This window comes from Harmonia axyridis, chromosome 1 (assembly GCF_914767665.1).
Source record: "Harmonia axyridis chromosome 1, icHarAxyr1.1, whole genome shotgun sequence".
In the NCBI taxonomy this organism is placed as follows: domain Eukaryota; kingdom Metazoa; phylum Arthropoda; class Insecta; order Coleoptera; family Coccinellidae; genus Harmonia; species Harmonia axyridis.
The window spans coordinates 34,575,483-34,704,481 of NC_059501.1; the positions used below are offsets into that span (position 1 = coordinate 34,575,483).

General features: G+C 33.1%; 6 protein-coding genes across 11 annotated transcripts in view; 4 read left to right on the plus strand and 2 right to left on the minus strand.

Moving 5' to 3' along the window:
• The first annotated feature begins 4,161 nt into the window (after positions 1-4,161).
• Positions 4,162-7,441, plus strand: LOC123671508 (N-alpha-acetyltransferase 40). Its single transcript, XM_045605385.1, has 5 exons — positions 4,162-4,768; positions 4,827-5,074; positions 5,621-5,782; positions 6,241-6,396; positions 7,208-7,441. Exons 1-5 carry the CDS (start codon positions 4,763-4,765, stop codon positions 7,374-7,376), a joined length of 741 nt encoding a protein of 246 aa, XP_045461341.1. The 5' UTR covers positions 4,162-4,762; the 3' UTR covers positions 7,377-7,441.
• Positions 7,442-9,748: 2,307 nt separating this feature from the next.
• On the plus strand, positions 9,749-27,217 carry LOC123671509 (adenylosuccinate synthetase). The gene is made up of 7 exons (XM_045605386.1): positions 9,749-10,030; positions 19,696-19,798; positions 23,419-23,704; positions 24,062-24,267; positions 24,678-25,084; positions 25,205-25,325; positions 26,703-27,217. Exons 1-7 carry the CDS (start codon positions 9,851-9,853, stop codon positions 26,762-26,764), a joined length of 1,365 nt encoding a protein of 454 aa, XP_045461342.1. The 5' UTR covers positions 9,749-9,850; the 3' UTR covers positions 26,765-27,217.
• A 12,776-nt stretch (positions 27,218-39,993) lies between these two features.
• Positions 39,994-41,008, plus strand: LOC123671510. The gene is made up of 3 exons (XM_045605387.1): positions 39,994-40,404; positions 40,497-40,636; positions 40,705-41,008. The coding sequence occupies exons 1-3, from the start codon at positions 40,185-40,187 to the stop codon at positions 40,918-40,920; spliced, it is 576 nt and encodes a 191-aa protein (XP_045461343.1). The 5' UTR covers positions 39,994-40,184; the 3' UTR covers positions 40,921-41,008.
• Positions 41,009-63,090: 22,082 nt separating this feature from the next.
• On the plus strand, positions 63,091-66,766 carry LOC123671511 (homeobox protein engrailed-2b). Its single transcript, XM_045605388.1, has 3 exons — positions 63,091-63,432; positions 65,370-65,539; positions 66,482-66,766. The coding sequence occupies exons 1-3, from the start codon at positions 63,210-63,212 to the stop codon at positions 66,653-66,655; spliced, it is 567 nt and encodes a 188-aa protein (XP_045461344.1). The 5' UTR covers positions 63,091-63,209; the 3' UTR covers positions 66,656-66,766.
• Positions 66,767-68,380: 1,614 nt separating this feature from the next.
• LOC123671512 (nose resistant to fluoxetine protein 6-like) lies at positions 68,381-112,661 on the minus strand. Of its 5 annotated transcripts, none has more exons than XM_045605390.1 (13): positions 112,508-112,661; positions 93,449-93,781; positions 91,122-91,267; positions 88,658-88,875; positions 87,521-87,594; positions 87,057-87,259; positions 86,270-86,442; positions 84,941-85,109; positions 84,694-84,887; positions 83,092-83,239; positions 82,857-83,031; positions 77,861-78,003; positions 68,381-68,694 (listed from the first exon to the last, which is right to left on the minus strand). In XM_045605390.1, the coding sequence occupies exons 2-13, from the start codon at positions 93,507-93,509 to the stop codon at positions 68,515-68,517; spliced, it is 1,884 nt and encodes a 627-aa protein (XP_045461346.1). In that variant the 5' UTR covers positions 93,510-93,781; positions 112,508-112,661; the 3' UTR covers positions 68,381-68,514. The 5 variants fall into 5 exon arrangements, with proteins under 5 accessions (XP_045461346.1, XP_045461347.1, XP_045461345.1 ...); XM_045605391.1 differs by having other exon boundaries at positions 93,449-93,834; XM_045605389.1 differs by having other exon boundaries at positions 93,449-93,842.
• An 11,972-nt stretch (positions 112,662-124,633) lies between these two features.
• LOC123671513 overlaps positions 124,634-128,999 on the minus strand; it is a 7,267-nt gene continuing 2,901 nt past the window's right edge. The window contains exons 1-2 of one of the 2 annotated variants that reach the window (XM_045605396.1): positions 125,646-125,778; positions 124,634-125,566 (exon numbers count right to left, since the gene is read on the minus strand). In XM_045605396.1, the coding sequence (XP_045461352.1) occupies positions 124,965-125,566; positions 125,646-125,697 (654 nt within the window). In that variant the 5' untranslated portion in view covers positions 125,698-125,778 and the 3' untranslated portion in view covers positions 124,634-124,964. Of the gene's footprint in view, positions 125,567-125,645; positions 125,779-128,999 lie in introns of those variants that run through there. The other variant, XM_045605395.1, reaches the window with a different exon arrangement.

A 128,999-nucleotide genomic window follows, 5' to 3' on the forward strand; every position in this document is an offset into this window, starting at 1 on the left:
CATTGTCTGAAGGACATGCCACCGACTGGACTAGATGTTGAGTCGAGTGAGGGGTGTAAAGTGCAAAACACCCACTTGGTATTTGGCATTTCCTAGTTCTAACTTCTAGATATTGCTTACAAATTAAGTCATAATTCAATAAATTTATCGGCATTCCATTTGAAATCACCATGTATTCTCAAACCATTGATAATGTGGGACGAAATTTTTTTTCCTTTACATGTGCTTGGCTACTTCGGCCATCTACACAGAGAATATTTAATTTTTATTCTATCGAATTCATCAACCACCACCAGACATGTACAACCTCAAGCCTAGCCAGGATTCGAACCCAGCATCACAGTCAACTCTTCAGTCCACTGTACTACCGAGGTAGTCGAGACGAAATTTTTGGACCTAGTCAGTGGCGTAATTAGAGTTGACTCATGGGGTTTTACCCTCACTTTGATAAAGCAAAATCTTTCAATTTTATATAACAATTTTTGACGACATTGTTTACTAATATCAATAATGTGAGAAAAAGAGGTTTGATAATAAAGTTTGAACCGAATTACTCAAAATAATTTTTTTTTATTACCAATTCGATTGTTATCTCATACTGGGTGTTCCTGATTGGAGTTACAAAGGAAAATGAGAGATTCCTTTGATTATTTAAAAAATAAAATAGCCCATAAACATGACCCCGTAAACGGTTTGTTTTCGAGATACAGGGTGATTCTTGTAGTCCCACATTTTTGTGATGCTTAACCAAATGATTGAATCTTTATTGATCTTCACTACAGAGTTGGTAAAAAGTACCAAAACTTATAATTAATCACAGCTACCTGCATCTTTATATTAATTTGGATTTTCCTGAGAATCACTATAGAGAGCTGTTTGAATTTCTTTCTCGAAATCGATTGCAGATACGACAAAACTACAACAAACCAAAAAGTTTAGTACTGAACTAGAGTTTCTTTTTAAATTTTTCTAAACTACCAGTGGTTCACAAAAAAATTATTCTGGAGGAAAGAAGCGGGCACCCTTCCAGAAAACATTCACCCTGTAGATTTGCTTTCAAAATTAGGATATCACATGATGAAAACTTTAAATTGGAATATCTATACCAATTCAAGTTAGATATCATGTGAAGGGAAGGTGCTATAAGAGAAAAACTTGAACTTTAACACCTGTATCTCAAAAATAAAGCTTTTGCGGACTCATGTGTTGTAGGACTTTTTTTCTTGAAATGATTCGAGAAAAGTGTCATTTTCATTTGTATCTCCAATTTAAGAACACCTGTTGATATAGTCAATTCAAAACTGATGTCTTCACAAATAAATTGCAATTTTAATGAAACACAATAAATTGTACAACACATCCCAGACAATTTTTCGATGCGAATTACTCAGTTCAGTTCTTTGATAACTACATATTGAAATTTTGTGACGAGATTGATACAAAAAACCGAAATTAACGGGTAAGTGTATAGCGATGACGAATGCAAAAATCACAGATGGCAAATAAGGGGCGATGCCGAGAAAGCGGTTAGATAAAGGAAAATAATAAACCTCGGGCAAAGACGAGCTCGTAGTGCAATAAAAGTACTCATCTTGAAAGCCGTAAAGGGGCCTGATTTTTTACTGTCGTGTCGATTTGAAAGAAAGTTTTGGAGTATAATGATATTTTCAAGGCTTCAAAGCACTTTTGCTTGGATGACACAGAAACGACAAAAAATGATAGAAAAAAAAATGAGGCGAAAAATTTTTACAAAAAGCTTATCAACACTATCCGACAGGAAATGCATTACGTTACCACAGATCATACAAATTCATCAATATTAAGATATCTTAAAAAACATGTTTTAGACCAGGCCACCGGCAGATATTTTGGCGCCCCAGAAAAATAAAATTTCGCTGCTCTTCTTTGCTGTTCATCTGGCCCAATACAGAGTTTATTCTTTATAGGCAATATAACCTACCTAATCATCGGATTTTGTAGGACTATTTTTATTTATTTATTTAATCCATAATTCTACAAATCATCATACATTGATGTTTCCATAGAATGAATATTCTCGCAAAAAAATTATTATAAAGTAAAAACACTTATGTTGAATGTGTCATTGTACAATTTTTAAGTGATCTATTCAATAATTTTGAAGATTCTTTTTCCTTTACTTCTTCTGGTAAGTTGTAAAAACTATTAAAGTGATATTTTTTATTATTTACCAGAAAAAAAAATTGTTGTCGACAGCTGAGGGCTCAGAGAACAAACATTTATTACTGAATATTTGCCAAAGTTTTTCGATTTAACGAGTTATATGTAATGAATTTGAGCACCACTATTCGGCTTTTCTTCAAACTTTTGATCAACGGATTCTTGAATTTTCTTTAAAGGAACCTCTGTTGTTTCTCTCAGGCTTTTTTTAATTTCATATACAGGGTCATTCACCGCGATGGCCTATTAGACGTTTATGGAAAACTAATCATAATTTTGTGCTGAAAATTTGCGTGTTGGGGTTTGAGACAATGATCTTTCTCCCTAAAATATGTTCAGATCTCTACAACTTCCGGTTATACCGGAAACATACTACTATGTACTTCTTTATTTCAAATGGCACTCCCAGTATATCATTGGACAGCTTAATTTATTTATTTATTTTATTTATTCAAATGGAGTACATGACACAGGACAAACCGAAAAATATGTACTCACTAATAGTTACAGTGGTGTTTAAAGATTAAAAAAATACAAAGAGGGCGAAAAATTGTAACAATGCATTCGCAATATAAATCGATACATAATAAAAATAAAACAATTTTGCATATTACAAAGAGAAATGTTATCAATAAAGAACCGCTTCAAAATTCCAGAAAAAACCCCGAACGATTGTGAAAAAAGATCCACATTTACAAGATTGAATATCGAATTGAATGACCTGAGGCATCTAATCAGAGGTGAATTCAGGTGATAATTTGTGGAACTTTGACTTATATGAAATAAAAATCTATTTCGCGTATTATATGATGGGACGTTGAAGGTGAGCATATCTACAAGCTCGCTACAGTCAGTGACATTTAAAATTTTGTATATGAACTTCCATCTCTTATCATTCGTTGATCTGTAAGGCTTAACAATTTCAAATTCTTCATAATTTTTACTTGATAATTAAAGCTATTTTGATGAAATTTCCTATTTATATGCCTAATGAGCTTATTCTGAACATTTTCCAACCGATTGATATAAACAGATATGGCACAAAAAATCTTCAGGTCTTCAGCATACATTAGAAACCTAGCAAATCTGAAGCACTGCACAATATTGTTGACATAAATATTAAAGAGCAAAGGTCCCAAATGAGACCCTTGTGGTACTCCAGAAGTAAGATTCCTGTAAGAGGAGCAACAATCATCGATTACCACTGATTGACGTCTGTTGTTAACATAAGAAGTTATCCATCTTAGCAATTGATGGCAATTTCAGCAATATGATATATCATACCTTGGGGAAAAAATTATCGGTTCATGAGTTTATGGGATTCTAATGAAAAAAAAAAATGTGGCGACTCTCATTTTTTTGAATATTTCGGCAGAAAATTTTTTTCTCGAAAAAACCTTTTTCATTTTCTATTCTGCAAATACGTAGTATTATGAGAATGTTTGCAGTTTGGATCAAAAATGTACAGGTTGTTTATAAGAAGATCATGAACTTGGAAAACTCAAATTCATCAAAACTCAAGATTTTCAAGTTAGAACCCATGTTTTTTATTATTTCAGTCGATTAAAGATGTATTTTAATCCCTATTTGTAGCTAGCTGGCATCAGCGCCTACAGTTACTTAATAATCCAATGTTTTATTAAGTCACTGTAACAGCGCCTATTCGATTTCAATAACTTTAGCTTTTGGCAATGTTTTTATTTGACCACAAGGAGTGGTATTTTCACTTAGAAAACTGTTCGTGCCAAAAAGTATGTCTTGTTTTATTATGAGTTTGAGTCCCTACAATTTAGCGCCTCGGCAAAATGTCCGGTATACTGGTCTTGGCAGCGGTTCTGTTTTGGACCCCTTGATTAAGATTTATCTGAAATAAACGTTCTGTGCTACTGATATTCATTTGATATATGTTTATCTGTATACCGTCGCTTATTTGCTCTGTCGAAAATCGTCCCGTGATCAGATTTTCTTTGTTGAATGGTCCAGATGTGTACATACTCCACTGAATCTGGATGAAGTGAACTATGGAGGGTAGAGATATCGGAGATAAGGAGAATAATTTCTTATGGTAGAAGTGTTGAGAAAGTGTCCTGTGGAAAAGGATGAATAGGAGACGCTAGTATTAACTAGAGGGTATATTTGTATATTGCGGTTTCTGCAATCTGTATTAAAACAGGAAGATTATTTTCCTTATCTCTACCCTCCATAAATGAAGGATTAGGAGTAGTTAGACCAATACGAGCAGCCAGTGAGCAGCCGAACGCGCTAACAGATTTCTGTGATTGGACATCCCTGAAATTGAACTACAGAAATATAGGATATTTGCCGCAAATTTTTGATATGTTTATCGTTTATGGTTATGATTCTTATATGTCTCCTATATTGTTACAGTAAATAGCAAAATATAGCAAAAACATTATTAAAATTTCACAGAATTGAAATACTGATTTTAATCCTTGTACTGGACATGTCTTTATTGGAGTAATTTTATTATCAACGATTGCTACTTTACATATTCCTATACTTTATTGGCGTCAAAAGCAGATTTTTATTTATTATAATTATAATGGGGGTAATGAATTCACCACCGAATGCAATGACTCTTAATGTTTTAAATTTATTAATTTCAGAGAAAATCAAATCCGAAAAGTAAAGAAAAAAGATTACAGAGAAAGGAGGAACAAATAAGAATAAGCCAAGCTATGCAAGCTGTAGCTTTGGCTAACAATTTAGAAGATCCAATGGAACCTTTTCCTGTTTTCAGAAATTTCAATAAAAATGGAATAAATGCTGAATTGAATGTAAAAAAAGGCAATTGTCTTGAAGAAAACGTTAAGCAATGGGCCTTCAACTTAACTAAGAAAAATATGCAACAAAAGTTAGTTATGCATTTTTCTCATTTATTGTCAAAAATATTGGTGATCATGTAGAATAGGTATATGACCTCGAGATCCCGAAAGACGTCCAATTTTTTATGTCAAGTTAGCAGTTACGTTGCCAGATTTAAAAAAAAACACTTATTTTTTCGTTTTTATTAGGGAAGGCTTATGTCTAGCAGTGCTTCATTTCTGCTAACAAGTGCTCCATCTGATTTACAAATATGAATTTTGTTATAGCATTAACAGACATATTCAGAATCAAAATAAATATTTAAAGGTATAGAGATAGGTAACCTATTATTATAACTGTCGGAACGGATGGCAAATATCTGATTAATTTGTCCATATGGAAAACATCGATGCCATTTTGATGTAGCACATTCAAGGGTTATATACTTAGTCTACATTAATTTCTACTGCCACCTGTACAGCCGGCGGCCAAGTGACTTGATACTTGAATCGCCAAATGAAACTGTGGCCTATCCAGAAAATTGCTATGTGCTTTTCGAAATTGGTTCGAATTATATATGATTATATGTTTACAGGTATGAATCTTGTTCATGGGGATGGTCAGATTCAAAGAAGTTAGAAGAATTGAATGATGAAGCTGCTTGGTATCTCATTGCCAAATCAGCAGATAATGGTAATTTGCTAGGATTTTCTCATTTTAGGTTTGATATGGATGAAGGAATTGAGGTGTTATATTGGTTAGTATTGGAGTATTTACATTAGAAGATATATTTTAATTTTTTTAAAGTTTCATTACAATTTCAATTACAAAGGATTTCTAAAAAATGTACAACTAAATATATCATGCTTGATACGAATTGATAATTTTTCTGATGAATAATTGATTTTATATTATATGACAAATAATAATAATATTGTTTATTTCATAAGTAAACATTTCCAATCCATTTTAAAATATTTCCAGATTTTTCATTTTGACCTTAAACTTTCAAATTAGCTTCTTTTGTATGTTCTTATTACAAATTGTTTAACTAGTCTGCTGAAGAAGTAGAGCAAAATCCTTATTAATTAATTTATATGAATCGTATAATAATAAGAATGTACTATTTGCATCAACCTTCTTAGAACAATCTACTTTTTTATTTGGTAGTTTTCCAGGTCTAATCTGTTTTTTCTTGATAATTCTTCTTTCCAGTTATGAATTGCAGTTAGAAACATCAGTTCAACGTAAGTCATTAGGAAAATTTATGATGCAAATTTTGGAATTGATTGCATTCAAAAATGGTATGAGAAAAGTGGTTTTGACAGTATTAAAGAATAATCCTCATTCAAAATTCTTTAAAGCTATTAAGTAAGTACTCAGTTTGATATTTTTGGTTTGATTAAGCATTCAAACTATGGCAAAAGAAAATTCACATTTGTAGGAGATTTTCATAAAAATAGTGCATAATTTTTTTGTCAATATATTGAGTTCAAACTCTGAATATTAGTTTCAACTCGACAAAAAAAAAATAAATATTATAATACCCTTTCCATAAATGGTCAAATTTTGATTTCAATATAGATCTTTTCAAGAGAGATTCAATGGTTATATGCCATTAGCTTCACCAACCTTTTTTGTAGATTACAGGATAGAAATAATCAGGGCCAGCGTTAGGGGTGAAATAGTGTAGCAACCGTTTCAGGCGCCTCTATTTGAGGGTCGGCAATTCGGTTTGCTGGCCGCCTTTTCCTATTTCATCCATGATTCTTAAAGACAAGGCACCTCTATGTGTAAATAACACATGGCAGCCCAATATAAACATAATTGCCAATTACCCTCATCGAAAGAGGAATAAAATCATTATGTATTTCACAAAGGCAAAAACAACACTACCTATGAGGAAGGTCATGTTGTTATTGATGCTTTTTCAGCAGGGACGCCGAAAAATTCTTTGCTTTAGGCGCCAAAATTACTCGTGCCGGCTCTGGAAATAATAATAATAGAAATTTATTCTCAAAAACACAAAACATTGAATATTGATTCATATTTGGTCCAAATAATAAAATTTTGAATATTAGGTTGGAATGATTGACAAGAGACTATAATATGTATATTTATTCAGCCTTTTAAAGTACAGATTGAGCCATTGAAATGCATTTAAATATTTTTAAATTTTCAGCTATGAAGTGGACGAGTCATCTCCTATGGATGATGAAGACGATTATTCCTACGAAATTTTGAGCAAAATAAATAAAAAATTATTACCTCCCAAAACATCAACTCCTCCTAACCAAAATAAAATTCCGCATGTACATTCACGTTGTTGTTCTGGGCATCATCATCATTGATGGAATTTCATTAATCTTTTTTATGTGAGGAGTATGAGACCAAGAATTAAATTTTATTAAGAACACAGTTTCATTTTTTCCTTTACCTTTTCTTTATTTTTCTATTCTTAATTCAAGAATGTGATTGTGAAAACAGTAAAAACAAAGAATACAAGCATATCTTTGTTATATAGGTATCTACTAATAATAGAATATGTATACATGTTGAGTAATTTTTGAATTAGTATTTATCCTTTTGAAAAAATCGCGATAATTGATGCTTTAAGTTAGATATAAATATGAATGATATCCTTCATTCTGGAGATGTGTTCAGTGGGAAGTGAAAATAAATTGTCAAGAAATATTCTGTGCTAATCTAAGGTCATAGATCACAAAATCGATTTTTTTTGCAAATACACGTTTCCAATGGGTTTTTCGCTGTTTTTAATTATCATCAATATTATAGACAATTAAATTCCGTACAACTTTTTTTTTCAAAGGTTTTTTATACATTGAATCGTTTTCGAGATACAAGGCGGAGAGCGCGCAGTTGGAGTATTATTCCAAAATGCGAATATGAATTTCAAAAATTCATAATTCCAACAAAACTACGAATGGTTAGGATTTTGTGGCTAAAAATATTATATTCCGTACAATGTGGCAATATATTTTTGCAATTTAATTTTTATAAGCTGAGATGTATCTGAGAAATTATTTACATTTTTCCTTAAAAATTTATGGATCGTGTTCTTATACTAGGAATCTTTTTTTTTCTGAATTTCATGAAAATAACTCTTATAATATTCGGGAAAAGCTCTAGACAATGGACGGGTGCAGTGAGATTTTTCAGGGAGGGGTTAAATATTTTTTGTTCTCGAGGTTTATCATATTGGAAGTGGCGATACCAGTTTTCAAAAACGGGGTTGGCCGTTTTTTTTTTGGGGAGACCAAAGTGAAGCGAAGTTATAGTTCTGCTAATCTTGTAATTATTTTAGCCTTGGTATGTCAAGTTTTAGGGGTGACCGGGCCCCCTGCCCCCCCAACGTCGCCACTTCATATTGGAAATAATAAATCAAAATTGTTATAGGGGATGTTAAGAAAATAGAAAGAGATCCAATTATTTCTTATTTTGCGTAATTATGGTTCAAGAGAACAAAGTTATAAGGTTAGGTGGATTATTAAGTATAATTACATAATAATTCACCCAACCTTTTCTCTTCAATCATTTACGCAATAAAAATAAGAAATAATTGGATTTCTCCCTTTTTTCTCATCATATCCTATAACAATTTTGATTTATTATATGATCTAAAATTCTTTGATAATTAGAGAATTATAGATTTTAAAATTTTGGTCTGAATAAGATAGTCACTTATTACGAATGTCGAATTCACTTATGTCTAAGTATTCTCTTAAGTTAATAATAACTTTTGAAGGAAAACAGTCTATAAAAATGACGATTTTGTTCTGTCATGAGGATTATTATTGAGCTCATATTCTCTATCATTTCCTCACAATAATAATAAAGTACCTAATATTTATTATCAGCATCAATAGTGCACAACTGCAAAGTAATATTTGAATCTCTCTGAATTCTTCTAGGGCATTCTAGGCTATATATTGCATTTTTGAGCAGAATTTAGTTAACTCAGTTTTTAAATTTTTTCACCGTATTGGGGACCTTGTTTGTGAATTTTTGGGTCTCTATTAGCGATAGCTATCATGATAGTAACTATCAAGTTTATATGGTGATAGTTCCTGCGATAGTTACTATCACGTGAAAATGAGCTTTTAAAGTTTTTGATATACCTATAAGATGGATAGAAATACCATGCGTCTTAGATATGTACCTACCTATACCTACCACATGAAATGAGAAAGTGGTTTATATAGTCTAGAAGAGAACCATAGTTTTGGACGGAATCATTGGCTCTATGGTAAACCTCGGTTTAAGTCAAAAATAAGGCATTATTATTAGGTGGGGTAGATTTTCAGTGATTGTGAATCATGTGATGAGTAGAGGAAATATCAAGAAAATTTTTTGGACTGAATGCACTAGGTAAATTTTCGAATTTTATTGTTTTCATCTAATTCATATGAACAATTCAGCAGAAAGAATAGTGCTATAATACAGTTAAGCCAATCGGACATTGCGCAAAATTTGAAATAATGAGAGCCATTTCAATTAAACATACTAGGTACTTCCAAACGCAACTGGCTTATTTTTGTTTCCTTTGATTGAAAGAAAAAACTGAACAATTTGTCGTAGCAGAATATCATCTGTTCCCAAAATAATTTGAAATCATATTTCTCTTCCCCTATTTTGTTGCTATTCCCTACGCTACTGCTCAATTTGTCGACATGCGCGACCATCAACCTTTCGTAGTTATCATTTTGCGCACTGTCGCACTTTTTAGTCGATCTGTACGGTATGGTTGTTGCTGTTCTGTCTTGACTCGCCTTTCCGTTTTTTTCCGCCAAATTTTAAGTCAGCAATGGCTAATTCAAACGAAATGAATGGGTGCCTTAAAACCAGCTCGCCCAGGAAAAAGTCCAGATCCGACGATTTAATGTCCAAAGTGACAGTCATTTTGGGGGCACAATGGGGCGACGAAGGCAAAGGGAAGGTTGTGGACATGCTGGCTACATCTATGGATATTGTTTGTCGTTGTCAGGTGAGTTTTCCTATTTTATGGCTTACAGTTTCATTAAATGTCGAACTCGATAAATCCATCATATCAATTTTTAGTGTCTATGTCGATTTTATCATCGGAAACATTGAGTGAACAAGGAAAAATATAGGTTAGATTTGGTTCTAACTAGAAATTTAATATTCTTAATTTACCCACGTTCATTTAACACGAGACTATGAAAAGCTGCTTGAAATAAGAATTTGTCATCATAACTTTAATTTATTTATATGGTCATGTGAGCCTGTTTTCAATTTATGATCTAATGATTTCAATGGTGGTTTGTTTTTACTGTCACCGCATATTCGGTCGTTGAATAGACGATATATCAGCAACTTTTTACATAAATGCTTATCCCTGAATTTATCACTTGACTAGGAACGACGCAAAATATACACATTTTTGGAGACTTGTTCAATCAGTGGCGTATCATTTATCACTTTTGAAATCTTTCAATATGATTTCGTTTAGATATCTATCCACTTCTTTAGAACCTAATAAAATATTTAAGTTTCGTTAATAAATTAGGCAACTTAAGGACATCCTATATCTATTTCCTAATATATATGGACCTAATTTTCCTGGTTCGCGTGTTTCCAAAACATACGAAAAACCAGGAAATTCCTACCGGGAAATATTCAATTCTCATTCGGTGTTGAATCGAAATGGAAATTATTTAAAAAAATCCACTGTCGAATATTGTCATTTTGAAGAATATAATATACGTATAGTTAAACTAAAATAAAATAGGCCTTTTTTCCAATTTTGATTTTTTCCGATAAGTCTTTGGAACATTTTGTTGAAAGAAAAATTTACCTCTGAAATTTTCAGGTTATGCTTTGGAATTTGTAGAATCAAAAATGGAATAAAAAATCCGTTCGCTGTATGCCGTCCAGACCTTTCCTCGGGAACTATGAGAGCTTTTTCACTTTTTCATAAAATTTGTTACAAAAATCAATTGCTAAACCGCATTAATCTGTCTAGCTCAAGAATCGGATCCATCCATTTTTAAAGCAAAAAAAAATCAAAGAAACTAAATTTTGGAACATTTTTTCACGTACTTATAGACGAATTGCACGGTGATACTGAATAAAATATTTGTCTAATTCTGTGTCTAATCCGTTCATTTCGCCACATCTTTTAGAACAAAATCGTATGGGAATATCTCAGATCCGCACTGCTTTCATGGTTATATTTCATTATTATTTGTTGGTACTCGGAACTCTTCTGTCACGGATTTTTCTATTATCTGTCAAATTCGTGATACAGAAAACTGTTCTGCCAACCCACATTTTTCAATGCAAAAATCACTAAACGATATTTATGGAAATATTCCATTAATTTCAATAAATTTAAATGAGTTTTGAGCGCTTCTTTTTCGAACAGATCACTCTAGCATTCCGTTACAATTTCTTAATTTTGAGGCAGGAACGGTCTCAAACGATAAGAATCCACTCATTACCGTGTACATGATACATTTCTGATGAAAAAGGGACCAGAAAATTGAAATTTTCGGGGTAGTGTCTGATCTTGTGTTCTGCTGTTAAGTTCGTTAACGAGCAAAATTCGACTAGAGGTTACGTTGATATGACTGTTCGAAATTTGGTTCCCTGATAATTTCGAAACTGCATTCGATTAGATGGAAATTTGTATTTGGTTGTAGAATGACATCAAACCTCGTGCAAACTTTCATGTTGACCGCTTAATCACAACCATAGAAAATTCGAGTAGAATATGGAAAAAAGTACCAAATATGTCCACGTTGAAATTTTGTTTATATACCGGGTGAGTTCTTCGAACTGAATCAGTAAAAAATCAAAAGAAAACCTTATAGAAACATGTTTCGATTAAAAAGTTGATGGTTATGCTACAAACATAGAAATTCAACTTCTTCCAATTTCTTCACCATTGTGTTGGGAGGGGGGGTCAACTTTAGAATTTCAAATGTGAACTCCTCTTTTTTATATTGCAGATTCGTATTCTACGGCAATTAATACAAGGTTCGTACGAAAAATGCTGCACAATTCGTCAAAGATGGCCCTGTAATCGAATTTCAATTTTTGTCCGAACAACGTTAATGTATCCATTCCATTTACTTTTTCACATGAAATTCTGACGTTGTTAAACTTAATCTTTTTTTGTCTGCTTAGAACAAGTGAATAGATTCACAATACATGCATCGAACTATAGCCAACCATAGGGTTGGCTATAGTTCGATGCATGTATTGTCAATGTCATTGAACATTTTGCATATCAATATTTGTTCTGGCTTTGTGAATACCATATAGTAATAAACATATTACTCTGAGGTGAATCTACTATTCATTGAAGTAGATGTATCAAATAAATTAACCAAAAACAACAAGAACAAATAATTTCGCCATTTCCAATTGATCAATGACAGTACATGTACTAAAAACAGACACATCATAGTAGAAAACGTCAAAATTTCATGTGAAAGATTTATGGAACAGACCTCTACAACTTCCGGTTATACCGGAAATAGACTACTAATTCCTCATTTCAAATTATTATTCCAGACAATTCTACGTATAAAAAGAGGGGTGGTTACTTAAGCAAACCCTATGCCCATAATGAATACGTTAAGAGTTATCTAGGAAGAACTTTAAATGAGGAAAAACCGCAATTTCAACCTGAATGGAGTAGTCTATGACTTCCGGAAACAAAGAAAGAAACTGATATTCGTTGTTTGGATAACTAAATTTGACATTTCATTGAATTGTAATCCATTATTTGTATTTGAAAATTTTAATGGTTTATGGATTTCTCCACAATCCCAACTAACAGTTCATTACAATTCATGAAATGTCAAATTTAGTTATCCAAACTTTCAATTTGAGTTTTTTTTTCTGTGTACTCAGGAAGTCACAGACTACTCCACACAGAAATTTCGGTTTTTCCTCATCAAAAGTTCTTCCCCGATAACTCTTAAAGTATTCCTTTCAGTTAAAGGGTTGCTTAAGTAAGTAATAATAAAAAAAATTAGGTTCCGATTTGAAAATCTCGAGTTTTGATGAATTTTAGTTCTCCAAGTTCATGATCTTCTGATGAACAACTTGCAAATTTTTGGTCCAAACGGATAACAGTCTTCAAATACTACATATTCCCAGAATCGAGAATGGAAAAGGTTTTTTCAAAAAAACTTTTTCTGCAGAAATTTAAAAAAACGCGAGTTCTCATCGCCACCAATTTTTTCTTAGAATCCCATTAACTCATGAATCGTTGAGTTTTTATCCAAGGTATGGAAAACTGCTGAAATTGTCATCTAATAAGCTATCTGATAATGCAATAATATACTGGGTGTGCCATTTGAAATTAGAAAGTAGTAGTCTGCTTTCGTTATAAACGGAAGTTGTAGAGTTCTGAAAATATTTTAGGGAGGAAGATCATTATCTCAAACCCTAATGTGCAAATTTTCATTACAAAATTATGATTAGTTTTCCATAAACGTCTAAAAGGCCAACGTGGGGAATCACCCTGTATTTACAGTCCTGGGGTCCCTAATGGCGTAACCGTGAACAGGTACCCGTGGTCTCCAGTTGCGCTATAAATGACGAAACGAACAAAAACTCCTCATTTTCCTAGTTTTTCAACAGCTTTTTGATAATTCAAACTTCTCGAAAGATGAGTTGAGAAATTTTTCCTTTGAATAATCATTAATGGATCTCAGCAGTTCAATTGATTTGACATGCATAAACTCTTAAATGTATACAATTAACAACTATGACTGTCCTTTAGTTCAATCGTTTACTCATTCATATAATATGGTGCAACATATTTTGCAAAACAATTTTTTCAATAGAACGATCTCTAGAGAAGATTTTATATGAGCTTCTATTCAAACAATCAAGTAGATTGAATAAACAAAAATTTCTATCAACTATACAGATACTAGAGATAATTCGTATCCACAAAGAAATGTGGAAAACTGCACAGAAGATTTCATTGGAGATTTTGATTCAATAAGCTCCAACAGTTAGAGAATATCTTATCGCTGGAAAGATCAATATTTATACTTTCCATATTTGTAACCTTGGTAGTGTGATATTATTTTGTGCGAATTAGATAAACTCTCGAAAGAAATCGTACTTACTATTTCATTCATTCTTACGTCATTTATTTTTATTCTATAAGCACGATCGAATTTGTAATCACGGAAATATTGAATATTAAATTTCGACTATTCTTCTTGAGTTTTCTTCATTAGAATGATGATATCACAGCTTGAAATTTTGAAGCTCCAAATTGTTATTTCATAGATGACTGACTTGGGAATTCTTGAAATTTTCATGGTAGACTCGGATCTCGAATGTTGCGGTTGAGTTTGTTAATGGGGAAAATCCGACTAGGGGTTCCGTAAATATGGCGGTACGAAATTTGTGTTTCTATTGATAACAAAACATTTGCATTTTCAGGTGAAATGACAATTTGAAGCCTCTTGCGAAATTTCATCTTGATCGCGTTATCAGAATGATAAAAAAATAATGAAAAATAACGAAAGAAAATTACACAATATTTCCCTGACCTCAAAACTGACGGTGTTAAGATTTCGCCTTGAAAGCATTACCGGAACCATAAAAAATGCAAGAATATAAATATGCCGGATATAATAAATAAATATAAAATAATAAAAAAAGGTTCCAGATTTTTCACAGGATGACAGGAAACGAGGATGATCAAAAAACTAAATCCTTCTAATGCCAACGTTTCGCTTATGTATTTCCACTTCTTCAGGGCTACAAAAGATACATTTTTTCAAAGATCTCATCTAACATAAATCCATTTATATAAAAACTATCACATAGAATGCAATAATGGCTGAAATAACATTCAAAACTTTCCAGAGTACGAAACAAAATTTAAAAAAAATTCAAAAATTTCAATAATTTGAAAAGGAGTAAAACACGAAAAATACACCAACATAAACAAAACAAATATATCAACTTCTTCGAAAAATAAATTAGATTGGACGAAAAAAACCCTATGTGAAAACACTCACCAAAGTTGAAACTATGGTATCCACCTGATGGATCTTAAAAACATAATAAAAGAATTGCCCAATATCTTCGTAACCACAGAACCGAGATAGAGTTGAACTTTAAGGCGTTGATAGTAATCGAAAATTTCAAGCTATTTAGGAAATTCAGAACCATGAAAAAAATATTCAAGAAATACCCAATATTTTCGTTATAATTGATCCAACCGGGTTGAGCTTTGATAGTGTGAAGTTATAAACATTTTCCTGACCACCGGATAATTCCCAACCAAGCGTTTTACTCTTCTTTGGATATTCCATTTATTAATGTAAAGTTCCTGGTATTTTTGTTTTCGTTGCGCTTAATCATATCAATCCGTGTACAAATATTAAAATAACACATTACTATTGTTCAGCATTTTGTAGTTTATTTCGGTAATTATTGCGTGAATGTTGATGATTTTTTCATTAAAATGTTCGTATTGATGTTATCTATGACTACAAATCATCAGGTCAATTGGTAGTACCGTAGGAGTAAATTAAAAAAAAGAAAAAAAGATTTGCGTTTTTTCATTTTTTTTAGGATATCCATGTAATTATTGTGTGAATGTTGTATGAATATACCAAATTGTTCGTATTGATGTAATCTATAACCACAAATCATTGAATGAATTTGTAGCGCCGTAGAAGAAAATTGAATAAAAAACAGATTTTGCGATTTTATACATTGTGTGCTATAACTATGTAGCGGGTTTTTCACCATAATTTGACCCCCCCTTTAACTTTGTTACTAAAAGAAGAACGAAAAAATGTTTCCTACAAATGTTTCACTACATCAACTAGTGTTTTATAAAATGATTTCACAAAACGAAATATATACAGAGTGGGCAACATATCGATTGCAACTTCATTTTTTCAAATGGAACACCCTGTATATTTTTCCATATTTGACTAGCCCTTTTTCCCCTTATTTCGAATATATAACATATGTTTGGCCTATCTCTCTTATTCTGAGAACCATAGAGTTTCAAATTTTAAGAACCACCTGGCATGCTCAGTAATCAGTTTCCATAACTCAAAATGCCCTTTTTTGAGTTGGCAACGATATGACATACGTTTTTCAGTATAAATTGGAATTGGATGATTTGGATACAACTCCATATATTCTCGCCTTGAAGCTTTCTTATTTTTTAAGTTATTCACATAAAGTGAAAATATTTCAAATTTTTTCGCTTGTGTGTAGTGCATATTCGATAAATAGTTTCATTCAATGACAAACGTATGTTATATATCGTTACCAACGAGAAAAAAGGGCATTTTGAATTATCGCAGCCTTTCTCTCGAAAACTGATTACTTAGCTAGCCAGGTGGTTCTTAAAATTTGAAATTATATGGCACTCAGAATAAGAGAGATAGGCCAAACATATGTTATATGTATATTCGAAATGAAGAGAAAAAGAGCTAGTCAAATATAGGCAAATATACAGGGTGTTGCCCACTCTGTATATATTTCGTTTTGTGAAACCACTTTTAAAAACACTAGTCGATTTCATGAAACTTTCGTAGAAAACATTTTTTTTGTACCTCTTTTAGTAACAATGTTAAAGGGGGGGCAAATTTTGGTGAAAAACCCGGTACATGACCATGGTGTAAATATTTCATTAAAATGTTCATATTGATGTTTTCTATGAACACAAATCATCAAATTGAAATAGAAATGGAGAATATATTTTTTTTGCGTTTCACATCATAATGAATATTTCACTATAATGTTCCTATTGGTGTTATCTATGAGCTTTAATCATGATGATTCCTTCACAAAAATTACCATAAATGATCAAATCGATTTGTAGGTCCGAAGGAGAAAATTTGCAGAAAAATTTTTTGCTTTTTTACATTTGTTGGCAATCTCCGTACTTATTGCGTTATTGTTCTTTTACTTGAATGTTTATATTGCTGTTATCTATGAGTACAAATCATCGAAACAATTACTAGTGCAGTAGAAAAAAATTTAGGAAAAATTAGAGTTTTGGGTTTTCACATTTTTCTCTAATTTTTGAGTGATCGTTGATGATTCTTCCATTAAAATGTTTGTGTTGATGTTTTCTATGGTGACAAATCATCAAAACAATTTGTATAGTGCCTTAAAGATTACGTCGACAGATTTTAAATATATGTATATTAAAATTGTTTAATTCATATTTATGGTAAATATTTGAAGATGATTTTTTTTTCGAATGAATTATATGATTTATCATTGAATTATTATTGAAACTCATATTACCAGATTTGCTTTAGAATAGTTTTTCTGTGAATGCTACCTATTACTGCCAGCTCTTTCAATTATTCTATTACTTTTATTCGTGGAAGGATAATAAACAACCTTAAATTATTTTCATTAACTCTAGAACCGCAAATGATTAGGTCTCAAAAATATTTAATTTTAGTACAGAATAATATATCATAATCCCAATTTTTAAATTTCAAATAAATGATCCAGTTTTTCAGGAACGAACTTGGGACATCCTGTACACACAAAATTTCAACTCGATTGTTTCTGAAATATCACGAAATATTTCACAAAAAATGAAATTACTATTCCATATTTACACGCTTAATCTCTAGCCGATCGAATATGTAATCATGGATATATTGGGTGTTTCTTTTCAATGCCACTGAATTTTCTATGGTTCTGAAGGGAACAGCTTGAAATGTTGCACTTAGTTTGAAATTTTTATTTCATATGAATCCGTCGGTTTTGTGGTCACAAAAATATTTCATAATTTTTCTTGAAATTTTGCGCAAGGATTCAAATCGTCCTTTTACATACAAGTTCAAATTATCATCTCGATCGTATGTGTAGTTTTAGAATTAACTTTAACACAAATATTCGAAAGATCATATTTAAGGAACCTCTAGTAGGATTTTGCCATTTAAAGAATATAACAGCGGTATTCGAGATCCGACAATTTTTGTAATACATATATGTAAATCATGCAAATCATAAACTCGAGCTAGGAAAATCAAGCGGTGTAACAACTGAATTTTGTACCAGATTTGATGTGAATAAGTCTCATAGTTTTCAAGAAAAAAAAAATTTCGGAGTGGGTTAATTTATTTTTTCTCCAACGATTCCAAAACCAAAAAACAGATTTATTTTCAATAACTTCGATAATACTTATGTTGGAATTAGGTCTCCGTATAATAATCAGCTGAAAATATAATCATGTCCTTTAACATGTTTTAATGAAAAAGGATATAAACGAAAAGTGGAATAAATGCAAAAAAAATCGCTTTCAAGTACTTTGCATAACATAATACAATGGAATTGATCCGAGAATATTTTTCAATGCATACAGAGAATACAAATAATCAGTTATAATATCACAAGAGCATAGACAATATTCGATTATAAACCGATTCACGAGACGTAGTTCGCGAAACATCACGAGAGCGCAGCTCGAGTGGTGTTTCGCGAACTACGTCGAGTGAAGAGGTTAGTATAATCGAAATATACTAGTGGAATAAATTAATGGATCAAAATAAAATTCGAAATTTTTAGCGGTTTTTCAAATGGCTGTATTTTCGATAACAATGGTCGTATCTCAATTTGAAAAAAAAACTTTTTGAAGCATGAAGTTCATAGTTTAAAGATCTCATGATGAAAACATTTTTCAAGCAACGTATACCGCTCAATCCAAATGAATACATTATCTAAAATTTCTTAGAAATTTTTTCAGTTTTTATTTTTGGCGTACAGACTTGAACATTTTTTTTCCAACTTAACCACTATATGGATGAGATAACTTGTTCATTCAGCTTCAATATTCTTTTTTCAAAATTTCGATACGAGCACTTTTAACTTTGAATTGAAAAGGACCTTTTTGACTTTAACCATCAATATCTCACCAATCAATGATTGCACAGAAAATTTAGGGAATGTTTTGAAATCTTGAATAAATTCTCTACAAGAAGTAGCTATGATATTTTCGGAAAAGAATTTTTTCGTTCTCTACATCAATTTGAAAAGTTGATAAAAAAAGGGCTTTTGGAGGCTTTTTGGATAATCAACCGCTGAATTGAAAATATCGAAAAAAACATCAATGTTGAGTGTGTGTTATACAGTTCAATATCCCGACAAAAATCCCAGAGAATTTCAATTTCAATATCAAAACACCGCATTTTGATAATTCAATGACATTTCACTGAGCTTGAATTTAATTTTTTTGGTGAACGTCCAAGAATGTTACTATGGAAATGATCGCAATATGGCAGGAGGCGAATCACCAAAACGATTATACCATGTCGTCAAGGGTATATTCACTTATCAATACGCCGTGGCTATGGAAAATTTACGGATTCTATTGGTTCATCAAAACATCAGTTATATAATCCTTGAACAGATTATTTAGATTATATAAGATGCTGCGTTTGTAGCAAATTAAAACGACATAAACAAAAAACTTCGGTGTTTTTCTCAATTGTTTTGACATAGTACAAAACCAAAATTGTTGGCACGAAGTAGTAGAGAAAAAAAAACTTTTCAATCTTCAAATTAATTTAAATGAGTTATGAATACGTTAAGTATAAAACGTTAAACATAATTCATTACTGAAATTTAATTTTCCTATGTTCATGTAATTTTTAATTTCAGGGTGGTAACAATGCCGGCCACACCGTTGTTGCCGATGGAGTTGAATATGATTTTCATCTTCTTCCTAGCGGAATCATCAACCCAAAATGCACATCGATAATTGGTAAGTTAATTTCATGAAATACCCGAAATAATATCGTTTATGATCTGATAATATTTGAATATTTTAATCACTAATAAATCTGCTTCGATAATTCGTTATTCCGTGTCTAGCTGCGATAAGCTTCCGAAAACCGAGTAATAACTTTTTATTGTGAATTTTAATCGAAAGCTATAATGTTATAGGTATGTCGTGAGTTGACTCAATCTATTACGTCGTGGTACAAAATGACATCGTTGTTAGGTTATTATTTGGTATCATATAATGCTAGATTGATGATAGACTTCCTCCTTGTACTATTTAAGGAAATCAATTTTTACTCAGCATGGAAAATTTTAATGCGTTGATCTTCATCGTTCATTTTCTGTGAACAATTTAAACAAGGTTTATTATTGAAAATATTCAATAATAAACCTTGAATTGTTCACAGAAAAAATCAACACTTGCTCCGGATTTTATAGAGTTAATTTTTTGAAATGATCAGAATAAAAAAATCCAATCACAAAATCTGTCCACTATACGGGAAGGGCAAATTTCGAAGTTTTAGCACTACAACTTTTAAACCAGAGGAGATCGACAAAATCGGATACCCCCTTCCCGCTCTCTTTTTTTGAGAAACTAACAAGAATAGTATTCATTTTTGGCCAACTCCTCTTGTTTTCGAGTTATAAGCGTAAATTGGAAAATATTCATATCTCTGTTAACACTGATGATAGAGATAGATCTGAAATTAAAACATCATACAGACACTTTTTTACTTGGAATCCAGTGGCGTGCTCGTATTTTTAACAGGGCTTTTAGTTACGAAGCCATGACCCAAAGTTATGTTTTTTCAAATGATAACACTAGATTTCTGTGGCATTTTATCAAAGCTTAATTTTTCCTGATTTCAAAAATATATAACATCGTATGGTTTGTATCAATATAAATAATAGAAAATAGTCAAAATCTTTTTTATCTAAGAGACCCAATATTTATATGGTTACAACTGTTGATGAGCACAGAACAATAGAGCTTCCTAGAACAGGAGCAGTGTCCTTCCGTCAATCTGATTATTTGTATGATTCTTATTAATTTCTACAAAATTCGAATCTAGATATATTTTATAAATTATTTAATTCAAAACGGGCTCGGAAATATCGAAAAGATCCACATGACTGTTTCAATAGAGAGAGTTGTAATGAGATCAGGAGATTATTTTCTCCAGAATGAATACGCACAAGTACTAATCAATTTCAAAAAGCATATGAACTAAACGTATCATTGAACTCAACAATTCAATTAGAAAAGGAACAACCAAGAAATAATATTTAACCTAATAGTGATAACAATTGGTCAGTAACAACTTTGAATGAGGATCAAGTATTTAAAGAAGATGCTCAAATCTTTTTTCATCAGCAGCAATGCACAGTTTTCACCTCTTCTCGATACTTCGTAGCTAAGTAGCTAAACTTCAACTCAATTTCAAAACTATGTATTGCTCATACTGTGGGAAATATTATTTCTCACGGCACTTTGCCCACACCTAGCTTGGTAGACCAATGAAATTGGGCTTTTGGGTTGTTTCTATGGAAACGCAATAAATTAGCACATACTGTCAAAGAAGGCCATTTTGATTTGAATCAAGTCCATTACTTGAATTATTGAAATTTGTGCAGTTGTAGGAAAAGTGTGAAACATGTGGAGAAAGTCCTTTTCTCGTTGGAATTTCCCCACTTGTTGCATAACAATATACTATTTTCTTTGCTCATCAACAGTTGAAACCATAGAACTATTGGAGTCTTAGATAAAAAAGTTTTTAAACAATATTGATACAAACAATACTATCTTATAAATTTTTGAACTCGGGAAAAATTAACTTTCATAATATGGAACAAAAATCTACTGTTCCCATTTGAAAAAACATAACTTTGGATCATAGCTTCATAATTGAAAACCCTGTTGAAAAGACGAGCACACCAATGGATTCTACGTGAAAAAGTGATCTCTATCATCAATATTAGCGGAGATATACATTTTCGCTTATAACTCGAAAACAAAAGAAGGTGGCCAGAAATGAATACTACTCTTGTTAGTTTCTCAGAAAAAGAGAAGAAGAATGGGGTATCAGATTTTGTCTACCTCCTCTGGTTTGAAAGTTGTAGTGCTGAAACATCTAAATTTGCCCACCTTGTACAGAGCAAAATCTTTGAGCGAAATTTGATTAAAAAATTGGTTCCTGCAAATTTCAAATGCTAAAAATCATTTCTCGAGAAATTGGAGAAATAAAATAAAAAATTTAAAACATGCCGATACTTGATACTTTATTCTTCATCGCCAAGCCCCAACTTCAATTTTTAAGGAGTAATTGAAGTTTATGACATTTTACCTTGCAGCTTCATTTTTGATTGAAGATTCTCTCATACTAGTTGAGATATTCTGTTGTGAAACAAAAGGAAATAATTATAAGTCATAGTTGAAAATTTGCAGTATCATTTATGATCGAAATTATAATTTTTTTCTAACACGATGTTTTCTATATAGACAATTGTCGAGGGCCTCGTGCAAAATTGACTATTACGCGATACGCGTGAATACATGACCGATCTATTTTCGGACAAAATTTATGTGTGTCAGTGTCACGAGTCCGACAATACGTTTAAGTTCAACAGGCTGATTCAAAAATACACTATTTGCCAGTTAGAAGTATTCCTAAAAATTATCGCAATTTTTTGGAACACAATCATAATATTTTGCTGAGAAAAATAATCAAGAATTCAGATCATTTTAAAATTTTATATAGGCATGGATCCATGCTATTTTTTAAGATACTTGTTTAGTAATTCTGTATGTATCAGTATTTATCAGATAAATGTAAATTTCTGAAGTTATTCGAAGGATAATTCTGCTGAACCTCAATGGTAATCAAAGGTGACCTCAACCAGTCGCCAAACCATGACGGGATCTGGGTGTATTCGAATAAGATTGATGGAAATAAAAAAAAGGGAAAAAATTTCTTTTATAAACGGTGCAATATAAGATCTTAGAATTTTGAAAGAAAAGTAAAGAAAACATTGTACATTATATCGCATTGACTGGCCCAAATTGAACAACCGATCTATTCATATTAAAAGCTAAAAATCAAAGGATCAAGTGAAGAAAAATTATTCTATCAAATTATCCAACAAAAAATCAGGCACAATTGCAAACATATATTGATGTTTAATTGAATATTTATCTTGCGGAGTGGAAATATAAGTTCTATTATAGTTATGGAATAAAACCCTAGTTGTTGTTTCTATGGAGAAGAATAATTATTTAACGAAACTTTCTGAGTAATCTCAGGTTTGTTTATCAGATTTTGCTCGAGATGAAATAAAACCCGATACATTTGTAATCTAAAAAATGCAAAATGAGATTTTGAAGCTCTAGGTCTAGGAGATTCGATTGAAACATTATAACACCAACCATATTGTTTTTGACGACTTCATTTTCAATAATTTTATACTTATTTAATTGATACAAAATCTCCAGACTTAATTTTTGTGATTATGAATACATCCAAGATAATGTAGTTTTTTCAAAAATAAAGATAAAATATTAATTAATCTAATTTTCTTCCTTAAAAAGTATTCTTGATGTAGGGAATGGTGTCGTGATACATTTGCCTGGCTTGTTTGAAGAACTGGATAAAAACATCGCCAAAGGATTGAAAGATTGGGAAAGCAGATTGATAATTTCTGATAGAGCTCATTTAGTTTTTGACTTCCATCAACAAGTTGACGGACTGATGGAACAAGAAAATACTAAGACAGGACAAGGACTCGGCACAACCAAAAAAGGAATTGGTCCAACTTATTCCTCAAAAGCAACAAGGAATGGCATCAGAATTGGTGATTTATTAGGAAATTTCGATGACTTCAGTAAGAAGTAAGTGTCTGATTTAATTGTTAATGCAGCTAAATATTCCAGATTTGTTCAGACTTTGCGTTTATTTTAAGGTTTCAAGTTTCGTCCACATACCATTCTAATTTTCTGCTGAATTTAATAATAAAAAGAAAATTCAAAAGAACAGGTTTAGTGTTAGGAATTAATGGATCAATATTTATTTATGGCTTATGATTTCTGTTGACTCATATGAAATTTACAGTTGTATTATGAAGTAGATAGCAGATATTATATTTAATTAATCAGCTATTTCTTGCAAAAATTTAATATTGAATCATTTTTCATTCAAAAAAGATTTGTGAGAAATGGATATGGATTATTATTTCGCATTTTTTTTAGATTCCGCACTCTGGTGAATGTCTACCAAAGAATGTTCCCAAGTTTGAATGTAAATGTTGAAGAAGAATTGGCTAGATACAAAGTATTAGCAGAAAAAGTAAGACCTCTTGTTGCAGATACTGTGTCTTTCCTTTATAAAGCTGTTAAAGCTAACAAGAAAATCTTAGTTGAAGGTGCAAATGCTGCAATGCTTGATATTGATTTTGGTAAGTGCCAGCAGCGTTATTTTGATTGTTTTGGTGTTCTATTCTTTAGAAATGGTATCATATTTCATTAACATTGTATATACTCAATTTTTTTTTAATCAATAAGTTGTGCAGTAAATATTTTCAAAATTAATTGGCAAACATTATTTGTTTTTTCAATTCTTTATGCTCTATTATTGTTTTTCTTTATCAATGTTATTGGATGGATTGCACACAATGTATGTAAGTATTTAATTCTTTGTCTTTCATGTATCATCAAGGGTTAAGTGGTAGAACACCTATGGGTGAACTTCCCCTTGAGATTTCTATAAAGAAATAAAGGCCTTATTAAATTAAATTGTTGAAATGATTTCAGAATTTGAAAACTAATAGTATTATTACATATTTAATTATATATTTCATCCTTTAAGGTACATATCCTTATGTAACTTCATCCAACTGCAGTGTAGGAGGTGTATGCACTGGTTTGGGTATCCCCCCATGTAGAGTCGGTGATGTTATTGGGATAGTTAAAGCTTACACTACCAGAGTTGGTGATGGTCCTTTTCCTACAGAAATGAAGGATGAAATTGGTGAATTGTTGCAAACACGTGGTGCTGAAATTGGAGTTACAACTAAGAGAAAGAGAAGGTGTGGATGGTTGGATTTAGCTTTGTTGAAGTACACTAATATGATAAATGGCTATACATGCATTTGTGTGACCAAACTCGATATTTTGGACCAATTCCCTGAAGTTAAACTTGCAATCGGCTACACTCTCAATGGAAAACCTATTGATTACTTTCCATCAAATGCGTCTGATTTAGAAAAAGTGGAAGTAAGTAAATACTAATAAATACAAAAGATATATGTACCATGAGCCCATTTATAACATCTATCTCCCAAGTTTTTGGAGAGTTTCAATTCACATTCACCCCATGATTATATTGATTTTTAGGTTGAATATCTGAAGATGCCTGGTTGGCAGCAGTGTACAGAAAACATCAGGAATTTCAAAGATCTACCCCAAAATGCCAAAAATTATATAATAAAGATTGAAGAAATCTTGGACGTTCCAGGTTAGTTGAATTAAATTTTATAACTTTTGATTTGCTCATTAGGGGGTTATTCTAAATAGTGTAAAATGTTTATCAATTCACATAATAATATATTGAATAGAAAAAACAATGAAAATCTACATTAACTACATAAACTATACTATACATATACAGGGTGTTTCAAATTAAGTCGGCACCATTGCTAACTCCGTTATTATTGATGCTACAATGTCGTTCAAATGGGCAAACTAGTATCATTTTTACTTTTTAGTGCTCTTCTCGATGCCAAAAACAAACAAAAAATTGACAATCGCGTTGTCATAATATTTCATAAAATGATATTTTTTTCAATGGAACACCCTATATTTTTTCATGCATTTCGATTCGTAATAACATTCTCAACAACAAAGCTCACTTGACTTTTTTTCATCAAGGTGAAAATAAGACAGTTGTATCAATAGGAAACATTTATAACAAACTGATTTGGTAAAGCACTATAAAATATCGAGTAAATGGTCAAAAACACTGCCTTCTTGTTGAACACATATTTGGGCCCTTCTATTGATTCACAAAATGAATGCGGCTAGCGGAATGGCTTTAAGATGGAAATTATCGTTTTGTCTATTAATATCAAATAGCTTAGTGGTGTCGATTGAGTGGTGCTACATGATGATCACGGGTTTCACGAGTTCACAACCCAGCGCACTTTTTTCTTTTTACTATCTTATTTTGCTATTATCAACAAACTATTGCCATTCGTATAAGTACAAAAATGGTTGTTTGGAGAATCATGAGGTTTATTCGCCAAAACAAATACATTTTTTGTACTAGTGAAAGAAATAAATATTTCCAAATAAGTCGCTCATTTCACTTCAGGAAGAAAAGTGATATGAGCTTTGTTGCTGAGAATGTTATTACAAATCGAAATGCATGAAAAAATATAGGGTGAATCATCATTTTATGAAATATTATGACAACGCGACTGTCAATTTTTGTTTTGTTTTTGGCATCGAGAAGACCACTTAAAAGGCTACTAGTTTGCCCATTTAACCGACATCGTAGCGTCAATAATAACAGAGTTATCAATGGTGCCGACTTGATTTGAAACACCCTGTATAATTGTATATAGATATTACTAAAATGTAAGGTACATCAGAAAATTATTGTTGTTGTTTGATGAAATTATTTCCAAAATTGCATTGTTTTTTGTGTTCCCTTCTTAATAACATGAACCGAGAGGTATTTTTATCCCAAATATATTACTATCCTGACATAGTCATATTCATCAGTCACAGAAAAAATATTGTTAGTGAAATGAATTCCTAAAATGTTGCACACTTTAATTGCAATTATTTATATTACCATTATTTTGTAATAATTTTCCATTTCAATTTCTAGTGAGGTGGATTGGCGTTGGCAAAGGAAGGGAATCTATTATTATCAAGGAGTTGAAACTTTGAATCTACAGGTCTACAGTCATTATCCATTGAATTAACATCAGTTTCAAGTACACTAAGTGATTCTATGCCAAAAATAATTATGTGTGCAATAGCAATTTTGAACCCAATTATAAAAAAAATGAAAAATTCTGGCTCTCCAAGTTTCAGCACAAATATATTAGTATGAGGAAACTGATGTTGTTTTGGAAACACCAAATTCAAAATGTTGACTCGAAAGAATTATGTTATCCAGTGAAAGTAAATAGTATTTTGAACACTAGTTGGAAAAATATATTTTGTTTATGGGACTTCTTTAGTTTATCTTTTTGGAAGTCTATTGAAATACTTTTTGTCAGAAATATAATAGTGCCTAAAATATGCACAAAAATATCGCTTTTTGTACTTAACCTCAATGTATTCTGTTTAATTTCAAACATTGAAAAATATATTTCAAATTATATTTATTAATATGTCTTTTCTGTGCCTCATTTTTTTACCCAAACCTAAATCTGCTAGATCCATTTCATTTTTTGAAGAAACCATTGATGATTGACAAATGAGCCTTACATAAATATATACAGTTCTCCTTGAAATTAAGGCATCACAAACTAGTGTCGTTGTTATAAAGTTTGTTTCAAGACTCTTTTTATTCCTAAAACAATTCTTGAAACAAACTTTATAACAACGGCACTAATTTGTGAAGTACTATTGCAAGTATGTTCATGAAATAGCTATATATAAAAAAATTTTTTGTTTTTTTTTTCATCTCTTTATGTTGAAATTCATGGAAAGAATAAGTTTTGTTCGACTTTGGTGCTTTCCCTCCACCACAGTATGTTGCAGGCTCAGCTTGCAAATATGGAAGGAATTCTGTTTAGTAGTGAAACAATTCGGTAAAACCAGCTGACAACTGCAAAGATATATTCACACTGAAGAGCTTTCACAGCATAGTCAGATAAGTAGAACCTTCAATTAAATCTGAAAGCTTCACACAGTGTATGAGGTTTCCGCAATATGGTCACTCGAAGCTTATTGCAAGAGAAGGGGCGTATGCGTTATGTGTGGGTAGTGTTTCTTTCAGAAAATTTTCCCCAAGGGGCAATTCAAAGTTCCGGGGGAAGGTACAGTATCCGAACGTTTTGGAAAAATATTAACTTTGAGAAATTGCTTTCTCATTCGGTACTTTTAATTTTGAACACGCGAATTTTTTGTTCTTGAAGTAGAACATCGTAACCTAAATCTAGGCGCCCTCAACTTTCCTTCGCGGGGGCACTGCCACCCTGGAAACGTACCTGAAAGAAACACTGTGTGGGGGACCACACAATACAGCAATTTGCAAAAAAAAAAATTCGTCATAACCTCCAAACTACAAGAGGTAGATCATATTATTTCCCAGGCAAGGTAGGCGGTCGCCTACGGCAGCAAAATTCAAGGGCGGCATTTCAAGCTTGATCAATAAAAATCACATGTGTAGAAATTCAAAAGTACTGAAAGAGATTCAATTTGGTCACCAACAACAGGAAAGAACACCAACAAATTTAATTGACATCAAAAACCATCAAATAATGTGTCGCATTATACTAAAAAATATCCAGATGTCCTGTTAACCCCTTCATAGAGCTGTTCACAAGTTATTGATGCTAAAAAACACATGCACTCATTAGGCTTGTCAGCGTTCGATTTGCTGAACGTTGTCGAATTTATTATTGCCACTTGAAGCGGCTTTTGGATTATTTCTCTTTTCAATTCTCCGATAATAATGTTGATCCCTCAGATGTAATGAAAAATATACGAGAAACAATTCCATTTCACTATTTCCAACATATCCTTCTTAAGAAATATAAGAAGTTTTATTATTTCATACCACATTCCATTATATCAAATTAACTAGTATTGGGTGTAATCGCATTTGAATTTAAAATAATGGAGCATTCCATAATCCGATTGTTTTAGTCTATCATTAAAAAAAAATGTTCCAGCTCTCAATGAAACTGATCAGAAGAACCTGAAACCGCAGGATCCGCTCTAGAAGGTCGTCAAATAATGGAAGGCGGCATTATCTACTTTTTCCGAGAAATCTGGGTTCCTGGAAAGATTTATTAAATATTTTTTTTTCATTTCAACGAATTTCACAAATGATTTTTTTATCGGCATGTTTTTAGGGCGGCAAATTAGGTCTCTGCCCAGGGCGGCAGTTTGGCTAGCGACGGCCCTGTTATTTCCACAGTATAGAAACCATGTGTTTCTATACTGTGTTATTTCTTTGTTCCTACTTCATATATGATACTCGTGTCAAAACATACTTTGAAAGGCGTAATAAGCGTATTCATCATGCATTGTGAATAATCTACAAAGGAAAGAAAGAAGTTTGGAAAAAAAAATTGTTGAAAAAATATTAAAGAATCTTTTTCGAAAACCTTTGGTTCATCGGTTCTTCATGCTATCTAAAGAGGTTTTGGCGCCCTTTCAGAGTGGCGCCCGCGTTGCACGCGCGGTTGCGGGGGCCCTGTTTCAAAAAAAAAATAATCCTGTGTACACATGTATTTGTTCTTTTTAGCTACACCGAACTCTGACTAACACATAAAACAGTTAATCACAACACTCGCTCATTATACAACTCCCGCTAACCCTCTCAGTTTTCTATCTACAGGGGTTGTCTCAACCGTCCCCTGTTACAACCGACCCCGGTCCACCCTACTCTATGTGGTAGCGCTCATCCAGAAAGCATCAAGGTATGGTAATTGTACCACAAATCACTGCAAACCAACAACGTTAACAGTAGACAAAACATTATATGAATCAAGAATACACTCGTCAATAACCAGACTACAACCACGTTACGCACACCCATCTCTAGAGAACCAAGAATATCTATGGTTACAATATAGCCAGGACCAAAGAAAATCTCGACAACACTACCAGCAACCAAGAAAGAAGCTACGCTATCAACAAGCTGCTACTTGTCCTCGGATTATTACTGCCTATTAGTAACAATCAGTGGATTTGTAATCTACGAAAAAGAAATATCAAGACGATAGAAAAGCGAGTACAGGATATGGTTTATGTGATTCTTAAAAGTCCAAATGGAATCGAGGAAGTGCTGTTCTCATTCAATAATTTGACTATGAAGGCTGTGCATCAAGTAACACCATCAACAAAGGAAATAAAACAAACCTACAACATTCTGGCTAGAATCGAGCAGCTCATAGCACATAGGGAAAGAGCAAGGCCACCAGATGAAAATATTCTGAACAGAATAACGAATCGACTGAGAGCGAAAAGCCAAAAGAGACCTCGATCAACAACTGTTCTAAATCTCAACAGATATGACAATTCTATATGGAAATCAACAAAGAACTCTATAAAGCCAACAATCCATATAGGTACCTGCTATACGGAACATTAACACAGAATGGGTTAAAAGCGATGAAGAAATATTTCAACTGTTTGCCAAATATCTCGCTTTATTATTCAACCCAAAAAACAAGGCCACAGACCTGCAGAAAGAAAGAGAACTTCTGGATGTACCTCTTAACGCAACACCCATCGAAATACCTGGAGTCCAAGCTGTTCAAGTTGAAATAAATCACCTCAATACAAGAAAATATGCAGGAATTGATTGAAGAGTTGCCAGAAACGAGGGTGACTTTATTAAAATACATTTACAATATCATAATGAAACATAACCACTGGCCAGAGCACATTAAAATAGCAGAGGTTCTGCTCATCAGGCCCGCTCTAGCGTTTCTGCCGCCCCGGAAAAAATACAGGTAGGCGCCCTTGCAAGTTCGGGTTGAAGATGAATGTGTTCAGAGATTTTTTACGAAAAGTTAAAAAGTTTTTTAGGGAAGAAAAATGTATTAAGTGTAAATATTTTCAGATTCAAATCTAATAAGAATTGATTTTATTGATAAATAAACGACTAAAGATTTAATTAATTGATGAAAATTTTTGGACAGAAAAGATTGAAATTTCATTTCTTGAATATATTTGTTTTTTTTTGAATGAAATCTATTGCACATGTTTGAAAAATACCCATTTCAGTTCCGTTAATATCGTTCTTATGCCAACTACCGAAAACAAAATTACTTTCCGAATTTCAAAATTTTACTTAGCATTTTTACGCCTGACAAAGTGTCTGAAAAAGTATCTTGAGAAATATCTTCAGATAATTATCCGAGTCCTTTTTTTTTAGAGTATCTTCAGTTATCTTTGCAAAAAAGTTTCATCTTGTATCTAGATAAGTAACTAGCAAAGTAACTTCGAAAGCTTTGTTAACTCAATGTAAAAATATAAATGATTTATAAAATTTGAAATAATATTCCAATTTCCTATCAGCCTTCAAAAATCAAAGTTATTAATGCAAAATTTGCCGCCTTTGTAGAACAGGCCCTGTGGTTTCAGGTTCTTCTGCTGAGTTTTCGACTTTTCAAAACGCTTGAACATTTTATTTTTTTCTTTAATAAGATGATAGTGTGAAACAATCCGATGAAACGGATGAACAATTATTTTGAATTAGAATGAGCCCACGCGCAACACTAGTCAATTTGATATAAAAAATCTATACAATCTTTTAAGAATTCGAATTTCTGGAATAAAGTAGAAAATGCTGCCCTCCAATATTTGCCGCCCCGGCAAAATATCAATTTGCCGGCCTTTACAGCGGGCTCTGCTCGTCATTCAAAAATCATCCAAAGATCCAAACAGTGCAACCTCCTGTTCGCCAATTAGCTCCATTGAACATTTCCGAAAAAGACCCCAGTAACCATGTGATGGTGATAGCATAGACTTAGTTTTTGGTGATAGCTATGGAGTTGCGGTTTTCGCCAATGAGCTTCTAACGAAAATTCACCCAATGGAGTTTTCATCTATATCTAGTATAGAAATGAGAGAGAGTAACTCAAAGGCCCATGGAAAGTATAATGCTGGGACAGAATTCCGAAATACGAAAAAAGACCAGGGTAACTGACATACATCATGAGTAGAATAGCCAGGGCCCCCGCGAGGGCCATCAACGCCCGCGTGCCGAAAATATTTTGGCGCCCCAAAAAGGGGGGAAGTGGAGAAAAACGTCGCAGGATAATCGGCAAAAAATGTTTCAGTTTTTGTTAGGAATTTATTTGTAGAAGGGTTAAAAAAACTATCAGCAACCTTTATTGAATGCCTTAAAAACTTTATGCTGTCAGTTGTTGCATAATACATTTTTTAAATGTTTCATTATTTTATTCAAGCATTCGATCAAAACCGCATTTTATTTTAATTTTGTAATGAAACTGCAGAGTTTTCAAAACCTGAGCTTTATTCTTCTTTAAATTATTCATAATATTATATTAAAATATTAATATTATTATTAATAATTATTAAATATTATTCCATACTCCCAGCCATCTTCTCCCTTTGTTGAAGTCTAGCTTTTTTTTGCTCTCGAAATTTTGCACCAGAAGGTCGTTTTCTCTTGTATGGCTCTTAGAATTTAAGAAAAACTTGATCCAAAATTGGTAAGGACATTCACCCATGATTTACTTTGCGCCATCCCTTTAAGAATAACCCGTATGTTTTCATTTTTATGAATTTAAACCTTAAATTCGAGCCTTTTAAACCTAAACGGAGTTAATATTAATAATAATAATAAGTTAAGACCGATCTGAAGCACATACCCTGTTATAATAATTAATTTTTGGCAAAGGATCCAGGGTGCATATTAAAAAAAAATTAAGTATAATATGATGGTGGCCCCAGGTAACAAATTCAAAATATCAAAGTCTATTCAATTTTTTCACGATTACAAACAATTCCCTATCTGAAGCAAATAAAAATAATATTATAGTATATAGGTATGGGCTAATTTAGGATGTGCACCATTTTAAACAGAAAAAAAAATATCGAATTTTATAGACTAATAGAAATGCTAATACTGTATGTGGATAGGTACTTACCATTTCATAAAATTTAATTTAATCACAACAAGAAACAGTAAAACAAACCACAATTACACAAAATACAAATCTTTCCAATTATCTGAGTATTTTAATTTTTTTGCGTCTTGACCTCAACCCCTAAACGTTTCGAAACAAAATAACTATTCTTTGGAAAGGTTTCTGCTGTTATAGCATAGCAAGCAGATTTTGGTAGTTTCAGAAATTCTCTGTAACATGTAGTATTTTTCCTACAGATGGTGGCGAAAGTTTCAGTAATTCCCCTGGCTAAAAGCTATCGCTTCGGTATTTATGATTGTTTATGTGTACCATATGCGTTTTAGTGATGATCGAAGAAATGGTGCCCGCCGTCCGGTGCAATGTGGTCCATAAAGAAATCCCGTACCGACAAAGGGATGATTATTTATAATTTACTCGAAAAGAATCGTATAATTGCAATCTGTGGCCGAGGTTATTTTATAGGGATTGTGACGTTCGGGAACTTGTTTGGATGTGTAAAAGATGTCTTTGAACGTTTAAAATTGTTGAAAAAATAAAAAAAAAAATTTTTTCAAAAACCTTTGGTCTTTCGGATTTTCATGCGGTCTATAAGAGATTTTGGCGCCCCTTAAGAGTGGCGCCCGCGTGCGGTGCACGCGTTGAACGCGCGGTTGCGGGGGCCCTGAGAATAGCGAAACTTAGGTGGCACATGTTACAAGGCAGAGTGTGGGGAGATGTTCACACAAAAAGACGTGAGACAAAAAGAAGCATAGGAAGACCGAGAAAAAAATGGATAGATGACATAGTCGCTGTAGCCGGTAAGCAATGGACGGTAACAGCAAAAAACAGAAAGAGAAGCATGGAAAAAACTGGAAGAGGCCTATATCCGACACTGGATGAAAGAGGGCTGAAGAAGAAGAAAAAGTTTAGAAAGAGGACTTCTCCTTCAAAGTGTCCAATGTACCGGGTTTTTCACCATAATTTGACCCCCCCTCTAACTTTGTTACTAAAAGAGGTACAAAAAAATGTTTTCTACAAAAGTTTCACGAAATCGACTAGTGTTTTTTAAAATGATTTCACAAAACTAAATTTATACAGAGTGGGCAACATATTGATAGCAACTTCATTTTTTCAAATGGAACACCCTGTATATTTTTCTATATTTGACTAGCTCTTTTTCCCCTGATTTCAAATATATAACATATGTTTGGCCTATCTCTCTTATTCTGAGTATCACAGAGTTTCAAATTTTAAGCACCACCTGGCATGCAAGCTGGCAGTTTTCAAGTGGTAGGCTGCGATAACTCAGAACGCTCTTTTTTGAGTTATCTCGTTGGCAACGAGATAACTCAAAAAAGAGCTAGTCAAATATAGAAAAATATACAGGGTGTTCCATTTGAAAAAATGAAGTTGCTATTAATATGTTGCCCACTCTGTATATATTTAGTTTTGTGAAATAATTTTAAAAAACACTAGTCGATTTCGTGAAACTTTTGTACAAAACATTTTTTTGTACCTCTTTTAGTAACAAAGTTAGAGGGGGGTCAAATTATGATGAAAAACCCGGTAAGTGTTTGTATATGGATTCAGCCCTAACATGAAATATATGTGAGATTCTATTAGTATAGAGTACAGGCAGAACATATGAATTTTATATGGATAATAATTAAGTGCTCTAAATGAAATGAAATGTGAATGCCACTGACAACTACTAATAATAAGAGAATTTATGTTTCATTACTTCAACTTTCATTGATAAGGGACAAGAAAAGGCTGTTACGCCGAAAGAAACCCATGTTTGTGAGTAAGGTTAGGTTAGATCTCCCCCTGAGTCACGCGGAAGTATTATCTCCATGATTCGGACAGAGGACGAGGTCCTGTGAAGTGCATTACTCCACAGGCAGTTCCAATACGTTTTCTTCATGACATATGTGTAGTAAATTGTGGATCTTTTGAGATATATGTGAAGCAAGCGCCACCTAATAGAATGCTTAAAAAACTGATAAGAAATATTCGATAAGAGCGAAATCTGCTCTAGAATAGCGTATCGCGTTATCACATTGATATTATAAGCAAATTATGGTAATCTGTAAAAGTCGGTTAAATATTTGCATACATTTTGTAACTTCATGAAAGAATATCTGAGAGCTGAAATCGAAAACCGTTCATTTGAATCTCTTCAGTTTATTGCCACGAGCAGTTTTGATCTTCCTGATTTCAGAAGTGAAATAGTAGGCAAGAAAATGAGAATGATCGATTATGAAAGCAGATATTAACCTAGAGAGCTCCCAAGAGAAAAAAAAATTGTCAGTGGACAGCTCTATAGAACAACTATTTATTACTGAATATTTTTCTATTTAATGAGTTACATCTACAGGGTGTTCTACTATTTACCCGAAGCCCTATTACGGCTAAACGCTGAAATTCTCGAATTATTTTTTCGACACAGTTACATTAGGCTCCATTAGAACTATAATAATAATCAGTTTGGTATTCGTTCATGAATATCAAACAGGATATTTGTATTTTATTTAATTTTATTATATTTTTTATTTTTGGGGTTGATGAGTAAAGTAGCTCAAGCTAGACTTGGCCCCTATATTATGTATTATTATTTTTTTTGCAATAAAGGCACTATTATTATTATTATTATATAATATAAAAACTTTACAGGAATGTGGACAATGCTTTATTTTATTTTCATAATTTAACTTTTGCCAACGTTTTGGAGGCGATTTCCTCCTTCTTCAGGGCTAAAAAAAAACCAAAGGGCATTTAACAAACAATAACAAGGACAGCTCCTGAAACTAACCTCCAAGCTTGTTATTGTTTGTTAAATGTCCTTTTGTTTTTTTTTAGCCCTGAAGAAGGAGGAAATCGCCTCCAAAACGTTGGCAAAAGTTAAATTGTGAGAATAAAATAAAGCATTGTCCACATTCCTGTAAAGTTTTTATATTATATAATAATAATAATAGTGCCTTTATTGCAAAAAAAATAATAATACATAATATAGGGGCCAAGTCTAGCTTGAGCTACTCTACTCATCAACCCCAAAAATAAAAAATATAAAAAAATTAAATAAAATACAAATATCCTCGGACTCTAATGCATAAATGACACCGTTTTATAAAATTACGATTCAATTTTCTTAAACTAATTGTAAACTAAGTGTATGCAAAACCAATAAGAAGCGAGGAAGAATTGCGTGAACGCGTATTCGACGCAGCCCGGACCATATCGGAAATTAGTTTAAGAAAATTGAATCGTAATTTTATAAAACGGTGTCATTTATGCATTAGAGTCCGAGGGAAACAGTTTGAACATATACTGTAAGTTAGATTTAGGAATTAAATAAATAATCGAAAGTTAAGTCTGTTTTTAATTAATTTACCTTTTTTTTCAATAATATTCCTTTTTCGCTTCCCCTAATCCATCTTTTTCCCTATTGTGACTTTAACAAATAATAACAAAGCCCGGTATCAAATGTAATGTCATAGCAAGCGGCAAAATTACCTGATAGCGGGGTTCCTAGTTTCAACTTAGTTAAGTAGGGCATCGGTAAAATGATGAAAATACCTAGTTTTATGGGCATAAGATTCGTGTATTGTACCATTTCTAAATTTGTCTAAAATGCCCAATTTTTTGATGTTACTTGCTCGTTTTGTTTCAAGGATTTTTTTTTCACAGCAGGTGTCCAAAGTCGAAGTTCTCGTTTTGCTAGCAATTGAAATCAAGATTTATCCATTAATTTACGGAAATCCACATAACTTTTTGACAGAATCATACTCATGTCATCTTAAATAACTATTTAAGATTCCATTACAACAAAAAAATAAGCTTCGAGAGCTTTCCAGCAGAATTCTGACCCTGACAATGTTAAAAAAGGTGAAAATTCACTAAAAAACGTAATTTGGTAATAACTCGAAAACCATGCAACTTTTACTGGGGTCATGTTAGGCTGGTTAGGTCCCTCTTTAGCTGACCTACCTCCGGTGTCACTGTGACGTGCCACTTATGGGACACCCTGTATAGGGGCCAAGTCTAGCTTGAGCTACTCTACTCATCAACCCCAAAAATAAAAAATATAAAAAAATTAAATAAAATACAAATATCCTGGAAAAAACTAATAACCAAAAATTATATATTCAAACAAGAAATAATAACCCTGAAATAGCAACAGTGAACCCAGATCAACAAATCATCTGTTCCCTTAACAAACTCTCCCTCAATGATCTCACAGAGACCACCCCACATAAAATTAAGTAAACATTATGTACTTTCACTGCATTATAAGTGAAGGAGCGCTGAAACATGGCTGAATCTAGGCAACATAAGCCTTTGTCCATGCCTAATGGCAACTTCATGAACCTCGCGCCTGTAAATTAACTTATCTCTCAAATAGGGAGGAATAGAGGAACTCAAAATTCTGTGTACCGTTATTGTCATGTGAAGCCGAAAAATATTTTCGACCTTGAGCCACGGGAGTTTATTTATTCCAGCACTCATTCTTCTGCCATATTTTCTCAAGCCAAAGATGAACCGGCAGCACGAGTTCTGTACCTTCTGTAATCTATACCTTGCAACATGATCAAGACAAGGATAAAAAACTATCAATCCGTAGTTCAATTTGGACAACACTAGCGACTCGCAGAGATACTTTTTCGAGGAGAAGTCCAAAAAATGTCTTTGCCGATACAAATGCCGCAGTGCAAGAAAGGATTTTTTCAACAGCAATGAGACATGTTCCCTAAATCTGAGCTGATAATCATATATGATGCCAAGGTTCCTGCAACAAGTAGAATAAGGAATTACCTCAACCGCAACAGAAAGCGCTCTGGAGAAGAAAGGTATGTGGAAACATTTTTTCATATTTATCTTCAAATTATTTGACTGACAATAGCTCATTATTACCGCCAAATCTTCGTTCAACTGATCCACAGCCCGAGAAACGAGAGAGGGATGAAACGATAGACGAACCTGGGTATCATCACAATAAAAATAGGTGGGAACGAATTTAACTACTTTATACATATCCGAAATATATATCAAATTATTATTATTATTCGAATACAGTTCTGAAAGTTAATACTAGAAGAACGGAGGGAATTATCCACCTATTTTTCGATAATAATTGGGAATTCTACAAAGTGTTAAAATGAGAAAATTCATTGATGACTTATTCAAACGTTAATATTGGGCAAACTCCAAATGGCAAATCCTACATTTCATTTTCTAATATAGTAGGGAATTAGTCGACGATAATATAATTTACTATCCAATAAGAAATTAAATAGATGGTATGCCATTTGCATGAATAAACCGAATATTAACGTTTCAATAAGTTATCAAGGAATCGTCTTATTTTGAGCACCCGGTAGTTCTCAATGATTATTAGAAAGTTCTCAATACTTACCTCCGTTTTTTTAGTATTCACTTTTGAAATCTCATTCATATATCTTAGTTCAACGTTGTTAGGTTTTCCAAAGATCCAAGAATTGAAGGGTCTTCGAACAAAACTTCGAACGAATGGAGACTTCGAACACAATTGAATTTATTTATTCATTCAATCTGGAATTTCAACACGAAACAGGGTGTTTCGTAAAAAACATTTTTATTCACACTTTTTGGGTATATCCTGTGTATTTCTGAACAATTTGAGGATGTAGTTTTAATGATGCCTAATGGTACTGTTTCGAAAAAAAAAAAGAAAATTTCAGCGCTTAACCGTAATAATGCGTCGCATCAGTGGTGGTTCACCTGTATATTTTAGCGCTTTCGAATTGTACGTTCTCGAATTTTCTCTGTTATTCCTCTCGGGCATCTTTTCAGTTTCATATGAAATCGTATTTTTGAATTCGAAATCACCTTGTCAAATTTATCAAAGGAAGTTTTGTCGATTTCATCAAAAAACGCCCTTCACTGTGAAAAGTGACGCTCTATAGTAAAAAGACGTTGAACTTCTAAAAGGTGCATTTTAGTATATACCTGTTCATATTTTCATAACTAGTTCAAAGCGCCTATTAGACTTCTTTAATAAAATGGCGCTTGTCAATTTTTAATTTTACTATCACTACGAAAACATTCTTGTGCTAAAAATTATGTCTTCTTTTGTTAATTGATTTTGTGCCCTTGACATTTGGCGCCCCGGCAAAATGTCAGGTATACCAGTCCTGGTGGCGGCCCTGATGCTATTTTTAATGATTGAATTGAGGCTGAAAGTATTATCTTTCTTTAATTTTAATTTTTTTAACTGATTACATTTCAATTATGTAATAATATATAATTATCGCAATCCACCCTGTGGAAAAATTCTATTCAGTAGGACTTACGTATATTGGCCTCCTGAAGAAAAAATTCCAATGAAATTTTGAGGGTCTCAACTAGTTTCGGAGATATAGCCCCTCAAAGTTAGAAATACGGGGTTTTTCTCGTATGTTTTTCTCCATTAAATTTAGTTCAAATTTATTCCTTTTTTTTATCAGCACAATATACGTCATACCCTAATTAAACAATTTTCAATAGTTTCAACACAACTCACAAAAAAACACCTGTAAATTAAAAAAAAATTATCCGACTTACTAACCTTAGGTTTACCTATATGCTTTGAAAAGATGTTGAGTATAATAGGTACTACAAGAGCGTATGAATGAGAATGAATACTCTGTTGATAAATTTACCTGAAGGAATCTGAAACCTGCGTATTCGCCATTTTGTCACTCGCGAGAGACCTGAACAAAAGAAAAACTAACATAATTAAAATATCCAACATTCCTACTGGTAGGGGTAACACTTTGCGATGAAAATAATTATATTTAGTATTACAGTAATCAATGGATAACCCGAACAGAAAGTTGGCAGGATCCGTTCCGTTATAATAATATCTAATAATGTATATTTATCATTCAAACCACATATTTACAATCAAATACATTTGGCGGAACCATATTGAATGATATTTTCATGAAAAAAATGCTGTACTTTATATGAAAATATGTATTTCTGCCCATCAAAGACATGAATTGTATGATATGATCGCCACTTTAGTGGACACTTTCTGAACAGGTTTATCTTCATTGTCAGAGCTTTCATTTTCCTCAGTGACATTTTGCGATGAATGAAAATTCAAACAATGTTCGATCTGATATTCTTAATAAAGATATTGGAAAAAATTAGTTTATTATATAACAAAACCTGAATTGTTTAATTGCATGCAGGGATAGTTGAATTTCTGTAAAAATTTAATATTTTTCAGAAAAATCCAATTATTTTTTAAGGAATATACATTAAAACAATATTAATATCATAGGAGATGATAATAAGGTTTTAGTTCAATAAGGCATTCCAATGACCTGTCAAATATGGCGGCTGTAGGCGAACAATGTTTTCAAAACATTGTTTTGTTGTCATTGAGTTTTCATATTGTTCTGTTATAAGTTGATCTTAAAGTTGTGAGATTTTTGTTTTCGTGACTGCATCAAATGATTTTTATATTGTTTAGAGCTTATTAGTGGTATTCTCACGAAAAAATGCCTTTGACATGCCTTGTAGTTGATTGTAGAAGTCGTTCCAACAGGGATGATGTAAAATTCTTTTCAGTGCCTGCGGTTTTAAGCCACAGGTTTCTTACGCATAAAAACGAATTGTCTGAAAGGCGTAGGGCACTATGGATAGCAGCAATTAAGAAGGACGATCTTACTGAATCGAAACTAAAGAATCAGAGAGTCTGCAGTAAACATTTTATAACTGGTAAGTGATATAGTTGGAATCAACCTGAGTGGCCAAGTGTTATAATGATATTTACATTAAAAGTATTTTACACCAGTCTGAATTGCCTCTAGAGAAACCTGCTGCTTTGGAAGATGAAAATCATCCGGATTGGGTTCCATCACAGAAAATGGGGCACAAATCTCAAAAAATTCATAGGAAACAGGCTGATGTTGAGAAGAAAGGAAAATTAGATAAACGGAGGAAATTGAGCGTTAGTAATACAATCAACACGTTTATATCATTCTTTGCAAAGGAAATAAAAACTTATTTTTTCTGCAGGTTGAACAGGCAGATATTGATGTCGAACTTAATTCAGAGGCCCCAGACCATGGCAGTTACTTCGATACTGGGGTTGCATCTCAGACGGACATTACTATGGAAGAATTAACTTTAAAATTCGACCAATTGAGTTTTGCCTCAAAAACGATAGAAAGACTTGAAAAAAAATTGACATATCGCCATTTGGTCTCAGAGACGATCCTAGTAATGATATGAAATGGATTTACTATACAGGTTTTTCGTATTCTTTTGTAGAAGGTATATTATATAAGATTATAGAAGATGATATTCCCACAACAAGTATTACTGCTCTGAGTTCTTTCAATCAGTTTTTTTTTTATTTTGATTAACTCTAATTAAGTTAAGATTAAATTTACATTTTTGAGACGTCGCCTTTCATTTTAAAATTTCCCGATCAACTGCTTCAACATATTTTGAAAAGGTCATAGATATTCTCCATAAAACATTACAGCAGTTAATAATATGGCCTGAGCGTTCAGTGGCCTCCAAAAATATACCATCTTGTTTTCAAGAAGCATTTCAAGATAAAACAACCATCATTTTAGATTGTTTTGAAGTTTTTATTGAAAAACCTGCGTCTTTAAAAACACAGATGCAATGCTGGTCACATTATAAACACCACAACACTGTAAAATTTTTAATAGGAATTACACCACAAGGCACAGTAAGCTATATTAGCAAGACATGGGGTGGGCGTACCTCAGACAAACAAATTGTTGAGAACAGTGGTTTTTTAATAGTATATTATTCAACGAGCGGTAATGTAGGTCATAACTCACGCAGATGATGTTTGCAGCACGAGCCGCAGGCGAGTGCTGTAATTCATCAAGTGAGTTATGACCATTACCGCAAGTTGAATACTATACTTTATCTACGACTATATCAATAAATACTGAGAAAAAAATACAGACTTAGAATAAAGACAGAAGGAACGGGAAATAAACATAATGTGCTCGATCCCGTACAAGAGAGATGGAAACTTAGTGCTACCAATCACAATCGAACTAGCTTCGGCTAGATCGAATCCAGTACAGAGTACAGACATAGAAATTTATTGAAAAACCTTAATAATTGCCTATAAAAATGCATTAAAATATACCAAAAAATATTCCCTGTAAACGATTACTTAATGATCTTACTGCTACACCAATCTTGAAAATTTTTTCAAACTTCTTTATATTTTTTCGGGCAATTAATTCTGTATGGTAACATTAGCTGTTTGTCTTTTGGAAATGTATACCTTTATAATATTTCATCTTCACTATCTGAATTAATCGTTTTCAGCAAAACATTCACAATAATTAGATATCAACTTAATTTGAAAACGTCAAAAGTGACATTCCCTCGGACATTCCTCCCCTCAATAACAATAATGGAATGTTCCCTTTCGGCCAATCGAATAGAAGCAGAGAAGTATAGAAGCACAGATCCATGTTTTCCGATTTATAATAATGAGTTATAGTAGTGAGTTATTATAAATCACGCTGTTTGTTAATAGATACTATTAATTGCTCAAAAGCAGTTGAATAATGAGTTTATAATTCAATAGGAGTAGATAAATCATATTACCCCTGGGGATATTGTTTTAGCTGATAGGGGTTTCTTAATAAAAGAAACTTTAGGAGTTTTACAAAGTAAATTGGTTATCCTTGCCTTCACGAAGGGTAAAAAGCAGTTACATCCTCTGGATATTGAGGCTACAAGACATATAGCTCATGTAAGAATACATGTGGAAAGAATAATTGGTATGTTAAAAAATAAATTCAATATTTTTAAAGATTCCATACCAATATCTATGATAAAAAAGGAAAATGACCTTGATGATTTGAATATTGGCGCCAACAGACAACAGACAAACATGGCGTCTGTAGGCAAACGCCATATTGAGTCACGTGATTTGGCATGCCTTATTGAGGGTCATATTGATACAACTCTTTATTGATTCATTTCCAGCTTTTGGCTCGATTTTGAGCCTTCTTCAGTTTCCATGAAAAAGATCTGATATTTCAAAAGATATTAAAAACCTTTATTTTAATAAATCCTCAATGTGCGTAACGAACAAATATCAGCATCCTGTGTGTAAATGTATCGTGGCTAGCACCAAACAGCGAAAATATAGATTTTGGCGGATGGACCCTTACTCAGCTTATATACCTACTTCTAATGACATATTGTGTTTAATAAAGCATTTGACCATTCACAACAGTGTAGAGAACACGTTCAGTCAAGAAATGTTTTCAGACAAATGAAGGGCACGAGCCATTATTTTTGTCGGCACCAGCTTGTGTAATCTATTCGAGAATTACCTCTATTATTTCTTATCGTTAGCCAGTTTACAAATGTTTATACATATTCAATACCAAGATTAGGTTGGATTATAGAAGTAAAAGGTTCCGCTTCAGCATAAAGGAAACCACAATACATTTAGAGATGGGATACTACAAGAGACGCCTGATCAGATGTTTAAGGTATTACATAAAAGATTTGTGTATGCTCTTTTGGCGGCTGGCTGACAAAGCTGCGGTATCAATTACTATATTTGAATGCCTCCAGATGAATGATTCAAGTCATGCGTAATTATCTTCTTATTCGAAGGAAACAAAGTGACAGAAAATGCCAAAATATGTGTAAAATGTGTGGGTATATTTTCTCGTGACTTAGAAAGAGCGGACTTTTTTTTGTATTTCATTCACAAGGGGATATTTTAGGATGAATAAAATGAATAGACAATCCTTATCATTATTATACATCATGTTCCATTTCGAATGAGCCATTCCGTACCTATATTTCTTATTTTATTGAAACCTGTTGATTTTGTTTAGGGGACTTCTCCTGACGGATATTGGGGGTTAAAACTCCTTAAGACAATGTGCTTCAATTCCACCAAAGGAAATGAGTACTTAATTTATCAAATGTTAACTAAGTTATTTAGACTGATCCTTTCAGCAAAAAATCAAAATTTTCATCTTAAACTTCCACGATTATTAAAAAAAAGTCAAAGCACGACTCGTTCAGGTGCAAATTTGTTATTTTTTTAGACTTGTGAATACAATCTCTTAAGTAAATCGATAAAAATTCGAGCATTTAAAATGCGCTTTCCATGTGATATTTGAAATGGAATAAATTAGTCAAAGAATTACTCACCAATATCACGAAACTTACATTTTGTACCTAAATATGACAATCAGTCGGGTATTAAGTTTTTTCTATTATTTTGAGGTTTCACCATTGACTGAATTTTTTTGTTATTATGTCCAAATTTTTGTTTTGCAGTTACGCATTCACTCATATTTTTGATGTATATTTCGATTGAATTTTGCCGTAAATCTAGTTTTTTCCGCGATTTGTAGAAATTGAAATTAGTTTTTTGTCATTCTTTTCATTTAATTTCAATTTTTTTTTGTCAATATTCAGTATTGAAATTCACTTTGAAATTAAATCCTCCTAATATCAGCACAGTTTAACGTAGATGAAATCATCGATTACTATGTCCCCTTAATCCTTAATGGCATGATTTCTAATTACTGCAGGATATACAGGGCCCTCTCTAGAGACTGGCATTCCGGCATTTTGTCGTAGCGGAAAATATTAGATGGCGGTTTTCTACTATTTCCGAGAAATATGGATTCCTAGAAGAATATATAAAACAATTCTATTCTATAATGGACATACGGCAGCTATACTATTATTTTACAAACATCTACCAACATAAAAATAGATATCAGCTTAAGAATTACGACCATGATTACAACACAAGAAACAAAGATAAAACATACGTACTGAAGAAGACAAAGAAAGCGACTGGCCAAAAATGTTACACTTATCAAGCCCCCAAACTATATAACTCACTACCAGACCATATTAAATGTGAGAATACATTGAAAAATTTCAAAAATCTACTGAAAAGTTATATTTTTGAAAACTCTAGAGAAATGATTCACAGAATGATAGAATGAGTAAGAATATAATGCATGCACTATCCTGGTTGGAAATGTTTACACCTGCTTTGTTCTCATGATGAGCTTTTTGATGGCGCTTCAGTAGATGACCGACTGAATTTTTATATAATTTGCTCCATCAGTTCTGGGCTAAATTATCCCCTCACCGTGTTTTTTATTGTACTTTGGTTTAACTGTTTATTGGTCAGTTTAATAAGTTTAAATAGTTATGTTATTGTTATTTTTATTGGGTATATATTATCATTGTTGTAGTTTTATCGTCTTATATTCATGTATTCATAGGTATGTCACGTACAGGTATGACCTTTAGTGACTTCTTTCTTGGTTTATTTATTGTCTTTACAGATACATTATATTATGAAAGATTTTTGTAGTTTATAATGAATAAACTTATTATTATTATTATTATTAATTTTTTTTAATTCAACGAATTTTACAGATGATTTTTCATATCAAATCAACTAATGTTGGGCGTGGGAGCATTTGAATTTATAATAATGGAAATCATCTGCATCATCTGATTATTTTACTTAATCTTTTGGTTGGTTATTAATATTTTTTCATTTTTAGAATTGGAATTGTATTCCAAGTTAACAATATACCAAATACCTATATTGTGAAGGGAAAGGACAAAATGCTGTAAATTTTTTGAAATTAATATCGAAAAATAGTGTTCTATCGTTTTATGAAGTCGAAAGAAGTAGTAGAAGAACTTGAAACCGCAGGATCCACTCTAGAAGGTAGGCATTATCTATCTTTTCAAAAAATCTCGATTCCTATGTAGAAGAATGTATTGAATTTTTTTTTTAATTTCAACGAATTTCATAGATGATTTTTTCCATCAAATTCACTAATCTTTCCATCGAGAATGTTCGTAATTTATTCATTAGAATTTCATCATTATTTATTATATTACACGTTTCCTAAATCTTCTATTCGATTCAAATTTGAATCTTTGAAAAATAATTACATTTAATACATTTTTTTTTCCTAAAATACTTTTTATAAAAAATGTGTGGAGTTTTCCACACTTAATGTCTGAATCCAAACTTCATCAGTCACAGCGAATACTCCTATTAATATATTCCTGACGACGAATGATAAATATAAAATGGAATTAAATCAATCGTTCAACCTTTTTCTATTATTACGAAAAAATAAAATCAATATAATAACTAACAATAATAAACCAGGTCACACTCCCCACGAAAGATTTTTCGTTTTTTCATATTGGTCATTATACATTCAGCGCTTTTCTACGTCGATTCTTTCTAACAATGCAGTAGATTTTTAGCCTTGAAACGACTTGGTGGTTATGGAAATTCAATTGTCACTGAAGTTTTCATTGAAAACCCACAACAAAAGAATGTAAAAATTGCTGAACATTTTTATGAAATAATCGTTCGAGAGTATAATCAACAATAAAACTTCAACTTCCACCATCAGCTCCGCGTATTCTTCAACAGATATCGTTGGGCATGATTTCAATGTGAATTACTCAAAATTTCACATGTCGAAGATTACCTCTATGAATTTCTCGAATTATTTAAACGACATTCGACACCATAAATATCAATTTTCCGATATAAACATTTATAACATGTCAAACTTGTTTAGGTATTGTGGAAAATAAACATTTTTTTTCTCAATTGAGAATTCCTTATTTCAATTCAGAATGAAGTCGAAGGAAAAATTTTGTTATTAAATCGTTTGTTAATTAACCGATTCATGATCTGTAAAATTATTGAGCGATATCTCAATTATTAATCGCAGTCGGTAAAATTTCGATTGAATAACTATTGTCAATCAAATCACTTATTCCAATAACCGTGACAAAGTGAAGCTTACTTCACAGTCGTCACTGCTTGAAAAAAATTTCATCATACAGTATTGATGCCTCTAAAAACACCCAATTGAGGTATCTATCACTCGATACTTCTTTCATTTAATTTCGAGGGATTGATTAATAAGTTTATGAAATTACTCAATCAAGCTTCAAATTTCATATTTCTGAAGGGTTCAGGAACATGAACAGTGTTTAAATCAAAGGGATAAGTCCGAACTTTCGAATATGGTCACACCTTCCGACACAACATATTATTCTTAAAGTGAGAAAGTGTCTCAAATATCAAAAGGATGAATATGAAAGCCATCGTAATATACAAACATTCGAATAATATCAACAGAAGAGAAGAAAACACCAATAGTTCATAGCGCCTGGTTACCAGCGCAATCGATGGCACTAAAACTAAACTTGTGTGAAGTGGAGCGAATGAAACACTTTTTTAGTGATGAAATTATAAATATGCTTCCAACTTTCGAATACATTCGAAATGACATTCAGTACGGAGAAAGCTATGACCAAACCTCTAATGATGCCTGACACAGTATAAGGTGAAAAGTATGGTGAGAAACTAGATGATGGCTAAAAACCAGTATTCTCCGATTAACTTGAGCTTCTTCGCTTCTTAGAGTAAATGTGAAGAGCTTGAGGAAGGTAGCTCAGAATGACATAATTACTAATGACACTGAGTATGATTTTAAACTCATTATACTAAAGTCAACATTTTTTACAACTTTAACATCGAATATCAAATATTTAAACTGTTATCTTACAGAAATTATCAGACATTTACTCTGAATATAATAATAATAATAAATCCTGGGATCGTACAGTTTTGACTGATAAAACAGTCCCTCACAATAGACCAGATATATTACTAGTCGATAAACATCAAAAGACAGCATTACTCGTTGACGTAGCAATACCAAATGACAACAACCTGCGTCAAAAGGAGGTCGAAAAAATTTCAAAATATAGGGACCTCGAATTTCAGATAAAGCGTCAGTGGGGAATGATATCAACGAAAACTATTCCAATTATCATCTCAACAACTGGAATAGTGCCCAAAAATCTCGAGAGGAATATCAAGCAACTGGGACTTAGTGAGTATATATGTAATATAATGCAAAAAGCTGTTCTTTTAGGTACTGCATGGACGGTGAGAAAATTCCTAGGAAGCGAAGGACAGGTCCAAGGATCACGTGTAAGAGGACCAGAAGTTCGACGAGAACCAGGGAGACCACAAGGACCGGACACGACCGAGCTCTTCCCTTCTGATATTCTAAATATCTGGGATTGAGTGAATGTTCCTCTTAGCGAGGAGTGGTTCCTCTTAGCGAGGAGTGAGAAGCCGACGGCGAGGAGAAATCCTACGCGTATAGGCAAAAGTCGGGGATAATAAATCCATTTATTGTTAAGTCTCACATTCATAGGGGACAACAAAAGGCCTCAATTATCAGAGTTCCATGAACCCGGACTCTGCTTAGGCCTCATATTAAATTACAAAGAAAAAAAATCAAGAGCAACCAAAAACAAAATATTCTCATTAAACAATAAAAAGAATTAAATATAAAAATTACAAATTCCAGAAAAAGTCGTGAACAGAGATCATTAGTTTTGAAAATTTTGAAGGAAAAAAAAAACAAATTAAACATTCTGATGAGAAAACATTACATCCACTATACTATACTATACTATGGTGAGTAGCAGTATTTCAATTATCGATATTCAAATTATAAAATTAAAAATGTAAGGTTTTAAATAATAATTGATGATACTTCAGTACAGTAACCTTATTTTCAATACACTCAAAAAAAAATTTGTTATCTTCAGAAAACAGGACCGACGCTAGGGGTTAGGCCTAGAGCGCCAAAATTAAAATAAAAGGAAGGCTGTTCAAGCTTGATCAATAAAAATCACATGTGTAGATTTTCGAAGTACCGAATGAGATTTAATTCGGTCAGCAACAACAGGCAGGAATACCAAGAAATTTAATCAACATCAAAATTCATCAAAGGATCCGCATTATGCATTATACTCATAAATATAAATATCCAGATGACCACTTGGGGCGGCTTCTGGATTATTTTTCTTTTCAATTCTCCCATCGCATACTGGCTTGCGCCTCAGCGATTAATGTTTATACTGATTTTTCAGAATAAACTATTATTATTATTATTATTATTATTATCAGAATGTTGATTCCTGAGAATGGAATGCCGGATATACGAGAAACGATTCCATTTCACAATTTTCAACATATCCTTCTTAAGAAATATAAGAGATATGTTATTTCACATTCCATTATTTCAGAATATTTTTCATTTTTATATAAAATTTGAAATAATGGTTCATCATCATCCGATCGTTTAACACGATAATCTTGAAGGAAAAAAAATGTTCAAGCTTTTTATAAAGTCGAAACTTAGCTGAAGAACCGCAGGGCCTGCTCTAGAAGGGCGGCAAATAATGGAGGGCGGTATTATCTACTTTTTCCGATAAATCTGGATTCCTGGAAGAATTAATTAAATATTTTTTTTTAATTTCAAGGAATTTCACAAATGATTTTTTCTATGAAATTCACTAAACTCAAACATCTTTGTATAAAGAATGTCTGCAACATCTAATTCGAATTAAAAATAATGGTTCATTCGGTTGTTTTATTGAATCATATTAAAGAAAAATACACGAAATATTCGAGCGTTTTATGAAGTCGAAACTCAGCAGAAGAATGAAACCTGAATTGAATTGATAGATATCATCATTTATTCATCAGAACTCAGTTGGGCACGTTTATTATTTATTACATTTCAACCATTTATTCGATTTAAACTTGAATAAAAAAAAATTACACTCAATACACATTTTTTCTTTCCTCTAATACTTTTTATAAAAAAATTGGTACAAAATCCCAAACTGCAAGGATGCTGACTTGTATTTTTGCCGGGGCGGCAGAAACGCTAGAGTTTTCACCTGACTGAAAAAAGATTTTTTCTACATCCATGCAAAAAGCATAACTTTATTGAACTATATTTAGTGGAGAAAGAAGTTCTTTATTGCAGTAGTGCAATAAAGTTTTTATTGCACTCATCTGTCATTCTACTTCAACGTGCTGTCATCATGACAAACAAATATTTCAGCCTGAAGGAAATAACGATGTACAGTTACCAAGTACTAGTACGTTTACAGCAGTTACAAATCAAGAAGTGGATTTAAAAAGTACTTCACTACGAAATATTCATATTGAAAATTGCACCAATTGTTCATTCACTTTCAACATTGAGGGTAAAAATAAAATTAGAGTTAAATTGTTCGTAACGTATTAGTTCCTGTTTCAATGCAAATCGATATTAATAATAAAGTATTCAAGTTGCGCTTTTCATTTTCCTACACCTAGTGCCGCACCTCAATAAATCATTTTTTGCTTTTTACATGAACGTAGAAAAAATGTTGTATACAACTCGTGCAAAAATTGTTTATTGCACTCGACGTGTTGTCCAACTCGGCCTAACGGCCTCGTCGGACAATTTCACGTCGAGTGCAATAAACATTCACTTTTTGCACTTGTTGCATAATAGTGTATTATTCAACGAGCGGTAATGTAGGTCATAACTCACGCCGATGATGTTTGCAGCACGAGCCGCAGGCGAGTGCTGTATATCATCAAGTGAGTTATGACCATTACCGCAAGTTGAATACTATACTTTATCTACGACTATATCAATAAATACTAAGGAAAAAACACAGACTTAGAATAAAGACAGAAGGAACGGGAAATAAACATAATGTGCTCGATCCCGTACAAGAGAGATGGAAACTTAGTGCTACCAATCACAATCGAACTAGCTTCGGCTAGCTCGAATCCAGTACAAAGTACAGACATAGAAATTCATTGAGAAACCTTAATAATTGCCTGTAAAAATGCATTAAAATATAGCAAAAAATATTCCCTGTAAACGATGACTTAATGATCTTACTGCTACACCAATCTTGAAAATGTTTTCAAACTCCTTTATATTTTTTCGGGCAATTAATTCTGTATGGTAACATTAGCTTTTTCAGCAAAACATTCACAATAATTAGATATCAACTTAATTTGAAAACTCCTTAATAACAATAATGGAATGTTCCCGTTCGGCCAATCGAATAGAAGCAGAGAAGTATAGAAGCATAGATCCATATTTTCCGATTTATAATAGTGAGTTATAGTAGTGAGTTATTATAAATCACGCTGTTTGTTAATAGATACTATTAATTGCTCAAAAGCAGTTGAATAATGAGTTTATAATTCAATAGGAGTAGATAAATAACTATTATTTACAGTATTTCTCTTATTATGGATAATCATTCTTGAATCTGCAAATAAGATTCCTAGAAAAACAGGGAAAAATGAAATTAATTTTGAGAAGACATCAAGTCCAACGAGAAGAAAAAAGAAACGAGTGATCATACTATTTCAGCGAATTGACATAAACGTAGAAAACCGATCAAGATAAAGATCCGACATGGCATATTGAATACTCCTAGTGACGACCAATCAGTTCACCGTTTTACACGATTCGACTACCGCACCGAATTTTAATTATGGTGTTCATCCCATCGTGAGTAACAAGTTCAAGCAGGCCCATCCTGGTGGTCTTGATCACAAAACGGGTCCCCACGGTCTCACGTGAAGCTTCCATTCGGCGTCCCCTCTGATATTTAAATATTCATTCATCGATGAAACTGATACCATTGAGAGGGGTCTTCCGATCTTCCGATTCCCATTCGCCATTGGCAGGGGGCCTTGTGGCGAATGAAGTTGTTGGGAATTGCATGGAAATGTGGCAATACCTACTTAGAATTGAATTAGTTTTTGTACAGGGTGTTCCAGGAGTAATGGTCCAAACTTTACTTGGAGATCGTGCAGGAGAATCAATAACAGGCCAATTGAAAAGTCCCCGGTCTACTATAGTGAAACACATTTTTTCTGAAAAATTTTATTATTCAACATAGTTGCCTCCGAGGGCGATACAGCGATTATAGCGATCTTCCAACTTTTCGATACCATTTTTGTAGTACGATTTGTCTTTCGCTTCAAAATAGGCATCAGTTTCGGCGATTTCTTTTTCATTGGCGTTGAATTTCTTTCCAGCGAGAATTCTTTTGAGGTCTGAGAACAGGAAAAGTCGCTAGGGGCCAGATCTGGCGAATACGGTGGATACAGAAGCAATTCAAAGCCCAATTCATGCAATTTAGCTATTTTTTTCATTGATTTGTGACACGGCGCATTGTTTCGATGAAACAGCACTTTTTTTTTCGAATTGAGCCGTTTTTTAACAATTTCATCCTTCAAACGATCCAATAACATTATATAATAATCGCTGTTGATGGTCTGGCCCGTTTGGAGGTAATCAATGAATATTATACCTTGCGCATCCAGAATACTGCTACCATAACTTTGCCAACTGACTTGTGTTTTTCCTCGCTTTGGATTTGGTTCAACGTGTGCAGTACACTCAGCTGACTGTCGATTGGATTCCGGAGTGAAATGGAGCCATGTATCATCCATTGTCACATATCGGCACAAAAATTCAGGTTTATTGCACTTGAACAGCTTCAAACACTGCTCAGAATCATTTACACGTTGTTGCTTTTGATAGATTGTGAGCTCGCGCGGCATAACGCATACAGCTTTCTCCTGTACAAATATTCGTGAATGATAATATAATGTACACGTTCAGATGATATCTTCACAATGTCTGCTATCTCGATCAACTGCACTCTACTCTACGGTCATTCAAAATTATTTTTTGATTTTTTCTTCGGTTACAGCCTCTTCTGGGCTTCCACTGCGTTCGCCGTCTTCTGTGCTTATTTCACTGTTCAAACTTGGCATACCAATCAATGATGGTTGTTTTTCCTGGTGCAGACCCCGGAAACTCTTCATCGAGCCAAGATTATGCTTCAACTGACAACAAACAAGATATACGCAAATATTTGAAACAGTTATTTTTCAGAAACTCGAATAACGAATCGAGATCTATTATATGCTTTCTGATATCTTATTATTTCGAAAAAAGTTTTCAGAGATTTTTTCTATCTTATAGTTTTCGGGATGCTTTCAGTGAGCATCGAATTTGGGACACCCTGTACACAGAACTGACAGAATACAAATATATTATAAGATGAAAAAAGAATTATGTTTTAAGCGTCAAATAATCCTTCGATTTTGGGGGATTAGTTTAATCTGGTAGTAGTAAATTTAATATGAGGTGCAACAGAAATGGGAGATTTAACTCAAATTATAAAATATTCTTATTCATTGAATTCAGTACTCACTAGGCGGAAATTAATTATAAATAAAATAAAACAAAGTAATTTCCACTAAACTATTTAATTGTTAGGAATAATTGTTTCACCACACTGTGGCTTCATCAGGCTACATTTTCGACTGATAATAGTACAGGGCTTGTAGAAAAATTATATAAGTTTGGCTTGTAGGTCACTTATATAAGTTTCCTACAAGTTTAAGTCAGAAATTTTTTTATATACCTCAAAAAATAATCACCAAACCGCGCAGAGATTTATGTGTACTTTAAAGGCATCCCTAATCTTTTAGGGATGCTTATATAGGGTAAATGCACTGGTTAGCCGACCGGCACTGATTCTCGAGCATTCCGTGATTTCAGATAAAATAATAATAAAAATATATCATGTAGTGCCAAATATTTTCGCGGTACGTGTTCTCGACCATTCTACCCTTCCAAGATAGTTTGCATAGTAGTGGTATAGGTCAAAGTTTTCGCGCTAAAAATTAGTTTATAATCGTCTATCATAGAAAAGGGTTCTTTCTCGTCCTCTCTTAGAAAAGTGCTTTGTGATATATGACCAGAAAATAGTAATTATTTCCTATTTTAAATGAATTATGTGTATATATTTTGTTCCATATCAACTATATTTTTGAGTGTATATCAATCAAAAGCAAATAGTATATGTATATTTTTTTGTTCAATATTCGGCGGTCGCGAACTGGTATTGGAAAATTTGTATATTTTATTTCTCGACCGAAGTGGTCGGGAACCAATATATTACTTCAATAATTGTTCATTTCAACCGATATATTTCTGTTGGATCAATGTCATTTTTTTTCGATACCCTGATTCATTTATATATCTACTTTCTGAATATTAGTTTGCGACCACCGAATTAACGTTGAAACACTTATTTCTACCCTTTATTTATTCGCGGTCGAGAACCAATTTGATTGAACTTAATTCTCGACCACTGTGGTCGGTGGTCGGTGTTTTATAGTTTATTCACTCATTAGTTTTTAAATAGATATTAAGAGCAAAATAACCAAATAATGTTGTATGAGTTGCTATTTTGAAATATTTATAGAAAGTGGAAACTTTTGCAAAATAATTTCTTTTTACGTTCCGAGTGTTTCTTACTTGATTACCTCATCTGAAACCCATCTGAGTGATAGGTAGTGATGTCGATGGTACGGTACGAAAGTCAGTACTAATCACTCATCTCACTCTAAAGTTTTTTATAAAATTTTTAAGTGGAGCGGCCACTATTATTAGTGGTCGAAAACTAACACAAAAATGGTCGGGAACTCTGCGGCGTGGTCGAGAACCGAAGGTTATTCAGATTTTCTATATATTTTCACATTTCAAAGGTTAAATGCGGAAAGAACGCTTAAAATTATATGACAAATCATTTAAAACTCGCATAAAAATCGATGAACACCAACACCATTAAAATTTGATAAGTTTATGTTTGAAAAAATCGTGCTCGAAATCGATGTTTTTGTTAACTGGTCGAGAACCAATGCATTTACCCTACTCAGAATCATTAAAATTATATCATATATACCAACGCAATTCGTTAAAGATAAATGGTTTTGGCGAAAATCATGAAAGCATAGTGCATTATACATAGTTAATTTGAATCCAAATAGAAATAGAATTTGGTTTGAGTGAAATTGAATGATACGTTTCCAGTTGAATAAATCGAAAAGGGAGACGATTAAATCGATACTGTCCATCTTTCCACTTCTGAAAAAACGTTCGACCTTCTTCACTCAAGTGGCGTCTGTGATACAGTTTATTGGGTTCCAATAACATAATGAGACCGTTCTATTCGTTGTTCACTGGTGTTTGAAAACATTCTTTGTTCATGTTATCATAAACCAATCTGAGATCTTATCTAACCACATCCTTCTATGGATGTCGGTTGACAGCAGTCAGCCGGTGGTGCCCAAATTATACAACCCATCGACCATTCTGGTTGTAAAGGTTACAGATTTTGTTTCCTTTTCCACGAGAATTCAGAAAATGACGAAAAATGAATAAAAGTTTATTCTCCACTTCTGCACTATGTAAAGTGGAATTTAATTTTTAAAATTCTACAGAAGCAATGGATTTTGCGTTTTTGATCATTCATCCACCTTCGCATTCGAAGACCGCCGAACTGATTATCGAATGTTTCAAAATTCAGTATAAAGATTTCGAGTCCGTATTTTTTATGTAAAAATGAGACTTTTTAATGGATATGTGTTTGTTACTGATTGGTAGAGCTTAAAATATATATTATTATCAAAGTTTGAATATAGGTCACATTAAGTGTTTTTGGGTTTACATCATCCAGTACCAAGAAGATAATTATAAAAATCTACAAGAATATACATTCATTTAGGGGACAAGAACCTTTTTGCCTCTCAAACTTTTCATAGTTCTCTGCTGGTGGATTCTAATATGATATGAATTTTTGTTTTGGTCATAAAAAATTGGTAGAACATTGCTAAACAAATTTTCAATATTATGAATGTAATGTGAGGACATTGTCTATAATAACTAGGAAATTAACACCATTTTGTTAAATTTTAGGCTGAAAGATACCCTCTTCTACTGAATCAACTATTCACGCAGGAATAACGATTACAAAAACTGAATTATTTTCAAACCCAGGATCATCCCTAGCCGAACTGCCGCCCTAGGCAAAGATCGAATTTGCCGCCCTAACAGAAGCTAACTCTTCGGAATGCAAAAAAATAATATTGGGTAATCGGGGTCGGGAGTGATGAAAAAATAAAAATATTTAAGGCATCTCTTTGAAAAATTTTGATAATAATACAGGAGGAATATTCATTAACTGGAAACCAAGAATTTCCAATCTGTACAAAAAATTAAATTCATTTTAGCATTGGTAAGAAAAAATAATATGCATGAGGTGTAAATGAATATGAATTCAGAAAGTAACTTTTTTAATTCTCACTTAGGCAAATTTGCTCACAAGGTCTTTAACATGATTCTGCCAGTTCAGATTCATTGAAGAAATAAGCTAACCGGCTAAGCCGATCTTATAATATGGGTACTATTTCTAACGTATGATTTAATTAAGTTTAGTTTACAAAAACTAAGCTCTGTACTAGTTACATATACATTGGCGGCGGTGCAAAAATTCTGACTTCTGAGGACTACACACAGGCTTGAAAAAGCTGAAATACAGTTAATTCAGTTATGGTCGCTGCTTCCCTCTCAGATTCCATGATTCTTTCATTTTCCTTTAGCCTCATTATTGTGTTTAAAGCTTTTTTAATATTTGCTTCTTTTACTCCATTCGATGCATGTGCCACTGTACCATTGCGTCTTTATCCTAAACGATTTCCAAAACTTCATTAGATCAATTTAATCGTACAAGTTCATCGTGTATTCTTTTCGGTAGAGGCGTTTCATTGTCTCAATAACACCATTAGTTGGACATGGAGTAGTGACATTGGATGGAAAAAAGACCAAAAAAGATTCCAGATCTTAGTACTGCCTCAACGAGCATTATCCAGAAGAAGTGTCTTTTGTGGCCACTTTTCCTGCTTCAATTAAGACTACCTCAGGAGTGAACTTCTTTATTGAACCAATCTTGAAAGATATCACAAGGTAAGCAGCTTGCTGGTTACAATAGTGAACTGGGAGATTGTGCAGTTTCATGTTTTCAAAAGCGCAGGGATTTTTAAGATTGTGTCCATGCGTCTCTCTAGCGGCCCGCCGTACAGAGAGTTTCCGTCAAGTGATTTACGGTACCTAACTATATGTATTTCGTTAGGACTTCAAAAACACAATTTCGATGATGGGAAATCATGGTACGAATAATAGGGGTTCTATTGTACTTTGAAGGCTCCAAAATTGTTATGTTACAATTGCCCATGAGACCCTAAAGACTAATTTCTAGGGGTGGTTCGGCTTATTTGGCAACAAAACTCCTTCCCAGGTCTTTGAAAATTTAATAAAATCAAAATATACGAAGATCGATCCTTTTTCACTCAGAATAAAGAAAATTGAAATAAAAACTTAACTTAAATCAGTTTTTAATTAATAACTGTGTATTATAGAATGGAACCTCTTCTGTAGATTATTTTCAGCCTCCTAAACACCAGATCTTAGCAGGAAGCTATAGTACTCCAATTCCCATTCAGCGAAGTTGATGTAATAATGCCAGGTATTACGCAGGTATTCTCTCAGTTTCAGGAACTAAAGTGGTTTAACATACGTACTATTCCAACTTCTATATCTCAAGGAACTAAGAAGTACTTCTTGATATTTTTCAATCTCAAGAGAAGTTTCTGTTGTTCCAATCCCATAGTAGGTGCTTTGGGAAAATGAACAATGATATTAGAATATGTTGACTTTAATTTACAACACTTTTTTGGATTTCTAAACAAGAAATTATGAAGAAATGATTACATTTATCATGAAATAAACCTGAGAAGGAGTTTTTCTGAAATTATTTGACCCAAAAATAATTCTTCCAAACTTGAAATAGATGGATGACTCTAAAAAAAGAACTACTGTTTCAAAATTAATCAATTCGTCCTGGTGAGATTATCACTTGTTGAATCCATAAAAGTTGGGGTTCTCGTTTTGCATTACAGCGCCTTTTCACCCTAAACTCTGTATTGATAAATCCAGATTCTGTTTGGGCATGGATGATTTCCTTTCAAGGGTCAGAAAGCGTGATGATATAAGGCGGGATCCTCAAGTTGCTATGGGAAGGAGATCTACAAATTACGGAAACAGGTCACCTTTGGTATTCATCAGAGGCAACATGAACTGTTATATAGGAGAAGGTGGAATCACATGTTCTGCCTTATATATATATATATATATATATATACAGACGATCACCAAATGACTTCTCGAACCATTTGATATTGATGTGTGAACATACCCTTGACGACGTGGTATAATCGTCTTGGTGTTTCGCCTCCTGTGATCCTTTTGATCATTTCCTTAGTAACATTCTTGGACGTTCGCCAAAAACTAAAAGTCAAGATAAGTGAAATGTCAATGAATTATCAAAATGCAGTGCTTTGATTTTGGTTAATTAAATTATTCGTTATATAATTGGTAACGAATACCAACTAGAGCATAGACAATATAACAAAATAGGTAATCACCACTCGAGCTGCGCTCTAGTGATGTTTCGCGAAGTACGTCTCGTGAATCGGTGTATAATCGAATATTGTCTGTGCTCTTGTGATATTATAACTGAATATAAATGCACAAGGGTATTTGATTTTGTAAATTGATATTGTGTATCAGCCAAATTTTGTTTAATTGTAAAATGTATCGGGATTTATTCTGTAGGTACATCAGTGAAGAATTTTTCTACAAAGATAATACATTAATAGTAATTTACGTAACAAGTCCGGAAAATAGGGTTTTTTTGGACGAATAGACAAAATTCCAGGACGAGCGTAAGCGAGTCCTGGAAGTCTGTGAGTCCAAAAAAACCATTTTCGGGCGTGTTGCGTACAATATTTTTTCGGCAACCATGTAAAATAACACTATCGCTGCTGCTTTCCATATTTTATTGTGATTGCGATCAAAAAACATGCAAATTTTTGACAACTAATTTCATATGAACTGTCAGCCGTTATCTGGGTTGCTATGGATTCTATGATTCTTTTCCGGCCTAGTCCGGGAAGTACGTACTTTCCGGACTAGGCCGGGAAATGCTACTTTCTCAGAGAAAAAGCGTCCAGGAAGTGAGCACTTCCCGGACGGTTGCCGAAAATAGTAATTTACGTAACAAGTCCGGAAAATAGGGTTTTTTTGGACGAATAGACAAAATTCCAGGACGAGCGTAAGCGAGTCCTGGAAGTCTGTGAGTCCAAAAAAACCATTTTCGGGCGTGTTGCGTACAATATTTTTTCGGAAACCATGTAAAATAACACTATCGCTGCAGCTTTCCATATTTTATTACGATTGCGATCAAAAAACATGCAAATTTTTGACAACTAATTTCATATGAACTGTCAGCCGTTATCTCGGTTGTTATGGATTCTATGATTCTTTTCCGGCCTAGTCCGGGAAGTACGTACTTTCCGGACTAGGCCGGGAAATGCTACTTTCTCAGAGAAAAAGCGTCCGGGAAGTGAGCACTTCCCGGACGGTTGCCGAAAAAAGTTATTTATGATTACTCTCAAGGTATTATTTGCAGTAACATCTTAACATCTTCGTGAATTTGGATACTGCAAATTCCAAGAACGAAACCCAAGCTTTCAAAATGCGGTGAATAAACCAATTCGTAATAATGTACTGAACAGAAATCTTCAGAAGTTCACCATAATCTGGTATAATCTCTTAACAACCGAACTGCTGTTTGTTAAGTGGCCTGGAAAACCGGAGATGCTTCTGTGAGATAATCGCCTTGTCAGATGGCCAACTTTTGTTGCTTTTCTTCAGAAACATAATGCGCATTAATTATTACCCTATACAAAGGTGGAGTGATCATCAAGTAGAAAGGGTTGAGAAATATGATACTTTACAGCCTTGCTTCTGGCGGTTTTACGTATCATTGGGCTCCTTGAACTTCTTGAAATATTTTTACATCGGCTGATGGGCAGATCAAAACAAACAACTGCCTTTTAAATCCTTTTCTTGCAGGTTCAGATAAGTGGTTATTAAAAATGAACAAAACTCAATTGTTTTGTGATTGTTGAGGGTATTTCATTTGAGTGTGAAATTGTACTGAAATAAACGTTACCTACGCTAGAGTTGATAGATATATGCATTAATTCATATCTATTTGCGACTTTACGTCACTATACAAGGTGTTAGTGAATAAGTTCGATAAACTTCAGGGGGTGATTCTGCATGAAAAATAAATACATCATGTAATATAGCTTTTGTCCGTAAATTCTTCGTTTTTCGAGATAGGTTAATTTTACTTAATAATTGGATCTTGTATCACGTCTGAGGGTGGTTATTTTGAACATTTGTTCAAGCTTTGCGCCTATTTATTTATAAGTGTTGTTTTCTGTTATTGTTCTGGTTTATTGTGAGATTGTTGTTGGTAATGTATTAAAGAAATGAAAAATACGCGTTAAGATGTTTCATTTTTTTGCATGAAAACAAAACAGACCCATACGAGAATAAGGCAGGACAGATTTTTTTGTCAAGAAATGAACGAAGAATTCGAAAAAGATTTAGATCATTATCCGTATACACCAATGATGAACTCAAATTTTTAATTGCATGTCAGGAAATGCAAATTTCATTAGATATCTGTTTGAGAGCAATACATAAATAGTCAGTTTTTAAGTAAAACTTTGACACCTCGTATCTCAGAAAACGAAGCATTTGCGGACAAAAGTTATATAGCATAATGCCATAATTCCTTCATGGAGAATCATCTCCTGAAGTTTGTCGTACTTATTCACTAACACCCTGTATAATTCATATTCAGAGCGTTCCAACTCAAACTCTGTCAATAATCAACTTTTTTTCTAATTTTTTTCTTGAATTATCTATGGACATTCCGTCGAAATGAAATCGGTTTGGAGGATGAGCGCTCAAAAATCAAGTATAGCAGTCGAAATAAAGAAAATCGCATCAGAAAAATATTCATTTTAAACTTACAGAGGAAGTCACTGAAATTTAATGTTTCACGAATCAATTGTTTTTTGGACGTTGAGCTCCTGATTAGTGTTAAAAAGTTGAGGTCGCTGAAGACTTTCTGAATGAGTCATATAACTGACTGCAACTAGTCTGTGGGTTTATGAGATTGACGCGCCAACTAATCGAGGAACTTCAGAACAGAACAGAAACTTCGCATATTTCTGTATTCTTCCAGAATTCTTACCAGAAGGCAAGTCAGTAGGTACCTACTTGTTATGTGAGTATATGTATACTTATTCTGCAAGAATAATTCGGATTTGATGAAGAGGGCAATTTATTCTTAAATGACCCCATGTGTGAACAGAAAACTCTTGAATTTTGCACCACCAACTAATTCCTGACCAGAAACTCTGAATTTTTATCAGAAAGCCATAGAGTAAGAAAAAATATATAATTTGAGCGTTATGCTGCGTTTGAGATGATAAATTCCTTGAAATTGACAGAAACTTGGCTTTTGTACTACGAACCATTTCGGTGAAAGTTTTGCCAACGAATTTCTAGTCAGAATATATCATAAAAAAATCATATAAACCCTTACTATTTCCATAACAAGGAACAGACAGACATTTTTCTCTTTCTCAACGCAAATTGATACTTCAATACTCCTTTCAGGGACCTTTGTAGGAGATATTTTATGAATTTGAATTAATGATACATATTTCGTCGACCAATTTTTGGTAATTTTTTGACATAGCAGTTTATTTCTCAACTTTAAAACAGTATATGATTTTAATGCAGTGCCATGTCAGAGTTTGAGTGGAAGAGAGGGAATACAAGATTGTGTCCACCTGAAATCACCTTCAGATTTATAATTATTTCTTCAATATTCTCATTTATATATACTTATTTTTATTTCAGTATTGATGAAATCCTTTATTATTATATTTGTATCAGTGATTTTTTAGCTTCTGATAGAAAATTTAACACATTTTCAGAATGATTGGTAACTCCGCAATTGGGTAATTATTTTTCATTTTATAATATGAATTTACATGAATTTTGCACGATGCTTGGAAATGTTATTTAACTTCTAAATGGCAATTTTCATAACAAAAAAATTTTATTTATAGCTTGAAATTGGTTTTTCATACTAATACCTAAAATATTAACTTTGTTGGTTTTGCCGTCATGGAAATAGTGGTTAATTTTCTTTCGATATTCCTATTGAATTATGTATGGTTCTGATGAAGTCATTTTCTAGAAATTTTACACGGAGCTTGAAATTAATATTTAAAATCAACACACCTTAACTACGTTGGTTTCATCACCACGGATTTATTGAATTTGTCATTGTTCTAGTTTAGTGATCAACAAGATATTTTGCGCCAGGATTTATATATTCTCTTTACATACAAACGCAAATTTTAATCTTGAACGAAGTAGCAGTTTTGATATTGAAAGTAATTGGGATGTGTGAAAATCTTCTCTTCGGAAACAGTAATGAATGTATACAGTATACACGAAAACCTGGCTCAAAAAATTCTATCAAAATTGTGATAATTGAAAAGTTAACAAGGATTTAGCTCATTATAGACAAATTTGTCTGGAACAAATAATTTTCAGTATCTACAATAACTAAGTATGCTGATTCTATATAAATATAGCATAATATATGAGAGAAAAACATAATTCAGCAGGATTTGAACTTAGTTGTTATATGTACAGGGTGTCCCTAATTCAATGCTCACTTAAAGTATATGGAGAACTATAAGACTAAGAGAAAAAATCTTCGAGAACCCCCGATTCCCTTTTTTTCGAAATAACGAGATAATAGAAAATAGATCATACATATCTTGATTCGTTCTGAAGTTACAGGGCGTCTCTGAAAATATTTCAAATATTTCTCTATATCTTGGTTTTTGTTCGAGATTTTCAAAAAATTCAAAAACATTTTTTCAGTAATTCCTATAGTTTATATGGTACTCAAAACAGATCATAGAAATTAAATACCTATTCAGAGATATGGGGGAAAAATGGTATTTTTAAATGGAAAACTCTATTATTTACAACTCAGTTTATTAGCCGCAGATTTGTCGAAAAGCATCCCGTTATCGGTTTTTTAAAAATGACACCAGTTTCAAAAATATTGAGTTTTTCGACTTAATTTTTTTGATGGGACATATTTTATCTAGTTACGAAAAAAGAGATCGGAGGTCCTTGAAGATTTTTTCTCTGTTTTATAGTTCTCAATATGCTTTCAGTGATCATCGAATTAGGGACACCCTGTGTTTCAATAAAATAAAATAATGCGAACCAATATTAACCCAATTTCATTCTATGCTTGTGGTCCCACAGATTTTCACGTACGTGGCTCCATTTATTATAAAATCAATTATGTAATGAGATACCACCAAAACATTGCATACTCTTCACGGAATGAATTGGTTTGATACATCTGCTCCTCGTTTTAAAGACCAATATCAATTTCATCCAATTATTCATCCCTCTTTCAACCTACGAATGGTTGGTCTTCTTTTGGGGCGGAGTGTAGAGCTACCGTTCGACCAATCTGTTACAACAATAACACAATGCCCAAACGATAGTGTTTATGTTGTGGGTAACAGAATTAAATCCTGTAGTCCTTGTTCTTCCGCCTAATTTCACCAAGATCGGATCTAGATCTAATCTTTTGGCCATACGAAGGGAGGGGCTATATAAAACAGGAGCTACCAACTTCGCCCAAATAGAGTTCTTTTTCGTATTTCGGAAAGTGAGGCATAACGAAAAATATAGAGCACCATGACCACGAACGATAAAAATAGTGAAAATGTCGATCCTCCAGTTTCTGTTACTTCGAACTTTACCAATTTTAGTATAGATCACATTCTGAATAGGGCTGGAGAAAATTGTAAGCCGAAGGCGAGGAATGAGTGCAATGAGAATGTGTTTCAAGGTGTTAAATTGAGTTTAGAACATTTTTCGTGGCTTCAGTGTACGAGATACTGTCCTCCTAAAATTCCAAGTGAGTGAAATTATTTGATTAAAAGTTTCTTCTGCATATTCTTCATAATTTATAAGCAAAGACGCAAATACTCTTCCCCAAGAAAAGGTATAGGGTAAATGCACTGGTTCTCGACCAGTTAACAGAAACATCAATTTCGAGCACGATTTTCTCACACATAAAAAATAAAATAAAATTTTAATGGTGTTGGTGTTCATCGATTCTTTGGCGAGTTTTAAATGATTTGTCATATAATTTTAAGCGTTCTTTCCGCATTTAACCTTTGAAATGTGAAAACATATAGAAAATCTCAATAACTTTTGTGTTTGTTTTCGACCACTAATAATAGTGGCCGCTCCACTTAAAAACTTTATAAAGAACTTGAGTGATTAGTACTTACTTTCGTACCGTACCATCGACATCACTACCTATCACTCAGATGGGTTTCAGATGAGGTAATCAAGTAAGAAACACTCGGAACGTAAAAAAAAATATTTCGCAAAAGTTTCCACTTTCTATAAATATTTCAAAATAGAAACTCATACAACATTATTTGGTTATTTTGCTCTTAATATCTATTTAAAAACTAATGAGTAAATAAAATATAAAACACTGACAACCAGTGGTCGACAATTAAGTACAATCAAATTGGTTCTCGACCGCGAATAAATAAAGGGTAGAAATAAGTGTTTCAACGTTAATTCGGTGGTCGCAAACTAATATGCAGAAAGTAGATATATAAATGAATCAGGGTATCGAAAAAAAAAGAAAATGATCCAACAGAAATAAATCGGTTGAAATAAACAATTATTGAAGTAACATATTGGTTCTCGACCACTTTGGTCGAGAAATAAAAGATACAAATTTTCTAATACCAGTTGGCGACCGCCGAATAATTAACAAAAAAATATACATTTATTTGCTTCTTGATTGAAATACACTCAAAAATATATCTTATAGTTGATATGGAACAAAATATACAAACATAATTCATTTAAAATAAGAAATAATTACTATTTTCAGGTCATATATCACAAAGCACTTTTCTAAGAAAGGACGAGAAAGAACCCTTTTCTATGATAGACGATAAAAACTAATTTTTAGCGCGAAAACTTTGACTTATACCACTACTATGCAAACTATCTTGGAAGGGTAGCATGGTCGAAAACACGTACCGTGAAAATATTTTGCACTACATGATATATTTTTATTATTATTTTATCTCAAATCACGGAATGGTCGAGAACCAGTGCCGGTCGGCTAACCAGTGCTTTTATCCTATTCAAATACATTTTCCTCAAAACTAGCTGCCCGATTTGGACTTTTTTTGAATGAAAGGTTATTTTCTTCTGAACGTTAGTGTGTAAACCGTATGCGCATAAAAACATTTATTTTATAAATACCGGGTGTAGCTATTATAGCTTCTTTTTTTCACCATAATATTTGAAATTAAGAAATTTTATATTATCAAATTCAATGGATCTTTTCATTATTTAGAAGTATTAAGAAATTATAATCACCTACTTCTGTAAGATTGCATTTTGAATGTTAAAATGTAGAATAGCTTGAGCTAAATTTCGCCTCCAAAGCCCTTCTAAGCTTTCATGTATCATATGAAATGTAAATACTGATTTAGATAACTGGAAAATTAAGGAGAAAACGTAATCATTTGATATGATTCAATATTATAATGCTCTATGATATTTCTGAATCAAACAACAATTGAATCTCAAATAATGTTTTCATGCTCCCAATCTTTTAAATCGAATAGAATAGAATAGAAAAGTTACAACTGAAATTTATTACATTGACCAAAAATTTACCTTTTGTGATGAGACGTCAATATTACAATTATAAAATTTAATCAGTACCTATAAGCATATAATACCTATTCCAATTTGGTTTTCTGTCGAGTGTGTTTGTTAAATGAAATTATGACTCTTATCGCAATTTCTTAGGAAATCAGAAGAAAGATACACCCCAAAGACGCCAAATGGGCAGACATCCAAGAATACCTTTCACAAGTCAACAACTTCACATTTTGGAAGAAAAATTTCAACATACACCTTATCTAACAGGTGAAGAAGTCATGGAACTCGCAAAAAGATTGCAATTAGCAGATATAAGGGTGAGTTTTTTTGGAATAGACATGATATAGGTAATTTGCTGCATCTACATTCATGGAAAAAAATTACTATTGCAATAGGTATAACCTGGATTTTTATTGAACTAGTGAAATACAATTTTCAATGCACTCATTTGTAATTCTGCTACAGAACATATAAAATGCGACACAATGTGTTGTACATTTTCTGAAAAATTAATTAATTAATGTTTTGAACAACTGCATGTTTATTACATTTTTCTGAATTATATTTATGACATTTTTTCGGTTTTCTTATGAATATAGGAGAAATATTGAAAAAAACTTATATGCTTTAATTGATCAACTTTTTCAAATAGCATTTATTTTTTTTGCACGTAAATAAATGAGAGGATTATTATCATTTGTCTTAATACGCAAAGAAGAAAAGTATTCACAAATTTTTATTATGTTGATTTACACAGGGTTTTTGTTCACTTTCAGATGATGATATAGAGTGAAGTCGAAATTTTTTTAAATATCGTGTGCTTAACTTTTATTCAATTCATTCCTCGAAGCCAATATCATAATTTTCTTCAAATTTCAGAGGAAACTGAATTAAACTTCAGTTTTATTTATAGGGTTTCATTCAAAATTCATCATTGAAAATTACCCCAAAACACAAGATTTTGAGAAGGAATCGACTGTTTTCCATTCTTGTATAAAATCAGTGGCGACGCTAGAGGGGCCAGGGGGGGGGGCTACTAAAATTATGCTGGCCTCCCCTAAAACGTGACATACTAAGTCTAAAAAAATAGCAGAACTAAAGTTTCGCTTTACTTTGGCTCCCCCAAAAAAAATCTGGCCCCCTCTTGGCCACCCCTGTTTTCGAAAGCTGGCGTCGCCACTGTATAAAAATTCCATAAAAATAAAATGATTTTTTCCAGTATTCCTTATATTCCATTCTAAAGTTGTGATATTTTTCAGGTTAAAATATGGTTTCAAAACAGAAGAGCCCGAGATCGTAGAGAAAAATTAACATCAGAAACTAATAAGTTGAGTCCATCCAGTTCTCCCAAATCCAGTCACACAGATTTTCGAAATTCATCCTCATCATCTCATAATTTTCGAATATCTCATTACATGGATGAACATCCCTAGAGTAATATGTCGTAACTATTTGTGCTGTGAATTGTAAATACATATATCTGTAAATATAAAAAGTCGAAGTATTTATCCGAATGTAATAAAATATAAGAAATAAACCAAAATTAGATTGTCAGGAAATTCTGTTTGGACCCATTAACATATTTCTTGAAATAATGATATCTGCTTATACTACCAAACATTTTCACAATGATTTTCTCAAAATAAAAATGAGGGAAGAACTGACGTAAATTTATTTACTAATTGCACCCTTGGAGACCACCGAACTGTATATCCAAGGGTGCAATTGGCGTAGGTACTGGCGGATTTGTTGTAATGTATCCTGACTCTCCAAGGCGTCTGTGAAAACCCTCAGAAGCTTAGAACTGGTACGAGTTACGAGAACTGATTATGTTTTGGGTAGGCTTTGTTACTGTGTCCCATCGCCACTTCAAACAAAGCGCTTTTATTTTTTCACTCGACAGCGAATGGCTGGATCGTCCCCCGTAACAGAAAATATATTTCAGAAAGTATCAATACTTGCCTGTTAATTGGTGTTACCTACGTATTCTTCGTAAGGAAATATCTGCTATCGGAAACATTTTGGAAAAAAACATTGATTTTTTATGTCAAAGTTTTCGATTTCTCACTCTTGAAATTATCTAATTTTCTTTTAAGTAAAGCCAACAGTTTAGGATAAGTCGCAATATTAACGTTTTAATGGTTTATGTCTATTGTTGATCTTAAGCATTGGATAAAAGTGACGATAGCTTCATTTCTTCAAAATATGCTAACATAACATTTTCCGAAGATGAATTGATTTTATGTTTTAGCTTCCAATCAATGAATATTTGATGAACTGTTTCATATCTTTCACGAGATTTTGCGTGATATTAAATTGTATTACAATACAATTTAATATCAACAACTGGAAATTCCAGTGTTGTACCTACACAAATCATCTTCGCTGCTACTGGACATTTTTCACAACAATTTTTATTTGTTATTAGGGATTTATCTTCAAATGATCTTACCAGATCAAAAAACCGGTAACAAATCGCTGCATAATTACGAAATGTCAATAGTAAATCTTAGTTCCCACCAACAGCAATAGTTTTGTTGGGCAAGTTGAAATATTCTACTGCTGCTTCGATTATCAGGACACCAGCATCGTTATCAGCTTGTTAGACGACAATTTTGTCACTGATATTTCTTTCAATACATATTGGGCTATTGAATTGAACTGAGACTTGTTGTATTTGCAAGAAATTTTTGTTGACTATTTTGTTGCGAACTTTATTATTAATCGGATTTTGACCATAAACGAACCTAACTGAGGCGTTGAAATTACCGGCTCAATCTGAAAATTCCAAGTCCCAGGTCTGGCCGGAGTGTAAGACGTCCGGACGGACGGACAGAATCGAATTTGTTTAATGTTTTTTGTTTATTTTCCCAAAACTCAGGATATATTGTATTTCTGCAATTACTTTTTTTGAAGAACTGTTAAAAAAATGAATTTGAAATTGAATTGTTCATAAACTAGTGAACACTTGGATACTTTGTTCTGTCATTAGTTATGAATACTAGAGCCTATATCATAAAGTCCTGTTGTTTGATTGTACCTACACGTCTTCCAATTACCAGCTTGCGACTGTTTTTTGTATCGAATAGCTCGAAATTTCACTTAGAATAAGGACACATACTTGGGCAATCGACCTCTATGAAACATTGACCAAAATCTAAAATGTTGAAATAATTTATTGATACAATCTCTTCCTAAGATAAAATTTGGATATGTACATAAAATTTGGTCCCTGTGATCCAACAAAATGTTTACATATCGATATCTACTTCGATTATTGTTTTTATAATAATCAAGCAGAAATCGTATTAATAGGTTTTGTTGGTCTTGCTGGCTGTTCAAGACTTTCCTTCTTCGTCTTGATTTGTGGCAGTATCTGCTTTTGTAGTTGAATGAACGGATGTTCCACTAAAACGTAGATAAGAGCACCAACCGCAAAGGAAAGCGTGTAGTCGATTAAAGTGTACTTAGCCTGTAAATAATAATTCATGAATTCAATGTTAGTGCATCAAGTCAGTGCCTTTGTCCCATATAAACTTTAATGTTTAGTTACATATACTTTTAGATATTCAAAAGGTACTGATATTTTGGGCAATGCTATTCCGAATCTGTGTATAGGGTGGGCAAATAAGCGAGGTAAGCGGATATATCTTAGGATCCACTCATCGTACAGACTTGCAGTATACAGGGTGGCCATTTGAAAACGAAACAGACGAGATTACAGACGAAATGAAGTTTTTCGATAGAAATGCTCGGACAGGTCGATTTCTGTTTCGAGGGGGACAACTTAAGATGTAGGTCACGGACGCATAGCGCTTCAACCCTTGCTGCTACAACCCCCAACCCCAATTTTTGAATAGGGAAGATGGGGTGAGTGATACCTCAATTTAAAGGAATTTTTATACTGATTTCAGCACAGTAATTGTTTTTTCATTTTATGCATTAGTTCTCGAAATATTCATGCGTTAGTTAGTTAAGAAGGAAGCCACAGTCATGGTTGTTTTGAAGCTCAAAATGTCGATTTTTCACAAAACACTACAAGTGCCATGAAAACACTACTTCATTTTCAAATACTTAGTTAAGAATATTTCGAGAACTAATGCATAAAATGAAAAAACAATTACTGCGCTGAAATCAGTATAAAAATACCTTTCAAATGAGGTATCACTTACCCCATCTTCCCTATTCAAAATTTGGGGGTGAGGGTTGTAGTAGCAAGGGTTGAAGCGCGTCCGTAACCTACATCTTAAGTTGTCCCCCTCGAAACAGAAATCGACCTGTCCGAGCATTTCTATCGAAAAACTTTATTTCGTCTGTAATCTCGTCTGTTTCATTTTCAAATGGCCACCCTGTATATTTTTACCACTAAACAGTACAAGAAAACACGCAGGAAATTGTTTTGAAGTTCATACCTCTACCGCCAGGGGGCGTAATAGGTATCTTCGAGTAGAAAAATGCATTTTACTCGAAAATGATTCATATCAATTTGAAAAAAAAAATCATCACTGTAATCCTTGGAAAATTATGTATCTTTTTAAATTGTCGCTTTCGATTTTCGACATCAAATGAGAGTAGGGAAAAGGGAGAAATCTGACTGATTTAAATGTCTGTAACTTAAGTTTGTCTCAACAAAGGAAGAACTGAAGAAAATATTATAAATGTTCTAGCATCGATACGGCAAATGACAACAATTGAATAGCGGTTTATCCGATAATTTGATTATCTGATAATGCAAAACCATATGTTCAGACTCCAGCGATCTAGATACCTCACCTGTGATCGAGTTTGACTTAAGGAAAAACAATTTCAATATAAAAAAAATATAAGAAAAGAATATAAATAATTTCTCCTGTGATAGGAATATTGTGTGCAACAAGACGAAAGACAGTTTGAACATTAGAGACAATGAATTGGAATTTCCTATTCGTTTTTCCTAAATTTTGGGATGCGTGGCAATATAACCTCAAACGACAATTTGGTTTTTCAGTGCATCTGTTGGAGAATATTTTCTTTCGGCCATAACTCCAGAACGCCCGAAGCTATATCCTTGCGACCTGTGGGTTTTTTCATGCAAATTCAATGAAATTTCTATTTCTGTTGAAAAATTCTATCATGACATTTGAAATTTCGAAGAAAAATGAACAAAACAATGAACTTTTGACCTAGTGCCCCTATTGGAAGCAGCTAAAACAAATTTATCATGAGTATATTTTTTCCTTAATCAACAAGATGTTATCTCTCAAACGAGATCCAATTTGCTCAAAAATGTTGAGACAAACTGAAGATAATGACATTTCAATCAGTCAGATTTCTCCCTTTCCCCTACCCTTATTTGATGTCGTAAAATCGAAAGCGACAATTTAAAAAGATACATAATTTTCCAAGGATTACAATGATGATATTTTTTTTTCAAATTGATATATATATAATAAAATAATTATTGTCGGATGGACGTGTGTGGATTGCTTTCCTGGAAATTACTCGAATTAAACAGTTTATAGTTCGAAATAAAACTTAAAAAATCGTACAGAAGAGGCTGATATCCCAGAGAGTGCGGTATCGTCTGTTTTATTTTTCGATCGTTGAGTTTTCGGGATTTATTTCCTTATTATTTGGACTGAAATAAGGAACGGTGAAGCGAATTCAGTTTTTTGTGACAATCGGAATATGTGTTGAATGCATGTTCATACGGAGACTTAACGTGCGGTTGATGGCAGCCTAAAGCCCACCATGGAATGCACGAAGTGCAGCAAAGCGGGGACCGCGAGATCTCCTCTGGTTGCTTGTGATGGATGTCCTACAAAGTTCTGTAAGTCATGTTCGGGGTTGCACCCCTCTGAGATTGCAGTCCTGGAAATTAAGGGTAAGCGTCTTATGAAGTTTTATTGCCCGGGATGCCTTAAAGGAGAAACGTTTGAATTGTTGAAAAATACCATTGAAGATAAAAACACCATTATAAGAAGCAAAGAAAAAGTAATAGAACTTCTGGAGCAAAACCTGGAGAAAACTAAGCAAGAGTTGATGAACATGTCAGTTGACAACACAAGAAGATATTCAGAGGTTTTGACTTCCATCAAGCCTTTGGAAGAAATCAATAATAGGAGCAATGTTCCTCTGATAATTTGTAAACCTAAATCAGACCAAGATGTTATGAAAACTAAACAGGATCTCATAACAAAATTAAAAATCAATGCAAAACCAATCGGTATAAACTCGCTGAAAATAAAAAGTGGAGGAACGGTCTTGCTCAAATGTAACTCCGAAAAATCACACAAAGAATTGAGGAAGGAACTCGTAGAAAACATGAGTGACAAATATGATATAAAGGAAACAAAACTACGGCTACCTGAAGTATTTATTTCAAACATTGAAAACGACATAAAAGCTGATGAAGTCATAGAATCGATAAAGAATCAAAATGATTTCTTTAGCAAGGGTGATCAAATTGAGATAGCCGTGCTGAAACCAAATAAGAAAAAAACAGCTCAAAATTGTGTATTACGTTGCAATGGAACGGCCTTCAAGAAAATGATTCACATAGGCAAAGTTTATACAGGGTGAGTCTTTGACTTGTACATATATTTTAACCCAAGATTCCTGAGGTCAAAAGAAACACTTTTTTCCTTTACCATTTTTTCCGATTCGGCCCGGTTAAAAAGATACAGGCTGTTGAAAATCGTTAAAAAAATGTGATTTTCGGCTATATCTCGTAAATGGTTGTATCGAAGGAAATGATTTTTGAAATATAGCTTTTTTTTGATGTGATACATCTTCTCCGAACACCAGATTCCATACACATTCTTCTGTTTCGTCGTTATGAACATAACATACCATAAAAATACCAGAAATTCGAAGAAACCAACTCTTAATAGTAATTTGAACGTTCATTGAAGAATATTTGGCTAATTTGAAAAATAAAAGTATTCCTCATATTTTCTCGTACAAAGCGCCGTTTTCGAATAACTTGATCTTAAAAAAAAAAAATTATCTGTGAAATTCAAAAAATTGGGTACTTTGGCTGAATGCAACTCTGTTCTATTGTGGAAAAAAAAACCACAGAAATGAATATTTACTATGAAGTCATGTCTCAGATTTAAGAATTGAAGTACTAGCCAACTTAGTTTGAAAATGAAGTTATTTGAATAAGCTCACCTCAACTCCTCGATTTGATTAAAAATCACTGAGCTTTGGCACAGCTCTGATAATAAGAAGATACTTCACCAAAATCAACATTCTTTTTGAAAAGTCCAGATTATTCATAAAACCCATGTTTAAAAAAGTTTTCACAAAATAGTCCCATTATAATGACAACAATCAATATCCCACTAAAGACTGCTGCTACCGAACAATACTGTATTCTTCTTCGGCTCATTCAAACTCACATCGAAACATACCACTAGGTACATACTAGACAAATTTTCATGTGATTGAGATTGAATACTTTTATTCTTTTGCTATTCCATAAATTCATCCTAAGAGCTTATGATTGACATACTTCCAAGAGGGCCATAATTGTTTTAATGTGAAAACAAATTAGGTGAGTTGAAAGAAACCAAATATTCTATTGTGGATATTTACATTGAATACTTCTCATTTATTTTAATGCCAAAATCAAGATGAATTAAGTAGTAAAGTTGGCTATAATGTAGGTACACATCAACAACAAATTTGATTACAAGTGGAGTCTAACATTTTCCATTGATTACAGAGCCAGAATATTTTACATATTTCCATATTTTCATACTGATGGTTTCAAAAATATTGATGCATTCGAATATTTTTATGAGATAGTTGGAACAAATCAAATGCTTCATTTCATAACAAATATCTTATAACAATTATAGTGTAAACTGTAAATTAAATTTTAGGTTAGAACATAGATTATTCGAACCGAACTGCTGTGTTTATATTTGGCATCACTCGAAATTTGAAATTCAAACTTAAAACCACAGATTACTATAGTCTGTGTTAAATCTTTCATAGATGAATATTATTTATTTGAGATTTTAAGGTTAATTCTTGCACGAAAAATAAACAACGATATCATATAAATGAAATATAATGAATGAATGGATATGAGTATCAGAGCTAATATGGGTGGTAGCGAGCTCATTGCTCAATTCGTTATAATTATCGAAAATGAAATAGAAATAAAGAGAAGAATATTTAATCTTTAGCGTCAACGAAATTGGAATAACTCATTTATTTGATTATAAACACTACTTTGTTCAACAAATGGAATGTTAAACGTGAGTTTATGATGGTTTTTCTAATTTAGTAGCTTATTTCCAAGGTTCAAGAGGTATATCTTATGCTTGAGAAAACTTCAGTGTTCCGGTTTTCAGGGGTGAATTAGCTCATTTTGAAAATTTAAAATGGCTATATCTTTTTAACAGGGCCGAATCGGAAAAAATGGTAAATGAAAAAAGTGTTTCTTTTGACCTCAAGAAGCTTCGGTTAAAATATATGTACAAGTCAAAGACTCACCCTGTATAGGTCTGAGACGTTGCGAAATAAATGAGAATGTTACAGTCACTAGATGTTACAAGTGCCTCAAATTCAACCATAAGTCGAAGGACTGCAAATACACTGGACCAGACAAGTGTTCCTTTTGTGTCGATAGTCATCATTATACTAAATGCAAATCTCAGGAGAGGACATGTATTAATTGCGTCGAGAGCAATAGAAAATACGGAACTAGTTACCCAACATCACACTCTGCTCTAGATAAGGATTGCGAACTATTCAAGCAACAAATGGATAAACAGAAGGAACGTACGGACTACAAAACACTAAACATTACAGTTGAATAGTGGAGCGATATTTTCGAGAACATGAAAAGGAAGTAGAGAATTTCAGAACCCAATGCGTGCAGGATGTATATCAACTGAATCGTTTGAGTGATCAGATGGATGGCTCTATTTTCAAGGTTTTTCACTTGAATATACGCAGCGTAAATAAAAACTTAGATGAACTGAAAATTGTTCTTCGACAAATTGATAGGAGCTATGATGTGATAGTACTAACCGAGACTTGGCAGTTAATGAACCCCGAAATATTCAGTATGCCACAATACGATTTAATATATAATAGTGGAGAAATTAATCAAAACGATGGAGTTATAGTTTATATAAAATCATGTATACAATACAAGTTTATTTTGGAGGATGTAGGCGGTCTGAAATTCATTATTTTCGATATCTTATATCAACAGAAAAACATAAAATTAACAGCTGCATATAGACCGCATACAGTCTCCAAAGATGTTTTCAATGATTGTCTTGTTTCACTGTTCAATAAGCATAAACACGATAAGGATATAAACATATTTCTTGGCGACACAAACATAGATCTCCTGGCATATTCGATTGAGCATGAACATTACATGAATATACTGTGTGAGCAAGGTTTCGTCCTCACCATAGACGCGGTCACTAGACAAAAAAGCGGAAGCTGTTTGGACCATATATTCTTGAAAACACTAGGAAGTGAGGGTGACACCCATTGTTTTAGAAATTGATTTAACTGATCATTATCCAGTAATGCTATATGTAGAAACGGAAAAATCGGAACAACGCCCACGTTTGACTAAATCAAAAAAATATATCGATTACACAAATTTAGAAATGGATTTGACCAATGAATCTTGGGAGAATATTTATTCAGCACCGAACGTGAGCGAGGCTACGGGAAGATTTATCGAAACGTTTACATACTTGACAGACAAAAACTCAAGACGAATAATCAATATTAAACGAAAGGAATGGATAACTGAAGGCATAATAAAATCAATTAACGAGAAAAATAGTATGTATAAAAAAATCAAATCGGAAAAATTTATGGACGAGAATCTCAATGAGAATTATAAGAGATATAAAAAACATTTAGAAAAATTAATTAAAATCGCTAAAATAAATTATTATGAAAACGAAATACAAAAACATAAAAATGACCCCCAACAGTTGTGGAGGGTCATAACAGATAAAAAACTCAATCAGCAACAGATTTCCTCAATTATGCAAGATAATATTACATTAACGGAAAGAACTAAAATAGCGGAAACTTTTAACACGTATTTTTGTAGCATAGGCACACAACTGGCAAATAAAATAAAAAAGAAAAAAACAAAATTTAATAATTCAGAATCATCTAACCAACTCAAGTTAAATTTTGATCCTTGTGATGAGCAAGAGATATTGAAAGTAATAGAGTCACTAAAAGCGAATAAATCTCCAGGTATTGATGGTATCTAAGTGACACTACTTAAGAGAATTGCCAAAAGTATAGTCGCTCCCCTTAGGTTTCTAGTGAATTTCTCTATGCGGACGGGTATGTTTCCGGTTTCTTTAAAAACAACACTTATAAAACCAATACACAAAGCAGGAGATAAATCGTCCGTAAATAATTATCGCCCAATATCACTAGTATCAAATATCTCAAAAATATTTGAAAGAATAATACATAATAGAGTCACGAAGTTTCTGGAAGGGTGCAAAATTTTGAGTGAGAGGCAGTTCGGTTTTAGGGTCGGGAAATCCACACAGGATGCTATAGCGGCACTAACAGGTGAAATATATAGATGTCTGGATATGTCGAGACCATGTCTGGGTGTGTTCGTGGATTTAGCCAAAGCCTTCGACACGGTCAGTCATGACGGATTGCTTGACACTCTGGAGTGCATGGGTGTCGAGGGTAGTCCACTCAACTGGTTTAGAAGCTATCTGATAGGTAGAAAGCAATGCGTCCAAGTTGGAGAATCGATAAGCTCTCTATCAGACATACATTATGGAGTGCCTCAGGGAACAATATTGGGCCCTGTTCTTTTTAATATTTACATTAACTCGATGTTTTCATTGCGCACCAGGGGGAAACTATTTGCATTTGCGGACGATACTGCGGTATTTTATGAGGGAGATAGCTGGGAACAACTAAAGAGTATGGTAGAAATGGACTTCAAAGACATAATTCAGTTTCTTAATTATAAGGTTTTAACAATAAACAAGCAGAAAACAAAATTTATGCTGTTTTCCAATAGCTCAACTGTGTTGCCTGAGTATAGAACGTTAAATGTTGAGGATGACTTCACAATTCATTTAGCAGATCATATTAAATATCTAGGTGTAATATTGGACCCATATTTGAGATGGAATTTTCAAGTCGATAACGTTGTGAAGAAAATTCGGAAAATGATACCTAGATTCAGGTTTTTTAGGGAATTCTGTAACCCTCAGTTATTGAGAACATTGTACTTGGTTTTGGTTCAACCCCTTTTGGTATATGGCCTACTTGGATGGGGAGGGGTAGTGAAACATTATTTACTTAAGCTCGAGGTAACACAGAAATGGTTGTTAAAGATAATATACAATAAACCATATCGCTATCCGAGTGAAAAACTGTTTCAAGAATCTACTGTTATGAATCTTCGACAGCTGTATATGCTCGTGCTTGCTGTGCATCAATTTAAAAACATTTCGTCCGCGGAATTTAACGAGCATTTGCATGGAACGCGACACAGAGGACGAATGATTTTAATACCTAGAACAATGAAAACCATAGGACAACGATCGCACACATTTTTATCCCCCCTACAATTACATACCAGCGTGTATTAAAGCAAGTAATAGCTTAAAAATTTTTAAATTAAAATTGAAAACGTGGATAGGAAACTTAAGTTCTCAGGAAGTTACGAATTTGTTGGATATTAAGAACTCGTATGTCCATACCTGAAATGTTGGGGGGAACCTTGGTCACAACAGCGGATTAATTGCATATTGGGCTCCTGATGCCTTGTAATGTGGTGTTAATAAAATGTTGTGTATATAGTCTATTAGATATTTGAGTGTATATATATTGTGTACATGAAGAGTGGAACAAATAATTTCAATGTAGATGCCTCACACAAGGTGCCTACGCACCTTCGAGGTAAAGAATAGTTTATTGATTTACCTTCGTATCCATATTTAGGTTGAATTGTACTCAAATATGTTTGGTATAAGAAACTGTACTCTGAAAAATGTTTTAATTTTGCTCAATAAACTTATAATAATAATAATAATATGAAAAATTTTCGAGTAAAATGCTTTTTCTACTCGAAGATAGCTATTACGCCCCCTGGCAGTAGAGGTATGAACTTCAAAACAATTTCCAGCGTGTTTTCTTGTACTGTTTAGTGGTAAAAAATTTTACCGCAAGTCTCTACGATGAGTGGATCCTGAGATATAGCCGCTCACCTCGCTTATTGCCCACCCTGTACATGCAAACCTTTGTTTCCAAAAATTGATTCAAATTAATTTTGGCTGATCTTGTAACTATTTCAGCCTTATTATGTCAATTTCTAGAAAATTTTGTTGGCGGTCCGGGTCATTTGGAGATTCCTTCAGTTCACTCCCTCGCCTGGATCCGCGCTTGTTGCAATAAAACTTTATTGCATTCTATAGCAAAAGTAATTCTAAAAAGTCAATTCATGTCCAAGAATTCTTCATGAATAGATTTCAGACAAATAGCTTTGAAGAATATTTGTAGCATATGTGTTAATTATTTTGTTTGGGTAGATATTTGAATTCTCTTGATTTTCAATCAACCTGAACCATTATATATTAGTGAATAAGCTTACCTACTATTTACTAATTTCTACTTACAATGTAAAATGCGGATAAGTCTACAATTTCATCCTCTCTTAGTATCCTTACGAATACGAATGCGTAATGAAATAAATACACACAATAGCAAAAGTTCGCTAAAAATACCAGCGGTTTGAGTTCTAAAATGATTTTTATCAAACCTGAAAAAAAATTAAATAATTATCGTCAATCAAAAAAATATAAAAATTACAAAATCTTTTTAAAAAGCAAGCACGTAACAATTCAAGCTGAGTATTTTTAGTATTGATTTTCATCAAAGCAGCTTTGGGTTTCTGAGCTTGCTGAACATTGTAGCCCACCAAGAATGTATGTGTTGGTGGTTGCGTAGCCAGAATGTCTAGTTTCAGTAGCTAGTATTCGTGTTTATTTGATTATATCTTTATTCACTGGAAGTGCTGAGATACTTTATTATCTTTTATTTTCATTCATTTCATTGACTATCGACACAATAAATTATTGGTACATCGGCTTTGCTCTTTTTAGAGCTCGTCAGTATCGCATAACCCAATTAACGATGACATCCAAATGATTTATTTTCACCACTAGAACTTCCAATATCATCTTATATTTTAATTGATATTACTCAATGTTTTTAGGATTAGTGATTGCTCATTTTTTCGCTGCTGTATTCAACTTTGTATGGGCTTATTTTATTCTTTATTTTCCTTCTGATATATTACCTTGTGACCATAATATCTAATCTGATCATCTAAAATTTATCGGTTTTATGACGGATTTCAATTTTTCTACAGTGTAGTTTATTTACGGTCTACCTTCTTTTGACTAAGACAAAATCAGTCAATTTTAAGGCCAACCTCAAGATTAAAGCAGGATCAACTTGCTTATTTCAGATAGTGAATTCTGTATTAGGTTTAGTAAAAAAAAACCATAATTTTTCCAAAAGATGGCTTTAGGAAGATAACATTTCGTACTACAAAAACTTTTGTTACACTTTTGTGATTAGTTGACACAGTTGCTGTAACAGCCTTCTTCTTCTTCAGGTGCCATCTCCTCTCAGAAGGTTGGCTATCAAAATGGCTACCTTCATCTTTGACACTGCAGCCCTAAACAACTCAACAGAACTGCACTTGTACCATTGTCTCAAGTTGTTTAACCAGGAGATTCGCCTTCTTCCGATGTTCCTTCTTCCCTGTATCTTTCCCTGTATCACTATCTGCAATAAGGTATATTTCTCCCCTCTCAGCACATGACCCAGATACTGCAACTTTCCAATCTTCACCCCGTTCTGTATTTCTCTCTCTTTATCCATTCTCTTGAGCACTTCTGTAATTGATACTTTGTCTATCCACCTTATTTTGAGTATTCTCCTGTATGTCCACATTTCGAAGGCCTCTAGGCGATTACTAATATCCTGTTTTATTGTCCAAGCTTCCATTCCATAGAGGAGCACAGGGAATATGTAACATTATACAACCCGATCTTGAGCTGTAAACTGAGATCTTTTCCACAAAATACCTTTCTCATCTTATTGAACACATTTCGGGCTTGGCCAATTCGTACTCGAATTTCCTCCGTACACTCATTACTCTGACAATGGTTCCCAGGTACTTATACTTCCTCACCTTTTCCACTGGCTGTCCTTCAATCCATAAACTCTCAGGTCGTTGTTGTGCTTTTGTTATGGTCGAAAATTTTGTTTTTTCACATTTAATTTGAGGCCACATTTCTCGCTATTGTCTACCACGCGATCTAATATTATTTGTAGGTCTGCTAGCGACTCTGCAATGAGTATGGTGTCGTCGGCATAACTTATGTTGTTGATTGGTCTTCCATTAACTTTTATGCCGATTGTTGTTCCCGCCAATGCATTCTCAATTATGCTTTCTGGGTACTGATTGAATAGAAGTGGTGACGATACACACCCCTGTCTCACTCCTCGCTTTATTTGTATGTCCTCTGAAGTGTCATTACCCAGTTTGATATTAGCCGTTTGATTGAAGTACACATGTAGGTACTATTATCCGGATATTCTTATCATCTAGATCTTTCTCTTTGAGGAGTTGCATCAGGTGGTCATGGCGTACTTTATCAAAGACTTTATTGTAGTCTAAAAAGCAAACATATAGTGGTTGATTGATATCCATACATCTTTGAGCCAACACATTGAAGGCGAAAAGTGCCTCTCTTGTTCCCATCGAGTTCCTGAAGCCGAATTGGGAATCACTGATATCTCGTTCCAGTTTTCTGAATAATCTCTGGTGTATGATTTTCAAGAATATTTCGATGACATGGCTCATTAAGCTAATTGTTCTATATTCTGTGCATTCATTTGCTCTAGGTGTTTTGGGTAAGGTAATAAATGTTGATTTCAGCCATTCCTTGGGAATAATGCCCGTGTTGTATATTAAATAAGTCTACTAGTACTTCAATTTGCTCTTCTGTTATTAGCTTAACTAATTCAGCTGGCAGTTCATCAGGATCCGGGGCCTTTTTGTTCCTTGTTAACTTGATAGCATGTTCTACTTCTTCTGGTGTTATGACAGGTCCTGTCTGGCTGTTATTCTCAAATTTGATTTCTAGTCTTTGATCATCGAATAATTCCTGTATGTACTCCCTCCATCTTGCGAGTTTTCTTCCTGTGTCGACAATAATCTGGCCTTCTTTGTTCAAGAGTATATCACATCTATTCATAGTTCTTAAACCAGTTAGTTCCTTGATCTTTTTGTGTAAATTGAAGTGATCGTGTTTACTCTGTAAATCTTCTATTTACGCACACTTATTTTCATACCATTTTTCTTTGTCTTCTCTCATTTTCTTTCTTATCTCCTCATTTATTCTGTTGTATTTTTCACGGTCCCTACTCTTCCAAGGTCGCCTACTTTCCATCAGTTGCAATATCTCCTCCGTCATCCTGGATTTATCACTACTTTCATGGGCAACTCCCTTTCCTAAAAGTTCTCGACTGGGTGTCATTATTGCCAACTTAACTGACTCCCACTTTTTGTTTGGATCTTCGAAATTTTTTGGTCGTAATCTGTTTAATTCCACTTTAATATCTTCGATTAATTGATTCTTTATCAGTGGTTCATTCAGTTGTGTCAATTGCAGTCTTTTATTGGTTCGTTGGGGAATGATTTTCTTCAATTCAACCTCAAACTGAGCTATCAGAGGGTTATGATCTGTTTTCGCATCGGCACCAGGGTATGCTTTGACGAACTTGATAGAATTCCTAAACCGTTTGCTTATTAAAATGAAATCTATTTGATTTCTGACGACTCTTCCAATCCTATCTGATGGTGATTTCCATGTGTAAAGCTTTCTTGCATGTAATTTGAAGCATGTATTTGCAACTACCATGTCGTGTTCTTGGCAGAATTGTTCCAGTCTGTCTCCCCTTTCAATTTCCCAATCCAAACTCACCAATGATATCTCCCACTTTTCCTCTACCTATCTTCGAATTGAAGTCACCCATTACAATTGTAATGTCTCTGCTCTTGGTTGTGTCTAAACCATATTGTATGTCATCGTAGAATTTTTCTAATTCGTCTTCACCCTTGTCAGCAGTAGGAGCATATGTTTGAACTGTGTTCAAAATTCCCTCAGTTCTCTTCATCCTCATCATGATAACCCAATCTGAGATAGGTATAAACCCTGTTACGTATCTAGAGAGGTTCTCTTCCACCGCTATTGCTACACCATTCCAATGCTGAAAACTGTCGTTACCCAAGTAATAAATTTTCGTCTGTTTGATAATTAATTCTCCTGTATTTGGCCATCTCGTCTCGCTCAGTCCCATGATGTTGACGTTGAGTCGTTGCATCTCTTGAAGCACATTATAAATTTTGCCGGCTTCATTTATGGATCTTACATTCCATGTACCGATCTTCAGCTTTTTCAGCTTGTTATTAGCTACATTCAAAACCGTCCCCCCCAGGAGATCCGATTGGGCGACTTGAAACTCCGGAATATTTTGCCTTGAACCCAGCCATTTTAATCAAACTAGGGATATCCCTTAGGATATCAAATGTGGTAGTCATCCCGTGGCTTTCCACATCCTTATGCCGTTGACTGCTTACATTTGTAGTTCTTCCGCCTTCGAGGCCAGTTTCCCAACCTCAGGACAAAAGAGTGCCCTTCCTTGACCTATTCCTTCGCCCGTAGGTGTTGAAAAGTCGAAGGAGAATTTCTTATACCGGCAATTGTTCGGTTGGCTGATTGCAAAGGTTTCAATAACCTCTGGGCGGTGGGGTCGCCACTTCCCTACGCTCTGTAACAGCCAATCATGCGCAATTTTGGTGAGCCAATTGTCGAAAATGTCGATAAAATCATAGACATTGTCGAGTCCAACTGTCATGTAAGCACTGTTACGATTGCCCCTTCAAAGATTGCACAAAAACTGTTTGAAAGAACTCGAGGAGAAGTTCGATGTAAGGGTACCACACGAGCTAACGCAAAAAAACTCATGGACCGAATTTACATCTGCGAATCGCTGCTGAATCGCAACAAAATTGACCCATTTTCGAAGTGGTTGGTGACTGGTGGATCACTTACGACAACGTCAAGCTAAAACGGTCGTGGTAGAAACGCGATGAGCCTGCGGAAACGGTGCCAAGCTAGGATAGACGGTCAGAATGGTTTTGCTGTGTGTATGGTGGGATTGGCAGGAAAATTATCTACTAGGAGCTACTGCCCTATTGTATAACTGCTAACTCAGTCAACAATTGGACCATCTGAAGAAAACAACCGCCCAGAAATAGCCAATAGGAGAGGAATTGTGTTCCATCAGGACAAGGTCAGACCCCCAAATCGATGATGACTCATCAGAAGCCCCAGGAGCTTAGTTGCATCCACCTTGTAGTTCGATAAGCCGATTCTCGAATTATCAACACTTCGATTCTGAACAAAAAATACTATTTATACTAGGGTTTGTTCTTCTTACTTCTAGTCAATTTACCAACTAATTTATTTTTTAGATTGTATCGTACATAATATATCTTGGGAACGTTTCAGAAGCATAATTTCAATTACTTACCACCCGTCCCGGTAGCCATTCCTAAAATACCGACAGCAATACCAAAACCAAATATTGGTCTTGCAAGCACTGACACCAATACTTCAAATATTCTGGTATCATATTGAAAAGATGTTACAAATAATGCTAGTATTGGGAATCCGAAAAAACTCAAGAACCATAAAATCTTCTTGTACTAAAAGTGAAGCATCGAAATAGATTAAATATTTCAATTATAGTGCAATATGATACATACAATTTCATCAAATAATTTTTCCTTTTTATGGTTGAAATAAATTGTTCCAAATATAATTCCCATCATATATGTTATTGAATTACACCATACGGGAATATACGAAAGGGTAAAGGCATCGGAAACCATCATGTCTTCAAGATTCGCTGTCCTGAAATATTAAAAAAGTTAATTAATTCAGTTGGCGACATTGACGTTATGGTAAAAGAGGAGTTAAAATTAAATAAGCAAGATTCATTATTATTACAAGAAAATTTGCAGTGTATGTGCTTGGGTAGCTATCAGACCTAGTTATCCAGTGGGATAGATGCCTCATTTTCAAATAACCTGACTTCCCTAATTCGTGACTAAGAATTAATATAATAAGTAGGATCTACAGTCACCCTATAGACTTAGGTTATCCACGGTTGTTTTGGGTTGAGGACGCGTTTCGCTAGTGTTTTATTTCACTTGATATAATTATATTTAAAAACACTTTCTGTTTGAACTTATTTATTCGATTACTCTTTTCTGCAATATCTCTCATTAGAAAACCCTATAGCAGTCAGTACTATACACATGGGTGTCCGCAGAAATTTTTCTCAGGGGGGGAAAAATGAAAATTATTGAAATACGATAAGGCGTCCATGATTGTCATTGAAAACCGGAAAATTGTTGAGAATCCATTACTTTTCTTTTTTCCATGCCCTTTGGATTGAGAAAGTAATATTGAGCATGTTGTGCTGAAAAATGAGGCAATCAAAATCTCAGGGGGGGCCATGCCCCCCCCCTGTGGGCGCCCATGTCTATACAAATACAAATCAGAAAAAAAAATGAGGAATGGAACGAATATTATGAATTTAACGGAAATCGTACAGTTTATACTGATAAAAGGCAGAATAGGCATGACAACCATTTGAATTTAGATAACATTTTCAGCTAAAATAGATCTGCTCTTTTTCTTGTATGTTCGAAGCAATTTTTCATTACACGCATTAGACATGATATTATTAATAAGGAAACGCTAGATTTCTTACAACGTGTCGCCAAGAAGATTTTAAGATAAAAGGACTTCGAATTAATAAATATATCTATTAATTGACGAAAAAGCTGCAACGTCCAGATGAAGCTGTTTTAATTTTAATTTTTTTTTGGTAAAACATAGATACAAATACACAGATTTTTAGGTACCTAACTATAGTTTAGTGGAAAAGTTTTTGAAAAAAGATAAAGTAAATATAGGTACCCAGGAATCAGTGAGTCTACGAGAACGACTAGGGGAAGACGATGACTAAATAGAACTAAATCCTCTCAATTTTCAATATCGGATATTATTCAAGTTTCCCCCTAGTAAGGGAAGCTTATTGTGAGGGTACTTTTCTCTCTAATGATGACAATCTTAGTCAGTTTTGCATTTGAATTACCGTCACCCTTATCAATTAATAAAAATTGTTAATAATAAACGAAATGCTAAAAAAATGAGAAATATCTTTCCAGTCATTAGTACTTGATAATTTGACTTTTGCTTGGATGAGGTGATATTCCGTTTGGAATTAACTTGTTCTAGACAATGAAGGAATAAGAACATTTCCTAAGTAAAAAAAGTATTGAAACTTTGATCCTCACCTTGGTATAAGCCTCAGAAATCCTTGAAAATTCGTATTTACTATAATACCAACTTGTATTGCAATTGTTATCATTATGGTTAGAACGATGAGATATTTTCTTGGGATTTTCAATTTTTGACTCAAATAAAATAGTCCTAGTGTGTACAGATAGAGTTGGAAGTCGGTAGCCAAGTACCAAGTAACACCAGAACACTAGAAATAGAAAAACTGTGAAAATCAATCAAAATATTCATATCTTTACTTACAATTTTGTCTGGTTCATATGAATTTTGTATGAATAATAAATTTTTCCACCAGTCATTCCTGCAAATTTCTACTTCTCTTTCTGCAACATCTTCATTTATGAATGAAATAACATCGAAAGTTAGATTACTTCTAAGGCACATCAATAATACTATAATAACGGGTAATAACCTGGAATGAGAGAATTTATTTGGTTGGAATACTTCATCAATGAAATCGGTTATTGAGTGAACATATACCAATATAAATCCAAATATGTACGCAGAAAATTTAATGATACCCTTCATATTTTCTATAGTAATTTTTTTGGCTTCGATAAGGATTGATATGATTGAAATGGGTTCTGTTAGACCATTACTGAAAATCGATCTGTTTCAACAACGCTTTGAAATTATTGAAATTCACTATAAAGATACTGAAAACTTTTCAGTCACAGTTTGCAAAACTAAAGCACTTTTGGATCCTTGTGAAGCACCTCTCGGCAGACAATAAAACTGGTGCAAAAATTTGATCTGTTATGACAAGTTAGTTATGTGAGAATGGAAATGGTGTGCTTCGCTAAAATACAACTGTGAATATTGCTGCTGTTACCTTTATTCAAAAATAAGAATAAAAAATTAATTCCAAAAATTCCGATAATGAAATGATACTTACGTGGAATTGAAGAGACAAAATATTAATTTATTATTGCCTCTGAAAATAGGCGATATGGCGAAAAAGAACTCAAGTACTCATTTTCACAGAGCAAATTGCTTGTTCGTCGGATTCGATGAAATGAAATTTTCACATTTATTTTTTTTTCGATAATCGACATGGTCTAACAACCCATCCCAAGATGGAGAGCGACTTGTATTCAAGCCGTAACTGTGAGCATCCCCACTTTGCCATTAAAAAAACACTCATTTATTCGATATCTTATCAGGTAAATGCTTTGATTGTTGCACTGTTTCATTGGGCCATGATTATTATTTGGAATATTCTATCTTTCCGAATGGATTTACCTATCCTTCAAACATTTATAACGAGACAAGAAGCAATTGAATTTTTTTTCTGCCCATATTTGGTAGAATGAATTTCATTTTACAGGAGTATTTCCTTAGGAGGTCCAATATAGAGAATTTCTCCTATCTTTAATTAAAATATACACAAATAAATTTCAACAGAAACTGTAAAATAATTCGTTTAAAATTCGTTAAAATTCGTTTCCCATGAATTTTCCATGAATCTTCGTGTCGTTACTTGGCGACGAAGTTATTGAAAAAAGAAATTCATATGTCATTCATATGCAGCTCCTTCTTATGCACTTTCATGACTTACTCTCGATCATTTACCTAAAATATCTATTCAGTCCTAGGATGGATATATCCTTGAAAGTGAGATCTCCATTCTTCTTTATAATATTGTTTAATTGTATGGTTAACAACCAGGCTGATATTAAGAAAAATGTTTGCACTAAAAATGTGAAGATTGTTACTATGCACCTTGTGATGATATGGAGGTAAATCTGAAAGAAAATTGGTCAGATAGGAATATTATTTCTTCAAGAGATACAACATATGATAATATAAACTAGAAATATTACCATTTCATAGTCAGAATTTATCAATATTTTTCTGGTTCTATAGATGAAAGTAGTAGGAAATATATAATTCGATAAAATAAATGAGAAAATCGGACTGATACAATCAAGGCTGAAAGTTGAATTATGCGATATTGATGAGCTCCAAAAAAAAAGACACCTGTCGATCACTACTCACATTCGATAGCAGCATGTTTCCATGTGAAAAACTTTTAGGTTAGATTCTGCTAGTCCAATTTTCTTATTCTTCTTATTATTTGTTTAATGTATTTATATTTCTTGAATAAACTCTCTTATTATTATTATTATTATCATACGTGGCTTTATCATTTGTGTTATCCTTCACCGTCATTTATACTTCATTTTTAATTCAGAATATCAAGAAATAAACTATTTTATATTCAATGTGAATTGGAATTGCCATATTTCTGTTTGAAACGACTAGATTTCTAATTTGATTAATACTTGATAAAATAATGATAATTTAAAAATTAAATAATTTAAACATCTGAGCCATCAATCATTATATACCTACTTACATTTTCCACATACTCAGGATTATTCAAAAATGTGAACATATTTCCATAGAATGCATGCATGGAGATTATGAGCATCATAGTCAAAGTACGGATTCCTTGAATTGGTTTCAATTTTTGGAAATCCTCATTCAATATTGGTTTCTTTAATTCTTTCCAAATTGTTACTATCGAAAAAATTGATAATATCTTCACCAAAAAATTATCTGAAAATGAAGAAACATATCTTATATGAATGTTTCAGCTGAAAAATTTATGCTGACTGTGAAAATCTGAGATTCTTATTATGCCAATAAATTGCCTGGCTATAAAAAATTTAGCCACGGTAATATTTTAGGCTCAATTCTCACTCTCAGCTCATCATCAAATTCGGAACTGAATAAATAAATTAAAAAAAAAATTCCATATGATTTAAATCAAATTTTGTTAGAATCGATATTAGTTACGAACTTGAAGTTTGTTATTACCTTTCTCATGATCAGCAAAGTATGTATACGTGGTTGAAACAACCATGAAAAATACATAAATAGCAGCAATCGACCTGAAAAAAGTGTATTCTTAAAGTAGAGCAACATAACATCAAATTTTCTTAATTTAACAACGCTTTAAATGAGAAATTACAGTTAATTATAATTATTAAAGAGACACCGGTATGTTATTAGTATTATTCACATTTCATCGATAAATACTTCTGGATATCTTCAACACTTCATCGTAATTGAATGGGGAATTCCTTTGATCTTCAGTTTTTTCTTTGGGACAACAAGTTTTTATCCTTCTTTGACCAGTATTGAAAATTGATCGTTGAACTCATATAAAGAAACAGAACCTTATCCAAACCGATAGGTATAAATTATTGGTATAATTGTTCATCATAAACGTTTGTAAAGATATCATATACCTATTCTTAGCAAGATCAATACATAAAGTTTGTTAATTGATGTGAAAAGGGTGTAATTTCAATGAAAAATGGAGGATAATCTCTTGATATGAAAAAAAAAACGCATTTAAACTATGGGTTATTAGTTAGAACTAATTTTGAAAATGTTTGACACTCTAATATCCGAAACTGCCCAGAGTATGTTATGCCAATTGTCACAGTTACATCAAGATGAAATTGGGGCATCATTTATAGGCTTAGTTTCTTTTATCCTTGATGATACATAAATAAAATTACTGCAAATATGAAGGACCTATATAACCGAGTTCAAATATATTCATTTCAGAAATTGTTATTTTATATACTCAGAATCTCAACAAGGTCAAATGTTGTCACTGAAATATTGAGTGTTTTTCCGATTACTTTTTGAATTTTCTTTAGTTCTGAAGACGTAATCGGCATAAAATTTTGCATGAAGCTTAGGATTGCTATTCTATATCTTACACCTCGACTAAAATTACGAATTCGTAGTTTTAAAATTATTAGGTAAGCAAAGTTTTTAACGTCCATATGGAACACTTAGTCGCATTTTGCCCATTAACAAATTCATTTAAGAGTCGAACCTACCCTGAAAATTTCAAGTATCTTGGTCTTTTCTTTCGAGAGTTATCATGTATTCGGACGGCCGGAGAGACAGAATTGAATTTGACATTTTACTACTCACATAAAGAGAAGATCCCAATAATCCACATCGTTCAGGATGAGGCGGCCTTTTTCGAAGCATCTGAAATTGTTCACAATTCCTTGGAGACTTTCATTTAGGTATTTAATTGCGTATTCTTCTTGCAATGCTTCATTCAATGTTCTCAATTGATATTTTTTGAAACAGCGGCCGTGAATTAGCTTCGTTCTATCGAAATATCGATAGTCATAATTCGTTTCCTGGAAAAAAAAACAAAAATGGTAAACTGAAATATTGGTTTTTACAACTTTTAAAGTAGGTTTTCAAGGCTGCAGGAGATTAAATATTTTCTGAATGAAAATTGATTTCTTACAAAGTAGAATTGGTAGGTACTAATTCGACAAGGCGTTGTCAGCCAAGTTTTTGACGCAAACTATGCTGGGAAGTGGCAGGTTAATCAGTGGTACTTGCCTGTGTGATATTTTCTGCTGGCGTCCATTATATATCAGCCAGGTGTTAAAAACGTGACTTATTTCACGCAAAAATTGTCAAGTATCGGGTGTCCCAAATTCGATAAGAATTAGAGCACGTTCACATGACAAGCGCTCCACGCGCGTTGAATGAGCGCTAGATAATTGGATACCGTTCACATGGTACGCGCTTGCCAAGCGCTGAACGCGCGTTGCCGCAACTTATTCACTTTGAATTCTACATTTTGGTTTGAATCTTGATTCAGTATCAGATTTAGGTAAAAATTAAACAACTTTTTTAAGTTTTGATAGGTAATTATAGATCGAATAGTAGTAGAAAATTCATGTACTTGTAAACGCGTGTAGTCAAAACGCGCGTTGAGCGCTTGTCATGTGAACGGGCTCTCAATTTGGTGATAACCTCAACCTTTTGAATTCAACTGTTTTTCAAGCTTTAAGAGAAAATTGGAAAATGGCATGAAATGAAAAGTTCTCATAACTTCTTTATGAATAATGCTATAATTACATGAAACAATAACATCCTACAGGCACTTTTTTCAGTAGAATCCATTAGTGTAATCATTTGTCTCTTATTGCAATTAGGTAGTCTTGAAGTTAAAATACAAACCTGTGTTTTTTGAATGTAAATCATAAAAATTTTTGCAGCGAATGAAATCGCTATTTTTAATTTGCAAAAATATATAACAGGTTTATAAATTTTTATGAAACTATGAAAATCATTAACAGTTTCAGTTTCATATGGCAAATCAACCAAGTCCTTATCTATGATAATCTTCGAACTTCACGCATTTAAGGAACAACATTTATCAATTTGGAAATGTTGAAAAATCGATTGGTTATTTTAATTATCTGAAGTTCACAGATTATCATTGATTATTGAGTTTCAGTTTCATACGGCAAATCAACCAAGTGTCTGGTTGATTTGCCGTGAGAAACTGAAACTTTTGATGATTTCTATAGTTTGATAACAATTTTATATAAATATTATGTTATACATTTCTGGAAAAGGAAAATATAAGCGGTTTTATATGTTACATTAAAAAAAATACAAGTTTTTATTGAAACTCCTAAAATAATTGCATTTAGCTTGATTACACAAATGGATTCTACTGAAAAAAGTTCTTTGAAATTAAACGTCGTCCACATCAATATATTTCCATTCCGGCCATATAAAATCATTTGGTAATGTGTTTTCGTCAATATTACTGGCTACAGCAGCAATATTTTCAATTGTTGCATAGCGACACACAATGTTTCGAATTTCACAATTTCACAGCAGCTCAAAATTTTCCACCAGTTTTACGATTGCCGGCTGAGAAGGTGCTGCTCGAACACCCAAAAGTGCTTTAGTTTCTCGAACTGTGACTGCAAAATTTTCACCATTTTTACAGTGAATTTTAATCATTTTAATGCGTTGTTGAAGCGTGTATCGTTTCATTTTGATAATGGCGTAGTTTTTGCTTGTCAACTGTCAGAAGATGACAGCTTCGAAATTGTCAGCAGCCCGAATAGCGGTCTATTGAAAAATGGATTCTCTTATTGAAAAATCCTATACAATGATATATACTAGAATAACCAAAAATGATTTTTGCGGAAATAGAGCTACTTTTTTGACATTGTTAATAATCATTCCACTTAATGTGTATTGTCTTAAATTTCTAAATCTTCGAAAATATATGGTGGACTAAACGAAATGAAAACTATAGCAGTTATGCATCTAGTTTAAAAACATAAATGACTTGAATTCCATAGTTCTGGAACCTGTAGGTATATAAAAGTCAGCAATCAGATTTTGAAAAGTGATCAATTTTGTATGTACCTTTAACACTTATTACCTGTCATATCCAGTTCCATAGTATACTAAACTAATTTTACTTAGTGGGCACCAGAAAATAAAAAATGTGTGACGTCCCTGGGAACACTATTGACAATTTTTTGGGAAAATATAAGAACAACATTCGACATATTGTCATTTGTTAATTGAACTATAGTGATATAGTTATAGGTTATATTACCTCTATAATTTTCCGAGCTCTCGAATCGGCAGTGCTATTGTATGGCACCAAGGTAACTGATATTTTACAAAATATACCATTGTTTTCACTACATTCTTCAGGATTTGACAGTTCATATTTCTTGATTATCATGGGGAAGTCTTCATCTATAAAAAAAACATAAATTCTTCTTTCAGTAGTCCTTGAATGATTCGTGACTTGTTGAGATTTTATTTCAAATTTCTAAATTTTAAATGCAACACGAAGTTGATCTTCAAATTTTTGTTAACTCTTCTTTTATAATTTGAGGGTTAATAACTTTATTTCTAGCAAAGAACCTAGAACAAATATCAATTTTAAAAAGATATATCAACAATTAATATTCGAATAAAAGAATATTTTCAGAAAAGAGTAACCAAAAATTTAAAGCTCAACTTCGCGTTGCATTTAAAAATTCGTATAGAAGATCCTTGTCAAGATTCGAGCAAATTTTTTCATTGCTGGTGTCATTAAAACCACAGAATATTCAATATCGATAAACTAAAAACTAATATTTCTGTGAGAACATATCCGGCCGACTTGGAATCAAGCGTATTCCTATCCAGGGTGATTTAATTTAGTTACTTTCTGTGTTTTCCGGAAGTCACAGACTACTCTACACAGTTAAAAATTGCGGTTTTTCCTCATTTGAAGTTATTTCTCGATAACTTTTAAAGTATTAATTTAAGGTATAGGGTATGTTTTTTCTTTTTATATCTAGAAATGACCAAAATAATAATACCTAAATATAAGTTCTAATTTGAAAATCTTGAGTTTTGATGAATTTGAGTTGTCCAACTTCATGATTTTCTGATAAACACCCTTTTAATTTTTGATCCAAACCTCAAAGAGTGCTATCATACTACGTATTTGCAAAATCGACAATTTAAAAGGTTCTTCCGAAAAAACTTTTTTCTGCAAGAAAATTTGAAACTCGCCGCCACCATTTTTTTCATAAGAATCTTATTGATCTCATCATTATCTAATGATGCAATAATATACTGGGTGTCATTTGATTTAAGGAAGTGGTAGTTTATGTCTGATATAAACGGAAGTTGTAGAAATCTGAAAATATTTTAGGGAGAAAGATCATTATCTCAAACGTAAACAAGCGAATTTTCAGCACGAAATTATGATTAGTTTTCCATAAAAGTCTAATAGGCCATCGCAGTGAATCACCCTGTATAAGAAAAATTTCATTTAGACGTATCTTGAAATTGGTATTTCACATGAACACCCAAAACCTCAACTCGGTATTATGGTCACGAAAATATTTGATGATTTTTTGAATATGTTGTGGTTGTTGTTGAGTGATACACATGAAATTTTGTTTTATATTTAGAATCTCCAATCTACATCAAGATGCTAATATGATTTTCCGATCAAACTGTAGTTTTGAAACAAAACATCAAATTTCAACGACCATATTTACGGAACTCTTGGTCGGTTTTTGCTCATTACAGAATTACACTGCGGAATTTGAGATCCAAACGTAACCTGAAGTTTCTAGCCTTTTTCCTTCGGCAGTTACCATTTACACGATTTTATCTATTCGATGTGACATAACTCAAATAAGGAAGAACAGTATATCTAATTATTCATGTAATTTGATTTTATTTTGTTGCTAGTGTAAATTGTATCAATACAGAAAATGTGACATTAATCTTATGAATTTTTATGAACATAAATATAACCTCGAAAAAAAATTCAGTTCTGTAATTTTAGCCCCGAGAAAAGATTCAAAAAAGCATCGTGTGAAAATGCCAGATACCTATTTGTCAGAAATCAGCCTAGAACTAGACATGAAAGTAAATACGATATAGGCTTAGTATAAGAAGACGATAAAAAAATCTCTTCAAAATAGAGTGATTCATGTTATCAACAAAAGAATTCGGTATTCATATATCTTCCTTGTAATTAATCAACAACAATATGCAATAACGAATTTGTTATCTGTTACAAACCCCTAAAATACTTTTGAGTGCAAAATATGTTGTTTCGGAGATATTTCATAAAAATACTGTAATAAAGTCAGAATGAAAATATCCATTGAATAATAATCCATATTCAATGAACCTTTGTCTAAAATGAATAAAACTTTTTCTTTTCCATTATTATCGATATATTACAAAAATTGAATGAATAACTTACCTTTTCAATATCATTTTACGAACAAAAAATTTACAGATCGGCAAGAATCAAGAATATTATTTCATTTCCATTAAGGAAAGCAAGACTTAGTATGGAAAGAAACACATTCAATGTTTTGAATGTTAAAAAAGCACACACTAAATGAAGAAAATATTTACCACTAGTCACAAGAAGAGGCAGAAGGGACAGGAACGCAACAAATTCTAATTTCACAGCCATTTTTCACTAGTTCGCACTGAGATTTGTGAACCCCGTTATTTATATTCACTATAAATATCAATTACCACCACAGTAAACATGAGGGAAATTACGATTGTGTCATCACACTGTTGGTTCTTAGGAGACCAGATGATAACGAAAAAAGTTGTAGAACACTTCTTCCATCGGGAGCAAAAGTTAATAACACTCACAATTTATTGATCAGTTCCAGTGTTGTACTTAAGTGTTTTTCATTCCCATAAAATAAAAACTTGGATTGTTGCAGTTAAAAACTATAATTGATTTAATTTTTCATCTTATGTTTACATCGTCTTTTGAGAGCTGGCTATTCAACTCAAGGATTAAGTATAATTAAATGTAATGTGCATCACTTCATCATGAAGAATCAATCTAAATTACATTTGATTTTTGATTCCATAATGAATTTTCAGTGATAAATGTAGATTTAGATGATTATATCAGTGTGTACTTCAGGACATAAGCGATGCAAACACATTATTTCAAGTGCCTCCTTTCTAAGATAATCAATTCATACTATGTACATGTAGTATAGTTTTTGAATTTTCAAATTGATCGATTGGAATCGTTGAGAAAAAAGTTATTTAATCCTGATAAGAGTTTATTATTTTTCTATATCATCGAATATCGAATGTAGAATTTCGGTGAATATATATTAGTGTCTACTTCAATGACATAAGCGATGCAAACACAAAATTTCAAGTGCCTCCTCTGTAAGATATCAATCCATACTATGTAGTGTGTATAGTTTTTTAAATTTTTAATTTGATCGATTGGAATCGTTGAGAAAATAGTTAATAAGAGTTCATTATTTTTCTATATCATCGAATTCATGGTTTTGAAATCATTCAATAGAAAAGGTTTCTTTAAGTAACAAATGTTTGTAACACTTCCAGAATAACAATTCAGTCATTTCGCCCATCAGATTTTGGACACAAAAGGGCCTTATACGAGATATGAGGCCCAACTTTTAAATTTCAAATGCAAACAAATCTTTTTTATTGCTGATTCGGATTCAGCGGGAAATCTTACATCCAAATTGGTTGAAACAAAATTTTTTCGTCCATTTTGGGCCCTATACAGCGTTTTTTGTTCAAAAATCCGGGGGGGGTTCATTTACATCAGGATGCAAACATTCATATTCTGATACTGAGGTCCTTAGTAATTTTTCTAGTTGAATCTATTGAGCCCATCAGATTTTGGGTGCAAAAGGGCCTTATACGAGATAATTAAGTTGGGCCTCATATTTCGTATAAGGCTCTTTTGAATCCAAAATCTGATTGGCCCATCAATTCCTCGGGCGAAATTACTACCTAAAGACCACAGCATCAAAATTCCGATTTTCCACCTGTGCGCGAAAAAAATTCAGTTTCCAGACTTATGAACCACCCGGTATATCTTAGAAACCTTTTTGAAAAATTGGTAACAGGATGTTTTTCGACAAATCGGTGCATAAAAAACTCCGTTGAAAAATATAGGGTGTCCGTTCATAAAAAACCAACGATATATCTTTGAAACGGTAATTGATTTCTATGTCCTGTTATTAGTATCATATAAACCAGAAAAATTACAGAAAATTTTTTTTGAATTTTCAGAAAATATCGAACCGAAACCAAGACATGGAGAAATATTTGAAATAGTGATTTTTCAGAAACATCCTGTAATTCGAGAATGAAGGTATCTATGAAATGCTTTCTGAGATTTTATTATTTCGGAGAAAGAGATAGATTTTTTTTTTTGATTTTTTCTTTAATTGGTACACCCTGTACAGGGTGGGCAAATTTTGATGTTTTAGCACTATAACTTTTAAACCAGAGGAGATAGATAAAATCTGATACCCCATTCTCGTTCTCTTTTTCTGAGAAACTAACAAGAGTAGTATTCATTTTTTGCCACCTTCTTTTGTTTTCGTGTTATAAGCGAAAATTGGAAAAAATGGTGATACCGAAAATTTATATCTCCGTTAATACTGATGATAGAGCTCTCAAATTAAAACATATTCAAGCAGAATAAAAAAAACTTACATTCCAATGGCAACAGTATTTAGTAAATTGCGCATGGAACTGATAAGATTTGATGATGTTGTCGATGACAAACGACGGAATTCTATGTGTAGATGTATACTAGCAATTTTCAATCTCTGCGTAAAATTTCAGGTTGATCGCATCATTAGACCTATAGAAAGTTCAAGTCGATTATCGCAAAACATTTCTAATAGTTAAAACAGATCGCACTAGGTTGAATTTTAGTTTGTGGGTATATGTGAAAAATTACCCTCACCTCACAAATTTAATTTAATCAGAACTCCTCACCTTATAGAATAACCAGGAAAACAGATCAATGAAATCATAACATCTCACAATACTCTACAACAGTTCTGTGACGATAATACGATCGCTCAAATGCTCAAAATCATCCATTCTACAACATTTGATAAATAATTTCTTGCATAATATCGAAGGGAAGAATGAATTATTTTTTAAAATTAAAAGAGTTGTCACAAAAGTCTACTGATGATTCGTTATTGTGCGAAAATCCTATTCTACATGATTTACAAAAACAGTGGAAAAAGCACATTCTACTACGTACCTTTTACTGCGTAGATGAATTGTGATGATAAAGACAAGAATACCCATATGAAAATCATATTAATTCTCTGAGAATATTATGATCAGAACACTAACGAATGAACCAGGTGAATGTAAAATTTAAGAGATACTTGTGACGATAACCCCCTGAAACTGATTATCATTACGTCCAATTAATTTCTATGTTTTCATTTGTACTAAAATTTATAGATCATACTTCAAACAAATTTATAGTGTAATAAAACTTCGAGATATGTCTAGAATTTTCATGTTTGAATTCACAAAAAATCTTCCAATTACTTCAAACGAATTTGTGTATCTATATATTAATACTACTGTCATCTGGACACTGAGTCCAGATGTTCAACAATATAAAAATCCTTGAATAACATTTCCCAATGATTTCAGTCTCGATTTTTTTGAAAATGAGGAAGAAGCAGACATGAAGGAGACCACATAACACCAGCTGACTTCTTGTCAGTTTTCTTTGGATATTCGCTAACATCCTTAATGCTAATGACTATCAACACAGAATTTTGCACGAATTCTTTTTTTGAAAATGGATATATTGTCACGGAAAAAGTGTGTATTTATTTACAAAATATCTTCTTGAATTTTCTATGGTGGTAATGATGTGATCCACTTGAGATTTTGAAGCTTCAAATTGTTATTATACAGGGTGTTTCGTTAGTAAATGTACATACGTCAACCTGAGGTAGAGCTATAAAAAATATATGATAGGTCTAATCTTCCTCATAGCCGAAATACAGGCTGGTTTATGAATTCACCAATATTTTCAATTCCTTATAACGTTTAAACCACCCGGTGTATTTTATTGATATAAGGAGCGCACAATTCACTCCATAAGGTCCATCGACTAATATTTGAACTTATTAGAAGAATATGGGTCTTTCAACAAGCTGAGATTCAACACCCTGTATAGTGGAATACTGGAATTCGATGGAAATATTTGGAAAGAGCAGACATTTTTCTATGAGGATCAGTAGATTTCAAGGTCCCGCACGTCATTTAAATCATCGAAAATTTCAGGCAAAAATTTAGTTCAATGTTGGAATTTCACACCTTCACAATAAAATCGTAGATTGAGATTAAATTGGAAAATTTTCTTGTTCCTCTAATTCAATACATTCATTCAGATGTATATCCTGATTGTTCACTAATTAAACATATTTTGAGAGATTATTTTGTGTCAAATCCCATAAGAGTATATCGGGTGTCCCAAGGTGAGCGGCCTATTAGATTATTATGGAAACTATTGATGGTAAAAATTTCAAATTTTGTGGATAGATATTTGGCCATGTAAGGTACATTTTTAAAATAATTTCACATTTCCAGTGTTGCCGGATGTACGACAATTTGGCAACAACTTTGTTATTTTGAATAGGACATCCGGTATTTCTATTTTTTTATGATACTCCATAAAATATTAAATCTATTCACTCTTACTTGTCCATCCCTATCTTCAACGGTTTTTGAGTTATTAATTATTTTTCGAAATTTTTGATCAAATTGGCGTATTACGAAAATGACTCTAGTTCGTTCAATATTTGAGATTTAAGTCAGAAATTTTGCAAGTCGTTAGATATTGATCTGATCTGTGTCACTGCTCTTGAATTATGGTTGTCAATAATACAGGACGGACCAAAAAAAATCATCATTTGCCAAGTTACAAAATTGTAAAAAAGTCTATTTTTTCAAATTAGACACCTAGTATATTTTTCAATTTTTGAAATCAGTACAACACACTCTACAATTTTTCTATTCACGTCCCTATACCTATCTCAACTGGATTCCGAGTTATATGCGTTATATGTGTATATCTTTCTTGAGCCATTATTTATAGAAAAACCTCGGAACAAAACACCTGTTTGGTAATTATTGTTTATTTTGACATTTATGGATTGAACTGATTCATTGATATATCGATCTATGAACCACATAGAGAACATAACAATACAAAAGATATTAACACTTATTGAATCAATGTGAAATCTAATAAACGCATATAACTCGAAATCCAGTTGAGATAGGTATAGGGACGTGAATAGAAAAATTGTAGAGTGTGTTGTATTGATTCCAAAAATTGAAAAATATACTAGGTGTCTAATTTGAAAAAATTGACTTTTTCACAATTTTGTAACTTGGCCAATGATGAATTTTTTTGGTCCGTCCTGTATTATTGACAACCATAATTCAAGAGCAGTGACACAGATCAGATCAATATCTAACGACTTGCAAAATTTCTGACTTAAATCTCAAATATTGAACGAACTAGAGTCATTTTCGTAATACGCCAATTTGATCAAAAATTTCGAAAAATAATTAATAACTCAAAAACCGTTGAAGATAGGGATGGACAAGTAAGAGTGAATAGATTTAATATTTTATGGAGTATCATAAAAAAATAGAAATACCGGATGTCCTATTCAAAATAACAAAGTTGTTGCCAAATTGTGGTACATCCGGCAACACTGGAAATGTGAAATTATTTCAAAAATGTACCTAACATGGCCAAATATCTATCCACAAAATTTGAAATTTTTACCATCAATAGTTTCCATAATAATCTAATAGGCCACTCACCTTGGGACACCCGATATTAGGGTAGGTTACGACAATATCTATGACATAAAATTTTATAACTGACGGAACTGGTACAGACATTTTTTTTTTGAGGTATTGTGGTTTATTCTCGATATTGAAGTCGACCATAATAATGCCTCATAAATTCTCAAATCAAGAATATGCTGATATGTTGTTTGGGAATTCCAATCAAGATTCCCTAATAGAAGATTAACACATCACGAAACCTTCTTCAGTTTTCGATATTCATTCGTGAAAATGACCAGTTTCCAACATCAAAATAGAATTCCCAAGAAAGTAGGCACCTGAATATCGATGAAGACATTGTCGAAATGATAAGATGGACATTGCAGGGATGTATTATCAGCAAGATGGGACTTCACCACAATTTACAGTTAACGTCAGGAACGTCTTGGACCAAAACTTTCCAAATATGTGGATAGGCAAAGGTGGACCCCACACATGCCCCGCTAGATAACCAGATTTCATTCCTGTCGATTATTTCGTTTATGGATGTTTGAAATCCTTAGTGTATTCGTTTGAAATAGGAAGTGAGGATATTTTCGTACAACGTATCGAAGTTGCATTCAATAAGAATCGTAATAATCCAGACATGCTGAAAAATGCCATTCGACATAATTTGAAAAGGGCATGAATTTGTATCGAGCAAAACGATTGTCGTTTCGAGCAACATCTGTGATTCTTTCAAAATGTTTTTATTCATTTATTTGTGTTCAGTTATTTATTCATTGTTGTTAATTTGTCAGAATATCAGGAAATATAAATATTCACTCAGTGGAACAAAAGATTTTTTCAATTTGATCTCAATGTACGATTTTTTTGTGAAGTTAGTGAAATTCCACAATTGAACAAAATTTTTGATGAGTTGAAAGACATGCGAGACATTAAAATCTGCTGAATCCCATAGAGAAATTTCTGCTCTTTCCGAATATTTCCATCAAATTCCAATATTCCACTATACAGGGTATTGAATCTCAACATGTTAAAAGTCCCATATTTTCCTAATACGGACCTGATTTTTTTAGTTAGTTTAGAAATTAATCGATGCACCTAATGGACCAAATATCAATCAAATATACCGGGTAGTTCAAAAGTTATGAGGAATTGAAAATATTGGTAAATTCATAAATCACCCTGTAGCTGTGCTATAAGGAAAGATAAGACCTATCATATATAGGTTTTTAGGACTCGTCTAGAGTAGCTCTACCTCAGGTTAACGTATGTCCATTCACCAATGAAACACCCTGTATATCTATTCCAAAAATTGAAACTTTGTTGGTTCCGTTATCACCTGAAAATTGTTATTTGAAATCTAAATGTAACTTTTCATTTCGATGAAATTGAATGTTTCGAAATCATACAGAACCCCTTGTCGCATTTCGTCCATGAATGAATCAACTCTGAAAATTTCAAGCTTTTAGGTTTGCCATATGATTTTTTTTTTGTTCACCGCCATACGGACAGAAAAATTCGAAAATTGCAGTGTGTGAGAGTTAATAAAAAATGTTGTTATGTCGCTTCTACAGGGATGAAAATTATCAAGATTTTTTTTTATGTAATCACCCGCCGAAACTGTGACGTAACTAGAGTTGACTCATAGATTTACCTCCACTTTGAAAAAGCAAAATTTTCTATAATTTTTTTTTAAATTGTTACTCACAATTTTCTTAAATTTCTTCAACTCAATGGTGGTGCTATCCCTGTGTATCTCAAAAACTGGTCATAGCAAAAGCCAATACTGTTTGACATTATTATACACTGATCAACAATTGCTAGGGATCACTTATGAACTTCTCTTCATTTGTATTTTTTTCAAGTTATCTCGTGAATATCTGTACATTATATGTTCTCTAAGGAAAAAGTAAGATGTTTTGAGTTGATTATATCAAAGTCTTCCTCACTTCATCGGCTCTTGTTCACAAAATCGATTATTATCTGTAGGCTGTTACAGGTGGAGTGAAAAGCAATGTGGTATTTGTTATTAAATCTGTTTTTTTTCTCTCGTTCAAACACATAAGGTGACAATAATTGAAGAAATGAGAACAATATCAGCTTATCAGTCATGCCGAGAAGACGTTTGGCTCCTGTGCAACTGGACCAAATCATACGGGGGATACGGAAGGTTTGTCCCAGCAAGAAGTGTCCCGGCGGTTGAATGTTTCGCAAAGTGTCGTGAGTCGGGCTTGGAATAGGTTCATCCAAAACGACTCAGTAGCTTATGTTCATGGGGGAAGTCGGCAGCGCAGTACAACAGCTGCCCAAGATCGTCTTTTGATCCTCAATGGTAGGAGAAATCCCACTTACCCGTCGTCGCGGCTCAATAGATCACTGAGAGTTGCAACAGGAGTTCTAATTTCGAACCAGACTGTAAGACGACGACTACATGTTCGTGGTTTGAGAGCACGTAGGAGGGTACAACATCCCCGTTTGAATAGGGAACGACGGGTTCATCGACGGCAATGGGCTGAGGAGCACCGCAATTGGACACTTGAAGATTGGAGACGATGTTTATTTACGGATGAGTCTACATTTCGTTTGGTCAACTCCGATGGACGTATTCTTGCTTGGAGGGAAAGAGGTCGAAGGTATGCAGAACAGTTTATGGTACCCACAACAGCTTTTAGCGGAGGTTCTATATGTGTATGGGGAGGCATTTGTTTGAACCAACGCACAGAGTTGGTTGTTCTGCAGACCACCACCATGACCAGCCAGAGATATCACGATATGATTATTGAACCCATAATTGTTCCGTTTGCGGCTGCCGTGGGCGAGAATTTAATTTTAATTGACGATAATGCCCGTTCACACCGTAGTCGTCTGGTTAATGAAGCGCTAGAAACTCATGCTATTGATAGGATGGACTGGCCAGCTCGCTCTCCAGACATGAATTGCATCGAACATGTCTGGTCTGAGATGTCTAGACAATTGTCAACCTAAGAACAACCGATCAATAACCTGGAGGACCCTTCTAACGCTTTACGGGATATTTGGACGAATTTGCCCCAAAATTTTATAAATCGTTTGATCGAAAGTATGCCTCGTAGGGTAGAATGCTTGAAACGAGCTCGTGGGGGACCAACTAGGTACTAGCTTAACCGAAACTTCAGCCTTCTTGTCGTTTCATCATAAAATTTTTATGTTATTCAAACACAGAATTTTGAGTGTTCCTTTTTTTCTCTCCAACTTTCTATTTTTTCATTCTTCCCTCAAGTGAACCATATCATCAACTGAAAATACTCTGATATCTGACTAAATTTATAATCTTGGAGCGAATATTTCAGAAATAAATTCAGAAAAAGTAAGTGATCCCTATCAATTGTTGAGCAGTGTATTTCACTCGAACTTAGAGTAATGACACAAAATTGGAAAATTCCACTGACGTTTATTTCAATTACAGTGTGAACTATGAACTGAACGAATTTAATTTTTGATAATGTTCGACTCACCCCGTATTTAACAATTATGTTGATTGAAAACCAGTGTAAAATTATAACCTTATGTAAATTGTCGCTCAAAAGTGTTTCGTTCAAGATGTTTTCCCACGAGAAATGTTACTTTAAACAACTGCCATTTTCCAACTTCGACACCCTGTATCTCAAAAACTAGTAATATGATTGAGTTGGACCCTTGGACTTTTTCGTTAAAGAGGTCATATTCATACAACATACGAAAAATTCAGAAAAATTAACCGGTGACAATGTTTCCATTAGATTTCATTAAACTGGTCCTTAAGCTGTTTTTCCACGGGAAAACCAATATTCTGATGTGGAAACAAATCAAAACAATTCTAAGTAATTCTTTTTATATTTCATAAAACTTATAACATCAAATGTATTCCAAAAACAAATATGTATGTTAATTGATAAATGTGATGTAATTGGTCAGATAATTCCCACCCATTTAAAGTAATTACAGAATAATGAGAAGTGGAAGTTTAACTTGCCTGTTATATTAATTTAGTATATAGGGATTATTCTAATTATTATTTAAAAAAGTAGGCATCATATGATGAAAAACGAATATTGAACAAGTTGCAATAAATAACAAAAAGTTAATCATTCAAGAGTCGGTTTTAAGTGGAATAGATTTGAAAGATCGCATTGAAAGCTCATAAAATGGTGTAATATGAACTTGAATAGTTACAGGATGGAGCGAACAAGTAACGGCCAAGATTATTTTATCACTCCAAGTTTCAGCTTAGTTCTGCAGAATACTATTGGCTTTTTATTTATTAGAAAAGTTAGTGATGTCTGAAATTAATTGCAATAGCATAATAAACTGCTCCACATGAGTTGGGGATATTGACTTAAGTTGCAAAAAAACTATAGTTTAATGAGATTTTTGTGATGAAAATTCATATTAATATGATTTCAAGTTGCAGGAAATAAAATTAATTTTAGCCTGTAAGTCTTCAGCGTACCCAGGATGGTTAAGAAAAATTGAGTTGAATAACGAAATTTTATTCTCAGAGAATTCAACCTTTTTAAGACCATCATTATATTGATGGTATGACCCCCACGGGCATCAATAACAGCTCGACATCTTCTTCGCATACAACACACGAGGTTGTTGAACATGTCTTGAGGAATTTGGTTCCATAAACGGGGCAGAAGCTCTTTCAGATCATTTAAGGATTCTGGGGTAGGTTGATGATTATCTAATCTTCTTTGGAGCATAACCCATGCATGTTTTATGCAATTCAAATCTGGAGAGTGCGGAGGTATTGGTAAATGTGGAATACCAAGCTCCTCGCGCGCATTCTCAACTATGGCTGCACGGTGCGTTATCGTCTAGAAATTGAAAAGTTTCACCAATAGCAGTGTGAAAATTTGGTACAACATTGTCAATGACATGCTCCCATAGTGTAAGGCGGTCATATTCCCAGAACAAATGTGTAGATCTGTGCGCCCGTTGAAACATATCCCTGCCCATACCATAACACTACCCCCTCGGAATGGATGGACTTCTTGGACATAGCGTCGATTACGAGGTATGCGTGGGATTGTCCATACCCTCATTCTTCGAGAATCTGAAAATCGTCCATATCTGGATTCATCAGTTAAAAGGACACTACGCCAATGATCGTTTTAATTGATATGTTGTCTTGCCCATTCCAGTCTTTGACGCTTATGGTCACGTGTTAATGGAACTCCTCTCAATGGACGTCTAGAACCTAGATTCACCTCTTTCAAACGTCGTCTGATGGTTTCGATGGAAACTTGGACCCTATCTGCATTTTGAAGAGTATTCCGTAGCATTCTCTACGTAGATGTAGGGTTTCTTCTCGGCTCTCGCCGAAACGGTGATGAAACGATCCTGAGCAGGTGTTGTTTTTCGTCGCCCACCAAGCCTTGGTCTTTCCAACACGGAACCTGTCTTCCTGAACCTATTCCAAAGTCGAGATATCACACTTTGGCTGACTTGGAGTCTTTCCGCTACAACAACCTGAGTTAAGCCACCCCGTAGCATTCCAATAGCCCTATTAGCCTCAGCGTTTGTTACTTTACGTCTTGCCATTTTTAGAAACCTCGTTTCTAAAAATGGCAAGACGTAAAGTAACAAACGCTGAGGCTAATAGGGCTATTGGAATGCTACGGGGTGGCTTAACTCAGGTTGTTGTAGCGGAAAGACTCCAAGTCAGCCAAAGTGTGATATCTCGACTTCAAATTGAAGCCGTTAATAAACTGACTCCATTTCAAGATAAGAACATTCATGAAGCATATGCAAAGAACCAAACTTCAGAAAAAAATTGACCAGACTGACGAAATGTCTCATACTGATTTTTATTGGATCGAAGTTGTTATTGAGTTTTAAATGATTTTACAGCGATTTTCTCGAAGATTACATACTTTTCAAAACTATTGAATACGATATCCCTAAGTCTTGTGGAGCAGTATATTTTGATATTTGATGGCTGAACAGACAACTGTTTAATTCCGGAAAAAGCACCTCCCTGAGCGGGACTCGCACCCGCAACCTCCGAATCACTAGTCCGATGTTGCCATTATATCCGGCATACGGGGAACAACTATTTTTACATTTGAAATTAATCCAATTATGTAATTATATACTTTCCTTCAAATTGATTTCAGAATAGGAATTGGGTGTTACTGAAATTCAATACCAATAATAATAGCAGTAATTAAGATTTAATAGTAAACGAATCAGTTGAGAGTAATAATTAAGGAAAATGTTGAAAATGGACAATTTGCACCATTATACTTTTGTCGGTTCGTTGTCTCATTTAGCCACTTTTCATTGAATGGCGTTGCATTTAGTAAGTATTCCTTGAAGAAGTATTTTTTTTGGCATCGTATAAACTGAGGCTTTTAAGTGACCTCACACGAAAAAATCGATTGGATTTAAATTCGGAGATCTCGGAGACTAGTATTGGTTTAGAACTTCAGTGGAACTTTGGACCATTCCAAAGCCTTAGATTTAAATTAGCTGTTTTACTACTTATCATACAGGGTGTTAAAAATGTAAGCATTAAAATGTACAACCTAGTCCGCCCTTGCTAAACTAAAAGATCTAATTTAAATTCAAAGGCATTATTTTGAGAGGTCCTTACTACTGTTCATCTTATCAAATATTTTTTAAATTTTATTAAGTTGTTTGAAATTTATTCCAGTAGAATGGATTTCCAGTGACGTCATTTAGGGGGCCGTATCTCCGTAGGGAGGGCCGCTAGGAAAAAATGATGGGAACTTGTCATCATATTTGTTGTGAAGAAAAAACGAATGGGACAAAAATCTGGACTAATATGTACAGGAACTAAACAGGTGACTGCCCAGTCAAAGATCAAAGGGGCCTTACGAAGAAAATGGCTTTATGTTGGAAGAATCTCTGGTAATGAAATAATTGAAAAAGATATAATGGATTTTCTACAAAATTCCACAGGCAGCAATGAATTCGAAGTGAAGAAGCTTCCCACTAAAGGAAGTAATTCAGCATTCAGTATAGGAGTACCCACTGAGATGTTATATATGAAATTATCTATGCCAGAATCATGGCCGAATGGTGTTGTATTGAGAGAATTCAACTTCAGAAATTTTTTTCGGAAAGACACTATGCAAGTCAACATCATAAAATAATGAACACTAAAAAAAATTTCCGTCTTCTCAATCAAAACGTTCAATCCATTGGTACGTCTTTCCTGAAATTACAACATATATTATCAAGTCAAGCAATAAACATCTTATGCATAACGGAACATTGGAAATCAGAAGAGGAATTGATGCTATATACTCCACCTGGTTACGTTCTGGTTTCTTCATACTGTAGAGAAAAAGGAAAACATGGTGGATGCGCTATTTTCTTGGAGAAAGGTATGCAGTATTCCCACAGAAAAGATTTTAAGAACCTAAGTGTTATTGGTTGTTTTGAATGCTGTGTCAGTCAAATAATGATTGATTCGGAAAAATATTTGATAATATGTATATACCGCCCAAATTCATACCCTTTAAGTAATGTTGACATTTTTTTTGAAAGGTTTATTTCAGTGCTTGACGGATGTCAGGTGGAAAATGTAAAAGTCATTATTTCCGGTGATTTTAATATAGATTTACTATCCGTATCCAATGATTCAAGGCTTTTTTTTTCAATTTTGGAAACATATAATTTGAAAGTATCTTTATTGCAACCAACGAGAATAACACCAAACTCAGCAACTTGCCTAGATAACGTTATTTCAAATATTGATGGAATCACAACTTTAGTTGAAGGTCATTTATCTGACCACTCTGGACAAATTTTCACATTTTTTCATCAAATTAATGAAGTTAAACCAAAAGAAACTAAAACAAATAGAATATATAATGAGCACAACCATCAGGTTTTTGAGTCGCTTCTATCGGACATAAATTGGTCGAAACTCTATGATATTCCTGTTAATAATATCAATGAAATGTGGAACTTTTTCGGGAACAGGTTTGATGAAACTTTTCAGAGATCATTTCCAGTGCAAACTATTGAAATTAAGAAAAATAAAAAACCGGTACTTACAGCAGAAACTCGATCCATAAAAGAACGTTTGGACTTACTGTTTATATTATCTAGATATAAGCCGGAACTCTTACTTGATTATAGAAATATAAAACGCCAATACGACGCTTCTTTAGTTGAAGACAGAAAAAGATCAAATTCATCTATCATATACAAAGCGGAAAACAAATCTAAAGCAGCATGGAATGTTGTCAGGGAAGCAACAAATACATATAAAAAAACGGAAAATGTATTCCCTACGGTTAATGACAAGGATGATCGTGAACTGTTTCTTTTAGCAAACAGATTTAATGACTTCTTTATTAATATATCAAACCCAAATCATGGATTTAACGCCTGCCCTACCACTGACTGTAATAAACAATCTACAGTATTGAACTCATTTTGTTTGTTCGAAGTCCCAGAGAGTGAGATTTTTTCTGTTGTCAAAATGATGAATAATAAACGCTCTTTTGGATATGATGGTGTTCCGATGACATTGATCAAGCGCCATTTCATACATATAGTGAAGCCAGTTTGTTTTCTGATCAATTCTGCTTTCCGATCCGGCATATTTCCTGACGCTCTGAAGAAATCAATTGTCATGCCTTCCTACAAAAAGAATGACAAAAATGATCTATCTAATTACAGACCAATTAGTCTTATCACCTCATTCGCTAAAATTTTTGAGAAAATTCTGTCAAATAGGATTCTGAAATTCTTCAGGAAGTTCAATGTTCTCACTACTAAACAACATGGTTTCACTGAAAACAAAAGCACAGACACAGTCATTTTTGAATTTCTCCAATGTATAACACTTTCTCTGGAAAGAGGGGAGATTCCTGCAGGACTATTTGTAGACTTCTCTAAAGCATTCGATTGTGTCGATCATAAAACATTATTATTGAAACTTGAAAGATCTGGTATAAGAGGAATGCCACTTAAACTATTCGAAAGTTACCTCATCAATCGAAAACAGGTAGTTGTATTGCGAAATGGGAAAAGATGTAATATGTCTCAAGAAGGGACAATAGTGAGGGGCGTTCCGCAGGGGACCATATTGGGTCCCATTTTATTCATAGTTTATATAAATGATTTACCTAATATTTTTCAACCACAAGAAGAAAGTCAGCCACTACAGCTCAAACTGACAGCCGAAGAAGTTGTCGATACTTATCTTTATGCTGACGATACCAACATTATAGTATCTTCCAAAGTTATTGAAAGAGTGATGACCAATTTAACAACATCTATGTCTATGATCGAGAACTGGTGTGATGACTGCGGCTTGCGGCTAAACTTGAACAAAACAAGTGTTGTAATATTTTTGAGTAGTCGTTCTAACTTGAAAGTTCCGGACAATATAACTTTTGATAATGGAACAGTTCAGATAGGCTCCCAAACTAAACTACTCGGAGTATATATCGATAAGCATTTGAACTGGTCAGTACATTGTGAAACGCTTACAACCAGATTAAATTCAATTATATATATGATAAGAGCTTTAAGAAACCAAGTGGATCTCAACACATTGAAGATGATATATTTCGCTATTTTTCAATCGATTGTGTCATATGGAATAATTTTTTGGGGGGGCAGTTCTTCTGCGGAGCGTGTTTTCCTCACTCAGAAACTGGCTATAAGAACAATTTTTCACATGAAATTTAGGGAATCTTGCCGTGGAGTATTCAAAGAAAATAATATTCTTACTTTGCCTGGTCTATATATTTATAGAATCTTATTATTTTTTCACAAGAACAAATTATATTTCGAGAGTTGTAAGAATGTAAATTCAACTCGGAGAATATACGAGTATTTTTTTCCACCTCACAAACTGTCAAGTACTGAACATAGTACTTTTTACATGTGCCTTAGACTATTCAACTATCTACCGAGAATACTAAGAAATATATTCGACTTCAAAATTTTCAAAAAGACACTTTTTTCAATGATTATGGATTGTGAACCCTACTCTATAACAGAGTTCAAGGAATACTGCATATTGAAGTATATTTAGAATTTTGTTGTTTTCTCTTTTTTTTGAATTAGGAATTATGGACCTGTTTTCTCTTTGTTATTTATAACAATTTTGGAAATAAATGGATGTTATTATTATATTATTATTATTATTTTTTTTATGTTTTATCTGAATCCGAGAGATTTCCCACATTTTCCCGGACACCCTGTATAATAAATTTTATTATTATTTTGACGTTGGCAATAGTCGCCTCGATTTCTTTTGACATTTTAGTCCATATTATATATACATTATCATTGTATACACATTTTTTTACCGCAAAATCCTAGCACATATAATTCCGGAATTATGCATTTTCGAAATTTTCAATCGAATTTCGGAATCAATATCCTGGGGTTCGAATTTTGTTTCTGGATATTCCTTTAAGTTGTTTGCATTGAATTTTTTCCTGACATTTATGATTAAACGAATAAGAATGAGAACAAGAAATAGAATCACTATTGTAGAATGTGCGATGAAACATCTGAATAGGTAATAGGATTATTTCATTAATTCATTTGTAAATATAGTTTCGGAACTCTACGAAATCCCTGATATATTATGGTATAGCATTTAATGCTATACAGGGTGTCCCGGGAAGAATGCGACATACGAATACCATGAATTAAAGTCATCATGGAGGACCCGTATCAAGATGTTTCAATCGCCTGAGTGCCTTCGTTGGGGATATACAGGGTGATGTTCATCTCATGAGTGAAATTTTACAGTTCAATAACTCTTCAACTAATCGACCGAATAATTTCAAATTTTGAAGTTTTGTCACCCTTTCCTATCGCCTTCCTTCAATATTTCTGAATTCGACTAAATCAGGTCCGGACTAGGAAAATTGCAGACTTTTCCTATTTTCGTGAATATTGGATCACCCTGTACGTTAGTGAACATTATGATTTTTTTCCGTTTTCGGAACCACAAAGAATCAATTCATTATAAATATTTTAAATCTCGGCTTGGCACGGTCATACAGGGTGATCAATAAACATTCCCTTATGAGTGAAATTTTTTTAGTTCAATAACTCTTCAACAAATCCACCGAATAATTTCAATTTTTGAAGTTTTGTTGCCCTTTACTATCGCCTTCCTTCAATATTTCTTAAATCGAATAAATCATATCCGAACTAACAAAATTTTAGACTTTTTCTATTTTATTGAATATTGGATCACTCTGTACGCCAATATCATAATTTTTTTCGTTTTCGTAACCACAACGATACATAATCAACATTCTAAAACTCAGCTTGCCATCATGAAAGAAGTACAACCGATTCAACCGAATAAGAGAGCGAAATCTGTGAAACAACTATATCATATCAACGTGCTCAAAAATGCATTAAAATGGAGGAATATCATTTTGAACAATATCTGCTGAACTGAAAGTATTTCACTCATAAGGGAATATTTATTGATCACCCTGTGTGACCGTGCCAAGCCGAGATTTAAAATATTTATAATGAATTGATTCTTTGTGGTTCCGAAAACGGAAAAAAATCATAATGTTCACGTACAGGGTGATCCAATATTCACGAAAATAGGAAAAGTCTGAAATTTTCCTAGTCCGGATCTGATTTACTCGAATTCAGAAATATTGAAGGAAGGCGATAGGAAAGGGTGACGAAACTTCAAAATTTGAAATTATTCGGTCGATTAGTTAAAGAGTTATTCAACAGTGAAATTTCACTCATAAGATGAACATCACCCTGTATATCCCAAACGAAGGCACTCACTACTCAGGCGATTGAAACCTCTTGATACGGGTCCTCCTTGATGACTTTAATTCATGGTATTCGTATGTCGCATTCTTCTCGGGACACCCTGTATAATACTAAAGGGCATTATAAGAAGTCTTTCAATAAAGAACCAGAAATTGATATTATTAAAAGCCATCTCAAAGCTATTGTCCGAATGCTTTTAGTCACTTAGTTGACATAATATTCTTGTATATGTATAATCGCTCGGTGTTTGAGCATCCTATGTCAGTTAATGTGTTTACAGTACGTACTTATTTTGTCAGTTCATCTCAGTTTCGTTTTGTGCTATTATCAATGGATAAGATATTGAAAGGACGATATACCGGGTGGTCCACGACAGACGCGAATCTCATTTTGAGGGTGTAAATAAAGATATTTTGAAAATCTTTTTTTTTACGATGTGTAAAGGGTAATCAGAAGCATATTTTAAATTTAAAATAATTTTCATATATACAGGTTGTTCAAAAAAAGGTATAGAGCAGAGTAACACTTTATTCAATGTAGCACCCGGTAAATGAATTAAAAAATGGAATGACAAGCTCAAATAATGATGAGTTGCTTGAGATTAGTTTATACCTTTAAAGCACCATTTACGCGAAAATGGTTTTTCATTTGGTAATTAAAGAAGAAACCAGTAAAACCGCCAAAACAAACAATGTTTCTCCGAGTATACATATAACATAAGGGCTAATTCTATACAGAAAAATAAATTAACTCCGGATAATACAGGGTAATGATAATTGATATTCAAAAATTTACTACAATTTACAAATTATTTCAAATAAGTTATCTTTTAAAGATTTTTTTTTCAATAATTTATTTCAGAACCCAAAACAGTTGTACAAAACTGCCACCGATGACTTCAATTGATGAATTATAACAGGTATAAAAATATTAAAAAATAAACAAATCAATCAATTATTCTTCAAATTAATTGAAATAAGTATATGTTCTTCAAATATTTTTCGAATTGTAACAGACAGCCATTTCATTTTCACTCAACAATGTCTTTGGTACGTTGTAATACGTTTTCACACTACGTTGTTAAACGTTTTCATGCTACTTCTTTGATTTAAGTGTTCTGGAATAGTTATTTCTTATTCTGTCTCTTGTTCTCAGGTTATAATCATGATAGCCCACATTCTGCTTCAATTCTGTGTTGACTTTAATCAAATCATTTTACATCTTATTGATGTTTCGAAATCAATTCAAAAGTTCTATAGATATAGAAATACCGAGTGTGCCATATGAAATGAAGAAAATTTTTGGGCATTATTTGTAGTTAATGTATGAATATTAATTGATAAATCCTAATTAATATAGAGAGTGATCATAATTTATGATCACTCAGTATAATCCAGAATTGAAATTTTCTTTTCTGTATAAGAGTAGCCAATATGTTTACAAACATTGTCTGCCTCGACGGTGTAACTGGTTTCTTCATTCATTACCAATTAAAAATACTGGAAATTTTCAATTTATCGTAAATGGTGCTTTTGAAGTACATATATAAAGTGACCTGGAGAAACTTGAGCTTGTCAATAAATTTTTAATTCATAACAGGGTATATACATTTGTATATATAAAAATAATTTTAATTTATGCTCCAGATTACCCTACACACATCTCGAAAGAAATATTATCAAAATATCTTTATTTACTCCCTTAAAATGTGAACATCGTCAGTGGTGAGCCACTCGGTATAATTTCAAATTTTTAAATATCGTCAATCGATTTTTGGCTTTTGATATGCTATATTTGATTCATTCAATTTTACCAGGACAACAAATTTTTTTTCAACCGATTCCATTGGATCAAATTGTATTTATCGAAGATTCATTCAGCTTAGGGGTAGTTTTTCCTCAACTGACATATATTCTTGAGGGCCAATAGACCCTCATTGAATGGGCCTATTGAATACAATATAGATTCATGAACTATCAAGCATCAATTCAATTAAAAATCAATTTTTCAATTTTCATGTAAAATCAGACTAATTACGGTTCTATTCATCCCCAAGAAATATCACGGAACACTCGAAGATCTAAAAACACAATTATTGTCTTTCTCACTACCGGCACTGCACCGCACCAACAGCCACTTACGGAATCAACCACTTTAGTCATACCAGAATCATATTCACAAACATAACACTTCAGATACAAGAATCCACTATTATAACAGACTCACTTTCTATTCAGGTTCTCGGAAGTGTCGAATTCACTTTTGTTGCTCAGGAATCAGGAAGATCACATTCACTTTCTTCGGTATCTGCTATCTGTAAACGCTGCGATGTACTTACTGTTACGAAATTGGCGCGCTATATGGAATATTCTTATCTCACATCTGAAGACTTCTTTGGACGCATTTTTCTGAATTCTGGACATATGAAGGAAGAGGGTGATCAAAATACTTTACCATTATCGAGTACATGTAAAAAAGAGTTTGTATCTGTGAAAAAATAGTTTAGAGATAATATTGCTCCAATTACACAAGGCAAAAATTTTTTTTTTCAAGTTTAAAGGGGGCGTGCGATTACTGTGAATTCAGAGATTTTTGTGAGGGGTGATTTTAGATGAGTTTTTGTTGTCTGAACTGCAGACTTTTCTGGCTATAATCAAAATACATGGTCCCATCAGGATGGAGTAATTCCACACACGTACAATGAGTCTCTGCCAGGAGTTCGTGAACATTTTGCAGGCAGATTAATCTCTAGGAAAAATGACATTCATTGGTCTTGATTTGACTATGAAGGTCATTTTTAAAAAATTGCAGTGTCTTTCGGACCGCCTGTAGAATGATCCGTAGATTTGCAGGGGACTTGAAAACTTTTCGCGAATGCAATAAAAACTAAATTGTACAATTATCCTGAATGGTTTTCAAGATAATCCTTAGTTTAAACTATTATTACCATGATGATTTTCGAAAAAAGTGGCTTACGTCAAAAAGTTCGACAGATAAATGATGACAAGTGGGGAAATTCGAAATCAGAACTTCATGGAAATTGGATATTCCCATTCAAAAAAGAAGATAATATAATCATGTTTCAGTACTTTCAGACTAGGCTGTAGAGTAAAAATTATTTAAGCGTATGCGCTGAGTGCTGTCGATTCCGTCAAAATTTAAATCATTCTACTAGAACAAAATTCACAAGATAAGAGTTATCGATCGAGCACTATCGACCCACTTTGTATACAGGATGTTTCTAAATTAGGCGTAAACCTCAAGGGGGTGTTAGTATCACTCATTTGCTGTCAATTGAGCCATATTTATTGATAACCGAAAATCATTTTTCGTCAATTATTTCTACGTTGACCAAGTTTGATTTGAATTTTGGATTATTTTCATCAGAAGAGGATATGATATGTATGAAAAAAGCAAAACTATGCTTTATTAGATGTTGAATAAGAATTAGTATGATTTGAAAGTTTTTATATGAAGAAAAGTATAGTAAATTTCTAATAATTTCTTTTTCATAATTTGTTTTCACGATATTTTTCTCGTATTCTCTTTAGTTTTTGAGAGGTTATAGGCTTCGGCCTCCTCTCTTCTCTATTGTAATAATAATAATAATACATTTGCCTGAATGTTTCGAATTCCACAGTTCATGTATGACACAATTATTTTGAAAACTTGTCAAAAACCTTCTTTATTTCCTGAGAAAGTTTTTGTTACAAAGCAGGCCAGTGCCTGCTGATATAAAACTAGTGTTCATATTTTTTCTTCTTTCCGCCTGAAACTTACTCTCAATCTTCTCGCAGCTTCGTCTATTCTAACGGTAACGGAAATGATAAATATCATATCCTTTTCTGATGAAAATAATCCAAAATTCAAATTGAACTTGGTCAACGTAGAAAAAATTGACGAAAAATGAAGAACGGTGAGAAATCTTCTAAAAATCACAAGAACTCAAATATTTCGTAAACTGTTGATTTTTGGATATCAGTAAATATGGCTCAAACGACCTAAAAATGAGTCATACTTACACGTCCCCAATATTCACGTCTAATTTGGAAACATCTTGTATGCATGTATAGTTCTGTGGTCCCCTGGGGAACAATTTCCGCATGGATGACGAGCGCTTAAAATCTCCTGACTTCACTTTCTGTGTTTCATTCCAAATCCTGATTTTGATACACTCTTGAAGATAATGGAAATTCCGATATTGAAACTCAGATCATTAATTTTCGGAAATACCAGGTATGGAATTGCAGGAGAAATCTTTCTCTCAGAACATGATTTTATTGTTAGATAATTTCGTGAGTCACACCTATGGATTGGAAATTTGCGAATATGCCAAGGGTAATGTCCGTTACAAAGTGTTTCTGCTGCTAACGCAAGTCTCCTGCTGCAGATGATTTGATTTGGAACAACAATTACATTATTTTCCGTTGAAAAAACTGGAAATGTATGACTAAAATATTCTAGCGGGAAAATTGTCCCTTATTGAAACGATATCCCGTAGAAACAATTACAGTATTAATTCTCCATTTTAACAAAATTGACTTCCCCGCACGCTTTTTGAATGCTAGTTCCCCGAACAGAAATATATATAAATTAGCCAGGATTTCTGTGTTTTTTAGAATTTTTAGCCGAGAATGGTCTCAACCCATAAGGCTCGACTAAGTGATGACGAATCGTTGTTCAAGTCAATTTTGTCTATTCATACAACGGTCGTTCGTTTCTGATCACTCTAACTTTTTAACGGAAAGATTTGAGAATTCAATGTTGATTGCGTCCACAGTATACCACAGACAATTCGCGAAGAATATTGAAAAAAGTACTTTATACTTTGTTCTCTGGTCGAGTTGATATTTTGCGTGCAGATTTAAAATAAGTTTCATACTTGTGCGAAATTTTGCATTGAAATTTTCGTGCAAATTTAAGATAACAATTTCAACCTTCAAAATTTCGTGTTCAATGTCGAAACACTCAGCCAAGAAGTGTGGCACAATGTTTCCCTGTGCTTCATTTTCAAAAGGGAACACTGTAAGTTATTACACTATTTTTATTTATTCTGAATACAAAATCTCAACTCTATCGGTTACTTGATCACGAAAATATTGGGTTATTTCTCGATATTTTTCTTTAATTCTTCTTGAATTGCCTATGGTTTTGATTTGGCCACAAAACGGAATTTTGTTTCTCTAATTCTGTGGTTATTCCGTTCATTCTTCCACATCTTGTAGAACAAAATCGTGCGAGAATATATCAGAAACGCACAGTTTTCATGGTTATATTTTATTATTCTATGTTGGCACTCCGAACTTTCCGCTACGGCTTTATCTGTCAATTCATCAAATTGCCTTAAAGAAATCAGTTCTGCCAACCAACATTTTTCAATACAAAAATCACTAAATTATATTTATGGAAATATTTCATTAATTTCAATGAAAATGCAATGAATTAGAGAAAATAATGTATAATACTCGTACAGAAGGCTCATTCTACCACTCGTTCATTCCAAAACTCGCCACTTCGTGGCTCGTTTTTGAATTTTTAACTCGTGGAAGAATATCAATGCCTTCTGCACTTGTATTATAAATAACTATTAAGGCTTATTGGAATTGTCATTCTGCACATGCACATTTTCATCTTCAACTAATCTGCAGTTTTGAAATTAACAGGAACATATGAATTCGAGATCCAAACCTGCCCTGAAAACTCCACATTTATAGGTCTTTTGTTCGTGAGTAATTCGGCCAAGCGGACAGAATCTGAGTTCAGGACGGTTTCGTCATCACTTTGTCGTACCTTACCGTTCGAGATCATTCCCGGCTCAAAATTCGAAAATTACATATACAGGGTCTTTCACGAGGAACCTCACCCATATTTATACGGGAAACTACTGAACGTATTTTCATGAAATTCAGCACTCATAGGTATTTCACGATGCTGATGAAATCTAAAATATTTTCAAGGCATGAGCACCTCCGGTTTTTCCGGAAATGACGTCAACTTCCGTTTTTCAAATTAGAACACCATTTTTTTATTGCAGAAATAGATTCCTTAAAAAATTTCAAGTTATTTTGATGTAACATTTTTCAGTTTTGGTTGGAAAATTCTCTCTGAGCGGGAAAATTCGAAAAAAAAATCGAAAATAGAGCTCCGCTGAAACAAGAATAACTTCGAGGTTTTTGGATGGAAAATTTTCATTTTTGGGATTTTTCAAGATGTAAGATTGATGTATCCACTTTAAAAATCGAAATCGCGATTCAGGATACAGGGGGTGAAAAAATCGCTTTCAAAGTTAGGGATGACAAAATCGTGAAAAATCAATTTTTTCAAATTAGAACTCCATTTTTTTATGGCAGATATTGAATCTACGTTAAAAAATAATGTGAGTGTATGCATCACACCCTTGCCCTAAAATGGATATTTTCTGAGTTATTCACAAAAAACTGTTTTTCGTCTTGAATTTTCAGCTATTTCTTTTCCCTTCACGCCAAAAAAATAAAATTTTCAGGAACTGTTATTTGAACCATGCTGTAGATTTTTCACCCCTTCTTGAAACCGACTTCAAATTACTATCTGGAGAACCATGGCAAACTCCCTCAGTTATAACTAGGGAAGATGCTCAAAGTTTTGACCGTTAATGTCTAGACATTTATTTATACGTCTCAGGAATGCTTCGTGCGTTGCTCTTCTTATTTCATCGGAAGGAAGAGATCTGCAAAAGTGTTTAAAAACCAAATTGCGTTTCAAAACTATGAATCTAAAAATCTAAACAAACATGAACGCATTTCTGACTCGTTCTATGCAGTCCTCTTTATCAGTCAGGGGAGTTGGGTAGACAATATTTTTTATCCTACCCCAAACATAATAGTCTAAAGGAGTTAAATCGGGAGAACGTGGTGGCCAAAGATGTGGACCATTGTTCGCCAATCATCGATCTTCAAATAGCCTGTAGAGGATATTTGACACATTGAGTGAATTGTGTGGAGGCGCGCCATCTTGTTGATACCATAAGTCATTATGGTTCTGTACTAGCGGCTCAATTATTTGAGTCAATATGTCAGAATATCTATCTCCTAAGGGAGAACATTCTTTGAATAATACGAATTATCACCAAATTAATAGTAAACACAAAATGCTACTGAATAAAGAGGAATTTGGCAGATGTAATTAATGATATCTATCATTAGTTTTTGCATATGGTTCATAAGGAATTATTTATTTATCACTGGGAAAACCGATGGCCGATTAGTTGAAATAAAGAGGTTTCCGATACAAATTCGAATCAAAATTCGCCATCTATTTAGGAACAACCTGTAACTTTTTTCTCTTGCATATTAGGGTAGTAAAATCTAAAACATGGTTTAAGTAACAGTTCCTGAAAATTTCAACTTTTTGGCGTGAAGGGAAAAGAAATAGTTGAAAATTCAAGACGAAAAACAGTTTTTTGTGAATAATTCAGAAAATATCCACTTTAGGGCAAGGGTATGATGCATACACTCACATTATTTTTTAACGTAGATTCAATATTTGCCATAAAAAAATGGGGTTCTAATTTGAAAAAATTGATTTTTCACGATTTTGTCATCCCTAACTTTGAAAGCGATTTTTTCACCCCCTGTATCATGAATCGCGATTTCGAATTTTAAAGTGGATACATCAATCTTACATCTTAAAAAATCCCAAAAATGAGAATTTTCCATCCAAAAACCTCGAAGTTATTCTTGTTTCAGCGGAGTTCTATTTTCGATTTTTTTTTCGAATTTTCCAACCAAAACTGAAAAATGTTACATCGAAATAACTTGAAATTTTCTAAGGAATCTATTTCTGCAATAAAAAAATGGTGTTCTAATTTGAAAAACGGAAGTTGACGTCATTTCCGGAAAAACCGGAGGTGCTCATGCCTTGAAAATATTTTAGATTTCATCAGCATCGTGAAATACTTATAAGTGCTGAATTTCATGAAAATACGTCCAGTAGTTTCCCGTATAAATATGGGTGAGGTTCCTCGTGAAAGACCCTGTATAAGCCATAATTCTTAGACGTCGATCTCGAATTTCATTTGTGGCCCTTCGACGTCCGGTGTCTAGGTACTCTTCTTCGATTTTGGGTATTATTAAACCACTCTTGACAACATCTCATAACAGTATGCAGTTGGATTTCTGTTCGTACGATTTGCGATTTCTCGAAATGACAACCCCGCCTCCCGGCGTAGACCAATAATTTGACCTCTTTCAAATTCACTTAGCTGTCGATAAATTCAGCGTACATGTGCTCTAGGCATGTTAACTGAAACTGAACATCGACTTTGGATCACTCGAACAGCTGGTTTGTTGTAAAATTTGAAAAAGTTGCAAAGAAATTACTACAACAATATTCAAGTAACAAAAAATTAGAATTTAAACAGCAGTTCCTTTGTTAGTATATTTTTTGACAAAATTATAGTTATCTTTCGGAGACGAGACCTCATGGTGGAGAAAATTTGGAAGATAGTAGTAGTAGTGACAGTCCTTTATTGTTCATAAACAAACAAAGATAATTTTCAAAGTTAATAGAGAATTTGCAGCACTCTATGGCAAGCTCAGCTGCTGGGGGGGATATGTAACTCATAATGATTGGCCGATTGAGTTCGAGATAGCGTTTGATGTTTCTGCACCAGCAGCTTATTCTTTTGTAATTTGTTGATTTTTAGAAAAAAAATTGGTATGATCTATTTCAGTTTCCATTGATTAAAACCTGAAAACTTATCCATTATTCTTCCTAGTTCATGCAGTTCACTCACAATAATTGCTTTTACTCACACTCAGTCAATTATATAATAGTTTCTATCTATAATTGGTCATATCCAAATTATTTAGAATCTCAGGAATCTCTTATTTCCTGTTTGCGACCACGGTACTATTACGAAATCCATTCTATAATGAAGAATTACTACAAACAACGAGAATAATCATATAAATCTTCCACATGAATAATTCAGCAACGCATATTTTTTTTCATTGATGACCGTTTGATCTAGGTAAATTCGAGAAGTTTCTAACATTTTGTGGGTTCAGTAGGCGAGCACTTTCACTAATAAAAGTTAATGTAATCGTGTATGGATCTACCTGCGTTATATAATAGAAATTCAATGTGCATACATGAATGTATTCAAGTGGGGTTTTTGTGGAAAAGAATAGTTCTGTATTTGCGCTAATTGATTACTTGCAGTGTGAGATTTCTGCAATTTTCTGTGGAGATCCTTATTGATTACCGCTTCAATTAAAACATTCAGTAGCGTAGTCATAGGTTTTTGCCGTTTTATATAGTGTTCCTCAAGCGATAATATTTTATATATTATACAAAGGACCATAATGGTAATGTTAAATTTCATTATTATTCATATTTAAAACATTCAAAGTGAGAGGAATTCAAAACTTTGAAGGAAAAATCATCGATCGTAAATACAACACAGAAAATAGTTCAGTATTACTATATCAAGGAACGAATTTTTTTGGCAAAAATCTACTCAATTCTATATCATCAGCTGAATAGCGATAACATTGTTTCATGTACATGTACATCAAGAATTTATCATTTAATTTTCAATATAAATGAGAAAGATCCTTATCCAGTTGTGACCTGATAATAAAACTATAGTTACTGTTGAAAACATTCGAATTATTGTGGTAGTACTTTTGCAGTGTTGGGTACTGTTTTAACTTCAAAGTGAAAAAATTTTTCGTTTAGGGGAGTAGGTTGAATTTTCCATTATCTCGATTCCTCTGGTCATCAGAAGATGAATTCAATAGAGAGGAAATAATGAGGGGAAATGCAGAATCGAAGAAAAGGTATAAAGACATATCCCTCAAGGAGAAGAGCTAACCATAGACATGTGTTTCGGGCTTTCGGCCTTCATCAGTAGAAAAAGTGCTGGTGGCAAACAACAAACAAACGGAGTCAATAACGATTAACAAAAACCCGAAACATGTGTCCACGGTTAGCACATCTACTTGTGGGATGTGTCTTTATACCTTTTCTTTAATTCTGAAATTCTCCTCATTATTTCCTGCATAATTTCGTTCGTTCCTGGACTCGGTTGTCAAGAAGGAGGCAATTGACCATATTCACCGTCGCCATATTGTTGTGCGACAATACCAACTACCCAGTGTTCCCAACGGAGAAATATTGAGTTTACTAGAAAAATACCGCTAATATCAAAAATACTATCAGCCATAGAGATTATTCTACCAATGACCTTTTCCAAAAATGGAGCGAAGCCTTCATTTATACACTCGGCCACAGTTAATTTGTTCATAAAACCACCTTTCACTAATATTTTTATTTCCAAAAGGTGAAATTTTTTCGAAATATTGTCCCAAACAAGCCTATCTGGCGTAGCAGCCAGAAGAGGTACTCCGGGATTTTCACATAAACCACATTTATAAACTTCATATTGTGGAATTTTTCTAGTAAAGTCAATATTTCTCCGTTGGGAACACTGGGTAGTTGGTACTGTCGCACAACAATATGGCGACGGTGAATATGGTCAATAGCTGCCTACGTAGTGACGTTAGTTGCTGCCCTGTTTTCCATAGGGCCTGTCCACTGAAACCACAAATGCTCAGCTGGCTTCTGTTAGTTGTTGACTCCGTTAGTTTGTTGTTTTCAAACAAGTGTTGCTCATGCCAACACTTTTTCATCGTACTGATTAGGGTTTCTTGGACTTTACCTGGACGAACAGTATATTATGAAATTTGACCGCGAATTCGTGAAGAGTGAGTTGAATCTTATCATTAGAGACCATTGATAAATCAAAATTTTAAAATACAGACATATTATGACGAAATGATAGAGCAATCTGTTCAGGAATGAGCGCTCAAAAAGCACATAAATTTTCGATAATGAAATTCGAAATTATAGATAATATTGTCGTCTGAGGCCCCTCTCTGAACGAGCTCGCTAAAATCAATCTCTTCGATGAGTCATTGAATAATATTTGAAGAAAAAAGATCGTCCGATAACTTAAAATTGAATGAACCAATAAAAAATTACCAGAAAAAGTAATGTAATGTAATATACTTAGATACTACATAAAAAAAGAATTAAAATGAATGTTTAGAAAAACTTTCAATTTGTTCCCATAATTTTTTGAGGTATAATTACCTTTTATAATGTTCATTATACCTATTTTATTAGAAACCAAAATATAAAAATTGTTGTTGATCATGAACTTTGATCCATAATTTGAAATTCGAACAGAATGCGATACAGATTTCTCGGATCATTTCAAGAAAATAAATCCTTCGAACATGGGCCCGCAAACACTATGTTTTCGAGATACAGGGTGTTAAAGTTGGGGTTTTTCGAGTTGTTTCTCACATTTTCTCTCAAATTTGGCAAAGATATGTGTTTCCATTGGTTTTCATCATGTGATATTCTAATTTTGAATGCAAATCTGTAGTGTCATGTTTTTTCTGCCCGCTTCTTTCCTCCAGAACAATTTTTTGGTGACCACTGGTAGTTTAGGAATATGAAAAAAAGATCTGTTTCAGTAGGTACTACACTTTTTGTTTTTTTTTTAGTTTTGAAATGTCATCCCACCGATTTCGAAAAAAAAAATTTCAATTCTCTAGTAATCCTCAGAAAAATCCAAATTATAATAAAGATCAAGTTTGTAGGCTTGGATGTATTCATCATAAGTTTTGATACTTATTTACCCTATCTGTAGCGATTAATAAGAATTGGAAAAACTGGTATAATCATAAAAATGAAAACCCTATATCTGGAGAACAAAGCGTTTACGGGCCCGTGTTTATAGGACTTTGTTTTCTTGAAATCGTACAAGGATTCTTTCATTTTTCATTGAACCTACAATTTAGGGAAATTTCAGATAATTTTCCCAACTTGAAAATATTTTTAAACGCTGTAAACAATATATCAAACAATAGAACATAATGATGCCTTCAGTTTTGCTGATATCAAACAACTGAATATACAGCGAATGAGCTTTAAAATTGAATTATTTGGATTATTTCATGCTTCTTGCTTCTATGATTTCATATTTTGATTATTTTATATGGGGGTATTTGATTCTATATCCTTTTGGATTGGTATAGTATCTTTCATAAATGCGATGGTAAGTTGGATATATAAAAGAGATGTAATACATTTCAAAATAACATAATGGTACGCTACTGACTTCATTTCGCACTGAGTGAATGCCAGATAACTAGCTTGTTACATATTAATTGAGATGAAAAATAAGAATTAACGCCAATGCGTATTATTAGAAAACTAATAGATAGTTGTTCCTGAGTTATATAATGAAAATGCCAAATGAATTAGATAAAATAGTAATCAATCAATTATTACGTCAATTAATAAAAATTCGATATTCATCATCATCAAATTAAGTGAAATCAGAAATAATATAAATTGTGCTGAAACCAAATAATACCCAATAATAATCATTTTGAATTGAACTAGAGAAGTGTTAGTCGTTATAATTTATCTTTCCATTTCTGCATTACTCTCAATTTACTCTTTTGAATATAAAAAAATTATTAAATATTTTTCATTTGACTGTCACCTAGTCCGAATATTTCCAATATTTTGAGTTGTTCAAGTTCATGATCTTCTTATGAACACCCTGTACATTTTTGATCCAAACTACAAACAGTCTTATAATACTACGTATTTGCAAAAACGAAAATGATAAGGGTTTTTTCGAAAAAAACTTTTTTTCCCTAAATATTAAAAAAAAATGTCCCCATCGGCACAATTTCTTTCATAAGAATCCCAATAACTCATGAACCGTTGAGTTTTTACCAAGGTATGGCATAATGCTGAAATTGTCATCAAAAAAGCTATCCAATTATCAAATGATATACTGGGTGTGCCATTTGATATAAGGAAGTAGTAGTCTGTTTCCGGTATAACCGGAAGTTGTAGAGACCTGAAAATATTTCAGGGAGAAAGATCATTATCTCAAACCACACAACATGCCAATTTTCAGCAAAAAGTTATTAGACGTTTATGGAAAACTATATCATAAACTTCTATTAGGTCATCGCGGTGAATCACCTTGCTTGCTTTGTTAATTATAATGGTCAAATAAAGCTTTTAGAAAATTGAAGTGCATCAATGACATACAATCATTCAGTAAAATTTGAAGTCTCATAATTTTCTTATTTTTAGCTCAAATTACAACATTTTTTCAGTGAACTGTAGATGAAATTATTAATTTCAACTTGAATATTCATTCTTATGCCCTTTTTCAAAACGCCAGAATGATAATTATTAACCAAGAATTCAACATTACTCAATGTACGTTTAGCGCATCTAAGAATTTTAAAGTTACCCAAATATTTATGTAGGGTTTATTTTTTAGGTGGCTTTAACATTTGATGTTGCCAGAATGTTGATGAACTATATGAACTGAACTTGAACAATATTGAATATTTTGGTCCTGAGCTTCAAAGCATCCAAATATCCGATAACTATATCTTACGTTTGCACAACTGGAAGAGAGAACTATGGCAAATAGAAATTTTTTCAGGTTTATTCGAATGAAAGGAATGTTAGTTTATGGACTATACTGGTTGCAGTATAATTCCATAATATGGGGAATATTGTGGATTGATTATTTCAATTGATATCTAATGATTTGTCGCACCATTTTGTTAAATACAAATTAGAATTATTCTAATCACCAAATCGTTTAATCATGAAACCAATATGTGTTTGGGCATGCATGAACGCAATGCAAAGGTGAGAAAGCGATATGATGTAAGAAGATATCCTCAATTTTCTATGGCAAAAACAAGTGCACCAAACTGTTGAATGTGCATAAGACCTTGCTACACATTATTAATTTTTTACACTTTTCCAAAAGTTTGATTTTTCTGATTATGTTCAATTACTAACCTACTCATAAGAAACATGTCTACAAACAATATTAATAAATTTTTCATTGAAAATTCGAATACCCCATATTCGAATACATCCACAAATAACTGAGTAGAAAATACATGTCAGATTCCTAAATGCATTGAAATTGAATAAATAACATAAGATACATTTGTATAATGGTGCAGAGGCGAGTCTTGTTCTAGTACTAGGTTTATGAAATATCAGTATTTGGTAAAATAGACATTAATTGAATGAGATGATATCAGTAAGTAACTCGAATTAATAATAACAACTTTATTCAGATTTCATAGTACTTCATTCTGCCTTCAATGAAAATAGCATTGGCAATTCGATGGAATAGGAATATGAGATTCCACATTCTTCTGTCGTCAGAAGACATGACATAATATCACTTTTCACAACCACATATTGATCGATTTCACAATTATGTATTTTTTTTTTTGAGCTGACCCTTCAAAATATCCAATGCAATTTTTAAAAAAATGTTTGTTATGCTTGCAAAATTTTTTTGAATTAGTAGCTAATAAAAAAATTATTCTGAATATTTACAATGATTCAGTTCATGAATCATAATTTAATTATTGGTTCTTCATTGATTTGGCATAGCTTCGTCCAGAATTTCATCTACGGCTTCTAAGACACGCTTTTTAAAATAGCGTGTTTGTTGTCCATTCATTAGATTCAAATCGGGTAACAAACTCATAAGGAATGCTTTCTTCGCCTCTTCTTCCTGCTTCTTTCTGTTGTTATTCAACTCAATATAGGATTCCTTCGTATCTGCAGTTGCTTCAGATACCTTTCCTATTCGAGAATTATCTTCACTGTGAACGGGAATATGGTATTCAAATTGGTTTTGTATCATGGAGTCATTATTATATGTGTGATCTATTAAGGAAACATGATTTTGAGAATCGAAACATGTCATAGAAGTAGGAGATGTAGCAGATAATTCAGGTGGATTATTTTCAGTAGCTTCTGGTAGGGGATCACTTGTGATAGTATATTTCTCCATTTCTTCATTAATATTGGAAGACTGACCATATATTTCAGGGTTAACGACTTTCATGAAAGGTATCACGAATCTCAAATAATCGAACAGGTAATATTTTCTTCTTCTTTTTATCACGCCTTTCCTCAAGTGACGTTTTAAAACAATTTTCATGTTTCTCCATTTCTCTTTGCATTTGTAAACTGAAAAAAAAAATATTAAATTAACTAAAGAATATACAGAACTGGAATTCAAAAAGAGAGTACATAAATTTTTAACAACCATTCAGGCAGAAATTGGGAACCAAACACGTTTTCGTCTCCCAAAAGCTCATAGTTTGGATGTTGTATAGAATCTATTAAGGATGCTACAAATTTAAAGTGAGGTTTCTATAACTCCATTTCTATAGAACTGTCATTTTTATATCTCTTGAAATTTCGAATCATAAGAAAACTCTAATGTATTATGTAGGTACTCAATGGGCAAAAGTACGTTGATATAAAGTTGTGAAATGTTTGTGTAACCAACCGTTCATCATCAGTAAAAATGTAGCAGAAAATAATGTTTATCTACAGGAAGTATCATATTAATATTGAACGTTGTTTTTGATCGTATAAATAGGGTTTTAATATGATATCAACAAAAGTTGATCGAACAACTTAAATATATGTATAAAAAATTGTTTATATGTATCTTTGAGTATTTTACATAACAAAAAATAGATACGTTTAAATTATTCTGGTACATTCTGAATATTTCAAATACAATGCTTGACGACGTACTCGACTCAAGCTAATTTTTTGAGGGGATTGCGTTGTTTCATCCTGAGATCACTGAAAGAATATTCACCTAAGAGTCTTAACCTAAGAGGTCCCCATCCAAGTAATAACCGCGCTCGGCGCTGCTTGGCTTCAGTATTCTAATGGGAATTTACTGCCATCCGGATTGCAGTTCTGTTTGATAATTTGATATAAACTGATTTTGCGTGTTTTAAAGGTTCGCTCATTCATTTGTATCATGATATACTCAATGGGAATACGTACGTTGATTCAACGTTGTATCGTTGAAAATCGACTGAATTTTCAACGTTGTCCAAACATTAAAACAATTACTTATGCGGTTATTTAGTGTATTATTTAGATCATTGTAGTTACTTTTTGCTAGTCCAGTAAAGTCACCCATAACACGCTGAAATTGTGAGTTCACGTCAGAATACTGAAGCCAAGTGTCATACATTTTGTTGATTGTTACCTATTATCAATATGTATAGTTTATCTACTGCCGTACGTGTAAAAATTATGGAAACTTAGTACAAAATCATGATTCTATAGTAGGGCTGGGACTTTTTCGCCTTTTTGTATTCGAATATTCATCCATAAATTTATTCGATTATTCGAATAATTCATTCAAACAACTATTCATGCTTGATTATTCATGGGTAGTCATGAATATTCAACTATTCGTTGATTATTCAATGATTATTCAATGATTATTCAGTGATTATTCAATGATTATTCAGTGATTATTCAATGATTATTCAGTGATTATTCAATGATTATTCAGTGATTAGTCAATGAATATTCAGTCAATATTCAGTGATTGAACTCATGTTTTAATGAATCAATAAAATCCGAGCGTTTTGATGAGTGAATATACCTTTTGCGACGTCGTATAATCGTTTTGGTGTTTTGCCTCTCGCCATATACGATCTATTAGTGTGACGTCATACACCGCCATTTTTGGTTCTCCTGTCAGTGTTCGGAATCCAAACAAATAAATTGTCATTCAAATCAGTACGGTCTCGTTGAAGGAATTGGCTTATTTTCATGAATAAGAGTATTTGAGGAACGATTTCAGTATTAATTGATAGATCGAAGGAACGAGGTTAATACCAGTAACTTTGAATCCTGCATCATTCCCCAGATTTTGTAAAAAGCCGTGTTCATTAGTTGAGCCTCAATTTCGAACTTACGGCATTAATCTCGTTTCTTCTGTCTATCAATTAATAGTAAAATCGTTCCTCAAATAATCTTATTTATCAAAATTAGCCAATTTCTTCAACGACAACGTACTAATTTGAATGACAATTTGTTTGTTTGGATTCCGAACACTGACAGGAGTTTATTTATAATTTTAATTCAATTGTATCTATCAATTTCAATATTATGTAATTTCCAGTAATTTTAATATTAATGAAACGATTTGTCCGTAGTGAATCACAAAACCTTGTTTTAATCATTCCTGAATAGTGAGTCAAGTGATCATTCAAACTTTCATTCGTAACTTCATAAATATCCAATTACTCACTGAATAGAAAACTTTTCACTGAATAATCAGTGAATACTCAACTATTCACTGATTATTCATGAATAGAAAAGTAGTCATTGATTATTCAACTATTCAGTGAATACTCGACTATTCACTGATTATTCAGGAATAGAAAAGTAGTCATTGATTATTCAACTATTCAGTGAATATTCATGATTATTCGAATAATGCAAAATGCAATTATTCGAATAATTATTCAATGATTATTCGAATATTCAAATCATTCATTCATGATTCCCAGCCCTATTCTATAGTAAGTAGTTTTCAGGCAGGTCATGGTTGACAGATGCATTTCATATTCAAAAAAAGTGTTAATCCATTTCTTGATAAGCATTACATTTGGGCCTTTCTTGTGGCACTTCATGGCGTATTTTACATCTGAAGTTGCATCCCATCCTTATAAGGTTAGAATGCGATTATGCCGATTAGGTTTGGATGACAATTTTTTGCATAGAATTTTCTTCAGCACATTTTTTACTTGGTGGCTATGCTAACAATCACCTTTGATTAATTTATAGGTTATGCAAAAGATCCTGTTTATGGCGATAACCCTCAGACTATTGACGATCTGAAAACCAACAAACAATTATTGGTGAGACATTGCCCGAAAATAAAAAATATAATATTGAGTAATTCTTTTCCAATATTCTTCTTGAATTTTCTTTGGCTCTGATGATGTGATCAGCTTGAAATTTTGTAAGGAGCTTGAAGTTGGTATTTCATATCAACACCCCAAATCTCATTTCCGTTTCTTTTATAGTCAAGGAAATAATGGTTATTTTTTTTTTCGATATTCTTCAGGAATAAGGCATATTTGACAGTTTCTATGGTAATGCCAGCCCAAGGTTTATAGATTTAGGTTGTCTCGTAACTTTCAACCAATCAGCGCCAACCATTCGTGACGTCACTCGATTTTCACATTCAAATAAATAACATTTGATTGTAATGAAATCGTGGGTTTTCACGGATTTTCTTATTAGTTTGATCGTGTATATCGTCTGTAGCCACTCCTAAATAGTTTTTAATATCTTCAATCATAAAATAGCTGTCAATGATGGCCCACTCTTCAACCCGAGTTACGAGACAACCTGTGAAATTTACAGACCTCTTGATGCCAGCCAACTTATCATTCTATGTTAAAACGGGAGAAAAACCAACATATAGAAATCTTCATATCAAGCTAGTTCATCTTCAGGAATATCTCATTTTAGAGGGCACCACTTCCCGGATCAATTATATTAAAACACGAAATAGGTAAACTTAAAAGGCGTTCGAAATGTGGTCAAAGTGCTAAGATAAGTGATAAGA

Coding starts and splice junctions, on each gene's coding strand:
- LOC123671509 (XM_045605386.1), top strand. CDS start 9,851: ATGGCTAATTCAAACGAAATGAATGGGTGCCTTAAAACCAGCTCGCCC. Junction 10,031..19,695: donor ATATTGTTTGTCGTTGTCAG/GTGAGTTTTCCT, acceptor TTTTAATTTCAG/GGTGGTAACAATGCCGGCCA. Junction 25,326..26,702: donor AGAAATCTTGGACGTTCCAG/GTTAGTTGAATT, acceptor TTCAATTTCTAG/TGAGGTGGATTGGCGTTGGC.
- LOC123671508 (XM_045605385.1), top strand. Junction 5,075..5,620: donor AAGAAAAATATGCAACAAAA/GTTAGTTATGCA, acceptor ATATGTTTACAG/GTATGAATCTTGTTCATGGG. Junction 6,397..7,207: donor AAATTCTTTAAAGCTATTAA/GTAAGTACTCAG, acceptor TTAAATTTTCAG/CTATGAAGTGGACGAGTCAT.
- LOC123671510 (XM_045605387.1), top strand. CDS start 40,185: ATGCCTTTGACATGCCTTGTAGTTGATTGTAGAAGTCGTTCCAACAGG. Junction 40,405..40,496: donor CAGTAAACATTTTATAACTG/GTAAGTGATATA, acceptor AATTGCCTCTAG/AGAAACCTGCTGCTTTGGAA. Junction 40,637..40,704: donor ATAAACGGAGGAAATTGAGC/GTTAGTAATACA, acceptor TTTTTTCTGCAG/GTTGAACAGGCAGATATTGA.
- LOC123671512 (XM_045605390.1), bottom strand. CDS start 93,509: ATGGCTGTGAAATTAGAATTTGTTGCGTTCCTGTCCCTTCTGCCTCTT. Junction 91,268..93,448: donor GCCTCTTCTTGTGACTAGTG/GTAAATATTTTC, acceptor TTTTTTTTATAG/ATGAAGACTTCCCCATGATA. Junction 87,595..88,657: donor TATTGGGATCTTCTCTTTAT/GTGAGTAGTAAA, acceptor CACTTTTTTCAG/GTCGATTGCTGCTATTTATG.
- LOC123671511 (XM_045605388.1), top strand. CDS start 63,210: ATGACCACGAACGATAAAAATAGTGAAAATGTCGATCCTCCAGTTTCT. Junction 63,433..65,369: donor CTGTCCTCCTAAAATTCCAA/GTGAGTGAAATT, acceptor GCAATTTCTTAG/GAAATCAGAAGAAAGATACA. Junction 65,540..66,481: donor TGCAATTAGCAGATATAAGG/GTGAGTTTTTTT, acceptor GATATTTTTCAG/GTTAAAATATGGTTTCAAAA.